Source organism: Canis lupus, chromosome 10 (genome assembly GCF_003254725.2).
Source record: "Canis lupus dingo isolate Sandy chromosome 10, ASM325472v2, whole genome shotgun sequence".
In the NCBI taxonomy this organism is placed as follows: Eukaryota; Metazoa; Chordata; class Mammalia; order Carnivora; family Canidae; genus Canis; species Canis lupus.
The window spans coordinates 11497008-11641186 of record NC_064252.1 but is presented as its reverse complement, the minus strand read 5'-3'; the positions used below and the strand labels follow the sequence as shown (position 1 = coordinate 11641186).

Here is a 144179-nt window from a genome sequence, read left to right as displayed (position 1 = left end):
AAAAATAGACTAGACACAACTTGAGGCTATTTTCCCCAAGGTAGTTGCAACCAATGAGATCTGTTAAAGTACACTTTCCTACAAATTCCTTCACATCACAATATGGGATTTTTTTTTGTCCCCTGTATCTTCTAAATTTCGCCTTTTTCAAATTGTGGCTTTCAGGATGTGATCTCTGGAACCCAAATTTGCTCTCTATAATTATTTCTCAGCTTTTCCTCTTTCCACTTTTCTCCTGTTTCTTAGAGGATTTTTTATTTCTTAGCTTAAAATCTTACCCTAAGTATTTTTGAAGTAAAATAACATTTACTAAAATAAAATTAAGCAAATACATAAAACATATTGGGAACTTTTGTGTAAAGATAATGGATTGAATACGTTTCTTTGCCTCTTCCCCCAAGGAGGCTTCCTTTAAAACAAGAAAGGCACCTGGGTGGCTCAGCAGTGGAGCATCTGCCTTCAGCTCAGGTCGTGACCCCTGGGGTCCTGGGATCAAATCCCACATCGGGCTCCCTGCATGGAGCCTGCTTCTCCCTCTGCCTGTGTCTCTGCCTCTCTCTGTGTGTTTCTCAGGAATAAATAAATAAATAAATAAATAAATAAATAAATAAATAAAATCTTTAAAAAAAATTATCTGTTATTTACCACCAAGGAATAAAACAGAGAAAAACATGGTCTGGTTTGTAGAACACCAGGAAGAGTTGAGGAGGGACTACCATACAGAAAATAGGTAGATTAATGAAACATATGCTTGTTGGGTCCCAGGTCCTCTCTGTCCCTCACTTAACTCTTAAAATGCTGGCAAACAGGCAACAGGAAGAGCTCCTCTGGGGAGTCTGACCAGCCTAAGAGAGGAGATCTAAGGACCCCCAACGAAACTGACTCAAGCCAGCTTGATCATCCTTCAGCAAAGTACACATGGTCAAATCCACATAGGTAGGCCCTTAGAACTCCAAATTAAACTTTTAGTTTTCTACTCCTAAATTTAAGTAGATAAGGATTCCCAAATAACTGAGAAATGCCTCTAATATGAAAGATACAATTCAAAAGAAACAAAATGGCAGATTATAGGGAGCATAGGGAAGTAAAGTAGAAGCAAACAAAACTGTTATTATTACTATACTCAGATAAAATAAAAAATAGCAAGCGACACAAAACAAAGAAAAAAGGAACATTTAGTGAACAAAAAAGAGCTGTTGGAAATTTAAAATATGGTGGTAGAAATGAAAAAAAAAATCAATTAGGCCAGATAATAAAATCAAAGAAATCTCCCAGAAAATAGAACAAAACACAAATAAATGGAAAAGAGGAAAGAAAGCATAAGAACATCTCTCTATTAGTTTGCTAGGGCTGCCATAACAAAATGCCACAGGCTCGGTGGCTTGAACAATAGAAATTTATGTTGTCGTGGTTGTGGATGCTAGAAATCCAAGATCAAGCGGTTGTCAGATCTGGCTTTTCCTGAGGCCTTTCTCCTTGGCTTGTTCACTGTGTCCTCACATGGCCTTTTATCTGTGCATAACATCACTGGCCAGGGAGAGAGGCAGAGACCCAGGCAGAGGGAGAAGCAGTCTCCATGCAGGGAGCCCCGATATGGGACTCAATCCCAGGACCCCGGGGTCATGCCCTGGGCTGAATGCAGGTATTCAATCACTGAACCACCCAGGTGTCCCCCTCCTTTTCTTATAAAGCACTATTAAGTAGGGGCCCCACCCTTATGACCTCATGTAATTACCTTAATTACCTCTTTAAAGGCCGTTTATTTTATTTTTATTTTTTTATTTTTTTAAAGATTTTATTTATTCATTCATGACAGAGAGAGAGAGGCTGAGACACAGGCAGAAGGAGAAGCAGGCTCCACGCAAAGAGCCCGATGTGGGACTTGATCCTGGGGCTCCAGGATCACGCCCTGAGCCAAAGGCAGATGCTCAACTGCTGAGCCACCAGGTGTCCCATTAAAGGCCATTTAAAAACAAAAAAACATTTTATTTATTTATTCATGAGAGACATACACACAGAGAGAGAGAGAGAGAGAGAGAGAGGCAGAGACACAGGCAGAGGAAGAAGCAGGCTCCATGCAGGGAGCTTGATGAAGGATTCAATCTCAGGACCTAGGATCACACCCCAGTCGGCTAAAGGCAGGTGCTGAACTGCTGAACCACCCAGGCATCCCCCTCACCCCCCTCCCTTTTTTAAAAGATTTTATTTTAAAGGCCTTATCATCACATACAGTCATATTGGAGGTTAAGGCTTCAACATATGAACTTTAGAGAGACACAATTCATTTCATAACTACATCAGAGGACCAGTCTAGGAATTCCAAAGAGAATGAAGAAAATGGAAGGAAATAATAAATGATTCAAGGAAGTTTTCTTGTACTTAAGAGTATGAGTTTCTAAGCCGAAAGATCCTACCGAGCACCCAGAACAAAACAGATCCACATCAAGGCACATCACTGCAGACTTCCACAGCACTGGAGATAAAGAGAAGATTATACATACTTCCAGGTTATAAATTCAGAATGGCTTCAGATTGCTCAGTATAGCAACATTGTAATCTCAGGAGCAATGGATTTCCCTAAATTCGGTTCCCAGGTAGTCTGGGTTCAACAGATGACCTTCAAAGTTCTGAAGAGAATTAATTCCAACTTAATATTCCATATCCAGCCAACTATCAAACAAGTGTGTAAATAGAACAAAGGCAATTTCAGACATGCTGTCTCAAGAAAAGTACCTCCCATGTACCCTTTCTCAGGAAGATTCTGGAGATGTGATTACCAGAATGAGAGAATAAACCAAGAGGAAATTATGAAATACAGGATATAAAATAAATATCAAATATGGAGATAAGAGAATCCTAAAATTATACTGAAAGAGCAAGCCCAGGATGGTAGCCATGCTTTAGGCACAGACAGACACCAGTCCCAATTAGATTTGGTGGGAAATATTTGCAAATGAACTGTTTTAAAAAGATGGAATTGAGGCTCCTGGCTGGCTCAGTCAGAGGAGCATGTGATTCTTGATCTCACGATCATGAGTTTGAGCTCCACATTGGGTGTAGAGATTACTTAATTAAATAAATTTTAAAAAAGATGAAACTGACAAAATTCTAGCTGTGTCTGGAGCCTTGAGAGACTATTTAAATACTTAATATTTAATGTTTAAATATTAGACCTAGGGACACCTGGGTGACTCAGTGGTTGAGCATCTGCCTTCGGCTCAGGGCGTGATCCTGGGGTCCTGGGATCGAGTCCCTAATCAGGCTCCCTGCATGGATCCTGCTTCTCCTATGTCTCTGCCTCTCTCTCTGCCTCTTTGTGTCTCTCGTGAATAAGTAAATAAAATCTTAAAAATATATATATTAGACCTAGAGTTTGGGAGGTAAACTAATGAGATACATAGAAAACTAAGCAGGGATCCCTGGGTGGCGCAGCGGTTTGGCGCCTGCTTTTGGCCCAGGGCGCGATCCTGGAGACCCGGGATCGAATCCCACGTCGGGCTCCCGGTGCATGGAGCCTGCTTCTCCCTCTGCCTGTGTCTCTGCCTCTCTCTCTCTTTCTCTCTCTGTGACTATCATAAATAAATAAAACTTAAAAAAAAAAGAAAACTAAGCAAATTTAAGAATCATGCAGTTATTAGCTCTAGGAAAAATACAATTTTCCATTAGAGAAGAAAATAATTATATTTATGGCCTTGTAAATACTGAGTATTGGTCTAACAAAAAATATATACTTACATTGGAAGGATGGGCATCAGGGAAGGGTCCCACTTGTGCTAGAGATTGGGGAGGAAGAAATAGAGCCTAATCCTTAATTTCTATAGTGGAAAGTTGATATTCTGACTTGGAAAAATCAAGAAAAGCAATATAAGGCTAATAATTAAAAGCATGGAGGTAAATATAAAAATATAAAAATTAACTTTAAGCGGCCTAAAAGTGGTTGCATGTAAAGGGGAAGAAATGACAAGGTTATCTTTTTGTCTTTTTTAAAAAATATATTTTATTTATTTATTTGAGAGAGAGACTGAGCGGAGAGAAAATGCAGAGGCAGAGGAAGAAGAAGGCTTCCTGCTGAGCAGGGAGCTCAATGCAGGGCTCCATCCCAGGACCCGAGGATCATGACCTGAGCTGAAGGTAGGTGGATAACCAACTGAGCCACCAGGGCACCCTGAGAAGGTACATCTCTCATAATTAATTTTGTGGGACCAACTCTGTAAACATTGAGAATTTACAACCTTGTTAAAATTAAAAATGATTTTAAAATATAATTGCATAATAGACATGCATTTAATTGGAAAACATTGTATCTATGAATGACATTAGTCACTCCTGATTATAATTTTTATTAATTCCCTTTCATAACTCCTAAGGAAATATTTTTTAAATGAGTCCACTAGGGCACCTGGTGGCATAGTCGGTGGGTCCCTGACTGTTCATTTCTGCTCGGGTCATAATGTCAGGGTTGTGAGATTGAGCCCCACGTCGAGCCCCAAGTCAGGGCCTGCATTCAGCAGGGAATCCACTTGAGAATCTCTCTTCCTCTCCTTCTGCTCCTCTCATTCATGGTCTCTTTCTAAAATAAATAAATCTTAAAAAAAAAAAAAATAGGATGCCTGGGTGGCTCAGCAGTTGAGAGCATCTGCCTTTGGCTCAGGGTATGATCCCGGGGTCCCAGGATGGAGTCCCACATCGGGTTCCCCGCAGGGAGCCTGCTTCTCCCTCTGCCTGTGTCTCAGCCTCTCTCTCTCTCTCTGTGTCTCTCATGAATAAATAAAGCCTTTAAAAAAATAAATGAGTCCACTAAAAGAAGTGCAACAAACGTGCTCAGGGCTTAGTTATAATTAGTGCCACATAAAGAGCTAAATTATCATCTGGAATATCACTCTGCATTTCAAATAATATCCTAGGGTAAAACTAAGCAACATACAAGTTAAGTTTCTCTTAAAAATGATCAAACTTGATATTGATTTTTATTCCATTCCCGAACAAGAATAGAAATTTATTTTATTTTATTTTTTTAAGATTTTATTTACCTATTCATGAGAGACACAGAGAGAGAGGCAGAGACACAGGGAGAGGGAGAAGCAGGCTCTCTGCAGGGAGCCCAATGTGGGACTCGATCCAAGGACTCCAGGATCACACCCTGGGCTGAAGGCAGGCACTAAACCACTGAGCCACCCAGGGGTCCCCAAGAATAGAAATTTAGAGAATTTGATTGTATGAAAATAATAGGTATAGATAAGAAATAATAGTTATCAAAAACATTAAGCAGACTCCAACAAGCATTGCTTCCCTTCTTCAGCCAACTTTTGCTAATCCCTGGTTGTTGTCAGCCTGTGTTGAACCGTCCTGGTGCTTCCTGGACACATCCCATCTCTGCATCCAAGCCATCACTCTTCAAGTCTCTCCCCCCCCTACCTTGACCCATTCTTTATACACCTTTGGGCAACCTGATATGAATAAACTCATCTTTTTCTCTGGGTTTAATCATATCAAAATGGTTCAAGAATCTCGCAGCCCAGGGCTGCACCTGGGAGGGGGTGGGGGGGAGGGGGTGTCTCTGGTCTTGAGACCTGGCTCTTGGAATTCCAGGAGCTGAAGTCCTGGAATCCTGTAGGCCTGAAGAGTTAAGAAAAATCCTAGAATGGTCAACATGAAGGAATATACTAAATAACAGAAAGATATTCATGCGATCAACTGTTTATTGAGCACGTATCATGTTCCAGGCATCGTTCCAGGTGTGTGGCATGTGGGTATAATCAAGAGTAAGAGACTCTGCCCTCCTGCCTATCGGGACAGTGAACTGGGACGGTGTGTCAGAGATGGAACGCAGTAAGAGGGTGTGCGCACGAGGAGGAAAGGGCAGCCAGTGAAGGATCTCAGAACCTGAACGGAGAGGCTCTAGTCCAAGGTGTGGCCGTGTTAGGAGGTTGGTTACATGCAGACAAATTGATCAGATGCATACATGTACTAAGGATACATGCTAAAGCTATTAAGGACAATGGAAGCTAGGTTTCTCACGTGAGAGAAGGGAGTTAACATGGAAAAAGGGTAAACCAGAATGAACCCTGTGGTGTGGGATTGGAATTGGAGACACTGACATGAATTCAATATAAATATAGTGATAAATATTGTGTAAATACATATATGCTCTAGTTCTGTCCACTGGTGGGGCCTGGAAACAGCGACACTCTAGCACCTAGATCTTGTTCTTTAAACACCATCATCCAGAGGCGCCTGGGTGGCTCAGTCTGTTAAGCATCAGACTCTTGATTTCTGCTCAGGTCATGATCTCCGAGTCACGAGATCAAGCCCTGCATCTGGCTCAGTTCTCAGCAGGGAATCAGCTGGAGATTTCTCTCCCTCTCCCTCTGCCCCTCCATGTACACTGGCTCTCTCTAAAATAAATCTTTGGAGAAATGGCTGATTCCAGGACTGGAGCAGGGAAAGAACAAGGTGAGTCTTAGAGATCCTGTGCCAGAAAATAAGAAAGTGCTCAAGCATGATGGGGACACATCGAAATGATGCAGAAGCTAGCTTGCAGAGAGGCTCTACTGGCCAACTCATGGACAAAGTGAACATCAAAATGAATGATAGTAATGGATTATAATTCACTATAATTGGAACAAAATAGGAAGCCATGGGTCCATACTGATACAATAAATAAATGCATGAATTGAAAGTTTGCTAAGGAACAGTCTCAAAGTACCTTACCTTTTCCCAAATACTGCACAGTGAAGGTCACTTGCAGACATCACCTTGATCAAATAACCAAAGTAAACAACATCAGTAGTAGAACAATTCAAAACTGCACACCACCTAAGAGGACACAATGGGAACAGTACAGTATCACTGCTTGGTATTTCTGCCAAAGATGCACAACCTAATCTAATCAAGGAAACATCAAGGGGTGCCTTGGTGGCTCAGTCAGTTAAATGTCTGCCTTCGGTTCAAGTCATGGTCCTGGGGTCCTGGGATGGAGCCCCTCATTGAGCTCCCTGCTCAGCGAGCTGCCTGCTTCTCCCTATCCCTCTACCTGCTGCTCCCCTTGCTTGTGCTCTCTCTCTGTCAAATACATAAATAAATAAATAAATAAATAAATAAATAAATAAATAAATAAATCTTTAAAGAAGAGAGAGAGAACATCAAAACAATTTTAAGATGTTTTGCAATATAACTGGTCTGTGGCCTTTAAAATTGTTAAAGTTGTGAAAGTCAAGGAAAAAACACTGAAGACATGATCCAGATAGAAGAAAACTAAAAAAAAAAAAAAAAAAAAAAAAAAAAAAAGGCAACCAAATACAACACATAATTCTGAATTAGATCTTTTTATTGTGAAGAATTTATGGGGACAATTGATGACATTGAATGGGATCTAATGATGAGGTGGAAATAATGTATCCATGTTAACTTCTGGATTTGGGTGATGTTTTGAGGTTATGTAGGAATCGCACACTGAAGGATTCAGGGCTGCTCTGGCACCAGTTTACTCTCAAACTGTTAAGAAAAATTAAGGCCCTTGTACTGTGCTTGTAAATCCTGGAGAAAATTGAGTTATCTCAATGTCTTTAAAAGGTGGGGAAAATCTATTATTTTATGAGTTATATTTCAGCAAAAAGAGATGAAGAAATACATAGGTAAAATACGTAGTCTGTCAAATGGATACAGGCTTGTGTGCTGGGGCATGCCCTCGGTTAGAAACTCGATAGCAGGGCAGCCCGAGTGGCTCAGCGGCTGCCTTCAGCCCACGGTGTGATCCTGGAGACCCAGGATCAAGTCCCACATCAGGCTCCCTGCATGGAGCCTACTTCTCCCTCTGCCTGTGTCTCTGCCTCTCTCTGTGTGTGTCTTATGAATAAATAAACAAAATCTTAAAAAAAAAAAATAGAAAGAAACTCAATAGCAGAGGGAAGGCCAGCCAAGGACTGAGAAGGAGCAATCTGTGAGGTGGGATGTGAATGAGGAGAAGCTGAGGGAGAAAAAGTTTTCTAGAAGTATGACATGGTTCACTTTGTCAAGTGCTGCTCAAAGTTCAAGTAAGATGAACAGAGAGCAGGGGGTCACTAGAATTGGCCCCAAGGAGTCACAGGAGGAGACCTGAAGGAGAGTTTTCAGCTGATTGAGGACAGCAGCCAGGTTAAGAGGATTTAAAAAGAGAATGGGTTGTTTGTTTCTTTGCTGTTGACTTTAATAAGTTCTTCCAATCCAATCATGAAATGAGCAGAAGACATGAACAGGAATTTCACCAAAGGAGACCTACACCATGGCCAACAAGCACATGAGAAAATGCTCCGCATCACTCGTCATCAGGGAAATACAGGTCAAAACCACAATGAGATCCCACCTCCCCCCAGTGAGAATGGTGAAAATTATCAAGAGAGGAAACCACAAATGTTGAAGATGTGGAGAAAGGGGAACCCTCTTGCACTGTTGGTGGGAATGTGACCTGGTGCAGCCACTCTGGAAAACTGTGTGGAGGTTCCTCAAAGAGTTAAAAATAGACCTGCCTATGACCCAGCAATTGCACTGCTGGGGATTTACCCCAAAGATACAGATGCAATGAAACGCCGGGACACCTGCACCCCGAGGTTTATAGCAGCAATGTCCCCAGTAGCCAAACTGTGGAAGGAGCCTCAGTGTCCATTGACAGAAGGATAAAGAAGATGTGGTCTATGTATACAATGGAATATTCCTCAGCCATTAGAAATGACAAATACCCACCATTTGCTTCAACGTGGATGGAACTGGAGGGTGTTATGCTGAGTGAAGTAAGTTAATCGGAGGAGGACAATCGTTATATGGTTTCACTCAAACGGGGAATATAAAAAATAGTGAATGGGATTATAGGGGAAAGGAGAGAAAATGAGTGGGAAGCATCAGAGAGGGTGGCAAAGCATGAGAGACTCCTAACTCTGGGAAATGAGCAAGGGGTAGTGGAGGGGGAGGTGGGTGGGAGGATGGGGTGACTGGGTGACGGGCACTGAGGGGGGGGCACTTGACGGGATGAGCACTGGGTGTTATACTATATGTTGGCAAATCAAACTCCAATAAAAAAATATACAAAAAGTCACAAAAAAAAAAAAAAAGAGAGAGAGAGAGAGAGAGAGAGAGAATGGGAAGGAGGGGCCCCTGGATGACTCAGTGGTTGAGCGTCTGCCTTTGGCTCAGGGAGTGATCCCAGGATCCTGGGCTCCCCGCGGGCAGCCTGCTTCTCCCTCTGCCTATGTCTCTGCCTCTCTCTCTCTCTCTCTGTGTCTCTCATGAATAAATAAATAAATAAAATCTTAAAAAAAAAAAGAAGAGAATGGGAGGTGAAGACATGGGGTCAGTGTATAGGGATCTCTCCTCCCAGAAGTCAGAATGATATAGGTTAGAGGCTTGTGTGGTGTACGGAGGTTCTTTGTCAGATGAAAAGTTACCAGGACAATTTGTACAATGGCAGGAGATATCCAGTAAAGAGAGAGAGAGAGAGAGAGAGAGAGAGAGAGAGAGAAACTCAGGATGCAGGAAACACCCAGCTAATTTGGAGTAGCAAGAGGGATACGAGATTGCCTGTGGAGACCCTGCCATTAGCAGGAGCGGAGGAAGAGAGGATGGGCCCAGGGGAGGGTGTGACCGCTGTTGTAGTGGCAAGGAGGGGAGAATTTTATATGAGGTTGCTTCCATTTTCTCAGCGTAATGTGAAGCCAGGTCATCTACTGAGAACAGAGAGGGTGGAAGGTGAGTGGTTGGACTGTGTGCCGGGGCTTTGAAGAGGGAGAAAGAGAATAAAAGTAGTCATTTTGGAGAGTGGGGACACAAACCAGAAGGCGTGCAGAGAAGCGACTATGATGGCCATGAAGACAGGGCCCATTTAAGATTTGTGGTCATGAAAGTGAGATCTGTCAGAGTGCTTATGGATTTTTCTCCAGCAATATCCAGCTGTTTGGGTAATACAGATAAAGATACAGGATATATTAAGAGTACCGAATATTTTTTTTTCGAATACACATATTTTTTTCTTCATAGACACTAGGTGGTTTAAAGAAAGACAAGTTATGAGTTGCAAAGCCTTTAATGATAATGTTTGTATTATTTCTCCAACATGCATAATTTCACACCGGTGGTTAATCAGCAATTATTTCAATACTTGTAAAGTCATTTGCCTCAGGATTTAGTCATAATGCATGCATCAAGGTTAATAAAATCAAAGAACAGCAACAGCTCATTTAATCCTTCTTTATATTCCTTCATGATCAGAAAGACACATAGAAGAGTTCTTTAAAGGGCTAAAATAAATCGATATATAAATTGTCTATTTTTAAACAGTATAAAAGTAACATTTGTGAGAAATCATATAAACCAAGGTCACACCTTAGAAAAGCAAAATTCTTAATTCAGGCTGTCTTCAGTTTTAGCCATTTGGCATTCTGCTCCTTTTAAAGCTTTATATTGCCCAACAGATACTGTTTTTTTTGTTTTGTGTTTTGTGGGATTTTTTTGTTTTTATGTTGTTTTGTTTTGTGTGTGTTTTTTGTTGTTGTTGTTGTTTTTACTGTTTTTGGAGATGACAACATATAGACGGCTATTCTGCTAGGATTTTACTTAAGATCAGTTTGTTTTAAGACGATCTTTTGTTACATTTTTATAAACTATTGGGGAGTTCTAAAGATTACATCAAGGTTATTTCTTTAAAAACTGAATATACTGATGATGTATTTGATAGGCAGGACTTTAGATAAGTATTCACCAGCATTTTTTTCTATTAGCAACCTGAAAAATGTTACAGGCTGACTGTCAAATAATAAACACATTCGTAAACATGAAGCCTTTTAGAAGAAAGGTCATATTTCACTCCTGCTTCTGTTAAAGTGTTATTGTTTGAAAGAATGGTAGTGCGACCTTTCACTCAACTACTACTCCCTTAATATGAGAAAGAGATAGAAGAACTGAAGAAGGAAAACTCCACAGTTACACTCCACAATTCCGAACATACTGAGAGACATCTCGGTTTTCACAGTGTGCTCTCCATGCCACCCTGTAGAGAAAAAAATGAAATAAACGGTGATAAGGTTAGAACATATCTTCATGGTAATATACACACTTCAAATCCACTGGGATAACAGAATGTTTTACCAGTAAATGGATGACAGGCTACAGATAGATTCAGGTATTGCCATTTATTTTTATTTTATTTTATTTTATTTTATTTTATTTTATTTTATTTTATTTTATTATTTTATTTTATTTTATTTTATTTATTTTATTTTTTGGGGTATTGCTGTTTATTAAATGGAGATGGGCACACCAAGTATTTCACTTCCCCCCAAAGCCCTCACTGGAGGACAGGATGCTAAACATAAACATTGATGCATTCTACAACAGCAACTGCCAAGTGCTTTCCACATTTACTGAACTCCAAAAGTAATTTCAAGGTAAGACAAGGAATTGGTAGAATGTTGAGAATCTTAAAAGCTCTAGAAATCATCTAAAATAAACTGAAGGGTAAAAGACTAAGATTCTAAATCAGATGAAACAGGTTATTTCTAGGTGACTCATTGTTTAGGGTAAGTGTGAAGCTGCAACATTCAGTTCTCAGTAGCATACTTGGGTCTTTGAAAATCTTCTCTCCCTTCTCTCTTATCACTAGGGCAAAATGGCTGTCCCCCTTTATTTTTTTAACTTTTCTTTTTTATTTTCTGAGAAGAGGGCATGGGGGGAGGGGAGGGACAGAGAGAGGAGAGAGAGAATCTTAACCAAGCTCCATGCCCAGCACAGAGCCCAACTTGGGGCTCCATCCCAGGACCCCAAAATCATGACCTGAGTGAAATCAAGAGTCTGACGCTCAACTGACTGAGACACCTAGTCCCCCCCACCTTCTTTAATGCTTAAACATACCATGCTCGAATGCCATTTGGATCACTGACAACCCTCTTTGCACATGCTACGGCTTGAGTGATGTCATCTTGCAGCAAAGCTGAAAAAGAGGTGGCTCAGAATAAAAATGACTTCCATAGAAATTTCATTTTATTATTCTTTTTAGAATTTTATGTATTTACGAGAGATTGAGCGCATGAGAAGGAGAGCACAAAAGAGAGAGAGAGAGAGCATTCGTGTGCATGAGCGGGAGTGGGGTGTGTGTGTGTGAATAGAGTGAAAGGAAGAAGCAAATTCCCCTGGCTGAGCAGGAAGCCTGACATGGGGCTGGAATCCAGGACCCTGAGATCATGACCTGAGCTGAAGGCAGACGCTTAACTGGATAAGCCACTCAGGTGCCCCAGAAATTTCATTTTTAGTTTAGATTTAGCCAGCTTTATTTTCTTAGAAGGATGAAAGAACATTACAATTATATTCCAAGAGCCCATTTATCTGTGAATATTGGGGGTGGGGATTTTTCTTTATTCCATCCCATTTGGCATGAAATAAAGCATTCTGTTTCTCATTCACCAAAGTCATTGGAAGCTCTGGAATTGTTAATTAATGTGGCAGAGGGTTCTCTTTTTACTAGGCACTGTAAAAATAACCAACCAACCAAAAAAAAAAAACCAAACACAAACTAGCAATTTTTAAATCAGCAGTTCTACTACTGGAAATCTATCCTAAAGAAATAGTAAAAAATGCACCCAAAGATGTATGCACAAGATATTTCATAGCATTTTAACAAAGGGGGAAAAGCAGAACAATCTAAGTGCTTACCAATAAAAGTTGGACCAATAAGTTACAAAACATTAATATGTGGAATTCTTTCCATCCTTTAAAAATAATACAGATTTGTATTTGTTGACACAGGAACAATTTTGTGTGATAAAGAGCAAGCTGTAAAGTGGTATATATAGTACAACTTCATTTTTCTTAATGCGCACATTGCTTGCATGTTTGTATGTAGATACATTTGTGCATAATATAGCTTTCCCTTCATATACATGACTGATACATGTTGGGGAAGAATTTATACCAAAAGTTACCAGTGGTCATAAATCTCTGAGTAGCAAGGATTTTTATTCCATGATCACATATTATTATATAATACAAGATTTTTAAAAAATAAATTAAAAAATAAATTATCTGGATACAAAATATATTCTAAGGCTAATCTTGTCTATTAGGAATTTTAACATTAAAAAATTAGCAATATCAAAAAAACCCAAAAAATTTAGCAATACCAATTTTACGATACTTCTCCAGCATTTTATGCACAAAAGATTCCACACGTCATTTCTATTTTTCATATGAGTTCAATAGAATATTTGTTTCACTCCAATTAAACAAATCCATAAATTAACTTGTTAGGTGTAATAATAATTATATAGGAACTGTATTTTCTGAAGATACAAACTAAAGAGTTGAGAAATGAAAAGTCATCATGTTTCTAATTCACTTTGAAATCATTCACAAACGCCCCCCATACATATAAAAAAAGTAAATTTGACCAGGTGTTAACAACTGTTCAAGTATGAGATGAGCATATGGCATTGTTTTTGACAAAACATCCAAAAGTCCATTTACGGTAAAGTGATAGATCATTTCAGAAATTTGTGTACATTAGAAAACATGAACTTTTTATGCCATCAACTCTTTCATTTCTAAGGGAATGATGAGGATAATAAAGACTTTCTAGACACTGAAACAGTTTTCCTAAGTCCCTGATGAATCTTTCAAGACTTTCATTTGTATTGGATCTCTGTTCTCGTAAGTATGACTAGAAGAGCACTGTGCCACCACTCAACCATCGCGTGTCTTACCGCTGCAGGATATGTGACAGGCGTTCACTGCTCTGGGCGTTTTGCCATCATTACACCAGTAGCGGCTATTGATTTGAAATATCCCATAATCAGTGCTTTTGCTTCCGGGATTGTAGTTCGTAGCCCTTGTATTATAATTACTTTCCCACTTGGCCAAACACACCCCTGAAAAAAAACTTATTTTTAGTAAGAAACATCAACGCCACATGATGTATTTCACATAACCATAATCAGTTCTATTTGCTATTCAATTTTATTAATCATTTACCTTATAAGTATAAAGGTGTATTTTCCTTGCAAAACCATGTATATGTGTACATATATATATGTTAAGATTTTATTTTTTTTTAAGTAATCTCTACACCCAACATGCACTTGAACAACAACTCTGAGATCAAGAGTTGCATAATTCCACTGCCTGAGCCAGCCAGGCGCCCCCAAGTATATTTTAACACTTTTGTTAGTAAATCATTTTACAATACTAACGAACAAGATAACATACGTTTAAAATATTAAAATTGCTGTTTCTTCCATTGCAATTACCCTTCCCCTTAGGCAAGATTTACTCTACAACGGAAAAATCAACAGAGCTGTTGAGTGGATTTTATAAGTAACTTTTACTCAGACATTATCTTGAATTGTGGAAGACCATGAAAAATAGTTAATCAACTATGGTGAGTAGGAGTAATAAAACAGTATTACAAGCTGCATTTCAGGGATCCTTATATAAACAATAATTGAGGGGAAATAAGTTCCTACTGCCCCTGCACTGAGAGTTCAACATAGGGTTTTAAAACTTTGCTGTTAAAAATCCCATGTCATGGCAGGGAAATTTAAAAAGAGAAAAATATTCATTGCTCTATGCTGATTACTCTCAGAACCAAGTTCCAAACAGGAAGTGCCTGGAGTCAAGTACCAAGGACTTGACACTCCAGGTTCTCAGATAGATGGTTCAGTCAGCCTAGGTGTGCCATTGAGTCTGAGGCAACTGGCAAATTCAGCAGCACCAGAAGAGTGCAATGGGTGCTGATTTATTTAGGATGGCATAGAATTTTGCTTTCCATGCATATCTGATTCTAAGGAAACAAGTTGATATTTATAACCATTTTAAGTATACAGACCCTCAAAGAAATATAAGAAATCCATTTATTCAAAGCCTCTTTATTATTGTTCATCCTCTATCTGTACCTGTCGAACTATCTGGAAGTAGGAAGAAGACTTAACTTACAGTTTGCCAGGCTGACGCCCTTATAGCCAGCCAGCCCAAGGTTTTTCAGAGTTCTGGCCAGCTCACACCTTTCAAAGATCTTGCCCTGGACGGTGATGGAAAGGAGGAGGAGCCCAAGGAAAAGGAGAGTCTTCATGTTGACTGGGAAGCCAGACCGCTAGGCTGACCCGGGAGAGCTGTCCTCAGTATTTAACATCTTTCAACTTCCTTCTTCTCCTACTGGTTTGGGGGCTCCACCCTTTGAGAGATGTGAAAAACAGGAACTGTTTATTGGTTCACTGACTTTAAAAGCTCTTTTTAAAAATATATATTTGAAAAGAGATATTCTGCTTTCCTAAGAATTAACCTACAGGAAAATGATGCAATGGCATTGTTTAAAGACCTGGCTCAGGAAGAATTGGGAAGTAGGATTGTTTCCAAACCAGGAACTGCCTCCTATTTTATATTGAATTTGAGCAACTATAAAGGAAAAAAAAAAAAAAAACCCTGAATGAACATTTTACACAATGAAAAAGAGCTCTAATTTTTGATTTCGCATTCACTATGTGGTCTTCATCTTTTTTCATTTAAAATTGTTTTCTTTCTTTTTCTTTTTAAGGTTTTATTTATTTATTCATGAGACACACAGAGAGAGAGAGAGAGAGAGAGAGAGAGGCAGAGACGTGGGCAGACAGAGAAGCAGGGTCCATGCAGGCAGCCCGACGCAGGACTCGATCCTGGAACCCCGGGATCACAACCTGAGCCAAAGGCAAATGCTCAACCATTGAGCCACCCTGGTGTCCCTAAAACTATTTTCTATACACTTTCCCCAAAAGCATATTACATGTTACCCATGATTTTAATGGGCCTGTAGCATGATTCCATATTGCTCAGCCATATTCCCACTCTAAATTGTTTGTTGCTATTACACATTTTCTTGCTTTATAAATCAATATTTTACCATTATAAATAAGCCTCACGTGAAAAAGGTTTGTAACTTTTTGAGAATGCCTTATTTCACATTTTGATCTTAGAACATAAGGAGTCATTATAAAGGAGAGAATTTTATAATCAAACCTAAAGAAGAGGAACAGAATATACGTCACCTGAAAATCTTCTTGGCATAAGGATTATTTTGAACTGAAAGTAACTAAGAAGCAGGTCTAAGAAAGCTCTCTGCCCTTCTATATGCCTGAAAACAGAACTTAAATTTGTACAGGAATTAATCACTGACTACCCTACATGCTTATCAGCCTTAAGACAGCACCAGAGAACCCCATGTAACAAATTTCACTGATTAGCTATTATCTTCTGGTAACTACTAAATATTTATCTTCCCACAGTTTGCTGCCCTTGGAAGCCTAAAGCTCTTTCCTGCAGTCTTGTCACTCTTCTAAAAATGTATTGTTCTTTGGTTAAGATGCTATGTAAGCCCAAATTCTTGCCACGTCTTTGAATTACTCATCCTTGCGTTTCTCTCAAATACATATGAGATATCCATGTTAATAAACTTACTTGTCATCTGTCTCTAGTTACAGAGTCCCCTCTGAAACCCTAAAATAGTAGAAGGAAAATAATCTTTTCTCCTCCTGTACAGTTTCTGGTGATGAGGGTGGGAGAGGAAAAGGCTAGAACACTTTCCTTGGAGACTGCGTTTGACATGGGGGAACCGATAACAGACCCGCAGAAGGTAAGAGTTCTGACCCCATCCGTGTCCCAGATCTCTGACTATAGTGCCCAGTCAAGAGAGGAGTATAAAACTTTCCACTTGTCCCTCCGTTTCCAAATCCATAATGTCAGAAGAATAACACTTGTAAAAAATAGATCTTGAATCATGACTCTTGTGACTTTAGTTCGGGCTACCCACACACAAGTTATTGATTCTTCGCCTCCCAGAAGTAGTCATGTTTTCCTTTGTCTGACTTCTGTATTGTTTATCATTAAAGATGAAAATCATAAGATGAAACTCTTCTTTGGTCTTGTTTCAGGAACTGAGAACTTGACTTTGTAAGTAGTGAGAATATTCTCTGGTCTTTGCCACTTGAGGCGGGGGTTGGGGGGACAGGGATGCAGGTTGTCAGGCTTGCAGCAGGCAGTGGGCCAGTGGGCTAGGGGCGCTGTTGCTGTCTCTATTTTCCTTTCCTTGTTTGTGCTGGAAAAATTCCCATTCCGGTATCACCCTTCTGGTAACATAGCTTAGTGGATCTGTGAATTAAAGGGTCACTTTGTGGGAGATTAGAACCTCCTTTACCGCCTGTGACAATGAAGGTCTTTGCTTTCTTACGCTATCTTTGGAGGGCTGCATCTTGGGAGGGCTGTATTGTTTGCACTCTCTCTGTGTCCATGGTTAAGCCACAAAAAGGCTTATTGGTTTGGAGTCACGAGTGAAGTAGGTATACCTTGGAAGATTTGAACTTTTACATCTAAAAGGATTTTACATCTAAAAGAGATGCTCACCCTAAATAAATATACTATCAGTACCTACAGGAAGATCAGATAAAGAAGGAAGGAAGGAAGGAAGGAAGGAAGGAAGGAAGGAAGGAAGGAAGGAAAGAAAGAAGAGAAAGAAAGAAAGAAAGAAAGAAAGAAAGAAAGAAAGAAAGAAAGAAAGAAAGAAGAAAGAAAGAAAGAAGAAAGAAGAAAGAAAGAAAGAAAGAAAGAAAGAAAGAAAGAAAGAAAGAAAGAAAGAAGAAAAGAAAGAAAGAAAGAAGAAAGAAAGGAAGGAAGGAAGGAAGGAAGGAAGGAAGGAAGGAAGGAAGGAAGGAAGGAAGGAAGGAAGGAAGGAAGGAAGGGATCCCTGGGTGGCTTAGCGGTTTAGCCCTTGCCTTCCGCCCAGAGCATGATCCTGGAGTCCTGGGATCGAGTCCCACATCAGGCTCCCTGCATGGAGCCTGCTTCTCCCTCTGCCTGTGTCTCTGCCTCTTTCTCTCAGTCTGTGCCTCTCATGAATAAATAAATAAAATCTAAAAAAAAAGAAAGAGGAAGGAAAGGAAAAGAAAGGATCAGATACAGATGAAAGCCTTCGTTAGAATGAGGAGGAAAAACCCACACACTTCTTTAACTTGATTAGGAGGCAGAGGTCAGACTCAGAAAACTGCAAATGGCCCTCAAGCAGGTGTGAAACATAAAAATACTGATATCCAGGAAATCGCTTTGACAAAAGCACAGAAAATGCACAAGAAGCCTTGATTTATTCTCCCTCACTCTGTAAGCAGATCCATGAGGTCTAGGCTTTCCCATATTTCTGGCCTCCACTGCAGGAAAAAAAAAAAATTCATCAGACTGTCCTATCCTTAATAAAAAAAGAAAAACTTCATAGTAATTATCCTCGGTTTTTGATAACAAATATACCCCCGAGTTTCTTCTTAGATAAACCCTATATTCTTTCTCAGTCCCTTGGAAATATTAATCTTACTATGTCTTTAAAATATAAGTATCCAAGGGGAAAATTGGCTGAAGCAACTCCCAAGACTGGGAAAAAAATAGATTTCTAAAAAACAAACTGCTACTTGATATTTCTATAGACTCCTTGCCCAATATTTAGTCCATCACCTCCATAAGATTATATACTAAAGATAAAAATCTTAAAAATTTTATCCACAAATATTGCTAAAAGGTTTAGCTATCTAAGTGGGTAAACTTGCTCCATTCACCAGAAATACCATTTAGAGCTATTTTTTTTTTAATAAGACAGTGAGTTTTGTATTATTGTAATTGATATGTGGCTAAAATTTAAACAAAAGCAACAAGATCACTGTTTGCATCTGCCTGGATGTTTATGTGTGGCAATGTATTTATGTTAATGTGCGATATTTTTCTCCCTCTGGATGGTAGTCCTCAAAACTAACTTGTGGAAGAGCTCTATTAATTGGCTTAAAGAAAAATATAAGCACTTATGTAAATTAAGACTAGTCAAATTAGTGTAAGTCATCTCTACTAGATATTTGAGACTATAAAATTCTAAATTCAACCTAAGAACAAAACGTACAATAAAAATGATTTGCTTAATATATGTCAACATGGTAGAAAAAGCCATATATGTGTAACTTTTTAGGTTCTTTGAGAAACTGAAGATATTTCTGTTAATAACATGTTCTTTTGGGGCACCTGGGTTGGGGGCTCAGGGGTTGAGCATCTGCCTTTGGCTCAGGTTGTGACCTTGGGGTCCTGGGTTCCCTGCAGGGAGCTTGCTTCTCCCTCTGCCTGTGTCTCTGCCTCTCTCCGTGTGTCTCTCGTGAATAAATAAAATCTAAAAAAATAATAATAACGTGTTCTTTTTGCAACATCAAAAAAATGAGCTATGAAAATGCACGTGCAGTGGTGTTTAGGTCGGAGCCCAAGGAGGAGGCATTTCGGGCCATTCATACCCCTGGTCTTTGGGGCCTGGGAAGTCTGGTTTGTACATTAACAGACTGAAAGAGTGACGGCGCCACTAGGATGAAGCTTGTAAGATTTTTGATGAAATTGAGTCACGAAACTGTAACCACTGAATTAAAGAATGGAACACAGGTTCATGGAACGATAGCAGGTGTAGATGTCAGCATGAATACAGTCTTAAAGCTGTGAAAAAGACTTTGAAGAACAGACACCTGATATAGCTGGAAACACTGAGTATTTGAGAAAATAACATTCAATATTTCATTTTACCAGAGAGCTTATCTCTGGATACACGACTTGGGGATGTTGAACCAAAGGTGAAATCTAAGAAAAAAGGGAAGCTGTTGCAGGAAGGGGCCGAGGTTGGGAAGAGGAAGAGGGGGGTCCCAGGCAATAATGTTTCTCAAGGTTACTATTTCAAAGTGATACATGATTGGGGATATTTTTTGTACAGGTTTTGTTTATGTCAGTTTTTATTTTTTATTTTTATTTTTTTAATTTGGAATTTTAATTATGTACATAGATAGCAACATGAGAACGAGGAGTTCTACTGCTGGACATTATCTCTAGGTGAAAGGATTTCTGATTAGTCCACTGGTAGTATGGCATCACCCAAGATAACAAAGAAGCCTGGTATAGTTTTTCCTGAAGAAGAAAGCCAATTTACTACATTCAGCACTGACTTCTCTGCCATTCTTCTGTAGAAAATGCATGGAGTTCCCAACGTTTACCTATAACTGATTAAAATGGGCAGAGATGGAGCATTCTGCTTATTTCCAGGTGAATTCTTCACATTTCCTGGCTTTTGAAAGTTCTCCTTCCACAAATCTTCTATGACTATGTATCCTCGTAAACCCCAGTCATATCATTTCTCCCCACTGACCTGGACAAATACGATGGCTTCTTGTGGATAATAAAGAGAGGCAGCTAGTCCCATGAACCCAAGTGGATACACCAGCTTCTTTATTTTTGACCCTCTAGCCAAAAGAAGTCCAACAATGCCAGCATAACCAGTAACCCCAAGTCTTGGAAAGAATCCAGGAGGTGCATTTTGGAGATATTCATAGCTGTCTAACCCCATTGAACCAAGCTCTGCATCTTGGGCTTCGTTTGTGAGCACATTTCCTGACACCAACTTGTATATGGCTCGCAAAAAAGGCGGAGATGTGAAATGCTTTCTTCAAGCTGGGTCCTTGGCTCCTCCACATATTTAGATTGGTCCTCAGGAACTGAGTAGAGTGAAAGCTCATTAACCTTCACAGAAGTTTTGTGAGGTGAGTCCCTTTTAGGTGATGCATAGACTTTAAGGGGGAGCAGACTCAGGCTGGCTGGCCTCACAGACCTCCGAATTACCTTGAACATGTTGCTGGCAGAGGTGGCTCCAGTGGGGTCCCTATGTCAGTTTTTAATAAACATAACTGTAGGACAGAAAAAAAAAGAAAATGCACGTGTAGAAATTACAAAGTGGTGTGTTCATAAATAGGTAACCTACTCACAATGTTAGGATGTCGCAGATAGTTCACAACTGCTTACTTCTTAGCTTCTGTTGGAAATTGACTGTACTAAACATTAAGAATTCCAATGAATATATGTAAATGAGGCCTACATATGGAAATAATAAGGGTAAAGAAAAAAACTGTAGGCAAAGTATACAGGGACAATAAAGTGTGTTTTTTGATAGTGAAAGGAATGAGGTATGAGAATGTATTTTTGTTTTGTTTGCTTTTTGTTTGTTTGTTTTTGAAGATTTTATTATTTATTCATGAGAATACACAGAAAGGAGACAAAGAGAGAGAGGCAGAGGCACAGGCGGAGGGAGAAGCAGGCTCCATGCAGGGAGCCCGAGGTGGGACACGATCCCAGGTCTCCAGGGTCACGCCCCGGGATGAAGGCAGACGCTCAACTGCTGAGCCACCTGGGCTGCCCGAGAATGTATTTTTGTTAAGGGGAAAGTAGAGCAAATTGGCCTAATTTAGAGGTTATTTAAAGGTTATTTTAGGGATCCCTGGGTGGCGCAGCGGTTTGGCGCCTGCCTTTGGCCCAGGGCGCGATCCTGGAGACCCGGGATCGAATCCCACGTCAGGCTCCCGGTGCATGGAGCCTGCTTCTCCCTCTGCCTGTGTCTCTGCCTCTCTGTGTGTGTGTGTGACTATCATAAATAAATAAATAAACTCTAAAAAAAAAAAAAAGGTTATTTTAGACTAGAAAAAAAAATAAAGGACAAAACCAAAATAGACATACAAATTTAGGAAAAGAGAGTGAGAGGCACTAGGAATGGAGGGAGGGAGAAGGGAGAGATTATTATCTTGTGTGGTCAAGCTAGTGAAAAATAAGTGAATTTATTATAAGGTTTTTAAATGTGAGCTTTAATAGCATCAGGGTGTCTATGCAAAACTGGAATTTAATTTTCTCTCTGTTAAAAAAAGTTTTCTTGGATTATTGTAAAAGATTTTTGTTTACTAGATAAATAACTTGCCTGGAAAATAAAGATTCTGTGTCTTATTAGGATAACTGCCTGTACTTCATGTTCTTTATCAGGTCTTTGATTACTTAAAAAGACTGAGGCTTCTCAATATTAAAAGAGAAAAGTGCTTTTTTCCTCAGATGCACTACTTTCTGTCTTTGCCTCTGAAATCTATTGAAAGTTTGGTTAAATAAGTAAGTAAATATTGTTTCATAGTAATCTGTCATCTTTTTTTTTTTTTTTTTTTTTTTTTTTTAAAGATTTTATTTATTTATGATAGTCACACAGAGAGAGAGAGAGAGAGAGGCAGAGACACAGGCAGAGGGAGAAGCAGGCTCCATGCAGGGAGCCCGATGTGGGATTCGATCCCGGGTCTCCAGGATCGCGCCCTGGGCCAAAGGCAGGCGCCAAACCGCTGCGCCACCCAGGGATCCCAGTAATCTGTCATCTTAATCACTGTTCAAACCTTTTGAAATTTTTTTACAACTTCCTTAAATCAAATTATATTTTTTTAAATTTTTTTATTTTATTTTTTAAATTTTTATTTATTTTATGATAGTCACAGAGAGAGAGAGAGAGGCAGAGACACAGGCAGAGGGAGAAGCAGGCTCCATGCACCGGGAACCCGACGTGGGATTCGATCCCGGGTCTCCAGGATCGCGCCCTGGGCCAAAGGCAGGCGCCAAACCGCTGCGCCACCCAGGGATCCCTAAATCAAATTTTAAATAAAGTATTTTTGACCTTAAACTGACTGAGATTTCCCCAAGGGTCCCTGAAAAATCTCAAAGATTTGTTCTCTGTCCTTATTAATAGAGAAATATTAAACCATTTAGGTTTATTTGCTATGTAAAATTATATGAGAAACATTGTCAAATGAAAAGGATGTATGCCTAATTTTGATTCTTTAATAATACATACTTTTCAGGACCCAAAGAGAGAGAAACCAGTTAAAAGAGGTAATCTTTGGTTCTCTTTATATTCTTCTCATGTCAATGCTAAAGAACTCTAGCTATTAGCCATGCTAGTTTCGACTTTCCACTATGAGATTAATTTATCTTTTCAGGTGTGTCTGAACAGTTATAATTTGGTTGGTTATAATATGGAAATATTTGCTTATACCACATCCTGAATAAAACAGATGGCATGACATTGTGTGACCACTTCACAGGAAAGAGGTGTTTTGATCCTCTTAATTATTTCCCCTGGAGCAGATATTATTGGCAGTTATAACATTTAATCATAATCCTATCATATCATTTGAAGTAGGTCTAATGAGCAAGTTATTTAAAAATAAAACAGCAGAAAAAAATAAATAAAATAAAATAAAACAGCAGAGATTTTTTTTTCTCCTCGAAATTTTGTATGTACCACATACAAAATGCAATATGTGCATTTTATCATTTCGGGAAAATATTATGAATCTCAGATTATTTTGTTGGATTATAATGGACAATAGTCATAATTTATTCTTCCTAATTGTTTCCCATGATAAAGAAAAAATAATTAATCATGTGTCCAACAGTCTGATTTCTCAGACTTTTGACTATTTCCCCAAATTAAAATTATCCTTAAAAGGAAAAGATTTGCCAGAATTTAAGATATTCTAAGGAATATGCTATAGGTGGGATGGACACACAGATATACCTTTGCTCCCTTCCCAAATCCCATTAAAATACCAACAAAACGAGTTTTAAAAGGTATAAACCAATAAGGGCACAGTAAAAGAAAACTAGATTACAATATTACAATTTTGTAATACAGAGAGGAGGTGAGTGGTAAGTAAGTTAGTGTGATGAAAAAAGCTAACACCTACATGCCTGCAGAAGGGGAAATCAATGACAAGCAAGCTGACTCTTGCCCTAGAACCTGGAAAAGACTAGGTAACTATGAAGGCAGGACCGCATGGCAATGCTATGAACAGGAAGGTTGGTTGGGAGTCTATACAGAAAGCTGTAAACTTCCAGATCTTCTCTCCCAGGCCAGGAAATCAGATCACTGCCCTTTTACAATTCCAGAAAGAGAATGGGAGGACTCTCTTTGGGAGGATGAGCCAGAGAGACTGTACACTTAAGACTCAAGGCACAGCTAAAGGTAAGGGTACAATGTCATAATGAAAACAGGGAAATTGAGGGGCACCTGAGTGGCTCAGTCTCTCCTCCTCTCCCCTCCCCTCCCCTCCCCTCTCCTCTCTTCCCTTCCCTCCCTTTCTCTCCTCTCCTCTCCTCTCCTCTCCTCTCCTCTCCTCTCCTCTCCTCTCCTCTCCTCTCCTCTCCTCTTTTCTTTCTTTCTTTCTGGTTTCCAGTGACTCAGGCTATTGAGATCTCTCTGTCTGTCTTTATAGTCTTATCTCACTATAATTTATGCCACCACTATTTTTCTGTTGTTCCTGCAATCTTGTTTTCTCTATTAGTATTGAATAACTAAAAACTAATTGTCCCTCACTAGTACATGAGGGACATAAAAAACTGTATCAAAAGATTTAGCTTCAGAGATGCCTGGCAGGCTTAGTCGGTAGAGTATGTGACTCTTAATCTCGGGGTTGTGGGTTTGAGTCTCACATTGGGTGCAGAGATTAGTTCCAAATAAAAGGTTAAAAAAAAAAAAAAGATTTAACCTCAGAAAGTAACTGACATTGGTGAATCAAAACTGTACTAGAGTGCCTGGCTGGCTTACTTGGAAGAATATGCAGGTCTAGATCTCAAGGTCATGAGTTTGAGCCCCATGTTGGGGGTCGGAATTACTTAAATAAATAGATTAATTAAAATTAAAAAAATCCTGTTTGTATTAATATAGGGAGGCACTGGTATGGGTTTGGTCAGAGGGTGTTGAGTAATCACTTGCCAATGAAGCACCGCTATTTCCTTGAAGCTGGTAAGGACCTTGGGAGACCATGATCAGAGTAGCTGTACTCACTTCCTTACTCGGCTGATATGTCTGTGGAGTCTGGCCCAGGGGTGCAGAGGACCTAGTTTCATCTCTGCTGTGGCAGGCTGGCTCCTAGGAGAATACACAGGGGTGGGAGAGATGGGAGGAAAGCGGTTGGAGGTAGAGGGGGAACAACACCATGAGGTTCTCCAGGGGCAGGTGCTGAAAGGTTAGGGTAAAGTAATTTCTCACTTAACTAGTGGGGCTTCATCTAATGTGTAACAGCCTGAGAAACAGAGTCAGCATCCCTAGCAACTGTTCCTTGCAAGTCCAGCAGCCGGGCCACAGGTCAGCGTGGTTTCCTCTGGGTACATTTCCTGCCCCAGGAGCAGGCCTTTCCCAATCCAAAGGTGGCATTTTGCTGGCCTCCAAATGTGTAGGTCCCTGGTAAATAATCTGGGTTTGCCTAATCCAAAAGAGTGTATTTATTCCCCCATGGCTTGGTGACCACTTTCTGTTCTTTCAGTTCTCAGTATCCCCATACTTTAAGCTCCTGCTCTTCGCAAGGAGATCAAATAAGCAAGATAATTTCTTTCTTGGGTCTCCTGACACCATCCGAGCTCTAGAAATCATTTAACTTTGCATTTAATTAACTCTATGGCCTTGCTATTGCTATGTTTTAAGTGAGTTAACTGATTCATACTGAAAGGAAATATTATTTAGCATACACTTTCTATTTCTACTGTAGTGCCAGTATTGTGTTATACGAGTCTCTAGTTCCTGGGCTCTATCACAGAGGCGTGAGTTACTGATACTGAACCATCACTAAGTCTAATAAATAGGACTAGCCTAATAAGGTCTGCCATATAGTCTACCTCCAGTTACAGAGGCAATTGTGCACTCACCCTCTTCTCTGCCTCCATGCCTGCTGTTTCTGAAATCTGCTATGCGGACGCTGAAAGAAGTGCCAGGATGTCTGGTGAAATACAGCAAAGAGCAATGAGGCTGGAGGGGTGAGCAGGGCCAGACTGGTACTTAATCCCAAAGACAGTTGAGACTTAGGACATAATTGCAAAAGACAAAGGGAGACTATTTGTTAGTATTAAACTGGGGAGTAACAGGATCAAAATCTTTTTTAAAAATCATGCTAGATTGGACTCAGGGACTGTTGCTAGAGAACTGACAGGTGATCCTGACAATGGTGGGGAATGAAGACAATAGAGGGCTCAAGAGATATTTAGGAGGTTTGAATAATCGCTTTATTTTTTTTAAAGGTTTTATTTATTTATTCATGAGAGAGAGAGAGAGAGAGAGAGAGAGGCAGAGACACAGGCAGAGGGAGGAGCAGGCTCCATGCAGGGAGCCCCACGTGGGACTCAATCCCAGGACTCCGGGATCACGCCCTGGGCCAAAGGCAGGCTCTAAACTGCTCAGCCACCCAGGGATCCTGAATGATCACTCTAAATAAACATTACCCATACTTTTTTTTTACAGGGATCTTAGAAGTAGGTATTATTTCCACTTTACAGAAGAGAAAATATGTGTCCCACTTGCCCAAAGAAATAGAGCTGGTAAGTGACCGAGCTGGGAATTAGACTCAGCTCATTTCCATGGCCTTTTTGGTGTACCACACTACCTTATAAAAATTCAAATGGAAAGAGAAGACACTAAATATTGAGACCCGATTCTCACCCCTTGACAAAGCTATAAATTCTTTGTCTCTCCCTTGTATAATTTTAGTTCCTGATATAGTTTTGCAAACCCATTTTATACATTTATTTTTAAAGTATGAGTTACCTCTAAGAGGTTGGTCTAACACCTCTTAGATGCCATTGAATAATTAGAGGATATTTCAAAAATCAGTATGCTTGGTATGTGAACAACTAATAGAATAATTCTGGATGGCTTTTGATTCTTTGTGAATACCTTCCGAGTACACTATCATTCCTGCCATCTTTAAGTTGCCGGTGCAAATACAGTTAGAACTTTGGCTGGATCTCACTTCCCTGTTTCACATTATAAACAAGTATTTTCCTTCCCACTTTGGTCAAGTTACAAAAATCTTTTCTCAATTTACACAACAATTGGGGGTTCAACATTGAGAAATTATGGTGAAATACTGAACTGACTCTTCCAATGTATGATAAAATGTAGTCTTATTTGCAAAGAGATGAACATGTTCCCATTTTGATTTCCTCTTTCCAGAAGAGTATTCTGATTTCATTTCTTTATTGAGTATGATCTTTGGGTTTAAGATTCTGTACAATCTTTTCATTTATGCCAATGCCATTAAATTTTCTTTCATTGAACTAGAAACCAGGGATTTCAATCTGTATATTAGCTCTGTAAAATCACAAGGAGAGAAAAAATTGTTGCAAATAGGAAAATGAGATCATATACTTGGATTGTACTCTCCCCATCTCTTGGCAAACAGAGAGATGTTCAACTGACTGAGCTACCCAGGGGACTCCCTCAATGCTTTTTTTTTTAACAGCTTTTTTGAGGTACAGCATACATAAAGTAAACTTCACATATTTAATTTCCAAATTGGATTTTGACATATATATATATATACACCCACGAAACAATCACCATGAAGACAGTGTACCTATTCATCATCTCCAAAAGTTTTCTGTGCTCCTTTGTAATCTCTTTCTCCTCATCCCCACCTTCCTATTTCTAAGCAACCACTGATTTGTTTCCACTATAAATTTGCATTTTCTGGAGTTTTTTAATAAATAGAATCACACAGTATGTACTCTTTGTTGTCTAGCTTCTTTAAGTCAACATGCCTACTTTGACATTCATCCTTATCATTGCATGTATCAATAGTCAAATGGCTCTATTATAATTTGCTATTCTGTTCAATTGTTGATGGACATTTGGGTTTTTCCCAATGTTTTGTTATTTAAAAAAAAGCTGTTATGAACACTCATGTCCAAGTCTTTGTGTGGACATATATTTTCTTTCTCTTGGGTAAATACCCAGGATTAGAAAGCCTGGATTACATAGTAGGTGTTTGTTTAACTTTATTTATTTATTTATTTATTTATTTATTTATTTATTTATTTATTTTTATTTGAGAGCAAGAGCAGGGGGAAGGTCAGAGGCAGAGAGAGAGAATCTTCTAGCAGACTAATGACTAGTGATATAGAACATTTTTTCATGTGATTGTTTGCCATCTTTGGTACATGTTCTTTGGTAGTGTTTGCTGAAATTTTTTGCTTATTTTAAAAAATGGGTTGTTTTCTTATTGCTGAATTTTGAGAGTTCTTTATATACTCTAGATACAAGTCTTTATCAGGTATTTGCTTGGTAAATATTATCTCCTAGTCTGAGATCTAGGCTTGTCTTTTAGTCTCCTAACATGGTCTTTGAAGAAGAGTAGTTTTAAATTTTGATGATTTATCAATTTGTACTTTTATGGATTGTGCTTTCGGTCTTATATCTGAGGTCCAAAGCTTTTCTTCTGTTTTCTTCTAGACAATTTTAAGTTTCACATTTAGGTCTATAATTCATTTTTGGATGATTTTTATATATGATGATATTGCACAATGTGAACCCAAACTGATTTTTTTTTTTTTTGCATATGCACCACCTCACACACACACCCCTTACTAAAAAAACTAGATATAAAAATGTAATCTCGGGATCCCTGGGTGGCGCAGCGGTTTGCCGCCTGCCTTTGGCCCAGGGCGCGATCCTGGAGTCCCGGGATCGAATCCCACGTCGGGCTCCCAGTGCATGGAGCCTGCTTCTCCCTCTGCCTGTGTCTCTGCCTCTCTCTCTCTGTGTGTGTGACTATCATAAATAAATAAAAATTTTAAAAAATGTAATCTCAAGGAAAATAGATTTCTTTCTGGGTAGTCATTGCCACTAAGGACTATTTCCAGATGCATCTCTTTTCTGTCAGGCTATTGGAAATTAATTTGATCTGTAGTTGAACTGTGTCTGGCTGTGTTATGATTTTTGTGTGACTCAGTTCACCACTGGCTTCAGATGTTAAGAGTGGGATCAGGACTTTCTTTTCAGCAGAGCCGGGGATCTGAAAGCTAACAAGATCCTAGAAAACCACCTGGGCTTCATAACCATGTTGTCAGTTTTTAGAACTATGGGGTTATCTCCTTGACAGTCATTGGGTTGCTGAGGAAGTTTCTTTGTTTTTCAGGCTAGCTTTCTTCTTCTGTGCTCACAGATCTCTTTCAGTCCTGCTGCCTATCCCCTAGCCTTTGGAGGGCAGCTGCCCTTCTCTCCATAAAGGCCTGGAACACCTCAGAGCAGTTTCTCCCAGCCCACCCGCTGAGTTTCCAGGTTTCATAGTTGGAGATTTGGATTGCTTGTGAAGACTCCTGACTCATCTCCAGATTTTCATAGTTGGACACTGGAGTAGCTTCTGGGAATTTCTCTCCACTCTCCTGGCCTGTTCCTCTTGACTCCAGAACGTGGCTACTTTGAACTTGCAGGAGACTTCATACACCTTAGGAGGGGACCTCTTTTAGCTTTCTTTCTCTCCTCCTAACTTTCTGCTTGCTGCCCCTGAGGAAAGACCCATAAGGGAGAGTGAACTGGGTGGATGCAGTCTTGCTCTTGGCTGGGTGTCCCTGGAATTTTGATCATCATGGCAGCCCATATGTGGCCATGGAATGTTGACTAAAACTTAGTCTGTTTCTCCTGACATCCATCTATGGCAGATTCTTTTTCCTGCTATTGCTCCAGTGATGGGAGTAGCTATCGGTTATATTCCCTCCTAGGAAGGACTCATCACTTTCAGAGTTTCTTTTCTTTCTATGTTCCTGTGTCTTCAGCTTTCTAAAGCATTTTTAAAAACTATGTCTGGCTTCTAACATGAGATTGCCAGTCTTTCGTGACTGTCTACAACTAAATAAGAAGCAGAACTGAGATACGTTCTTAATAATTTGAGAATTGTGCCTTTACAAATAAATTTACAATGTATGGTTAAATGGGTAGCTCAAGGTTAAGAGGAAAAGAAGGTTAAGGTTGAGAGGAAAAGAAGATTAAAAGAGGAAAAGAAATTTGCCAAGGTGAAAAAATAAGTTTGGGGCTACCTTAGCTTAGCTGCCATAACAAAATACTATAGACTAGGTGGCTACAAAACAAAAGGAATTTATTTCTTCAAAGTTCTGGAGAACTAAAACTGTGGAATCTCATGAAGGGTCTTCATTTCACTGAGCCTCCGTTTCCTGGTAGATGTGAGAGTTCAGTGGGATTCTATATGAAAAGTGCCCATCTGTCTTGATCGTATCTGCAGGATTTTAATTTATGGAGGTGACTGAATGAAGATATTGAGAGGCTAATGCCATTGAAAGATTTTATTGTTGGGGCTCCTGGGTGGCTCAGTCGGTTAAGCATCTACCTTCAACTCAGGTCATGATCACAGGGTCCTGGGATTGAGCCCTGAGTCAGGCTCCCTACCTAGCAGGGAGTCTGCTTCTCCCTCTCCCTCTGCCCCTTCCCCTGCTTGTGTTCTCTCTCTTTCAAGTAAACAACATCTTTAAAGAAAGAAAGATTTTATTGTTATTCAGTTCCCAAGAGGAGGGGCACATAACACCATGCAAGGACACAGTGGGAAGGCACCCTTGTCAGGAGGCTGTGTGAGGGGAAAGCATGACCTAGAGTCTTTATTGTACTTTCCACAGGAAAGAAGGAATGAAAAAAAAAAGAAAGAAGGAATGAGGCAGGGTATAAACATCTTGGATTGGCTTGTTTGAATAATTTCAGTGGGCTGTGGGCAATGGGGCGGTCTGTAGTTGATACCTGGCCCTGGGGTGATTTAGAGCAGGAGAAATACTGGCTTGGTGTGTGAGGGTTAGATAAAGGAAAAGGTTGAGAGTATGGGAGCTGGATCAGTAGGTCTGCATATGAAAGGTATGTTCCCAGGCAAGCAATTTACTATACCTAGTAATTAGCTATCCTTGGGAGGAGCAGTCTCTCCCCACCCAGCAAGGCCCCCAAGATGTCAAACCATCAGAAAATTCAAAAAAGAAAAACATGATTAATACACTATCCCAGTGGGACACCTGAGTGGCTCATTGGTTGAGTGTCTGCCTTTGGTCCAGGGCGTGATCCTGGAGTACCGAGATGGGGATGGAGTCCCATGTCCCACATGCACTCCTTGCATGGAGTCTGGTTCTTCCTCTGCCTGTATCTCTGCCTCTTTCTCTCTGTGTCTCTCACGAATAAATAAATAAAATCTTAAAAAAAATACACTATCCTGGTTGTTGTCATATTAGTACAGGCTTTATGAGTGCTTATCTCTCTTTCATAGTCCCTCCTTTGTCAACACCACTCTCACCTCAGCAGCTTCTGAAAGATGATTCACTTTTTTTCTTTGGGTGATCCAGCACTTGTTTCTCTCTGTCACAGTCACATTTGATGCACTTTGCTTGAGTAAGGCTTACAGCCCTACTAAGCCCTACTAAGAAGGAGCCATTCTAGACCATGTTGGAGGCGGGAGGGCAAGAGCAGGGAACAAGAATAGTCTGTTTGTTAGGGGTCAAAGTGTTGAGGGATAGACATTCCTATTCTGCAGCTGGAAGAAAGGGAGTCCTAGTTTGAATTCCATAGGGCATCAATCACAGGTCACCATGTATCAGCATCCCAGCAACAAGAAGACAGCAGAAAATCTATTCCCCTTGATTGAGCTTTCCACATGTTTCAGCAACAACTGGTTTCCATACTGGTGAAAGGGACAGTTTGTTAGCCTCCTCTCAAGAAGGACTAAGGTTTAGCAACAGCTACAATGAACAACTTATTTTCTTGAGTTGTCTGGGTTGTCCAACTTCAAGATGAAGTAGAGGTAAATAGGACAGATACTCTAGAGTAAATAAGTGTCCTTGGATTCCTTGAACATCAAATAAAAAGATGTTTATAGAAGATAGAACATAATTTTCTGTTAAAGTGACCAAGTAGAGCCTTAATTGGTAAAACACCACTCAATGTCAAAGGTGGTTTACCAAGTGCTAAGACAGGACACCATTCAGGATATAGAGTTATGAAACCCAGATACTTGATAAATATTTTTTCTTTTCAACCTCACACTACCATGAAGAAGTTATCCATGGCTGAATTAGCACCAACAGAGTCCACAGTTTCTGTAAGTGATATAAACTTGGCTCCAGATGCCTCATACATATTTGTGTAAGTAACTTCTCCAAAAGAAATATTAAGAAGCTGCACCTGTCTCTATGATTGTGGCCAATTATTCATCCTCTATGAAGCTCAATTTCCTCCTGTATACACTGAGAGTACTTATGTTTACTTTGTAGCTTTGTTGAAATCATATCAGGAAGATTACAATAAAGTTTAAACAGTCAAGAAATGACAGCTCCTTCTCTTCCTCCCTTCAGTTCTCTCTCCCTTTTAAACAATAAAAATAAGTTATTATAAAGTAACCAGAACAATTAAACTGATATAAACTGAGCACTTACAGTGCATTAAAGACTATTCTAGTGCTTATATGTCTGATCTCATGATCCTATGAATTTAATAGCCTCTTGAGAAAAATTCCAGACTTTGAATATATCACATACCATAGTATTTATATACAATAGTCTCCAGACTATCTGAATAAACCACAAATCCAAATAGGCAGGAATAAGATGAAAATATTTTTATCATAGTTGCTCGATCTGATACTAGAATAAGAATAAGAGAAATCAAAGAATATTTGTTATCTTTATGGCATCTATTTATTAGGTAATTTTAGAAATTTTGAGGAAAAAAGCAATAAGAAGGTACAAACTGAAAACATAGCTGTTAAAAATTGATCATAGTCATCAAGATTGGTATAGTATTGAAGAAGAGATAGACATATAGATCAATGGAACAGAATAGAGAACCCAGAAACAGAAACAAATATACTGTTAATTTCTGACAAAGGAGCAAAAGCAATTCAATGGAGGAGGCATAGCCTTTTCAATAAATGGTCCTGGAGTAATTGAATGTCCATTAGCCAAAAATAAATAAACAAACAAAATTTAAAATAGAACACAACTTAAACCTCATACCTTACGCAAAAATACACTCAAAATGGATTGCGAACTTAAATGTAAAACTGTGAAACTCACAGAAAAGCATATACAAGAAAATCTTTGAGACCTAGGACTAGGTAAAGAGTTCTTAGACTTGACACCAAAAACAGTTAATAGGATTAAATAGATAAATTGGACCTCATCAAAATAAAAACCTTTTCCTCTCCTAAAGATCTCACTAAAATGATTTTCCAACATTACTAGCCATTAGAGAAATACACATTAAAACTACAATGAGCTATGATTATATACATATAATAATGGCAAAACTCAAAAATAGCAGTAACAGCAAATACTGAAAAGGATGCAGAGAAGCTTGATTACTCATACATTGCTTGTGGCAGTGTGAAATATAATAGCCGTTCTGGAATACAGCCCAGCAATTCCTATCAAAATTAAAAATGGATTTACCATACAACCCAGCAATCCACTCTTGGGTATTTATCCCAAAGAAATTTATCCCATTTCTTTGGGATAAAGTTCCATAAGAACTTGTACATGAGTGTTTATAGCAACTTTAATCCTAATAGCAAAAATCTGTTAACTATCCCAGTTTTGTTTTGTTTTTTTTTTTTTTTTTTTTTTTTTTTAGATTTTATTTATTTGAGAGAGAGCATGAGCAAGTTGCGGGGCAGAGGGAGAAGCAGACCCCCCCACTGAGCAGGGAGCTCAACATGGGGCTTGATCCCAGGACTCCAGGATCAGGACTTGAGCCTAAAGCAGATGCTTAACTGACTGAGCCTCCCAGGCACCCCTCAAATTTCTTTTATAGGGTGAATGTTTAAACAAACTGTGGTGTGTCTACACTATGGACTACTTCTAAGCAATAAAAAAGGAACAAATTATTGATATACACAACAGAGATTTGAAGGAACTTCAAGGAAATTATGCTAAATGAAAAGAGCCAATCTAAAAAGGATATATACCAGATGATTTCTCTTATTTAAGATTGGTGAAATAACCTTAAAAAAGAGATGGAGAATGGAGTAGTGATTGACAAGAGTTTGAGATGATAGGGAAGACATGGGTGTAGCTATAAGAGGGTGACAGGAAGGAGTCTTGTGATGGGTACAATTGAAAATCTTGGTTGTGATGGTGTCTGTGAGAAAAATAGCATCGAGCCACACACACAAACACAAGTACATGTATAACTGGTGAAATTTAAATAAGCTCTGTAGAATGTATGAGTATCCATATCTTGACTTTAGTGTTGTACTATAGTTGTGCAAAGTGTGAACACTGGAGGAGGCTAGAGGAAGAGTGCACCAGGTTCCTCTGTACAATCCTTTGCAAGCCTCTATGCATTTATAATGATCTCAAAATAAAAAGTTTTTTTTAAAAAAAGCTGCTATGAATCTTTAAAATAGATGTAATTTATCTATGATAAATAGGTTTAAATAAACCGAAAGAGCAGCAGAGGGAAAGGGAGAAGCTGGCTCCCCGCTGAGCAGGGAACCCGATGTGGGGCTCGATCCCAGGACCCCAGGATTATGACCTAAACTGAAGTCAGATGTTTAACCAACTGAGCCACCTAGTCGTCCTTATTTTATTTTATGACTGTAAAAAGAACACAGAAGTTGCAAAATAGTGATACAATTGTTTTTTAAAAAGAAAATAAGTTCTGCTGCCTGCAAATCAAAATAGATTCTAAAGATTTATTTATTTATTTATTTATTTATTTATTTATTTATTTATTTATGATAGACATGGGGGGGGGGGCAGAGACACAGGCAGAGGGAGAAGCAGGCCCCATGCCAGGAGCCCAATGTGGGACTCAATCCCGGGACTCCAGGATAGCGTCCTGGGCCAAAGGCAGGCGCCAAACCGCTGAGCCACCCACCCAGGGATCCCCTAGATTCTAATAAAAATATTAATATTAACCATAATATTATTACATTATATCCATTAATATTAATTTTTGGATAAAAGAAAAACTAATTCTAAGATTTGTACAGAAAAATGAGTGGTTATTTTATTTTATTTTTTTTGGTTATTTTAAAATATGTCTACAAATTCTTTAAGAAGTGCAGCTTAACTCTCCTATCCTTACTTCTAAGTGACTGTGATAAAGTGACAGTGTGTCTCTTTCTGAGACTGTCATTAAAGTTATGTGGCCTCCTTCTTGCTTTCTCTTTTTAAATTGCTCAGGAGGAAATCAACCACAACACTGTGAGGATGTTCTAAAAGGCCTATAGAGAGGTCCAGGTAATGAAAAACTGAGGCCTTTTGCCAAAACCCACTTGATAGTAAATCCTTCTGCCCCCATCAAGCCTTCAGATGATTCCAGCCTCAGCTAACATCTTGACTACAACCTCACGAAACACCTCGCACCAGAAGAACCCAGCCAAGCTTCTGTGAAGATCCTGACCCACAAAACTGGTGAGATTACTAACTGTTTATCATTTAAATCACTAGGTTCTGGGGGCAATCTATTATATGGCATTAGGTAACTAACCAATGAAAAAGTAATAACAGCCATGAAATTAAAAAAAAAAATAGAAGAAAGGGGAATTAACCTGATAATATAGTAGAATACATTCTAATATTACAATAATTAAAACAATATTACTGGCCATACAGATCAAAGAAATATAATAGAAAGTTTATAAATATATATATATCCATGTGAAAATCTAGTATATGGTAAAGGTGACATTTCAAATCAACGGGAGAAGAGATGGCATTTTAACAACTGAAGCGCCATCTGGAAAAAAATAAGTTGGATCCATACTCATACCTTATAATAAAATTAAGTTACAGATAGACTAAATACATAAATGTTAAATATGAAAAAAGGATTAAAATAAATTATGGGAAAATAAAAAACATTTCTAAGTGGAAACTAAAATACCTTAAAAGAAAAGATTGATCAATTTGACCACGCACACACACTTTCTGCATGGCAAAAAACACTATGGACAAAGACAAATGACAAACCAGAAAAATATTTGCTACTTACACCCTAGATAAAGCACTTATCTTCCCAATTTATAAAGAACTCTTATGAATCAGTAAAAAAAAAAAAGACCAACAATCCAATAAAAAATGAGCAACAATTGTCAGAAAATGGAATATACATGGTTTTTAAACTATGGAAAGATGCTTAATGACACTATAAGAAATGTGAATTAAAACTAGAAAACGATACCACTTTTGATCACGTTGCCAAAGGCAAAAATAATCTTGAAAAAAAACCTATATTGGCAATGGTGTGGACACCCCTGTGCATTACGGGTGGGAGAATGAATTGATAAAATCTCTGTAAGATCATTTTGGCAATTTTGTTATTTGTTCAAACTATAAATATATTCTAGAGAGACTGGAACCTTCATATACTGCTGGTAGGAATGTAGAATGGTGCAATCATTTTGGAAAATAGTCTAGCAGTTCCTTAAGGTTAAACACATAAGGTTACCTTATGACCCAGAAATTCAACTCCTAGGTTTTATTTCAGGAGAAATGAAAACACATGTTCACACAAAAACTTGTACACAAATGTTCATTGCAGTATTATTCATAATAGGCAAAGCACGGAAACAACTCAAATGCCCATCATTTGATGCATTTTAAATCAGTGTATCACATGGAAATATTAATTGTGTCTCAGTAAAGCTGTTTTTTATTTTTTCTTAAGTAGCCAAATAAAAAGACTTGCTACAAACAGGGACTAGAGATGACATCAGAATTCTTGTCAGAAACAATACAAACAATGAAGACATTGGAGCAACATATTTAAACTACTAAAAGGCCAATCAGAGAAAGACAATTATCATATGATCTCACTCATATGTGGAATTTAAGGAACAAAACAGAGGATCAGAAGGGAACAGAGAAAAAAATAAAACTAGATGAAATCAGAGAGGGAGACAAACCATGAGAGACTTTTTTTTTTTTTTTAAGATTTTATTTATTTATTCATGAGAGACACAGGGAGAGGCAGAGACATAAGCAGAGAGAGAAGCTGGCTCCCTTCAGGGAGGCTGATGTGGAACTTGATCCCAGGATCCCGGGATCATGACCTGAACCAAAGGCAGACACTCAAGTGCTGAGAAACCAGGTGTCCCTCAAGACTCTTAATCATAGGAAACAAACTGAGCATTGCTGGAGGGGAAAGTGGTAGGGGATGGGGTAACTGGGTGATGGACTAAAGAGTGCATGTGGTATAATGAGCACTGGGTATTACATAAGACTGATGAATCACTGACCTCTACCTCTGAAACTAATAATACATTATATGTTAATTGAATTTAAATTAAAAAAAAATTTAAAGTGTGAAAAAATAAAAAACTACTAAAAGGCAAAAATTGTCAATCTAGTACTTTCTACCCAGAAATATATCTTTCAAAAATGAATGTGAAGCATCACACTTCTAAATAACACTCGAGTCAAAAAAGAAGTCTCACGAGAAATTTAAAAACAGTTTCAACTAAATGAAAATAAAAAATACAGCTTACCAAATTTATGGGATGTAGTGAAAACAGTGCTTAAAGAAAAATTAATGGCATAATGTGCATATATATTAGTAGGGAAGATCTAAAATAAAATATCTAAGCTCCAACCTTAGGAAACGAGAGGAGCAATTTAAGCCTAAAGCAAACAGAGGGAAAAATACATAAATTAGAGCAGAAATCAATGAAATTGAAAACAAGAACACCATAGAGAAAATCAACAAAATCAAAATCTGGTTCTTTGAAAAGATCGATAAAATTGATAAATCTCTACTAGACTAAGCAAGTAAAAGAGCAAGAAGACACAAATTACTAAATTCTTACACATGTGCTGATTAGTGTAAGTACTGATACAAGAGTGAACCTTGAAAACGTTATGCTAAGTGAAGGAAGCAAGTCACAGAACTGCATATTATATGATTTCATTCATATAAAATGCCCAGATCAGGGAAATACATTAAGAGATAAAATGTAGAATAGTGGTTGTGAAGGAACGGGCAGGAAGAGATGTTAACAGATAGGTGCATGATAGCTACAGGGTATCTGATTTCTTTTTTTGAGGTGATGAAAATGTCCTGAAATCAACTTTGGTGATGGATATACCTATCTGAATATACTAAAAACCACTGAACCATACACTTTAAATGAATAAATTGTATGGTATGTGAATATATCTAATAAAACTTCTTTAAAAAAAAAGTAAGGTGCAAAACATTGTATGTAATGTTAATATTTGTGTAAGAAAACATGGGGGCGGGGAGGTGATCAAATATTCAGCACTAAACACTTATCCATGCATAGTATTTCAAGGAGGACTCAGGAAACTGGATATATTTATTGCCACCAAGGAAGAGAATTAGCAGCTGAGAAATAGTTTGGAAAAAAGTTTACATTGTATTATTCTTTTGCACCTTTTGACTTTTGTAGCATGTACAGTATTAATAGGCAGATTTACTATAAAGTTGATGAAGTTTAAGCTTTGGAAACCCTTCATTTACCTGGGCCCTTCATAGGGACGCTAATAATGTGTTTACATTGTCATATGTTTTTATAAAATTTGCAAAAGTGAGATATGTTAACTTCAAACAGTTAATCTTGCTGGTTCTTTCCACTTCAAATTCCCCTCCATTTACTTCCCCTTTTATGTGATGTGTGGGGGAGGGTAAGGGGGAATCTGGCTGTAAACATTTTTGAGATGTTGTTAAGAGAAAGTAGACTGAAGAGATACTTGTAGTTGGGTTATGTTGATAGCCGTCACATCCTACAGTTAAATTATTGCTAGTTGACCTGGTGTTTGAAATGACTTCCAGAGACACTGTTATTACTCACAGTGCCAATTCATCTGGCATTGCAATAAGAAGGTGCGGGGATGGAAGTTATATCGCACAATGAACATGTCCTACTACATTTGGCACCATAAGTATATAGGTATAAGAAGAGAAACAAGGTTTGAAATGCGTAGTCACAAGACTATCTGGGAAAATTTTTTCTAGCTGTCAGAATACAGCTGAGGGATCCCTGGGTGGCGCAGCGGTTTAGCGCCTGCCTTTGGCCCAGGGCGCGATCCTGGAGACCTGGGATCGAATCCCACGTCGGGCTCTCGGTGCATGGAGCCTGCTTCTCCCTCTGCCTATGTCTCTGCCTCTCTCTCTGTGTGTGTGACTATCATAAATAAATAAAAATTAAAAAAAAAAAAAAAAAAGAATACAGCTGAAACCAGAGGATTAGTCAAATGCATGTCAAAATAGCTCTTTCCCATCAGAAATGTACCTAATGCTGCCAATATCATTTGTAATTTAAAAATTTTTTAAAGAGTGATTTCTAGCCCTGGTGTTGAACTCAATAGCTGTCTTCACATGTAAAAGTTTAGATATATTTGCCTAAACATTTTCATATCGCTTTCATAAATAATTTCATTACATCTTTTTAATTTAGAAGTAATATACCAAAAATGCCATTCTAATCGCATTTTTTAGCTTCACATTGATATTGATCCGCACTCCATCTTTCACTGCTCCCATCCCCAAAATAGCTCATTATCACAGATATCTGTGATATTAAATGTTTGGTAATAAAAACTAAGGATTTAATATTGTGGCATAGAGTGTCAAAATATTTATAATAACATCTTGTGTTATTCCAGGCAAAGGAAACAGCACAAGGTGAATACATGAAGATTTTAAACAGCTCAATTCATTTAATGAAATGCCAGTAGTTTATGTGGCTAGAATACAGAACAAAAAGGGGGCACAGCCAGAGAAGATTCTGAAATACAGGAGGGTCAGATGATGAAGGGTCAGGTTAAAGAGTTTGTTTTGTCCTATAATGCTCTTAATTTTATATGAGCATCAGGAGTTCCAGGAACCTCTTTGAAACTCTGAAAAATATTATATGTGCATAACGTACATTTTTCTAGGGACAGAGTCCATAATTTTCATTCATTGTTCAGGATCTCCTAAAGGTTATTATTATTCTTACTGCCATGAGTAACCATGGAAGAGGAAGTTACATGATCTATTCACTTAAGAACTTTTGTGTGGGTTTACTACATGTCAGATATGGTGCGCCCTTCGCTAAGTGTGGAGAATGATTTGGAAAAGACAAAGGGCTGGCATATAGTCATGGAAAGGCAATTCATAGACTTTGGTAAGTAAGACAAGCAATAAAAAGATGAAATAAGATCAAAAGAGATACCAGAAACTTTAAGAAGGTCAACGAAACAAGATGTGCTCTCCAGTTGGCCTTGGGAAACGAAAGGCAGATGTCACTCTTAGTTTTCTAACTTAGAGAAATGATTGCTTGTTGTCCAATGTCTCAAATAGTCATTTAAAAGTATTTGTTCAGTTTTCCAGTTTTTTATGGTACGAGGGTCAACTCGTATCCTGTTATGTCATGGACAAAACTGTATTGACTATTCTCACCTTAAAATCAAAGGACATAACCTCTCAGGCAAGGAAAACCAAAGCAAAAATAAACTATTGGGACTGTGTTAAAAAAACAAACTTTTCCACCGTTAAGGAAACCATCAACAAAATAAAAAGGCAACCTACTGAATGAAGGAAGATATTTGCAAATGATATATCTGATAAGGGGTTAATATCCAAAATACATAAAGAACTTCTACAACTCAACACAAAAAATCCCAAATAATCTGACTAAAATATGGGCAGAGGACTTAAAGGAGACATACAGATGGCCAAAAGACATATGAAAAGAGGCTCAACAGCACTAATCATCAGGGAAATGCAAATCAAAACCATGATGAGACATCCCCTTACACCCGTGAGAATGGGTAGTACCAAAAGACAAGACAAGACACTGTTGGTAGTGCGCAAATAAACGAAAATCAGACTCTTAAATATAAAGAACAATCTGGGGGTTGACAGAAGAAAAGTGGGGCAGGGTGGAATTAGCTAAATAGATAAGGAAGATTAAGAGGTATAAATTTCTGGTTTCAAAATAAGTCACAGAGATGAAAAGTACAGCATAGAAACATAGTCAATAAAATTGTAATATCGTTGTTTGGTGACAGATGGTGGCTGCACTTATCATGATGAACACGGAGTAATGTGTAGAATTATTATGTTGTGCACCTAAAACTAACATAACACCGTATGGTAAGTATACTTCAATAAAAAACTGAAGGATATAAGATCTTAACTATAAGGGGAACCATTTGAGAGTTATCAATGTAGAGGTAATAACTGAAAATGCTGAAGTAGATGAGATCATCCAGAGTGTATGTAGAATGTTAGAAGGAAAAACAGCCACAGTTGTGAAATGTGTCAGACAGTTAAAACAGGCGGCATCTGGGTGGCTCAGTTGGTTAAACATCTGACTCTTGGTTTTGGCTTGGGACATGATATCAGGGTCATGAGATCGAGCCCCGCATTGGGCTCCATGCTCAGCACAGACTCTGTTTCAGATTCTTTCCTTCTCCCCTCCCCGCTGCCCCTCCTCCTGCTCACACACACTCTCTCTCAGATAGATAGATAGATAGATAGATAGATAGATAGATAGATCGATCTTAAAAAAAAGAAAAGACAATTAAAACAGTAGCTAAAAGGTGCTTTAATATTTGGGGTTTTATTTGCTTCTTTTAACATAAGAAGAAAAATTAGGCACGTGCATTAGAAGACTGTTCTCAAAGCTTTAGAAGCTGGAATTAGTTTAAGAATGCATTATACATGAAAGACACCAAGGCTCCATAAACAGGGCATCTTCTTCACACGAAAGCACAAGAAGACAAAGGAAGAACTAAACTAACACAGACCACAGAAAATATCACATGAAAGGAAATCATGTCTGGCCTAGCATACAACAGAAAAATCTCAAATAAACAGGCTTGGGTTTTGTGAACTTCCAAAAAGCAACACGTAGAAAAAGGAGAATCACAACCAATTTGAACATCTTGAAAGTGAGAGACAGTAGAATTTCAGCAATATTCCAAGTTATTAGGATTACTATGGAAACAAACAGAAGCAGAGGATCCAGGGCCACCCACCCTGCTGGTTGTGCATAGCTCAGCCCATTACCCACTCACTGCACTGCATAATTTACCTTCTGGGTCTCTCTCTATCTCTTCCTCCAGGGGCCAGAGATGGGAAGACGGCAGCTCACCCTTGAAAAACAAGGGTTGGAACTTTGCAGAGTCCACTTATACCCAAACTGTTTTCAATAAATGCAGTACAGTATTGTAAACATACTTTTTTCTTCCTTATATTAATAATATTTTCTTTTCTCTAGCTTACTTTATTCTAAGACTATCATATACAATACATATAACACACATAATATGTTAACCAACTTTATGTCATTGGTAAGGTTTCCATTAAAGAACAGGCTACTAGTGACTAAGTTGTGGGGGAGTCAATGGTGCCCCTAACCTCCATGTTACCCAAGGGTCTACTGTATTTACATGGATATTCATTCATTCATTCATTCATTCATTTATGTAGGCTCCACACCCAGCATGAATCCCAACGTGGGCCTTGAACTCCTGATTCTGAGATCAAGACCTGAGCTGAAATCACATGTTGGATGTTTAACCAGCTTAGTCACCTAGACTGCCCACATGGGTAATCATGTATTTTAACCAACATTTATATTGTACTTACTATGTGCCAGACACTGTTCTAAATGCTTCACAAAACTCTGCCTTAATAAATGGTTATTGACTAAGTCACTTTAAATTTACTATGTAAATTTAAGGTCTTTGTGGAAATCATTAAGGATGTCTACAAATATTCCACTTTTTCTCTTCCCTCCGGGAAAGTGGCAGACTTGCACTTCCATCCACCTTGAATCTTGACTCATCACGTGGCCAGCAGAATAATGGGTCCCCAGAGATGTCTACATCTTTATTCCTAGAACCCGTGAATATGCTATAACACACGGAAAGGGAGAATTAAGGTTGCACATAGAGTTAATGTCACTAATCAGATGACTTAGCATAAGGACATTATCCTGGATGATCTAGATGGGCCCAGTGCAGTAAAAGGATTCTTAAATATGGAAGAAGGGGTCAGAAGGGCCCATGTGAGCATGATGTGATGTGAGAATGATTCAACTGGCTATTGCTGGCTTTGAAGACGGAATAGGACCATGAGCCAAAGAATGTGGGCAACCTTTGGAAGCTGGAGGAGGGAAAACACAACAGACAAAAACCTAGAACTTCCAGGAGAGACACCTTGATTTTAACTAAGTGAGACTTATTTTGGTCTTTTGATCCCCAGAGCTGTAAGATAATAAATTTGTGTTGTCCAAAGAGCTAAATTTGTAGTAACTTGTTATAGCAGCAATAGGAAACTAATACACCATGAAACTTCATGAAATACAAGAGCGACATGTAATTGCCAGTGTGAGACAACGCTGAGCCCCATTTGACTTGCCATTGTAAATTGTTGATGGTAGAGACGGGTGTTCATCCAATTTGAGTCCCTGAACAAGGAGCAGGGATCTAGCATGGGCATAGAATATGAATAAGAAAAAAACCTTTTTTTTTTTCTTAAAGATTTTATTTATTTATTCATGAGAGACAGAGAGAGAGAGAGGCAGAGACATAGGCAGAGGGAGAAGCAGGCTCCATGCAGGGAGCCCAACGTGGGACTCGATCCCAGGTCTCCGGGATTACACCCTGGGATGAAGGCGGCGCTAAACTGCTGAGCCACCGGGGCTGCCTAAAACCTTTGTTTTTAAGCCACTGAGAACCGAGGATTTGTAACGACAGCATAACCTAACCTGTCCTAACTGACGCAGACCTCTAAGGAAGGAGTCATATACCAAGTTGTTCCTCTTACTACATAAATGGTGGGCAGGTGTAGTTGTTTCATCTTCTGGTACTCACTGCATCCTCATGAAAAGGAGCAGTTGCATAATAAATGAAATAATGAAAAATGTTGCCCTTTCTTCACATTAAAAGGGGGAGAGAAAACCCCTCAAAATCCTGAAGGCTTATGCAAACACACCTGATGCATTTTACTTTGTTTGTGAATAGGTAATACTTGAGGATGTGTCCATGTTGGCTGAAAACTCTCACAAGACTCCCCCTCCTCCCTACAGTTTCATAGTGTGTATTATGTGATTACCTCTTCGGATGATAGAGACTTTGTAATATATCCTGTGGGAAATGAAAGGAAGTCCAATCTTTGTTCTAAAGTGGTTGATCAAAATTTATTTTTGCTATAAAAGATATCAAAAAAGTTTCATCTTCACAATAATTTCAAATAGATGGTTAGAAGGGTGTCCAGATTTGACATAATGTCTATCAAGGTTTTTTTTTTTAATATATAAATGAGCTGTCAGACTTCAAGGCATATCAAGATTTTCTTGTGCAATGACTAATTTTAATAGATTTTCACTACTGTCCTTGTTGCATAAGTTTTGTGTTATCTTTGTAGATATCACTACTTTGTGTCAAATTAGGAAGAAATTTGTATTTTTTCCGTTGTGTTCTCATTCAAGTGCACTAGGCCAAAGCCTTATAACACAGATAAGAAAGAACATTAAGCATTGTTTTGAAGTGCTAATAGTTGTGGCTATTAAAATTTTAAAAGCAAATTAGAGAATTTCCCTTCAAAGCTCATAATGAACAGCGGCATTCTTAAATAACAAACATGTCATAAAAGTCATCAAAAATAATTGCTGTTTTTAATCCATGAGCATTTGAGAAAATATTAAAATGAGAAAAGCAACTTTAGTATTTATCCAAAAAGCCTTATTATGAGTTAATTTAAAATGGGAAAATATGTATAAAATTAGGTGGTTAAAAATGAATAAATTAGCAGGAGTTAATAGGCTATTATTGGAAATTTTCAGATTTGATGACCCTGGTCAATTGCTGACTTTGTGTAATAGTTATGATAGAAAACCCTAGGTTTAATTTTTAACTACCTAGCTGTGGCTTCACTCAACAAAGTGAAGCAAGTTCTGGATGATTTGAACTTACTTTCGAATGACATTTGTGATCAGTTGTATAACAACACAGCTGTAATAACAGGTGTGAACAAAGTGTTCTTTAAAAACATGAATAAGCACACAATATGTGCTCTGTTTAGCTATTTTTTAAAATCTCATTGGAGAAAATATGGCTTCTAGGATTTGCTGACTTGGGTTCACTATTTCGCAACTATTATTTGTATTCTTTTCAGATTCCTCTCACAGATGAAGTATTTTAAAGATACCTGCCAACTAGATGATCTACCCATGATGAAGGTGTTCAAACTTTGCCACAGGGGTTCAAGGACATTTTTAAGGGCTGTGGAATATATTTTCAAAGATTTGAAGAGGAAACCGAATCATAAAGAGGATGCAACATGTTTTTCTTCTAAAAGTTGATAAAGCTCAAATACACCATTAAATTCCTTTTACATAATTGTAAGGTTACAGGAAAATTGAAAAAATATTATAAAAACTGTTTCCCTGAATCATTTGAGAATAAATTGCTGAACTTATGTCCATCACTTTAGGTGTATTCTTACAAATAAGGACATTCTCCTTATATTACCACAACCAAAATCAGAAAGTTGACAGTAATAGGTTACTACTATCTGATCCTCAGCTCCCATTTAAGTTTCACTAATTATCCCACATATGTCTTTTAGAGCAAAAGAAACCAGTTTACAGTCACACTGACTTCAATTGTCACATCTTTTTAGTCCTTTAGGCTAGATCAGTTCCTTAGTCCTTTTTTGACTTTACAATCTTGACAATTTTGAAATCTTGGTAACTTATTTTGTAGAAATGTCCCTCAATTTTGGTTTTCTGATTTTTCCTCATGACTAGATTCAGGTTATGTATCTTTGGCAGGAATATAACAGATATGAGACTGTGTTCTTCTCAATGCATCCTCTCAGGTAGCACATGGTATCCGTTTGTCCCATTACTAATAATATTCCCTTGATCATTTGATTATGGTGGTGTCCACAAGTGGTGTTCACTATAAAAAAATGTTTTCCCCTTTACAATTAGTAAGTAGTTTGTGAGAAGATATTGAAACCATGAAAATATCCCTTTCTTTATCAATTCACTCTCCAATTTATTTGTTTATATCTCTGTAGGCTTATTTTTCGTATTTTTATAATGTCTCAAAATCTTTTATCACTTTTTTTGCAGTTTAAGAAATGTGGTAAAATATATAATATAAAATTTAACTAAGTGTATGATTCAGTAAACTATACTCATGTTGTTGTGTAACAGATCTCTAAAATTCTTTTCTTTTTTTTAAAGTAGGCTCCACACCCAACATGGGGCTTGAACTCACAACCCTGAGATCAAGGCTCACATGCTCCACCGATTGAGCCAGCCATGTCCTCCTCTAGAATTTTCTCATCTTGCAAAACTAAAAAACTAAACTCCATACCCACAGAAAAACAACTCTCCATTTCTCTCTCTTCCAAGCCCGTGGCAACCACCATTCTACTGTTCCCACAACTGTAACGGGAAGTTTGGAATCATGATTGTGACTGAGGATTACTCTAGTATCTCCTATAAGTGGAATCATACCATATTTGTCCTTTGGTGACTTATTTCACTTGGTATAATGTCCTCCAGGTTCATCCATGTTGTAGCATGTGACAGGATTTCCTTCTTTTTAAAATGAATAAAAAGAAGGTGTATCGACACCACACTTTATTCATCTGTTGATGGACATTTGTGATGCTTCCATGTCTTTGATATTGTGAATACTGCTGCAATAAACATGGGCGTGCAAATATTTCTTCAAAATCCTTCTTTCAATTATTTCGGATATATACTTAGAAGTGGGATCCTGGATCATACATTTCTATCTTCACTTTTTGAGGACTTCCACGCTGATTTTCAGAGTGGCTGCACCATTTTACATTCCTACCTGCAGTGTAGAAGGGCTCCAATTTCTCTACATCTTCACTGATACTTGTATTTTGGATTTTTTGATAGTGGCCATCCTAATGTGTATGAAGTGATAGTCCATTATTACTTTGATTTGCATTTCTCTAATGTTTGGTGATGTTGAGTATCTCTTCATATACTTGTTAGCCATTATTATATCTGCTTTGGAGAAATGTCTATTCAGGTCCCTTGCCCATGCTTTAATTGGGTTAATTGCTCTTTTGTGGTTGTTAGAATTATCTATTCTGGGTATTAACCTTTTATCACATATGTGATTTACAATTGTCTCCCATTTTATAGGTTGCCCTTTTACTCTATTTTTCTTTCTTTCTTTTTTCTTTCTTTTTCTTTTTCTTTTTCTTTCTCTTTCTTTTCTCTTTCTTTCTTTCTTTCTTTTTCTTTCTTTCTTCCCTTTCTTCTTTCTTTCTTCTTTCTTTCTTTCTTTCTTTCTTTCTTTCTTTCTTTCTTTCTTTCTTTCTTTTTTTCTTAGATTTTACTTATTTATTCATGAGAGACACACACAGAGAGAGGTAGAGACACAGGCAAAGGGAGAAGCAGGCTCCCTGGACCCTGGGATCAGGCCCTGAGCCAAAGGCAGAAGCTCAACCACTGAGCTCAACTGCTGAGTCACCCAGGTGGCCCTCTATTGTTTTCTTTTATGTGCAGAAACTTTTGGGTTCAATGTGGTCCCATTAATATACTCTCGCTTTTGTTGCCTGTGCTTTTGGTGTCCTGTCCAAGAAATCATTGCCAAATCCAATGCCATCAAATTTTTCTCATATGTTTTCATCTAGGAGTTTTACAGTTTTAGGTCTTACAGTTAGGCCTTTAATCCATTTTAGGTTAAATTTTGTATATGGTGTAAGGTAAGGGTCCAACTCCATTCTTTTGCATGTGGATATCCAGTTTTCCCAATACCATTTGTTGAAGAGACTGTCCTTTGCCCACAGTGTCTAGGCACCCTTATAAAAAATCATTTGACCATATATGTGAGGGCTTATTTCTGAACTCTCTCTGTTCTGTGTCATTGGTCTATGTGTCTGTACTATCATTTTTTTTGTTGTTGCCAAATTGTTCCTGATTTGGCCAGGGCAGCACCCATTCTAGCTGGCTTCTGGGTGATTTTGATACATTTCCATTTTCTGAGAACTTCATGCTTTCTGGCACAAGATGTTCTTTTATTTATTTATTTATTTATTTATTTATTTATTTATTCATTCATTCATTCATTCATTCATTCATTCATTCATTCTTTTGAGAGAGAGGGAGAGCACGTGTATGTGGGGAGGGTCAGGGGAGGGGAGAGAAAAAGAGAATCTTAAGGTTCCACACTCAGCTCAGAGCCCTACACATGGTTCAATCTCATAACTCTGAGACCATGACGTGGGCTGAAAACAAAAGTCAGCCACTCAACTAATGAGCCACCCACTCTTATTTATTCACTTTGCCTCTGACAGCCTCAAAAGCAACCATTCTATAAGGAGCCCTAATTCGTTTTAGTGGATATGACATTTAGAAGATCTAGATACTAGATCTCTCATTGATATTAAAGTGTCACTGTTCCCAGGCCCTCGGAGTGGAGAGATATAGGGAATATGTAAATATTTACATAATACATGATTATGTAAATATATACATATGTAAAAATATATTTACATAAAACTCTAGTTTAAAAAAAACAGAGTTCATTCTATTTTTTCATCCGTTCTATATTTTAAACTCCCTTCTCAGACAGTGAGAAGCTTATCTTCTATCTTCCTTTTCCTGTCTAATCAGTTCCCTCACATGTAATCAATCTGCCATCTCTATTACTACACTCTCACACACACAGGTATCTCCTCTCTCGGCCGAGGTTCTCCACTCTACACCAGGCCACACTCCTGCATGGATGCCCTCCTCATACCTGCTTAGCCTCTGACTCCCCATGTTGGGTTACTTCCCCACGCGGATGCCCTCCACCCTCCACCCTCCAGGCTATGGCAACCCACAAGAGGCATTCCTCGCCTAACTCAGGATCTGACTCTCCATGCAGCCCATCATGAACCGTTTCCTCATTTACTTTGGGCTGTTAACATTCTAAAAGGCTATTCCACAATGTGGGCACTTTGGACTCTAAGCTCGCCTCCCCACACTCCCTGCCCAGTACACACCCCCCACCCAGGCTACTCCTCCATAGACATCCAGCTCATTCCATCTGAGCTCCAACAGCCTATGAAAGGCTGCCCCCATGTGGGCGGCCTCATCACCCTGTCTGGCTTTGCACCACACACTAGACTGCCAACCTGCATGAACTCCCTCTTCTCTCTTCTTAAGTGAGGCCTGGATACCCTTTTCTATTCTCTGAAGTTTTTAGGTAATTGGTGTGATTTCTTCCTTAAATGTTTGAAAGAATTCACCTGGTGGCTTCATTGTGGGAATTATGGAATTGAATTTATTTTTTTCTTAAAAGATATTTATTTATTTATTTGAGAAAGAGTGTGAGTGGGGAGGGAGGAGCAGAGGGAGAAGGACCAACTCTGTGCTGAGTTCAGAGCGTTTATGGGGCTTGATCTCACAAGATCATGACCTGAGCCAAAATCAAGAGGGGGGAGCTTAACGGACTGAGCCACCCAGGGCCCCTCAATTTCTTTAATAGACAAAGGACTACTCACTTTTCTCATTTCAGTTTTGATTAAGTTGGTTTTTGCCCGGCAGAAATTGTACTAATTTTCCCCTTTTCATTTCCTGACGCTGGTTAGTTTTCCTTCTCTTTCTCAATCTCTCTCAATCTCATTAGGGGCTTAGCTTTTTAATTACCTTTTCAAAGTACCAATTGTTGACTATGTTGATTCTCTGTTTAGTATTTTACTAATTTCTGCATTTAACTTTATAATTTGTCTTTTTTTTTTAAATTTCCTGTTGTTTTGGTATCTTATCAAGGTAGCTTAGATTGGGAGCTAGCAAACTTCTGTAAATATTTTTGCTAAGTACTTTAGGCTTTGTGAGTCAGAGAGTAGTTCTATGTTTAAAAGCAGCCACAAACATATGTATATGAATGAGTGTAGATCTATTCCAACAAATCTTTATCTACAAAGCAGGCAGGGGGGGCAGGATTTTACCTATGCGTCATATACTGCTGACCTCTGCTTAGATCATTTGATCCCTGATAGGCCTGTTTCCATTGTGTCATTTCTCTTTTTTAAAAAATTTATTATTTTTTGTGTGTGTCATTTCTCTTCATTTTTGTCCAAATTCTAATAGGTAAATCAGGTTATTTTTGATTGAGTGACACAACTGCACTAAAAGATCCGTAGTTCGAAACTCTAGATGACGTTACTTTTTCTCCAGATAACTTTTGCTTCTGCCAAGAAGGTAGACTCACTTGGCAGTACCTTTAATCCAAATAAGGATTAAGAATAAATTTGAAGCTGGAAAAACCTGAAGTGTTATACTTTTTCCTTGCAGCCCTCAACTCTATTTTGTGTCCCTTTAGCCCCATGCATGTTAAAAATTGTAGTTCGCCTCTAGACCTCTTGCTCTCTACTTTCAGAATCAAAATTTTAGAATATTTTTCAGAATCTCAAACGCCAGACTCTTATCTTCTTTCCTAGATTTTAACCCTGCAATTCTTCAGGCACGCCTGCTTTGGATGCTTTCAAACGGATATAGAATTTCCCCAGCTTTCCCAGTTAGGTGAGAAAGTAGGCCTAAGCCATTCATTCTGCCATCAATGGAAACAGAACTGTCTTTGTACTAACCTAGTACACAGTGTGCCTTTTCAATGTAGAGATTTGAGTCTTCAGAAAATTATGTTGATTTTCTATTTAGAACTTCAATTATGAATGTTAGGGTTTGTTTGTTTGTTTTGGCCTGCCTTCCTCCTATTTCTGTAATTTTAAAATAGCAAGAATTCTTAAATCCTAAAAACAAACAACTGCCCCCCCACACACACACTTATTGTGTTCTTTCTCAATTTTATTTTCATTTCCATGATGGGTTTTCTTTCCTCAGTCTGTCTTTTCATATTTCATCTTCTTCTATCTGGGCATCTATATTTTTGTATTTGACAGTTTTCTCCTACCATACCAGTGATTTCTTCACAGTTCGCAGCTTTTAATTCATGCTAAATGTTTGACCGGCTGACTCCTTTCATTTGCAGTCTGGGGCAAGAATATAAACGGGAGCCCCTAATCATATGTTTCAATTTAAAAGCTATTAGGTGAAACTTTAAAACCATGAAATGAAAAATATTCAGACCTTTATAGTAGTGACAGTGCTGCCTCCGTGTTCTTAACAAATACACCTTCAAAACAACAAAAGGTGTGTAAAGCTATGGTTTTTATGTGACTGAAACTCAGTAAATACCAGGTAACTAAATTTAATTATTACTGTACATGTCTAGATGTTCTCCTGAGGGACCAGCAATGCTTAAAATAAGCACGTATTTCATAAGCTGTATTACTTATCCCATGAATTTTATTTTTTGCCTTTATTTCAGCACAATCATTAATAATGTTATACTATTTTCACACGATTTGCATTCCATTGACAGTAACAGTCTTCAAGACTACAAATTTAAACATAATCTTATTCAAAGTATACCAAATTTGTACAAAGGTGTCTACATTTCAGTACACTTTGAACACGAAGAGAAGAAAATCAATGCTTGGCACTTAATGGGAAACAATGCTTAGTTATGCAGGAGTCTTCTGCTTTTGTGCTAAGGAAAGAACCTGACAATGTCTTTTCTACGTCCCCACACTTCGGACACTCAAATCCTCCCTGTTCCATGAAGCAAGGTCAGAAGCAACACAACCCACAAACCTGCATGGTATTTGGACACAGTTGTCTTTTGAAGACACGAGGCAGAGGATATGGAGAAGCATTTCCCTGGGGCCTGAATGCACTTATTCACAAGAGCAGTTTAGAGTTACTAATTGCACTGTGTGGGCACTGAGCATCAAGTCAAAGTGACAGTGCTGCCCCTGTGTTCTTTAATAAATTCGTGTGCTTGTGGTATAGAAGTCGCTCTAAAGCTCTAGAACAGGGGCTCCTTTTGTCTAGATCTAGGGTGGGAGTGGAATTTGGTTATAATTTTCATCTTCTGTACAAAATTTTTTTCTGGTTACTTTTTTTTTTTTGGTCTGATGCCAAGTTTTATTGGTCATTTTCTTTAGTATGTTGGTATCAGTGCAATACCAAATACTTCCCACCATATATTCTTGCAGGCTCTTTCTAAAAGCTGCTGTCTATCCCTCTTCTCCCACTACTCCAATAGTATTCTGTCCATTCACATTTGTTTTCAATACCACTTACATAGTTTGTCATTTGTGGATTTTGATCTATAATACAGTTTAAAGGTCAAATTATATCCAGCACCCCACCCCCCACACACAGGCCAAAAGGTAGGTCGAAGTCCTAACGCCTAGTAGCTCAGAATGTGTCCCTAGAAATAGGGTCATTACAAATGGAATTAGTTAAGACTGAATCATACTAGAGTAGGATGGGCCCCCTCCCCAATCCAACATAAGTGGTGTCCTTATAAAACAGTCACGAAAAGTCAGACACACAGGAAGAATGCTGTAACGAAGGAAGACACTGGAGCCATGCAAATGGAAGGCACGGAATGCCAGATTGTCAGCAAACCATCAGCAGCTAGGCAGAGACAAGGACTGCCCTACCGTTTTCAGAGGGAGCGTGACGGAACCAACACTTTGATCCTGAACTTCTAGTCCCCAGTACTGTGGGCCAATAAATTTGTTGTAAGTGCTGGTACTCTGTTACAGCAGCACTGAGAAAATAATATGCAAGGTGCCCCTCCGGACTGCCTGTTGTTCTGGTTGGTGTCTAGGAAGTGGGAGGAACTTTGGATCTAAGTGGTCACAAGTGTTACTACCCACCATTCTCCACATTTACTAAAGAATTGTCACTAGAATTCCCCACATGATTTCCCCGTAAGGAATGGGGTCCTATTCCACATACTGACCTACAAAGGATCCTGAAAAAAAAAATTATATATGAGCATTTTCATACATGGAGGCAAATGAACTTCTCCATAGTATGAATGTGACAACAACATGTAAGACTGAGGAGTTACTGTGAGCTTGTGTCCTTGCTAAGTGCTTGCATTACTAGGAACAAAGGCTCTCTGTAAGTAGCTGCACAGTAAGTTCTGGTAAAAGTCCATTATGCCCTCCAAGTCCCATATGAGACACAGACTTACTATGTGAGAAAAATGGGAAGCTCCATTGTTAGGACTATGGAAGCCTCAATGAAGTCACATCTCTAAAACTTTAGATACTTCTGCTACTCCCTGACCAGTAGTAGCTCACTGGAAAATAGCTATTTTGCAAAAGTGTGTACTTCTTGGGGGCTTTAAGCTTATACAAGACAACAAGTGCAGAGCACTTGGCCACTCTAAATAAATCAAGACACCTGGTTTGTGCAAAACTCCAAATGTTGATTGATTAATAACATCCCTACCCAACTTCTTTTCCATTTATTTTCTCTTCATAGTATAAAAAGACTTGGGGAAAAAAAAAAAAAGACTATCTCCTTTCTCTCCTCCCATTCCCTTCTGGATTCACACCAACCTTTTTATGCTCACCAATCCACTAAATCACACAAAGTCACCAAAGAATTCTGGTTATCAAATCAAATGGTTGGCTTAGTCTTCATCTCATTGAGCCCCTCAGTAGCATGTGACACACTCCACACCCTCTTTTGTGAAGCTTCGCTTGAGACACCCTCCTGTTTGTTCCTTCCTTCCTCTGTTCCTCCCTTCTTTATCTCCCCCTTCCCACCCTTTCTTTTTTTGGGCTCTCACCTCATGGGCTGCCCCGTCAGTACTCTTTGTTGTATCATTCCATTTTCCCTATTTCTAGCCATAGAAGCACCCTATAGTTCAGTGTGTTGACCTTTTCTCTTTATCTATCATCACCCTCCTGGTGATCTCACCTGGCTGCACTGCTGTAAAATTCTATTTAGACACTGTATCTCCCACAATTTTATCTCCAGCCTTGAAATTGTCCCTGAATTCCAGACAAGTAGATCCAAATGACTACTAGTTGATATCTCCACTTGGTGTTCTAGGTTTTCTCAAACTCCGCATAACAGGAACCTTTTGATTCCTGATCCCACCCCATTCTCCAGTCTTCATCTCAATAGAAGACAATTCCATCTTGTTTCTTAGGTCAATAACTGGGAGATATCTTGATTTCTTTCTCTCACGTTCATTTCTTTTCCACCAATAAATGAAATTGGCTCTACCTTAAAAATATGCTCAAAATCTACTGCTTCCCCACTGCTATTACCCCAATCTAAACCATTGTAATTACCTACATTAAGGCAAAATCCTTCCAATTCATTGGCCTGCTTCCACAATTGCTCCCCCCACCTATTCTTCAGATAGCAACCAGTGATAAAATGTAAGATCATTACATCTTTGCTCATACCCTGTCACACATGAGTAAAAACTAAAATCTTTACCATTCCCCATAGAGCCGTGCACAATCATGTCCCCAAATACCTTCCAAATCCATTTCCTACCATTCTTCCTCATTTTACCAGCCTTTGCTGCTTCACTTACCTTTAAGGGCATTTGCACTGATTTCCTCTGCTAGCATGGTCTTCTCCTTGATATCTACATGACTGACTCCCTATCTTCAGATCTGTCCAAACTGCACTTTGCAAGGGCCTTCCCTGATGAACCCATATAAAAATACCCTGCTTTATTTTACTTAATAACGTTAACACCAACTGGTATATTTGGCCCCTATCTTTCCTTACTAAGCTTCAGAAGAGGGATGTTGTCTGTCACATTCCGTGCTATATTTCTAGCACCTACATCAGTGGCCAGAGTATTTAAGTGAACAAATGAATCCTACTAGAGAGAGATGCTAGCCATACAATGTGCTATTCAGACGCCGTATCTGACCTCACATAAATTCCTGTTCTAAGATTTCCTGAATATTGCAGCACATCTATTCTGGGGCTCATCTTGAAAAGTACACATATAAACACCTAAAAAGTGAAACAGTCCTGAGCTGTACCTTCTTCAACCAGGTTATCTCCATCATATCCAACAAAAATTCAATCATGATATATCGGAAGCTCTCCAAATTGATGAAAATATACTACTACTTCATAGGAAAAAATACATTCTCAGCTCTTCACTAATTTTGAGATGAAGGCGCTTTTTTTTTTAATTTTTATTTATTTATGATAGTCACAGAGAGAGAGAGAGAGAGAGAGGCAGAGACTCAGGCAGAGGGAGAAGCAGGCTCCATGCACTGGGAGCCCGATGTGGGATTCGATCCCGGGTCTCCAGGATCGCGCCCTGGGCCAAAGGCAGGCGCCAAACCGCTGCGCCACCCAGGGATCCCGATGAAGGCGCTTTTTAATTTGGCCCTAGAACAGTGTCTGGCATCTAGTGGGCAACTAAGTAATTGCCGTAAGAATGAACAGAATAGAATCCATTGATAGTTAAAACCTTTCAAGTACTGGAAGACCCTATTAACTACCACCCAATACCAGTTTCCCTAATCCAGCCTGGTCTGCCACCTAATGGTAGTTGCTCTCATTGCTGTGCTAGGGCCCATTCTGTCCCATGAAGATTCTGGTTCTGATGACTTCCATCTCAGCCAATTTCTTCAGGAAACAGATTCCAATTGAGGTTACCATTCCAAGATTTGGGAGCAGTTAGCACAAGTGTCGGGCTGAGGTACAGGCTCACCAGAGTGGCTCTAGAAAGCATAAAATTCTAAACATTCTGCTGAATGAGAAAGGCTGGCTGTTTAGACTACATCTAAGTACACTGCGTTTTATCATTGCATCACATCTAAGACATTGAATACATGCACTTTTGTGTAGCCTCACATGCACCTCAAAGTTTCAAAATGTTTATCTTGTTGCTGACCCATCACTGGCAATTGCACTTCTCCTAAAACCCACTCCAGTACCCTAGACACTGGTGACCAGACATTTGGCTTCCTCTACCTAGTATTGTGTGAAGTACCGAATTTTAGGCTGTTCCCAGAGAAATTTGTGTCATGGCTCACTTCTGATAATACAAACCTTATGCTCGCCTTTGATGGTATCTGAAATCTTAAAACATATCAAAGCAACCATTCTAATAAATGTACCTTAGGAGCCCCAGTGGAACACTTCCCTTGACTGTATTCTTTTACCTGCCTGCCTCCAGAACTGCTATGCTGAATATTAACAATTTCCTTTTATTAATTTTCTATTATTTCCCTAATACTCACACTCATAATTCTCCCTGTTTGGGAACTTTATATAAATGGAAGAACACTGTGTGAACTCCTCCAGAACTTGCTTCTTCCAGTAAACATGATTTACTTAATTTTGCTGCATATGGCTAGAGTTCTTGTATTTTTAGGCCAGAGTACTTCATTGTACAAATGTCCTAACTATCTATTGTCAATGGGCATGTGAGCTGTTCCGTTTTTTGCTATTTAAAATGTTGCTATAAACATTCTTGTAAATGCTTCCTAATGCAGAGACACAAGCTTTCCTAGTGTATATGTGCATTTACTTTACAAACTAATGCTAAATTGATTTCCACAGTGGTTGTACCAATTTACACTCCTTCCAGTAGTATTTTTCACTGCATCACATCCTAGCCAAAACTTAGAACCAATTAAACATTTTCGCCAATCTTGTAGATATGAAATGGCACCTGTGATTTTATTATGCATTTCTTACTCATTTGCCTTTAACTTTCACATAAAGTTTAGAAACAGATTATCAAGGGTAATAACAAAAAGAAACAAACCTCTTGTAATTTTAATTGAATTTGCACTAATACTACATCAGTTTGACGGAACTGTCATAATACTCTTTATTTATCAACATGGTATGTCCATTAACTTGGATCTGTCTTCCAATGAAGTTGTTTAAAACTTCCTCCAAAAGAGGGCTTGCACATCTTTTAGCAAATGTAATACCAGCTACTTTATACCTGATTTCTATATTTTGTGTACACAGAGCTTGCTAATCTATTAATTCTAATAATTTAACTTCAGTCCTCCATATCATCTCCTATCATCTGTAAATAAAGACCACCAAGACTCACTATTACATTCTCTTGGGTGGCTCTTCTGACTCCATGGTAAAGTGGATTACTGCTTTGCTACTGAATCTTTCTTAAGACTTTATTTGAGAGAGCGAGAGAGCAAGAGAACGCACACACACCCAAGCAGGCTCCCCGCTGAGGGGCTCAATCTCAGCACTCCGGGATCAAAACCTGAGCCAAAGGCAGATGCTTAACCGACTGAGCCACCCAGACGCCCTGCTACTGAATCTAAATTTGTTTTCTCATCTGTAAAATGAGGAATCCCAATAATACTGTTTTGACACTTTTATGAAATAACACATCAGAAGTGACCAGCATATATTAGTCTCATCAACTCTGATTCCAGACAGAACATTGCTTTCTTCCGTTGTATGTTCAAGGTATTTTGCACATTACAATAATTTTGAGTATTCTCTAAGGGCCCCTGGGTAGCTCAGTCAGTTAAGTCTCTGCCTTCGGCTCAGGTCATGATCTTAGGGTCCTGGGATCAAACCTCTGTGTCTGGGCTCCTTGCTCAGTGGGGAGTCTGCTTCTCCCTCTGCCCCTTCCCCGCTCCTGCTCTAAGTCTTCCCCTCTACCCACCAAAAAAAGAAAGAAAAGAAATACACAATTTTAAGTATTCATTGAATAGAAATTTTTCTTATTCCTGGCTCCCCCAAAACAAGGAATATCCTTGGTCCATTCCTGTCCCATACTTAGTACAGACTAGGCATTCAAATGCTAAAAAAGATAAGCTTTCACTTAGGGCTAAAAACAAATACAGTATAACTAAATAAAATTAAGACCACTCATACCCACCTAAGAATTCTGTTCAGAATGACATTAGAGTATTATATACATCTCTTCAAAGAAACATTAAATATATTCTGTAATTAAAGTAACGGTCTATGTATAGAAGTACAAAATTTGTAGGTCAAAATAACTTCCCTTCAATGACTTATTGTGTGCATTGATCAAATTCAGAAATATTTTCAGTAGAAGGATGCAAATAAAGATATTAACCAACTAACTGATTTTATTAACTGATTCCATCAGAAAAATCATTATTTTTACCTCATTCTGGTTGGACTATTCTGCTGGGACTTACCAGAGATATTAGATTAGAAAAGAATCTTTCAGATCTTTCTTGGATATTCGAACTTGGCTTGGACCCTTCAGTTTTTTGGTCTGCCCTTTATTGGTTTTATTAGTTTGGGCCGGAATGCATACAAAATCAATTAGTAAATCATGACTTACCCTTTTCTTACATAAAGCTATCACTAGATGGCAGCATGCTAACCTTTTAAAATATTTAAACTATTTAAGTCCTTGTAAAAGTCACAAAATATTTAAAAACACCAGTTTTCACCTCCAAAATGGATGGAGATATATCTATATATAAAGAAACCATTATTGAAAAGTATATGGAGAAATGTGACTTTTCACATACAGCTAAGGTGAAGGTAAAACAGAGGGTAATTTCAAGTATCAAAAAACCTCAAATATTCATATTTATTGAATCCAGCACTCTAAGAAATTTCTTTTTGGAAAACAGAGAAGAACATTTATTTATACAGACATTCACTGCAGTATCCTTTGTTATCCAAAATTGAGTGAAATAACCTGAATACTCCATAAGAACTGATTGAAACTGTAAGTTCAAATATTAAGTAGCCATTAAAAGTTTAAAAAGTCAATTTGTTGATCTTTACGTTGCATAAGTCACTTGAGCATCTTGTCCAAAGGCATATTCTGATTCCTTAACTCTGGGATGGAGCCCTGGATTCAGCATTTGTAACAAGTTTCCCGCTCAGATGATGCTCACATTGGTAGGCTAGAGGCCATGTTTTTAGTAGCAAGTTTTTTGAACATTTAATAAGGAAAATGTTGATACTGTATGAGCATTCAAGTGACCCCCATATAACCTACCTATACATTTTCTCTATAAAACAGACTTATACATGTCCAAAACCAGCGGGCCTTTTTTTTTTTTTTTTTTAAGTTTATAGTTTTAATAATCTCTCCATCCAACGTGGGGCTCGAACCCACCATGATCCTGAGATCAAGAGTCACATATTCATCCAACTAAGCCAGTCAGGCACTCAAGAACTTCTGCTCTTACTAATTATGTTTACTATTCAGTTGCATTTGCTCTTAACTAGGTCAATAGTACCTTTTCCTTTGATTTCATGGCTTTCTATTGCACAAACCAGTGAAATGAATACAAACAGAATTGGTTCAATGAAAACTAAGTTTAGTATGTTGGGAAGACTCAATAATGATGAGTAACCAAAAATCACAGTGGACAATGACACACTTCAAACCCATTAAGATGGCTACTATCAGAAAAACGAAAAGTGTTCGTTAGGATGTGGAGAAAGGGAAATTCTTACCCATTGCTGGTGGGAAGATTAAATGGTACACCTGCTGTGGAAAAGTTTTGGCGTTCCTCAAACATCGAATTACTGCGTATGATTCAGCAATTCCACTCCTAGGTATATATATCCAAAAGAATTGCAAGAAGGGACTTGTACACAAATGTTCATAGCATTATTCACCATAGCCAAAAGGTGGAAAAACCCTAATACCCATCAACAGATGAATAGATAAATAAAAGGAAATTCTGATGGATGAACATGGATGAACCTTGAAAACATTATGCTAAGTGAAATATGCCAGCCACACAGGACCACATAGTATAGGACTCCACTTCTATGAGGTACCTAGGAGAGGCAAATTTGTAGACAGAAAGTATAGTAGTTTGTCAGGGGCTGGGGGCGAACTGGGAATGGGGAGTTATTGTTTAATGTGTACGGTGTTTGCCTGGGATGATGCAACAGTTCTGGAAAGGGATAGTGGAGAGAGTTGCACATTGTGAATGTATTTACTGCCACTGAAATATAATTAAAAAGGGTTAAAATGACATTTTAAAAACTTTTTACAATTGGAAAGATGCTGAATTAGCTCTTCCAACTAGTATTACAGGTTTCCCTGTTAACCAAAAGTAGAGCTAACATGGCATAAAGAAGGAATTACCATTAATTTATGTAGAAAACTTTGAGTATTCCCAGGCCCAAAAAATAACCTCTCAGACTTTTCTAATACCTTAGGACACATTTTGCTAAGGGATATACAAAATAAATCAAGACAAAGCACAGATGTTCACAGTTCAAAGCTATGGTGGTTTGATGCGGAGTGGTTTCCAGAGAAGGAACTTGGTTGGTGCCATTCAACTGCTCAGAGTACACACAACCTCTAGAACAGCTGGCTGTAAAACAAGTGCTTAACACTGTTTTTACTTTTTGCCTTATTCCATAAAAGCAAAAACTCTCTTCAGATTTCCTTTGGTTAGTGAAAACAAGGCACTAAAGCTTTTCATCAAAGTGGCATAAATGTGAGCTTTTGAAAACTACAAAATACCTGTATAAGCTTAAGCTAACAATATAATGTAGTAGAGCTACATTTAAAAGACATTCATTCATTTATTAACATCTATGTAGCACACACATTCATGTAGGAACTCAGGATTTACAAAAACAGGATCCTTGTTTTCATGGGTCTGTGTATTCTATTAGACAACAAACAGACCGTATACTGTGGTAGTAACATATTCTGTTAATAAGCTTTTGGGAAAAATAAAGCAGAGTAAGGGAGTTAGGTTCCATTCTTCCAACAGAAAGGTGAAAATAAACCACATGAAGATGACACTGTCATGCAGATATCCAAAGCATTCCAGGCAGGGGAAATGGCCCCTGCATAGGCTGAGAGGCAGACACATGCCCGGCCTATTTGAAAAAAACAAAACAAAACAAAACAAAAAAACAAGGCCAGAGTGGCTGGAATGTAATGAGTCGGGAGGAGGAAGTGGTATTGGGAGGTGTGGTCAGAGATGTAAGAGGCCAAATAATGGAAAAACCTTTTAAAGACTGGAGCTTTCATGATAGAAATGGGGAACCACTACAGGAGTTTGGAGAGACATGATAAAAAACTGACAGACATGCCGAAAAGATTGTAGACAGGCCAAGAGAAAATGGGGAGACCGTTAGGAGTTACTGCAGTAATTTAACAGGCAAATGATGAAAGCAGTGGAAGGAGTAAGTGGTCAGATTCTAGGTTATTTTCAGATAGACAAAAAGATTTTTGATGCATTGGATGTGAGGTATTGAGAAGTCAACTGATTTCAAAGTTTGTATCTAAGCAATTAAAATGATGGTATTGGCTACTGAGAAAGATTGCAGGCTTAGCAGATGGTGGGGTTACGGGAAAGGGTAAAGAGTTCAGCCATGGCAGGTTGTTTGGTGTGCCTACTAGATATTTAAAGAGACTAGGCAGTTTGGGGAAAAGGTCTGAATTGGAAATATAAATTTAGAAATTGACAGCATATTAACATCTAAAGCCAGGAGACAGGAAAAGAACAGCAAGGCTTGCAGGGAAGCTAAGCCTCCCCAGAGTACACCCAAATTAGAAGTCTAGGGAAGAAAAACAGCAAAACTGATTAAGGATTTAGGGAATATTAAATTTAAATGAAAATCTTCATCTTAACTTCCTACTTTATCTGCCTGCTTATAGCTGATACGAGGGCATGTTAATGTTCCACTCTCAGTATTTGTGTAAGCAGGGTACACAATTGGTAGAAGGTAATTTTAGGTAGATTACTGCCCAGGTATCCTCAATAAAGATGAGAGAAGTTGTGCCATTCATCTCCAAACTCTGTTTCGTGTCCATTCCTATACTCAGATCATTTAGAAAGTCAGGGACCAGACTGCTATAGAAGCTATTAGACAGGCAGTCTCTGTGTGCAGATACTCCTAGCATGTTCACAAGTAATGGGAAATAGTTAAGAGCGTAAGTTCATTTTTTTTTAATTTTAAGTTTTATTATAGTTTTAATTACCCAGCTTTATGATTGTGGCTTTTCATTTTTTTTAAGGATTTAATTCAGTAACAATTAGCTCTAGTCTTCACGTTCAGCAAATCATCTTCTAATAAACTGAACATGGGTCTTAGGATCAAGTAATATATTCCTAAATGCTTACAGTTCAGGTATCAATAAAGCTTAAGTTAGCAGTTACAGCAGGGTGTCCGAGGGTAGGGGCACTTAAGTTTGAGGACATTCAGCAAGTAACTGTGAACAGAGGATTTGGAATCATGAACACATTCTAACTTCGACTCACCATTCTGCTAGTAGTCATGTAACTCTTTGGAGCCCGTTGGCTCTCTTGGAAAAAAAAAAACTACTAACCTTAATATGGTGCTTTAAAAAGCTCTGAGACAACAGGTAGGACAGCAATTTTTTAAAATGCTGATGGCAACCCCCCCACCCCATCAAAACAACCAACTATCGAGAGGGCATAGGTGATGATTCTATAGGTGGGTTGACAACCATTAAACAGAAGGGTAATGACAATTATCAAAGCCTTCCCCATCCCAGAGCTTGATCTAACTACCCACCTGCTGGGTGACTGAATGTGTTAGTAAGTGGACTGCCACCACAAAACTGGAGCCTATTCTTAGCTAGACTAACCAAGTCCCAACAAATCTATCAACAGTTTTTCTCCCAAACTTAAACCCCAAACCCTTGCACAATGCCCTTAACTGTCCTAAAGTCACTAGATATGAAGGTCTTAAAACTTCTACCCACCTTCAGCCCACAAACCTCCCTATACTTTTATCTAACTACATCTTCCCTCGTGAGGAGGGAGGGTATCTCTTCTAATCCAAAGCCACTTCCTCTCTGGGCACCTGGCTGGCTCATTCCAGAGTATACAACTCTTGATCACCAGGTCATGAGTGCAAGCCCCATGTTGGGCATAGAGCTTACTTTTTACTGATCTCAATGAGCACTGTTTCCCAAACCAGAAACCTGGAAGTTGTACCAGACTTCTCACCTGCCCCACCTTCCCATGTTTTGATGGTTTCTTCTCTATTTTAACTGTTACTATGAAGTTAGAGCTTTCACACATATATTCAAAACTCCAAAGCCATATAACTAATTAGAACTATTTCTTGGATTCCAAAGGCACAAGATTCATATTATCTCCACAGCTTTTTCCAAACTTCCTGACTTGGGCAATGGTATATACCATTACATAAGCTCTAAAAGCCATCCTACTCTATCATATCCAAACATCCAGTTAAGTATTATCAGTTTAGTTTCTTAAGTCTTTCATTAAATCAACTTTTCTATGTCTATGATCCTATCTCCCTGTAGTTGAAGACTTCTACTATAGTTTCACTGGTTTACCCTATTCTTTTCCTGATTTGATCTTATACCCAAAAAGTTTTGACACTTCACACCCTTCGAGGATTCCACATTATTCTTGGGGCAATCTTTAATGTGATTTATAAACCCCACAGTCTTGTTTTTTGCCTTTTTCTTGAAACCCAAACAAAGGCCACTGTTTTTCACTTCCCACTGTAGCTGAATTAGCATTCTTCCAATTCCTACTAATACACTCCCTCCTGACACAAAAGCCCTTTAGTGCAAAGGTCTTTCACTAGAAGGTACCTCCTTTCCCTCTTTACCACGCACGGCTTATTTGTTCTTCAGGTCTCAGTGCTATCATTAAAAACTAATTCCTAAAGTTTTCCCATAAAGCTGAATATACATTTTTGAAAGTTAAGATAATGTATATTTATCCCTCATTGGGCACAGACAACAGCATCTGATGGGAACGGACATAACAAAAATTCAACAGTTTTGTTAGTGAAAGATAAAAGGGAGACAAGATGAAAACAAGAAGCATTGGAAACCATTTCTAATAACATTTCTTGTTTCATGGTAATAGTTATAGGTAATAAAATCAGGTAAATTGTCTACCAATTCTTTAAGATTTTATTTATTTATTCATGAGAGACACACACAGAGAGAGAGGCAGAGACACAGGCAGAGGGAGAAGCAGGCTCTGTGCAGGGAGCCCGATGTGGGACTCGATCCCGAGTCTCCAGGATCATGCCCTGGGCTGAAGACGGCACAAAAACCCTGAGCCACCCAGGCTGCCCAATCAATTCCTTATTAAAAAAAAAAAAAAAAGTCCATCTTCCACCGAATCAGGCCTTGATTGATTGCTACGGAGTCTTGTGTTGCATCTGGTTAAAAAAAAAATGTTCCTGATAATCTTTATTTCAAATACTCTCCAGTAAAAGTCTCAAGGAACTCAGGGAAAGGAGGATCAATGAATGTAATCTTCAAAATGTAAACATGTAACAGAGTAATAGGGAAACTAACAAAACCTGAACCACAATTTTAATGGGGCAGTGGAAAGGATCCTAGAAATGGTAACTTACTATTTCTTATATGGTTTTTACTGCATATAGACTTGTCACTTTCACCACACTCTGAAGCCTATTGGTGAGAATCTTGGACCTGATTATATCTGGCATACAAATCTGTACTGAAATCGTAACTTGTTACTGTTTTAAAAGTACTCTATGTGGTTTCTAAGCTAGCTGGTGAAATATTTTTGCTGTAATCTAGAAACATTTTTTACTTGATTCAAGTCTAACAAGGTAAATAATCTCCTAAAACTAATGTTTGCTGAATCTTAGGTTTGAGAATAAAACAGCCTAGAACTGTTTTATGTTTCTAAAGCCTAATTTTAGCTAGGTATAATCTTCCTTCAAGACCACGAAAATGTCAATACAGAAGAAAATTACCACTTTAGGCTGGCTTAAAGACAAAATACAAAACACTGTAGTGTAACAACCCAATCTGTTATACTGTATATTGCCAATGGATACGAATTATTCAAACCATACACAATGGTTAAATTATGAACCAAATAAAAAGGACAAACTGTAAAGTATTATCAAAACTGTTTTATTTTTCAATACAAGATAAATACCATGCTTGTTACTAGTGCAGTTTAGGGCCAACAATGGCCATATAGCAAACTGCTGAACAGTCACCTAAATGCTAAAGAAAGAAAAGACAGAAAGTAAACATTAAACACAAAATTGCAATTACAAACATTTTAATAAAATGGAATGAGCTTTTTAAAGAAGCTAATATGGAAGCTAGTTCTCACGGACACCAAAAAGATGTCTATTTGATCAAATATCACCTTACCTTTTGCACAGAAATCTTATTGTGAAGTCACCAGAGTCAATAGCTAAAATTTTAAGACTTTCTTTGGCCTTCTGGTATTAGACAAATTATTTACAAACCGTGATTCAGTCAATTCATGGATACTGGTAATATGATACAATTTTTTGTTGTTGTTGTTAAGGGCTTTCCATTAAAAATTGTAAAACAACTTTGTAAGGCTGTACAAGGCTGTAAACTACTTTGCTAATATACCATGGGATGAAGAGGAAGAAGAGTAAGAATAGACCTTTTTTTTAAGGCTAAAGTCGTCAATGTTATAGATGCATTCCTTAGAATACATTATGATTTACCCCAAGGATCCTTTCCCATTAAATACCACCTGAGTACTACAATTTTCAAAGTAAAAAAATAAACATGAATTTACCATTGTATTTTAAAATAATTTAACTTACAAAATGCTGCGAAGTGTTATGCAGTAACAGTGTGACAAAAAGAACACATCTTCAAAATGAAATGTTTTTACTAAATGCAGGGTCTATCTGTTCAATTATGAAATTAATGCAAAACATTTACACCCATGGCAGAATTTTAGGATGCTCGTGCATGAAAGACTTTCTGTAGTATTTACTATTTGCTGATACCATTTCAAGATTTGTGTGACTTCAATTAAATTCTACCTAATATTTTAAGACTCCTATTACAATATGTTAATAGAGCAGGAAGTCTCTGAAACATTAAAGTCTGTCTACACCTAACAAAGTGTTTATATGTCCCATACAAAAACCACAGTAGCTGCATACTCAGAGTGAATGCCAACAACCTGAAATTTTAAAGAAACATTGGTTAAGACAAACCTAAATCAATCTAAACTGGATACAATTGCCTGAATATTTGTAAAAATTCATATTGCTTCTTTCTAATGCAAAGAAAGAAGAGTGTAAGAACTTCCTCCCAGAAGCCTAGACATTTTAACATATTTTCTATTTCAACTTACAATGAAACTTTAATCCAGAATCTTTTGATTTCTCTAATCAAAAAATCTCACATTACAAACACAAGGAATGCTATATGTAAGGCCACATCTTAAGAAATTTATAATTTTTGGTTGAATATTTATTAAAAAATTAGTCTAAGGCTTCTAAGAGTCAAGTTGCTAAAAAAAATGAAATAAATACTCCAGTGTTTAAACTGAAGGTTAATGTAAAAAAACAACAACAACACACACAGAGTAAGAACAGAAAAATAGAATGCTTTGCTACAAAAATCCCACTTAATATATTTTAGCACAAAAAATGTCTAGTTATGTACAATGGATAAGCGTGCATTTAAGTACATACAACTGCAGGAAACATTTACAGACGGCTATGGGATGCAAATGAACTTAATGAATAAAATTTAAAAGGCAGTTATCTGTAAAACAGTAAGACTCTCAATACTGTATTCTAGTAAGGAATCAGAACATAAACTTCCTCTTAAAATAACAGGCTGAAGCTTAAAACACAAAATTGGAGCCATCTTATAAAATACAGAAAATGCAATGATCATTCAGGTATGAAAACCAAAATGTTGAGAGAACTCCAACAGAAAGTCTCATAGTAGCATTTCATTGTATAAAACAGTATGTATTTAGGTTATTGGCACATTTAAATACATAAGGGAAAGAGAAAGTCTTTACCCTTCCAACAATTTCCCCCTTTCACTATAAAATGTTATACAACATTCATTAAAATCCTGTTGTTTATTTAAAGAACTGACCTTAAACTAGTAAAAAACAAAGCAGTATTCTCCACAGGAGAATTAAATGAAAATAACACCTTAAGCTACAATCCATAAGTTATCTGTGAACTCCAAATTGTAGTTAACTGCTTAAGAATATTCTGAGTAAAAGGGCCATTAAATGGGCTAAACTATGATCAACAGCCACTGCAACTTACTACAAATCTTGCTTATGAAAACTGACAAAATAAACACTTCCAAACTTACACTGGAATATCCCTTCCAAAACATGTGTCCTTTAGCTAAAAGTAGCACATCTGATTCAAAATGTTGCTTCAGAAGCAATACCACTGAGGTGCTGTATCACTCATTCATAACTACGGCTGAAAGGAATGTGATCGCAGAGCACTAATAAATGCCTATGGCTTAAAGTTAAAACTCAAAGTTGTTTTCATGTCACTACAATTATTAAGAAGAAGAAGAAATGAAAAGGTCTCTGAAACTCTCTTTCTCTGTCTTTTTTTTTTTTTTTTTGGTGTCTATGTAATGATTTCTCTCTTTGGATTGTTTTTACACGTTAAAAAAAAAAAGAAAGAAAGAGTTTTCAAATAACATTAGCTCATAAACAACACAGGGATATGAAGAATTAAACAAGGCTTGCAATTTTCACCTTTACTGCTATACATTCATGTGTTATCAGATAGAAGACTAAAAATGGGTCAAACCAAAAAGTTATTTCCTTCTGACAACACTTAAAAATAACGGACTAACAGCAAACAATTCTAGTACACTCACATTGTCTGCAACAAAAGTCACGTAATGAGATCAGCCACGTAGTGATATAGAATAAGCAATTAAAGGGTTCCACTGATAAAAAACAAAAAAGTAAATGAAGGATTTAATTAGCACAAAATTTCCAGTTTCATCTCAAGTTCAAGCAGTTAGATTTTTAGAATTCCATTTTAAAACTCTCAGAGTATCTTATTCTCATGGACATTTACTTACCTTTTTAAACTATTAACTAATTTCCCTTGTAATATATTTATGTCCATACTTCTTCACATTAGGGCATTAGAATTAAAATATAAAAAAAGCTAAGGAATGACAAAACAATACCTATACACAAAACAAGAAAACCGATTTTGATACAACTCTCAAATAATGTTAAAAAAAAAAGGCAACTGCATTTTCAACAAGATAGAACACTTGAAAAATTTGAGAGCAAACAGTTCTGATAAACACCAGTGATCCCATGCACAAGTACTCTAATCATAAAATGTTTTAAAATAAAACTAGCAAGAATATAAATAATTTGAAACAGCTAATTTTGTAAGAACTAGCGTGATAGCGGACAAAAGGAAAGTGAAGAGCTGCAGTGCAAATCTTTGGAGGGCTTCTACAAGTTGCACATGACATAATATTTAGGGTACCTAAATACTTAAAGCATTGCCCTAAAATTTGGCTGTATTAAAAAAAAAAAAAAACCAACGTGTATTACCAGATCTCTTAAAGATAATCAAATCTTAAAAACAAATTAACTTGCTTAGGATTTCAACTCAAATTTCTGAAGTAGTGATTCGGAAGGACCTTCCTATAAAAGTATCTAATCAAGTTGACACTCTGCCTATGCTAATTTTGCAATTAAGAACACATGCTAGCCAAGTTTTTTAAATGTCGGCCTATATGCAAGGCAGATTTGAAAAAAATCTTTGATTAGTAAGTAACTCTAGCATGAATCAAAAGGTTGCATGAATACACACAAGATTCCTTAAACTGTGGTGACAGGGTACACCTATAATCACCCATTACACATACAGGAGAAAACAACTCGGTATTAGTAAGCATCACGCCCTTCTGAAATCTATAGTAACCAGAAAATAAAACTAATGCTCTCCTTACTCACATTTGTCTGCTGCACGGCTGTATTTACATTGCCTATGGCTTCAAAAATAAACCATAAGCACTATTAATATAAAACAGCAAATAACTGCCGCATCAAATCAGAATTGTCAAAATATTTCTTCAATGCTAGCAGTTTACAATTAAGCGTTTCAGTACATCTGTTGTAATTAAGCTGCATTACTGTAGCAAATAACGTATGGGTTTTTACTCAAATGTTAAAACCACAAAATTTTTTTTGACCCCTAACACATTGACTGGATTGCTATGTCTGTGAAATTTTACAAGTTTACATACCATTCAGCAAAATCACAAGCTAACTAGGTAAAAACAGCTAGAAAAGCAGAATATAGAAATATTAAATATCCATGTAATCACCTATTCTAATATCAAAATCAAGGGCAAGAGACACTTAATTAGTATGTTTAATTCACTGAACGCAAGATTAGATTGGTGCATATCCAAAAACGCTATTGCAATGCTTTTTTAAAGGACAGTATAAATGTCATAGTAACATTATCTTTAGATATTGCTGAACACAAGACTTTCCCTGAGGTGTAAACATCAAATAACTTGAACAGCTTTACACATCAGCCCCATTAAACAGTTTATTACAACACTACATCTATTGTAATCAAAGTGGTGCTGTTTACAGACATTATCATATGAACATTTTTAACAAGAACAAACTACTATAAAAACAAGCATTTACTTGACGGTTTTTTTCCAATTGCTTGCACATTATAATGGCCAAATGTATATAACCAGTAATAAAGTTGCAAAAGCTATAACTTTTTAAATCACACAGGTTTCCTTCAAATAAAACAGTTAAGCAACATAAAAAATAAAGTAGAGCTACTGGTTACCATTTATGCAGATTTGCTTTATTCAGATCTATTCCTGTTCATTTTATCCATGAATCCTTACAGGTTCAGTTCAATCACAAGAAGCAAACTGCTGGACAAGCGTCATTTTTCCCCCATGAAGACTGTTTTGTCTTGGAAGGTGTTCCTCTTCCTTCAGCTGTAATGTGTCAAAATTTGTGATGTAGATTTTGCTATTCCCCATAATACACAGAAAAACGCTGGCTTAACTATACATACACAAGTCGTGCATCTACTTCACTGTTACGTATTCTAACACAATAAGCATTAACTGAAACAGTAGCTGCCTTTATGGTGGAGAAATGCTCCCAAAATTTATGTACTGATTAAAAGTGAGACATTCTGATTTCATTCTTCTGTTTTTATGGCTTTATGTAACTGAAACAAATGAAAATATGGCAGCTGCTGTTTCTGTGATGATGGAAACATTTATAAGTCATTTTCTAAAGTATGCATACTACAAAAATAAATGGAAAAATGCTTGAATGATTTTAATGTAAATATTTTTCATTCACCCACATATCAATTCTAAAGAACTCATTAACAATTAAATGTGAACTGAATATAAAATGCAATAAACTATTTTACAAATTAGTTGTATTTATTTGACAGCATACAGGAACTTCTGCAAATGTTATAAATCAAATTGTTTCATGTTACAAAATGCATAAATAAAATTTATAAATATATAGCTCAGTATGCACATTTAAATAAATATGACATCCACATACAAATCTTTAGACATAATACAAGTTTAAAACATTTACTTTACTTTTACTCTATTCCACCTATATTGAAATAACTAACGTAATATAGAAGCTAACCAAAAACAAGCTAAAATAAGAATCTACAATGATAAATTTCATTGAAAACTCACATAAAGAAAAAAAAACCAGTAAATTTGATAAACTAAATTTTCAAGAATACAAAAATATGCAAACTTCAAGCAGAGGTTCACAAAAGAAACATTCAATTAACTTGCATGTAACTGATGACTGAAACACCATATTTAAAATAAATTCCAAGAGAGCATTTCAATATGATGATGTAGTAAGAGGTAAAGGGCACAATATTTAGTGATATTCTTGCCATATAAGTAATCGGAAAATACTTTCTGCTTCATACTTAAGAGTCATTAATAGTGTCACAACTTTGAACGTTCTATTTTATGTTCCTTCCTCCCCTACTAGGCTGTAAGCAACTTAAGTGTATCAATACACATACGCATTCATGTTACCTAGCAATAAAAACCCAAATTTTACAACTGCAAAATAAAACCCCTCCAAAGCCCCAAATGTTATAATCCCGAACTGTCTCTTTTAAATAGTTCTATTTGCCTGTATTTTTCAATGAGATACTTAAGCCATTTCTAATGTTACCTTTTATTGTACCTTTATCTTATGTTGATGAAGCTTTAGGCAGAATTACTTCATGAAAAAAAAAATCTAGAAAGACAGCTTTCATAGGTTTTATTTTTATTCCTTGCAACATATCTAAAACCTGGTATTAAAGTATTAAATAAAGATAAGGAATATGTTCTAACCTGAAAAGATGCACTACTGGAAATTCCTAAGCTTTACTGCAAAAGTATGTTATCTCCCTAAAATTTTTGTTGTGATGTGAGAGATAAAGAGAGATCTGGTCATTAAAGAGGGAAAAATTGTTTAAAGTCACAGTGAGCAAAACAAAAATACCCAATCCTTCCAAAAAACATATGGCATACACTGCAACTTATTCATTACTCCAAAGGAGAATTTTACTACTTTTTCTGTAGAGAATGCTGTTTGTAAAATTATAATACACATCTTTATGCAGGAAAACGCACTCATCTTTTGCTTGATTATACTTCATAGGTCTTTACTATTAATAACTCTCTCATTTTCACCATATAGACATAAAATCTGGGGGTAGTCTGACAGGTTTTATTTCTATTTCTAAACACTTTACATTTATCCATTGGGAAATACAAATTTTACAATCTCAAACGGAAGCAAATTTGAAGGCAATACAACCCATTTCCAAAAATCCAATCCCATATTATACTCTCAAATTTCTAGGTAGACATCTACATAAACAAAGATATCAAAAAAGCTTAAAAGTGACAAATACATTCAATGCTCATGTTTTCAGAATACCATTTAGTCAAATATGTTAATGTCAAAGTCACACAATTACTTGTTTTAGCTATCAGTTATATAAGGAAGATCTATGTAAAAGCTTGTTTAAAAAAAACTAAGACAAATGAAATCTACAGCTCTTTAATGAAGCCTATAAAGTACTAAGTAAAATTTCAATACAGAGAAGCACCTCTATCTTGAGATAATGTAAGATCAAGCCAATAGTAACAACTCAAATTACGAGCGTTTCTGTTAGAAACTTCAAAGTAAATTTGTTAGCATCAGTATTTCTAAGCTCATGGCCAATTCACCTTTCCAGTAAGATTCAAATATATATATATGATATGGGTCTTTCATAGATTTTCACATTAATATTGAATTAAAAGAATTAACTGAATTAATACTGAATTGAAAGAATTCTAATATGCTTTTAGAGATGTGCATCTATTAATTCAGTGAAATAAAACTCACTTTTCTCTTTTCTGAAAATTTCTCCTTAATGAGAGGAATGGGGATGGAGTAGACAAGAAATAAGATTCTGAATATAAGCCAACTCTTATAAAATCAAAATTCCTTCTTGTGCTGACTAAAACATAGTACAGAAAATATTGTTTACTGTAGATATTTACAAAAATTCCTTTACTACCACAACATTTGTTATTTCCTTCTTTCTACCTGTGGACATAGTACTTACCTTACCTCATTTTAACTAGTCTTTCATTACACTAATAAAACACATATACAAGATGGTTGCTCTAGGCAGGTTACTATCGAAATAAACTTCACCATAGTCAAGGAAAACTCTTATTTGCCCCCCAAATTTCACAAAATGGACATTTCAAAATAAGCTGTTTAATGTGACTTAGAATTTCCTGTGAGGATTAGAACATGCTACCACAGAAGGCAAATTAGTAAATTTGGATAGCACATATGGCACACTTACCCCCTTTTGGTTATTAGGTTTTCTTTAAAACAATGCTAACTACTCATTCAAAACATTACTTATTCAAAATGATCTAATTTACAAACTAAAACAATGATAGTAAATTTCACACTGAGATGAAGGTGAGAGCAAGGTGACTCACATTGGCACTGAATTTTCTTTTAACAGGGAACATTAATCATTTGTAAACAAAACCCATTCTTAAACCACAGTGAGCAAAAAACACACTATACATCCATACAAGGGATTACTTCCTACCCTCCTGTCACTTAAGAGAGCTGTGTAGTCAGGTTTTACAAATATTAAAAGGAAACCTAGAAGAAGTGAGAGCAAAAGAAGTGAGAGCTAGCATATTCAGATGAAGCACAGCAGTTAAGATATATGGGAAAAGACAAACACAAGGCCGGATAATATGAGGCAGATCTCAGATGACTTAAGAGTTGTAGAAATAATTTTTTAAATATCACCACCATGAGTATCATAGTATCTATTCAGTGGAAAATTAAGAGAACTTAATTTTCACATTGGCCCCAAAGTGACACTATATCTTAAGGAGATGAAATATCTTAGCATGTAAAAAAAGAACTTTTTATTCTTTTGCCTTTTTTTGTTCTTCCCAAATTAATGAAAAACTAAAGAGTGCAAACCACCCTAAATCTTATGCAGTAACAACACAACCTAAGATTTTGATCTATGGTAAAAGAAGTCTTACAAAGAAGCATACTTATTTAATACATATTCCATAAAATATGCTTAAAAATTTTATCAGAGAAATGGACAATGATTTGAAAATATGCAAAACCTTGTATTTCAGGGAGAGGAAAAGCATGAATGAAGAGTATTTAAAAAGTAATTCGGATTCATTACTCTTTGTATACAAAGAAAAACTGAGTAACAAATTTGCTGTGGAGCATTGGTTTAAACAAGTAGTAAGAGGAATGCAATCTAAAAGAAAATAACTGTGACAGTAAAATTATTTCTGTAAGAAGTGTACAATCTTAAAACACTGAACTACTTTTGTTTTGCTCAGAGTGGTCTGAGAATGGAGGCAGAAATTACAGAATATGAAATACAATGTATGTACATACTGAAAATTTACAATACTGATATTCCCATTAAAATATTACCTACTTGAACTTAAATACTAAATGCTTTTAGAAAAATTAATACATATTTTAAATGAGAGAATGCAATTAACATTACCAACAGTTCAAACACAAAAAAAATTAAGATGGGACAGACATTAACAGCTTGCCAACATCATTAAGTTTCCAGTTAAATTAAGAACTTGCCCTTTTAGCCATTTATCACTTTAATAGTAAATTACAGTATTTTTTTTATATACACGCTTACTGACATTCACGTTAGCTTCCAAGTTATTTGTATTCCATTAGTCCACTTAAAATGTACATGAAAGCTCAAAAGGACTCATATTTTAAAACTTCTAAAAAGGTCAACAGACCCTATTATGATAATAATTAAATGTGCAGATAGTTTGTTTAAAAGTTTTTCACTCGAATATATTTGATCCTAGCCCCCACCCCTATAAAGTCACATCTACAACCGCAATAAATACTGTTTGGTATAGCAAAGGTACAATATTCCAGGATAACAGAATTTTTTGCCCTAGGAATGCTTATGTAAAATTTTGCTTGGATGAAGGCACATAACAATATTACAACTCAATTCTGATTAATGTACAAACAAAACATGGGAATTTTGGTATGGTACACATCAGTGATTAAGAAAAAAAAGCCAACAATAGTTTGCAAGTTAGGAATTCATAGTTAATGTCTGAATGTAATGAAACTCAAGCCATGATACAGTTAGGTGTACCCATTACTGGAATGTAATGTTAGTTAATTCAAAGTATTTAAAATTAACAATGGACTTTTCAAGGAGTTTGAAAAGGAGTTGGCTAACTATGCTAGTTTAACTAAAACCAAGAAGAAACTCATTATCTGGTTCAGAAGCCCCTTGATGGGGCACATCCAAATTTGGAAATGATTAAAAATGTATGGAAGCTTAATTATCATGCCTTCAGTAATTAGCAGCTTGTTGATAACTGGCGAAGTCTACATAAAAACGTAACTTAAAGGACTTGTACCTTACTATAAATGAAATGGCTGATATAGTTAAACATTTCAAGTAATATGTTGGTCATAATTCACCTTAAGCAACTGACGGAGACGGAGAATTTTTTTTCATAAAATGGGATTATGATCTAGTCAACCCAAGGGGAAAAAAACTACATCTTTAAAATTTAGCATTTAGATTTACATGACACATTTAATCCTTACTCATATCCAAGAGCGGAATTAATTTCAATAAGCTCAGCTTTAAAGCGAAAGATGTTTTGCTTCATACTAAAGAAATGTTTGAGATTTATATTAAGTTCTACAATACAAAAATAGCTTTTAAAGCTAAAGTTTTCATAAATATTTAAGATGCATATTTGAAATGCTAGGGAAGTATTAAAACTGGCCTTTTCACTTCAAAAAGCCCATAAAACTGTCAATAATGTAATAGCTAATCTACCATAAAAATCAGATTTACATGCTTGTTTTATAAATAGCATTATTCAATAAGGATCTCATTTGCTAAAATATATCTATTAGTTAAAGAAACTGCTATTCTGTCAAAGAATTGCATACACTTGATAGTCTCTGATTTTGCCCATAAAAATTTAAATACTAACAATTATCATGACTAAATTTTTAGTGTTTCCCACAATTATGGAAAATAACTGTGTAAAGAATGGTTACCTATAAGGGGTTTATTTTAGCCTAATTTACTTTGGATATGCCACCAACACATAAAGAAAAATTACTTGTTCACAGAATAACCGTTGTGTCACATGCACAAGCCTCACAGTGCCCTCCCCCTACTTTTCACATGAATAAATGCTGTTCACAAATATAAAAATAAAATTACACGTGAAAATGAAGTATAAACAGACAACTTCCCGCTTTATGAAAAATGTACACAAGAAATAGTTTTAAAATACAGAAAAAAAGACACAATGATTATGGTTTATGAATGAAACATCAAAGAAAATTATTTCAAGGTTATTCTAACCTGGGGTGCATGATCTGATACAATTTAAAATTCTTAGATATGGAAAACCCTAAACCCATTTTAATTAAGTTTCGCATCTTCTTTGCAAATTAAAGGATATGGTTTCTTTTATTTTAAAACAAAAGCAGATGCCAAGAAAAGTGTCTTCTAAAGAACATTTTAAGTACAAAAGCTCTTTCAATGCTGAGACCATCCTCCTATATTATAAACTATTACATTTTCTTTAAGTTTTAGGGATAGAATGAGTTCAAGGAAAGAAACTTTCAATTTAACTTTTAAATATATACGAATTAACTTCCTGTATTTTGTATTTTAAATTACATGCAAACTATCTATACAATTAAGACAATTCCAATTTTTAGATTTTAGAAGTAGACATGAGTCCTCTTGATTATTTTCTTGCTTTCTTAAGACCATTAACAATCTAAAAGTTTTAACTCCACAATACAATATTCAAAGATAAAACGTCAAATTTTTTTACCTGTCAATACTTACCTGTTATTTGTCTCAGATGTTTCCAGAAGATTTAATTCAGAACAAGTAGTTGGACCATTTAAAATGTAGGTATATACTGTATAAACAATAGCCTTGGAGTTATAATTACTGTTAATAACACATATGCTAAATATAACCGGAACAAGGAATACCCACCTTCTTCTAACGATGACGATACTCGCGCTCTCGGTCCCGTTCTCGGTCCCGGTCTCGGTCCCGATCCCGGTGTCTCTCTCGTTCTCTGCTTCTCTCTCTATAATAATCATCATGACGATCTCTACTACGGGATTTATGACGCCGACTCTTTTCTCGTGATCTACTATGGTCCCTCTCTCTTGATCGTTCACGTCTTCTAAAAGAAATTACTGGATTAATGCTCTCTGTAAGTGGATAGCAGTGTTTAAAAGTACCTAAGGCAAAAAATTCTTTACAAATCTAGTTTAGACTTAGGATATCCTGAACTTCCAATAATGATTTACCAACTCATCTAACAAGCATGAACTAGAAGTTCCATTTTTAAAAATATTCACCCCCAAACTGGGAACCAGACACACAGGGGCAATACATCTTATTACATCTAATAGCCTAAAACAAACACGTAGTGTTTACTGAACAAAAAACAGAAAGGTCAAAGAGAAAAAATTTCAAAGGACATGTTGTTTCAAACTAAAGAATGTATAGAAAGTAGTTTTTCAGACATAAAATTCATGAGATTATGAGACTTAAAATACATAAATATTACCACCCATTAACAGGTTTCGTAAACCTATGTGTAAGTTATCAATTTTACTTTTATAACTAACCCAAATATGATTAATCATGAGTGCTACTCCCTTAAGAAATTTTCCAATAATATGTATGTTTGCTAGCTACAGGGGTGTGCGATGGAGAGCTGCGGGACATGATGGGAAGCAAAGTTCAAAACTTAGTACTTATGACCACTAGAAAATACTACAATACTATTCACATTTTATTCAATAAAAAGCAATGTCTCATTTAGCTGCTTTCAAACACAAATCAAAAAAACAGGTAATTTGACCAAACTAAACTGCTTAAAATACTTTTCTGAAATTCACAATAAGGAAGTAACTGTAAGATGAAATATCCATTTTGTATTTTTGCACCAGATAGCTAGACTTAGCAAACATCATTAGATGCTAAGCTCCTTGATCAAGGAAGTTCTTATTAAGTAGGGCTTAAAAAACTAAAAAGGAGACTATGTAAACGTATGGTCTTCAGCTATGACAATTTTGTTCAGCTATGGAGATTCTTATTTACACTGGGTCAGAAAGGTACTCATTAGGAAATTGGGGACCATGACAAAGAAAAGCTCCTTTCCCTTATCTTAATGAATACTCTACACCAGATAAAATACACTAAGGACAGATCTATGAATATCTCGTAGAGATTAAGGATCTACTACCTTTCAAATATATGTAAAATTTCAAAGGTAGCTACAATGCTTTAAAAAAAAAAGGAATTACCTAATTAGAAAATAACAGATCATTCATTAATTCCTTTGTTCAAAGAAATATTTATTTGGCACCTATTCTGTACCAAACATTGTTTAGAGGATCCCTGGGTGGCTCAGCAGTTTAGTGCCTGCCTTCGTCCCAGGATGTGATCCTGGAGACCCGGGATCAAGTCCCACATCAGGGTCCCTGCATAGACCCTGCTTCTCTCTCTGCCTGTGTCTCTGCTTTTGTGTGTGTGTCTCTCATGAATAAATAAATAAAATCTTAAAAAACAACAACAACAATAAAACACTGTTTAGTCATTAGAAATATTGTTGTGAACAAGACGGGTAAGGCCCCTTCCATCTTTCAACATATGTTCTAGTGAAAAAAAAAAAAAAAAAAGAAATGTGCAATAATAATAAAGAACAGTGTTGCCTGCTGAGTGGCTCAATCAGTGGAGGGTCCAACTCTTGGTTTTGGCTTAGGTCATGATCTAAGGATTATGAGATTATGCCCTGCGTCAGGATCTCCAACGCAGAGTCTGCCTTGGATTCTTTCCCTCTTTCTCTCCCTCCCCTCAAATAAATAAATAAAATCTTAAAAAAAAAAAAAAAAAAAAAAAGATTATGGTGTACTATGAAAGAAATAAAAAGAATAACCTGGGAGAAGACCTCTCCTAGAAGTCAGGTTGAGTTGAGGCATGAAGAGTAAGAAGACAGCTATATGAAGAGCCAGGGAAAAGGACTCCCAGCAGAAGGAATATCAAGTATAAAGGCAGTGAGGTGATTAAGTGTTGATGTATCAAGAGGAAGAGAAGGGAGACCACTGTGACAAGAGAATAGTGAGCAAGGGGTAAGGTACACAATGAGGCTGGAAAGACAGGAAGGTATCATACAGTGTCTCAATGTTTACAGTCTTATTCTAAGAGTAACCAGAAACCTTTGAAGGGTTTTAGAAGCAAGCAAACACCTGGCATTTGATTCAATGTTTAAAACAAAAACAAAAACAAAAAACATTCTAGCTGTTGCATAAACAGTAATAAGTAAAATCAAAGTCCTACTTTAAAGTCCCAGACACATTATTTTTTGTTATTTTAAAAGTAACAGTTTTTTATTTTTATTTATTTTTATTTTTTTTATGATAGTCACAGAGAGATAGAGAGAGAGGCAGAGACACAGGCAGAGGGAGAAGCAGGCTCCATGCACCGGGAGCCCGACGTGGGATTCGATCCCGGGTCTCCAGGATCGCGCCCTGGGCCAAAGGCAGGCGCCAAACCGCTGCACCACCCAGGGATCCCTAAAAGTAACAGTTTTAAATAAGACATGAGACAGGAAAGTTTTACCTTGATCCAGAACCATAAGACTTGGATTCAATTCCATGAAGGCAATCTTGCAAAGAGCTAATAAGAACTTTGCAACGATCATCAGCAGATACTTTGGATTGTTTAATTAAAGAAATTGCAGTTACCAATGTCTCAATAGCACTCCCATAATCACCTATGAGGGAAAGGAGAGGGGTTAAAATCAAATAAATTATTTCCAAAATACCACCAAACCACTTGGGATAAGAGTGATAAAGTGTTTTATAAAAGAGCACTAAAATAACTACAGAAGCTGTCTTAATTTTAGTGTTTCACCATGTGGAAACAGCTTTATGCGTTAAATTAGCATGATTTGTTATTATTATAGCTGTATAAGACAAGTTATTTGTAAATACAAGAATCAAACTTAAGCCATTAAATGTCAGGACTAAAATTTAAATCTACATTTAAAAATTTTAAATTATGGATCTTTTCATTACACTGTGACATATAGCTTCTTTCAATGTCTTTTAAATAAATATAGGTATGATTTGGGAATATGAACATAGTAAGTACTAAATGTAAATGACCAATCTTTAAGATTGCACATAGTTTTAGGTCCTTTCTAATAACACAAATAAGAAATATTAATATAGGAAGAAATATACAAACCAGCACTGGCATCAGATACAGCTCTTGAAATAGCACTGCTTGAGATTGCCCTATTTCTATTCATGATTTCTTCAAACTCAGCTTCACTCAATGGCGTTCTTGCAGTATCCATTTCCCTGTAAAATAAAAATAAACCTTAAATTGTACTCAACAAATTTTCTAAGTTAGTCATAACAGTATAAAACAATTCATAGTAGTTGCTTTTGACAAGTGCCTCAGAGCAAGTAGTTACTTTCCCAGAGCGAAGCATACTATTTATCCTATAAAGAGAAAAAGTCTAAGCAAAATTCTCTTACACTACCATCTTTCAGCTGAAATAAAGTAGCAACTTAGAAATCTTGTCTTTCTGGAAGCCTGAAATAATGTATTTACATATGCACAATATTCTTCAGGCACCCAAAAACAGAAATAATAAATTATTTTGATGTATATAAGATAGTTACTTGTTATTATAACTTTCATTTACATATATGCTTTTAAACGTTGACAGTAAAAAATACAGCTCTATACAATTAAGGAATCTGGTTACAATCATCCTTTAGGCACAGGGCCCAACTCACAATAGAAGGATAACAAACGTCTGATTAATTAATAGAACTTCAGGCAGGGACAAGATCTTAGACCATCTTGTTTGCCACTGAATTTCCAGAAAAGCATCTGGCAAATAAAAGATATTAAGTATAAACAACTGTTGAAAAAAATGAATTAAATGCTAAAATTTTCTATAGCTGCTTGACAACTTTAAAAATTGTACATGTACACTGTGTCAACTGTACTTAAAAAAGAAAAAGTGTACATGTACAGTATAGGAAAAGGAAAGCTTTTTGCCATCTGAGTTACTAGTTAGGACACTGAGTTAAGGGAGGCAGTAGTTCATTTCATTGAAATGAGGAAATAGCTAATCTAATCTTTTACATGCTTCTAAGGTATTACTATTACTCCCCAAATTATAAACATCCTGAGCAAATTACAAGTTGTTCAAAATACATGTTTTTTAACCAAATGATGTGACTTGTGCCCATCCTATCACCCTTAAAAGTTCTCATGTAAGATGAGTTTTCTCTAATTTTTTAAAAAAAGATTAGTCATTAATAACCACCTCCCCATTCTTGAAAATTTAATACTGCACAAATTCTATTAGGTTAGGAAAAGGGTATGAAACTCAAATTTTAAACAAACTAAGTCATCTAACCCATTCTTACATACTAAAGGTGAACACTTAATAATATGAAATCACTCACTGGAATTGAACACAAAAAGTTTTACTATTACTAGTTCAGCAGTTTTAACTGTTTTCTAGAGGAAACAGTATTTTCTTTTTTAAAAAGATTTATTTGAAGAAGAGAGTGAGAAAACACGCACACAAGCAAGGGGATAGGGAGGCAGATGGTAAAGGGAGAAGCAGACTCCCAAATGAGCAGGGAGCCCAACATGGGGCTCAAACCAAGGATCCTGACGATATGACCTGAGCCAAAGGCAGATGCTTAACCAACTGAGCCACCCAGGCGCCCCTAAACAGTATTTTTAATAGTTATAATGATGCAACCTCTACAAACAGATAATGGTTAATGGGCGTTGTTTACAACATCAAATTTACTGCCATGTGCCTGTGCAATTGCATGGAATTAGGCAGACTCTCAAATCCATTCCTTCAGGACATTATCAGACAAAATGAAATACAAGGTAGTTTAACAGTGATAGTTTAAAAATATAAACTCAGAGGAAATTAAAGGGGGCAAATTCAAATAGTTCTTAGAGATGACAAACCTAGCTCTCTAAATTATGTTTCGAGTATGGATAGTTTTTAAATTACTTTTGAAAGGGGCTAAGAGATCACTTACTTGAACAGTGATTTCCACCTAGCTCTTCTCCAAGGATCACCATTATTTTAATTTCCATAAAAACTGTGTTTTATAGGCCTTTATCTACCCAAATATACTTGTAAATTATCGAATGTTCCCATTTTAATTAAACGTTAGTAATTTGCCACTCAGGACTCCTAATCACCATGAGATAATCATTAGTACTCACATAATAAACTGATCTAATTCTTAAAATGAAGAAACTTTAGTGCTCTGTGTAGTATCACCAATGGTAAATGAGATTCACTTTAAAATCTTAAAAGTAGCTTAAGAATCCCACTTGCTCATTTAAATTATCTTTATTAACCTCTTTTAACTTAAAAAATAATGGAAATGAATCCCTAGGATTTAGTGACTTGCTCTAAATCATGCGTCTTTATTAAGTGGCAGAGGTAGTTTATTCCCAACGCTGTTTGTCTTTCATCAGATGACACTGCCTCTTCAAACAAGAGAAAACAATATAGAAAATTTAGTATCTGGGGAAAAGGTCATAATTTAAAAAACCAGCCAAACAAAAACCTTAGTGATGAGAACATGGAATATCTTTTGCCAATCAAATCCACGGTCCTAAATACACACTAACTTACCTCCCAGGAGGCCCATAGTCACCCCTGTCATAGGGTGGGGGTCGGCCATACGGATCTGTTGGCGGTGGGCCCCGGCTATCTGATGTAGGCATGCCGCTGTTAGTCGGTGGAGGAAAGAAAGCCGGGTTCACATGTGGAGCTGGTGGTGGGGCACCTGGAGGTGGTCCAGGAAGATGCGGAGGAGGAGCAAGTGTAAGGGGCGGCCCAAGAGGGCCGGGTGGGCGAGGTGGAAAGGGGCCTGGAGGTGGAGGTGGTCCCTGTTGTGGAGGTGGTGGGCCAGGAGGGGGGCCGTAGCCTGGAACTGGAGGTGGAGGGCCGGGAGGAAGCGGGCCCAGCGGAGGCTGCCCAAAAGGCTGTCCAGGAAAAAGAACTGGTGGTGGAGGGCGATCTCCTCGATTAGGAGGCCCAGCTAAAGGGGGAGGCAGAACCTGACCCGGAGGTGGAGGACCCGGTGGACCAGGTGGGCCTGGAGGGCCCAAGGGTGGACGTGGCGGAGTCTGTCCAGCTACAGAACAGAGGAGAGAGGAGAGAAAGAGAGAAAACACTTCAGTAAGGGATTACAACCGGTATGCCAAGATCATACTTTTAAAGCACAACTCACAGACCAAGATTCTTTCTCTTTAAATGAAACCCGTATGGTAAATGCTACACTAACAACTACAAAAGTGAAGCATATCTTTACAAATGTAACTAGCTCAATTTATGCTTAAGAAAAACTATTGAAACAAAAAACGTTAATAAAGAAGATTACAATGCTTAGAGAGAGTTTCCATCTTTCAGCGTACACACATTTCTTACAGTGAAATCACCCACCTTATATTCTACTCTGATGCCAAGCTAGAAAGTGAAACAAGGAAAAATGGTCTTGAAAGGATTTTTTAAGAGGTAAGAAAATAAGACGGATGTAAATATTCTATATATAAGTCAAGCAAGTTTGGAGAAAAATAAAGACCTTTTAGGCCAAAAATGGGTATTTCCTCTATGCTGTGCCCCATATGCCATGGAATCCTAGTTTCCAGGAACAAAGGCCGAGTTCCTTTAACAAGATGCTTGATCAAATTTCCTGGATTCCAAAAATAGCATAACAAGGAGAGTAAGTTACATTAATAATGCATTACTTGAAAAAGAGAGAAAAGGAAAAGAGGTATTAAGGTAGACACATTTTATCCATGGTAATTTAAGAAAAATTTTACCTGGAAAAGGTGGGGGTGGCCCTCCTGGTCCTGCTGGTCCAGGAAATCTGTCCCCACCGGGAACAGCCCCTGGAAAACGGCCCCGTCCTCTACCACCTTGTGGAAATGCTGCACGTGAACTGCCTCCTGGAGGACCAGCTTTACCTTCCCCAGACATTTGTCCTGATTGTGTAGCTGCAAACATCCAAATACTCATAAATAGCATTTATTAAAATAGTCCTCTGAAATGTAACCACTGCTATTAGAAACATCTATTTCAAAGTTCAAGTATGCTATATACTAAATTGCAGATGCCTCAGGTCTGTCCACACTACATGAGAAGTACTGGTTAGAAAATGTTCACATCTAGTTAAGTTCTTTTGAAGTCTCAAAATATCCAGACTTAAGTGTATTTCCACTGAGTAAATATGAGTTACTTTTGAAATACCAGTACTCTGCAGCAACCAAGACTGAAATTCTCCCAACAGAAATACGAATTTCGGTAAGCAAAAATTATTTAAATCTTATAACATATTCTTCACTTAAGTCTTATGTGCTAATAAGAAAAACAACCACTTGAATTTCTGTTAATTACATGATCATCTACCTTATCTCCTTAAGTGACAGCATTCCTAAGTGTGTAATGGCAAATCTTTTCTATATTCACTTTACCAAGTGGTGAAAGATCTTGGTGCCACGCAGAAAATCAACGAGTATTTTCTGGTTACCAGTGGTTTCTCCCCACCACAACACACATCCACATAACTGTCCTTCAATCTAAGGATTAGAATGTAGTTTCTTCCTTGCTCTAGGATGGGAATGACAGGACAAGAATGGCAGGGCTATAGAACTTGCAAATTGTTGTATAATATGGGCCTGAGACATGTAGAGAAAAATGGAAATGGGTTTTCAGTACACAGGACCACAGTCATAAACCAGATTTAATTCAAAGGATGGACTCTCTAAAATGGATTCTCCAATGAACTAAGTATCATGATGACTTCTCCAGTGTAATATCTAACAAATACTAACAACATTGCTTAAAATGCACATCTTTTAATAAAGGCCTCTGAGGGATTGCTTACTTTTCCTGGACTGCATTTCAAATTGACTCAGGAACTGTTTATTGCATGGAGTTACAACAGGATTCTGACCATGAAGTTCTCTTTTAGGCAACAGATCCATTAACTTTTTTGAGGATGCTTCAGATCCAACACCAACAAGGGCAAACCTAAAAGACGTTTAAAGGGGTAAGGGTAGAAGGTGAGGAGGGATTAACAAAGCAACTGTTATTGAAGAGGAAATGGTGTGAATTTACCTTTATGTAAGAAAAATGAAAATATTTCTTAAATCTATAGAAGTTCACATTTTCATCTTTAACTTTTTCAAAAGAAAAACATACCATACACTTGACTTATTTAAAGTGTACAATCCAGTGTCTTTTAGTATATTCAGAGTTTTACAACCATCACCACAATCAATTTTGGAGCATTTTCATCATCTCAAAATGAAACACCATATTCATGAGCTGTCACTCCATTTCCTCCCATCTTTCCCCAACCCTAGGAAACTACTAATTCACTTTCTGTATTTATGAATTTGCCTATTCTGGACATTTCATATATATGAAATTATATAATATTGGTCCTTTGTGACTAGCTTCTTACACTTAGCAGTTGTTTTCAGGGTTTACGTATATTGTAACATGTATCATTCTTAATGTCTTTTTATGGCTGCACATAATATTTCATGATATGAATACAGCACATTTAAAAAAATCCATTCATAAAAAAATCCATTCATCAGTTGACGGACATTTGGGTTGTTTCCATTTCTTGGTTATTATGAATAATGCCACTGTAAAAAGATGCTCAACATCACTAACAGGGCAACGTAAATCAAAACTATAATGAGATACTGTTTCACACCCACTAGGATGACTATAATCAAAAAGATGGAAAGTTTTGGTGAGGATGTGGAGAAATTGAAAATTTCATACACTGCTGATGGGAATGTAAAATGGTGCAGTTACTTTGACAAATCATCTAGTAGTTCCTTCAAAGATTAAATATAGAATTAACATATAATCCAATAATTCCACTATTGTGTGTGTGTGTGTGTGTATACCTACCTACATTATGGAACTGAATATATGGGCACACAAAACTGGTACAAGAATAGTCATGGGGCATTATTCATAATAGCAAAAGTGGAAAACAACCCTAATGTCCAACAAATGATGGAATAAAAATGTGGTACTTCCATATAATGGAACAGTATTCATCTATAAAAAGAATTAAGTATGACACATGCTACAAAATGGCTGAATCTTGAAAACACTATGCTATGTGAAAGAAGTCAGTCACAAAGGACCACATACTGTATGATTTTATTTTTATGAAATGTTCAGAATAAGCAAATCCACAGAGATCAATTGTTTAACAGGTATGGGATTTCTTCTGGGGGTGATGAAATGTCCTGGAATTAGTGATAATATATCAAAAGCCATCAGACTGAACATTTTTAATAAAAGGACAATTTAAAAAATAAAAATAAAAGGTCAATTTTATGGATGTGATTATATGTATCTCAATTACGAAAAATAAATTTTAAAAAGTGGAAAAAGTATAAAAACAAGAAAAGAAAGGAATGACTATCAATTTCATACAGTTATAGGATATTCTAGATTATTCTCAGAGAGGCTCTTAGGAGCTTAAAACTTCTCTCCAATGTTCAAAATGGTCCCTTAACTAGATCCCTTATTCTAGTCAATGAAAAATTCTGGTGTGTGACAGAAGATTATCTTGGGTCACAACACTTAGACACAACCTAATGAATTCATTAAATTAACAAATATTTAGTGACCACCACCACCTACATGCCAGACATAATCCAGGGTTAGGGACGCAAGAGTGAACAAAACAAAATCCTTCCTCTCATGGAGCTTACAACCTAATGGAGAGAAGACAGTAAGTAAAAAATACTATAATAAAGAAAAAAGAAAGGAAACAGTGAAAGGAGTAGAAGGTAATATTTTGCATAGGATGATGGATGAGAAAAGAGAACTCTTTCAAGAGTCCTGAATGAATTGAAAGAGATCCATGTGGATATTTGGGAGGAAGAACAAACTAAGAATAAGAAACTACTAGCATAAAAATCCCAGGTAGGGAATGTGTTTGAGGAACAGTAGAGATAAATGTGGCTGAAACAGTATAAGGAAGGCGAAGAGTGGTAGTATATAAGGTCAGACAGGTGGTAGGGAACAGATCACAAAGTGCCTTGTAGGCCACAGTAAGATTCTGGCTTTTACTCTAAGTGATAGGAGCCCAACAGAAGAAGATCTGAGCAGACAAATATTGATGTCACTTTTTTCCAATGTTTACACTGTGTAGTAACATAAGCTGTAGGGGATTTAGGGTGAAAGCAAGAACACCAGGTAGGCTATTACAAAGTTCAAGTAAGAGATAACAGTGGCTCAGACCAGGTAAAAGAGAAGTGAAGTTCTTGAGAAGTGGTTGGATTCCAAATATATTTCAAAAATATTCTTAACATACACTAATACACTGAACAACATTAAACAAGCATATTAAGGCATATTCTATATCATTTTGCATCTAGCAATTTATTTTAAAAATCCAAAATCTGCACCTCAAGGTTTATATAAAGTGATGCCTGCTGTAACATTATTTATAATTGGCAGCCTGAAATCCCAAATGACCAAAAATAAGAATGGTAAAATAAATTACTGCAGCATATAAGCTAAGATGGAAAGAATTAAGACATTAGAGAGGATGTGGTATTTATGGGTAAATATGTTTTTACTCATGTCCTAAAACATGTGAATTGTAATCCTGTTCTCAATTTTTTTGCACTTAAAATACAATAGAAGCACGAGGAAAAAACCTTAAAGTATAGTCACTAAATATTAAGAGTGACTGTGTATAGACAGTGAGCTTGTGGCTTTTTATATTCCTGTTTCTGGGTGTCTGTATTTAAAATGTTGCTATTAATGATCCTATCTCATTTATATAATTTAACAGTTAAAAAAAATTAAACCAAACATTCATGCTACATTATTCTCCAGTTGCCCATCTTTGCCCATCCCTAATCACAGGAGAATAATGCTTCTTCAAACTGTCATTTCAATAATCATTTCAACCACAGCGGGAGGAACAGAAAAATTAAATAGGCCTAATCAGTCTACACTCCTAGCTTCACTAGTTTTAGTAAGTTAGGGCAAGTGCCCGTATCTCTGCCCAAGAACCTTCTGCCAATGTGAATAAAGCATATGTATAGTTAGTATTAGGAACAGTTGCTCTCAAAATTATAATCATTAGCTACATATTAAGGAAAAAATGAAATTAAAATTCTTACCCCTTTGACTGGCCATTTGCCCGATTTTCAAAAAATTTTATCTCCAAAATATCATTCACTCCCAAAGAATGAACTGCTTCAGTTAAGTCTTCATCTGTTGTCCACTGTAAAACATTTCCTCCTCATTAACTATCAAAACATCCTAGATTTTTACTGTTCCAATTTAGTTTTTAAGGGTAAACTCAAACAAACAGGAGACAGTCAATGCTCAGTGCAAATTTAACTAGAGATACTGCCAATTAGTCTTTTTTTTTTTCTTTAAAGATTTTATTTATTTATTCATGAGAGAGAGAGAGAGAGAGAGGCAGGCTCCATGCAGGGACCCCAGGACTTGATCACGGAACTCCAGGATCACGCCCTGAGCAGAAGGCAGCCACTTAACTGCTGAATCACCCAAGCATCCCTAGTCTTTAATTTTTAAATGGCATAAAAGCACCTGAAGACCTAACTTCATCCCTTGATGAGAGTTTCAGAAATTAGAAGGTATATATCCTTAGAGATAAGAGATTTTTTTTTTTAACTCAAAGAATTTCTGGTCTCTCCCAACTAAACTGCTACAATGTTAAATTTTTAATAAAACCAATCTCACTTATCATTTCTCTCCTTAAAGCAAATTATTTAGGGAAATAAATTCCACCTTATGTTTGAGTAGAAGATAAAAAAGAAACCGAAAACCACTAACATGCACTGAGTACCTATCATGTACTTTATATCAAATATTTAATGCTTAAAACAGTATTATACGTCCTATTATTATTCCCATTTCATATATGGTGCAATGGAGAAGTTAAAAAGCTTGTCCAAGATCACAAAAACAATACATAGAAGAACTAAGATCCAGAGTCTTATTTAGGAATTGCACTCCTCACAACTACCCTTACACTGTCTCCAGTATTATAAAACTGCTCAGACTGAGTGGTTGGGGATGTAGTTAGTTTTTTAAAACTGTGAACATTTTAAAATAAAATGCTGCTAAGGAAGACGAGTGACAAATTTTGATTTCTAGACAATTTTTAAACTTTCAAATGTATGTACTAAACGTTTCTGAGGGCAGCCTGGGTGGCTCAGCAGTTTAGCGCCGCCTTCAACCCAGGGCGTGATCCAGGACCCGGGATCGAGTCCTGGGTTGGGCTCCCCGAATGGAGCCTGCTTCTCCCTCTGCCTGTGTTTCTGCCTCTCTCTCTCTGTCTCTCATGAATAAATAAATAAAAATCTTAAAAATAAATAAATAAATAAATGTTTTTGAGTAGAGATGTAGACTCTATAGGACCATTTCAATGAATATTTAGGAGTTATACTAATAAAATAATATACACTGAACACCCAGTTAATAAAATTCCCAATCAATAATCTCAGTCTCATAAAAAACCCAAATTAAAATACAATGTATACAGCAGTAGTTCCATAAATGAGATTTCAAATTTAAAAGCAGAAATGAAGTTCAAGTTTGTAATATAAATTAGTTAATGAAAACTTACTTTTTTAAAGATTTTATTTTTTAAGTACACACCCAACATGGGGCTAAAACTCACAACCCCAAGATCAAGAGTCACAGTTCTGGGGATCCCTGGGTGGCTCAGCGGTTCAGCGCCTGCCTTTGGCCCAGGGCATGATCCTGGAGTCCCGGGACCGAGTACCGCGTCAGGCTCCCAGCATGGAGCCTGCTTCTCCCTCTGCCTGTGTCTCTGCGCCTCTCTCTCTCTCTCTCTCTCTCTAGGTCTATCATGAATAAATAAATAAGTAAATCTTAAAAAAAGAAAAAAAAAAAAAAAAGAGTCACAATTCTTCCAGACTGAGCCAGCCAGGAGCCCTAATCATTAAAACTTTAAAAAATCCCAGGTCAGCGACACCTGGGTGGCTCTGTCGGTTAAGCATCTGCCTTCAGTTCAGGTCATGATCCTCAAATCCCAGATCAAGCTGAGTGTCAGGCTCTCTGCTTAGCAGAGTTTGCTTCTCCCTCTCCTTTTGCCCCTCCTCACTCGTGTCAAATAAACAAACAAAATCTTAAAAAAAAAAAAAAAAAAATTCCCAGGCCATATTATTTATTCTGAATTCTGGTTTCAGACCTCATGTATTTTTCTGCGTCAAACTAGGATAGCGGACATGTAGAAGTACTAAAGTAAAAAGGATATCTAATTTAAACTCAAAATATTATTTAACTGGAATCTCTACCTAAACAAGCTGAATGACCACAAAATTCAAAACTAGATTTGGAATTTATAATGTTTAAACATACTTGAATTTTTCTCTTCATTGCATAAACAAGCATACAGAACAAATCTTCAAATTTTTATTTTATAAAACAAAAAAATTAACTACTTGATCAGTTCAAAACCAACTACTAATAATTTAATTCATATGTTGAAAGTTTACTTACCCATGTTAGATTTCCAATATACAATGCAATTCTCTTTCCAGTATATGTATAGACAACATTTGGTGCTGCTCCTTTACCCACATCATCACCAACAGTTGGTGGGAGAGTGTCCATGTAATCACGGTCTTCTGGGGCATCTCCATTATTTGCAGATGGAGAGATGACATCATCATACAAATCTATCTGATCATGCCCACCATATTCAGCTTCCTGAGGCACAGAAATAATACTCTAAATTATACAACAGTCAGACAACCACTAAATAGATTTGAATATAAATTCATTCAACTATTTTGTTTTAAAAATCTGGTAGAAGATAAAGCCCCAAAGATCTCAGTATAAATCTTCTCTTACTTTACACCATATATGTATTCTTGAGTGGTACCTATAAAGTGAATTTCTAAACAGTAAATCCTATTTTCCCATTTATATATATTATAGGAAATAATGTTTCTTGGTAAAAAGAATGATGTGGAAACAAAATAATAATATAAAATTTTTCTTGGAAGTACAATGCTCTTAAAGTAGAAGTAATAATACATGAATACAAATAGATGGGCTTCAAAAAAAAAAGGACAGAAAATAGCAAAAAAACTCAAGAGTCATTATAAATCTTTAATATTTAACTGCAGAAAAATACAACTATTATTTTCTATGGTGTTCAGGATCTTGTTGTCCAACTCTGTGAAAGGTATTAGTTTTAGAAAAAAGCACCATGAGCTAAGCCAAAGGAAAGGGGTGAAGAAATCGGAGTACATAAATAATTCCAAATGTCATAATAAATGAACAAGGAAAAGAAAAACAATAAATGAATTAAACTATCCAAATTAGTATCTAGCAATAGTTTCATTATTCTTAGTCAACAAAGAATTAATGCTTACCCGACTTATTAGTTTTCTAGTCAATTTAGCAAGAGATACCTAGTCAATTTGCAAGAGAACAGTGGTATGAACAAGAATTTAGTAAAGCTCTTCCACTGAGTGTCACCAGCAGAATTAAAAAATGCTAGTGGATGCCACTTACATGCCTGAATGGTGAGCAGGAAAAGAAGGAAAGCAAAAAATAGAAATGTACACAGGAGAAAAATTTAAAAAGGAGGGTTCTAGCATCAATAATTAAAGAAAAACAAAATGCAGACATTGGCAAGACAGAAATAATACTGCCCTTCATTTAAACTGCCCTTAGTAAGGGCCACAGGCTTCACTAGCCAGAAGAGGAAGTACTTTTATCTTCCTTTCTTTCCATCACTAAGTATCTAAATAAATGTGAATTATTTCATTTTCCTTATGAGGTAGAGTATTTGAGACAATAAAAGAGAAGCAATTACAATTACGAAACAACAAACTTGAGAATTTGGATATAGCTTATAACCCCTCAATAACAGAATTTATTAAAGACAAATTACCATATAAATGGCACATAAGGAGAGCTATAAGTTCCAATAGTTTTAAGGACTCTTACAAAGATAGAGAAATGATGCAAGGAAAGCATTTGTAACATGACTATAAAGAGATCAACAAAAATATTATTACAGGCCCCAGGAGAACACAGCTATTGTTTTGTTATCCAGAAGAAGGGCAGAGTTAAGAATTTTTTTTCAAAAGATAAAAACCTAAAAAGGGAAATACCAATTATACACACAGCCAAAGGAATCTGAAATTTACAAAGTCATTTTCAGGTAATCTTCTGCATAACTGAGTTAATTAACCAATTTACTAATTATATAACACCATCTTTACATAACATTTTGTTATGAGGCAGAAGGTCTGTAAGGCTTATTATCTAATAAGGAATCCAAGATGTCTAGGTAAGTCATAGAACAAAGCCATCTTTAGCAATGGGCAGAAATAAGACAAGTGACAAAATTATGCCTGGATTTTATTTTGTTTGTACAGCAACATCAAAATAATCTTCTAGAACTGAGTTTTTGTTAAAGTAGCATGCTCAAATTGCAGTGACAGTAAAAATTAAAAGGAGGGATCCCTGGGTGGCGCAGCGGTTTGGCGCCTGCCTTTGGCCCAGGGCACAATCCTGGAGACCCGGGATCAAATCCCACGTCGGGCTCCCAGTGCATGGAGCCTGCTTCTCCCTCTGCCTGTGTCTCTCCCTCCCTCTCTCTGTGACTATCATAAATAAATAAAAATTTAAAAAAAAATTAAAAGGAAAAGGAGTTTTGTTACGAAGTTTCAGTGTAGCTAAAGCTTCAGGTGGCATGACTGCAACAGTGGTGCCATACACTTAAGATACTAAAAAGATTCCCACAAGGGGTAGTGGACACTTTAAGCTCTTGCAAGCTAGTTCTGTACATCAACTGCAATTACTACTACTACTACTACTACTACTACTACTACTACTACTACTATTATTATTCAAAGGGAGTTGTGTTTCCCTCCTCCTCAGCAGACTATAGTCACAATACATGATCTGAGGGAGAGTAAAAAAGAAGCAAGGGTTATTTAAATTTACACTTTCATGTAACAGGTTAACACATTTTTCATTACTTGTAAATCTAGGAAAATGTTTACGTAAATAGACAATAATTTATAGGCATAAATGCAGCTACACTAACCTGGTGAATCATAATCACTTACTATTTTTGTCCGTCCACGAATTCCTATGTTGACACCAACCAATTTTCTGTATTGATATGATTCTACCAATATTTAGGATCAGCCATTTTGTCTGGTAGTTGGACTGCTTCCAATTGGTTGAAGTATGATGCTAATTGAGACCATGGTCCTGGGGTTTGATATCCATGTGGACTAGTTAGCTTCACTCTGTTCCAAGGCCACAGCCTGTACTTCTAGCCCCAACGGTATGCATTTGGATGTGGTGAAAAAATATTAATGAATCTGAATACATTTGCTGCCATTACTAAAAATGCAACTCAAAGTACATACTCTTGAAATATCAGTAATCTTTCTTTTCAGCTTCAGCATATCACATCTATCCTTCACATTAAAAAAAAAAGAGAGAGAGATACAGGACTCCTCTACTTTCTGTTCCCACTTTAAAAAGGAGGGAAACACACATACTCTGAAATTATGCAAAATATGTATCATAGGTCATATACAAGGAATGTGACCTCTGAATGTCCAATTACTGAACAAAACAATAGCTTCTACTTTGTCAAAGAGAAATGGTCAACAGTGTCAAGTTCTATTATGGAAAAATCTTTTCAATTATTATCTTTAGAAAATTTTAATGGCATTCGATAACAAAACAAAAATCAATTATTGTCCCTGTAAATATTTTAGATGACAAATGCTGCCCGGTCCAGCTATCTATTTTTCATAGTAACTAACCTACTGATAGAGCTGCACATTATATATAACTTCCAATAAAAAGCAGTTCTCAGGGTTAAAAAAAAAAAAAAAAGCCAGTAGTACTTTTCATTCCTTACACTCTAAATCACTACAATCGCTCTAACAACAAGGCATCCTTTCAAGATTTTACCCTTCAAGATTATGTTCTACATGATATACAAGTAGCTGCTGCCACATCAGAGAAAAGACTTTCCTCCAAGGACTTATTTTTAGGCATATTTTCCTTAATCATGTCCCATAAAATCTTAGTATCAGACATCCTGTGTATACATTCTGTATACCCTTACTGGGCTGACCATGGAATAACTGTACTACACTCTGTGTTCTCCCTGACACACCCAACATGGCTTTGGGTGATCCTAAATAACAGTATTCTTGCATTATATGAGTACTAGTAACGGTACAGCAAGAGCCACTGGTTTCAAAGCCCCTCTACTGAAGGAGGAGAAAGAGAAGAAGAAAAAGAAAAGAAAGAAATGAAGGAAGAATGAGGTGAAAAAAAAAGAGGAATTTAACAGCCATTTCCATTTGGAGAAATATAAAGGGGGGAGGTTTACATTTTGCATTTACAAAACGTATTCTATACCGAGGAAGAGAAATACTAGCGTGCAAAATCCAGTAGATCATCTAATTCATATTTATCTTTATAGAAAAATACCATTTTTTGTATCTACTTATGTTCTAGTAGATTTGAAAATTAGTTTGTAATCCCTGTGAAAAGGTCAACTAATGTAAAGAAGCCAATGTGATACTAAAAATATGCTACACGAACCACAAAGTGGACAATTCACAGGCAGTTGAATAAACTACGCTCATAAATCATAAAACTGAGTGGGAAGAGTTCCAGATCCACTTAATATTTTTACCAAAGTTTCTGACTCAATCTCTACCTACCTTATTCTCAACTTTACAGCCTTTTTTTTTTTTTTTTCCAACTTTACAGCCTTATCTCAAGATTTTCTATTAAACATAAATTTAGGGATCCCTGGGTGGCACAGCGGTTTGGCACCTGCCTTTGGCCCAGGGCGCGATCCTGGAGACCCGGGATCGAATCCCACATCGGGCTCCCGGTGCATGGAGCCTGCTTCTCCCTCTGCCTGTGTCTCTGCCTCTCTCTCTCTATGTGCCTATCATAAATAAATAAAAAAAAAAATTACAAAAAAAAAACATAAATTTATCAGAAATAAGGTTTCAGTAACACTTGTACAATATTTTCCAGAATTGGCTAGACGACTGGCTAGAGTAGATACATAATGATTAAATATAAAGTATAGTGATTCATGAAATAAAGGCAAGTTGACTTATGAGGATGTCTGGGTCTCTAACTTCTAAGTGAACTTTTTCCCAGCCACAAACTATACACATTTTCATTTTAAAAGTCATCAAATTACTAAATCAGCACAGCTACCAGTGACCTAATACCAGACGAATCAATAACTAAATTCTATATTAAGAGCTTTTGATCTCCAAACAAGCAAAATATACAGTTCAATGTATACAGTGTAAACTTTCCTAAGGTTCCTAGAATTGAATTTCCCCATCAATAAAAAACATAAAGGAGTGTTATAAACACATGACCTATCAGTGTTACAATTAAGTAGAGGCTTCTCATCCACACTACAGTGCATTGTCAGAGTAGACTATCCGAACTTTGTATCTCTCCTTGTTGGCATATCACGCATACTCAAGAAATGTATTTTGAACAACTGAGCTTTAAAAAAAATTTTTTAGTCTTAGTCAAAATAAAAGTCTGTAATTATTAAATATTAGGCTAGTAACTACCACATTAGAGTACAAATCCCAGTTCAAACTGGACTGACACATACTATAGAGGCTGAAACAGAACTGCTTTCTTCTCAACTCCAAGTTCAAGTAATGTAGAGGTTTGGAAGTAGTTCAAATTCTCCTTCCACTGGAGCAACTAACTGTTCTCTTTGGTTACATCCAAAGACCTTCAATTTAAAAACTAAAGAGCACCCATGAAGAATAGCCAAATCTCTTATGCTTTCTCCCTTTCTTCAACCTTATTCTCCATTCTTCAATTCCATCTGGTGAAGAACGAAACTCTATAGTTTCACTAAACTTAATCTCACCCCACCCCCAAATGAAAATTTCTTCTAAGACAGTTGACGGTCTCATACATTTTGAAACAGGTTTATACTGTGCTTAACCAAAATACACACCTGAAGAAAAAGCTTCATAAAATACCATTTAAAATAAAACAAAATGGAAAATACAGTCTACAGAGAATGTCAAAGTATACGAATGTAATTAAAACTGCAGCTCACAGTGAAAAAGGACTTTTTTTTTTTTTTTTGAAGGTTTACAGCAGTTTAGAAGCCAAAATAAGTCAAGGTTGGTTATACTTAGTAAAACAGTTTACTTAACGACAGTTAAGAGTCATAGTTTCCTACAGCAACCAGTAGGAGTAAGAGCACCAGCTCACAATAAAGGGAAAATTAAATCAATCAGTAAGTAGTAATTCTGTAGTTGCCTCTAACTCTGATCAAATTTTGGAAAAATATTTCTGTGACAGTAACTTTTTAAAAAAGAGGATGAACCTTGAAAACGGCCAACTATCCTTTCGGGGCCATGTTTTGTATAAGAATTACGACAGCAAGCAGATTACGAAGACTGAAAATATGCAAAATAATAACAAAAACAAAGCCTCTATTTAATCCCATTTATCTGTTCAAAAGTATGAAGACGTTACTGGTAAAATTCTACAACTGTGTGTGAGATAAAATGCTGTAAGTTCAAGTCAACAAATAGCTACGTTTTTAAGAGAACCCTACAAAATAGCTCATCATCAGGGCCACAAAATTTTAATCTCCTGTCCTGCTCCATTAGCACTAGTTACCGCACAGGGAGAAAGTAAGCATCACTGCTTTCCAGTGATATGTATTAGAGAAATGGACATCCCAAATTAAGTATGGGAACATCTTTCATGAAAAGGTCCCGAAGAACGCTCAATTTCTAAAACTGTACCCAAATTCTTCTTTCATCAAACTAAAAAAGGCAAAGCAAATGTATTACCTCCTAAGAAAAGCTAATGAAGGCCGCCTAGAACGTTTAATTGCTCCTCTACTTTCCGGTATTGGCCCTCTTTTGGATGGAATGTTATACCCATTTGATTTAAAAAAAAAAAAAAAATTCCTAGAGGTCTTTGTCTACTGAACCTTCAAAAGCAGTAGAATCTGATTGTAGAGCCCAAGACCATTTTCTAACTTGTCATCGACACAACTCAGGCATCACGTAGCCAAAATATAAACGCGGTAACAAGACGTTAAGACTCTTTAAAGCTTAACGTTTGATTACAATACCCAGCCTGCGACGGAGTAACAACCGTTTCAAGTTAATTGGGAAATATCTTTCTTTTCACCCCCGGGGGAGGAGGGGGGAGGGGCACAGAGTCATTCCTGAAAACGAGAACAGTTAAGGATTTCTAGCTTTCCCTATTTTTTCTTTTCTTTTTAAAATCTTGAGGCCCTAGAGACAAATAAAAGTCCTGAATGGGACGGAGGGCAGGGGGTGGAAACCCCCCCCTCACCAAAACAAACAAACAAAAAAACACATTAACCAGAACTATATTCATAAGCTTCTCTTACAGACCTAGAATATATAAAAAAAAATAAACTTTTCGGTGCACTGTCGTCAGGCACCATTTAATTCTAAAAAAATTGTGTTTCTAGGATGGAGACAGCGGGCTTGGCTTCCACGCCACTCCCGTCGCAGCAGCGAGACCTTCGGCGGGGCCGCCCAGCTCCGCGGCGGGTGTTCGAGCCCCCGGGGCGGACCTTCCCTCTTCACCTTCTCCGACCTGAGGCAGAGCCCCTCGGAGGGCGTCTCGCATTCGCTTCTGGAAATCAGGTCTAGTTTGCAAACCCTTTAGGGTCAGCTACAAAGGATTTCGGGGCAACGTCCTTTATTGTCATCCTGATCTCCCGCGGAGAGAGCCACCAGCCTTTTTTTTTTTTTTTTTAATTTTCTTTTTTTTTTTCTTTGAATTTTTGTTTTCAATGCTTCCCGATCCCCCCCCCCGCCCCCCGCCGGCCCCTCGGAGCAGCTCGCCTGCAGGTCCTCCCTCAGGCCGCGGCCACCCCTCTCCACAGGTGTCTTCGCCGCGAGGGCCGCGACCCCCGGGGCTGGAGGCGGCCGCGCCGACTCGCACACGCCCGAGTCTGAGAGGACTTGTTGCGAGCGTGCCGGCGCCCGGGCCGCCCTCGGAGAGCGGGAGGCGGCGGGGGGCGGGGAGGGCGCCGAAAGCCGGTGGCGGCGGCGGCGGCGGGGCCCAGGAAGCGGGGCGCGCGGGATACAAAGGGCCGTGAGCGCGGCCTTCCATGAGGCGGCCGGGGGCGCAGGGGGGCGCGGCGGGAGGAACGGGAGCCCGGGCCGAGGCGAGGGCCGGGGAGGACGCGGCGGCCGGCGCGCGCCCCGCCGGGCTGCGCCCCCGGCCCCGCGGCGGCCCGTTCTCCCCGCGGCGCACACGCGGCCTAGCGCGGCGGGAAGCGCCCGCCGGCCGCCGCCAACAATGGGGAGGGCGGGGGAGCGGCGGCTGCACGCGGCCGCCTCCGCGCTCCGGGCCCCCGGCCCCCCGGCCCCGCGGCCCCGCGGCCCCGCAACGACGCGGCGGGGCGAGGGGCGAGGGCCGGGGGGCGCCGCGGCGGGGGCTGCGGGGGCGGCCGGCGCGGCCTCGGCGGCCGGGGGGCGCACGGGCTGCAGCCGCGGCGGGGCCCCGCGGCGGGGGCGGCGGCGTCCGGCCCGCAGCGCCGCGGGCCCGGGCCTCACCCACCTGGTTGAACTCCTCGCCCACATCCGCGTAGATGTCTATGTGGTCCACGCCGTCCGCCATCTTCTCTCGGCCGAGGCCGCCGCCGCCTCCTGCAGGTCCGCCCGCCGCGGCAGCAGCAGCCGATCTGGCGGCGGGGGCGGGGCGCGCTGCGTCACTTCCGAGGCCCGAGGGACGAGGCGGGGGCGGCCGGGGGCGGCGCGGGGGGCGCGCTCCGCTCGGCTCGGCTGGGCTCGGCGGGGCCGCGGGCTGCGGGCTGCGGGCGGGGGGCGGGGGGCGCCCCGCTCTCGGCGGCCCCCGCGGCCGGCGCTCAGGTTCCCGCCTCCCGGCTCTTCCCCAACGACCCTCGGAGCCGGGGCTTCCGGGCGGAGGGCGGTGGAAGGCCCCTGGCCGCGACCCGCCGGGGGCGGGAACCCCGCATTCGGAGAGCGAGCGCCCCGAAAGCCCAAGTCAGCGTTGTTGCCCGCGGCGCCGGGCTCCGGGCTCCCGGCGCCGGGCGGTCGTTCGGACTCCCGTTTGCAAAGCTACTTCGGTTTGCAAGCGACGTAGGCTCCTTGCATGCGATTCAGCTTTGCACCTCGAGCTGCAGTCGCCGACCGCTCTCACCGCCTCCTCTCCTCCCCCCCTGCCCGCTCGCTGCCCTTCGCCTTTCCCCTCCTTAGGCCTCAGGTGGTTGTCTCTGGAGCAGTGCAAAGGGCTCTAACTTTGCAGGCATCCTAGAGCCCACCCGACAGGGTGCAGGCACCTTGAGGCAAGGTGGGGGGGCAGGTGGGGGGGACGGGGGGCTTCTCTCTTGGAACCATAGAATGGCCGAGCCAGGAGGGAACTGCACAAGGTGTCACTGGGCCCAATCACACGGCTGTTGTCCAAACCAGGAACCCAGGCCGCACGGAAGGTGATGAGTCAAACTGGAACCACGTGGTCAATAGAGAAGGCTTTGGGCCAGTACCTGGGGCCCAGATGTCCCCCCGGTTAGAAACCGTATCCCGTCCTTTAGGTCTGTCTCCTCTCCCCCCCCCCAGCCCCCTTAAAAACCCCACCAAGTCAGAGTGTTTGCTCAGGTATACAGGGAACTTTCACACCATGAGAAGCCAAGGAGTGTCCACCTGTACGGGGCAGGTTGGGGAAAGCGTCCCTGGAGACTTAGAGACCAATGTGGTGACGTGGACCCCAATTACCAGTTTACCAGCTCCACGGCCTCAGTCTGGGTACCCACCCTCTCTGTCTCATGTTCAATGTCAGAGACCTTTAGGTCCGAGGTCATAGTATCTGCTTCACCAAGATTGAAGGTGGGTGGTGGGGGTTTAAATAAGATAATACGTGGGCAGCCCGGGTGGCTCAGCGGTTTAGCGCCACGCTCGGCCCAGGGTGTGACCTTGGGGTCCCGGGATCAAGTCCCACATCAGGCTCCCTGCATGGAGCCTGCTTCTCCCTCTGCCTGTGTCTCTGCCTCTCTCTGTGTCTCTCATGAATAAAATAAAATCTTTAAAAAAATAAACAAATAAGATAATACACAAACCCCCATCCTCTTCTACTTCTTTCCATGGGATTTATAGAAGAAAAGAGCCACTGGTGATAAAGGGTGAGACCTTTTTGAGATTGGTAACGGGGTAGGCACCACAGGCCAGTCGTAAATGTCCATATCCCAATCCCTGGAACCTGTGACTCTCTTACTTTATGTTGGAAGGACTTCCCAGGTAAGATTAGATTAAGGGTCCTGGCTTGTCCTTGATTTCCTGGTAGGTCCAAGGTAATCATAAGAGTCCTTCTGAATGAAAGAGGAAGACAGGAGAGGGGAGATTTGGTGATAGAAGCAGTTGATATTCTTTTACTTAAAATTCACTCCAGGCTTCTGACTTCTACTGTTGCCTACAAAAAGTCAGCAGTGCGACTGTTTTTTTGAAGGTCATTGCCCCCCCCCCCCGCCCCCCCCCCCCCCCGGGCTGCTTTTTAAATTTCTTTTTTCTCTTAGACTTTGGTTTTCTGCTCTTTTACTATGTATGTCTGAAAGTGCATTTCTTTTTATTTATGATGCTTGGGATTCACTGGGCCTCTTGAAAGACGTTCATTGATGCCATTCATGAGTTCTGGAAGATTCTCAGCCTTTACTTTTTCAAATATTGCTTCTGCCCCATTCTTCTCTTCTTCTGTAACTCCAATAAATGTATATTAAATCTTTTCTATCCACTATTTCTCTTGCCTTCTCTCTTTTTTTAATCTTTCCATGCTTCATTTTGAATAGTTTTTTTTTCTGATATATTTGCTAGATGACTAATTCTCAAATAGAAATAAAAATAAATAAATAAAAAATAATGGGGGTATCTGGCTGGCTCAGTTCATACAGCGTGCAATTCTTGATCTTGAGGTCATGATTCCAGCCCCACATGGGTATAGAGATTACGTTAAATAAATAGAAACAAAAAAATAGATTACTAATTTTCTGTCCTATGTTGTCAAACTTATCTATTTAGCTATTAATTCTGGTTTGGGGTTTTTCTGGTAATTTTGAGGTTTAGAATTTCTTTTTTTTTTTTTTTAAAGATTGTATTTATTTAGTTGAGAGAGAGAGCACAGGCAGGGGGAGTGGCAAGCAGAGAGAGGGAGAAGCAGGCTCCCCACTGAGCAGGGAGCCCAATGCAGGGCTTCATCCTAGGTCCCCAAGATCATGACCCGAGCCAAAGGCAGACACTTACCTGAGCCACCCAAGTGCCCCAAGTTTTGGAATTTCTATTTGATTCTTCTGGCATCTGTTATGTTCATTTTTATAGCATCCTATTCTTTGCCAAAATTATGAATCTTGGCTTTCATCTCTTTGAGTGTAGTAGGCATCATTGGTATACAATCTGGGTCTCTGCTAATTCCAATATCTGGAGTGCCATTGAGTGTATTGTTGGTTTTTTGTTTTAGTTATTAGTTGTGTTCTTTCTTTCTTTTTTTCTTTTTTAAAGGGAGAGAGGGGTGGGGGTGTACAAAGCAGGGCAGAGGGGAGGGAGAGAGAATCTTAAGCAGGCTTCACGTCCAGCCCAACACAGGGTTCTATCTTACAACCCAGAGATTATGACCTCAGCTGAAATCAAGAGTTGGATGCTTAACCACCTGAGCCACCAAGGTGCCCCTGTCTCTTGTGTTACTTGTGCTATTTCTCACTCATGCTGTCTTATTACCTGTCTTTGCGTGCTGGACATCATAATTGAAATACTTGAAGAAATAATGTGAGTCCTATGATAATTTTTTTCCATAGAGGATTTTCATTATTTTCTGCAAAGCATCTCAGGACACTAATAAACAAGATCACCCTAACCTAGGTGACCTCTCAGCCATCTCTTTTGAATCTGAAGTGCAAAAGCACTCTAAAGATATAGGCCTTATCCCTTCTACATCTTGACCAGGTAATTCCTCACTCCCTGGCTAGCTTTCTCAAGGTTTTAAAATGTTACAGGGGCACCCGGGTGGCTCAGTCAGCTAAGCGTCTGACTCTTGATTTCAGCTCAGGTCATGATCTCAGGGTTATGAGGTTGAGCCGTGAGTTGGGCTGGGCGTGGAGCCTGCTTAAGATTCTCTTACATCCTCTGCCCCTCCCACCCCTGCCCTTGTCTGCTCGTGTTCTCTCTCTCTCTCTCCCCCCACCTTTCTCACTCTTTCTAAAAAAATAATAATAATTAAAATGTTTTTACAGGATACCTGCTTACTTAGCAATGTTCAAGAAATGAAATATTATTGTAGATTACAAAAGAAAATGGATAATAATACTAATAAAAAGAACAAGCAAAATCTCTACTACTTATTGAGTACTTCTATAAACCACCCTTTTTCTTAGGCATCTTATAGTCATTAATGTACATAGATGAAAGTTTGGAGACTTGATTTCTCCTAACTTTACAATAGACCATCCAGGTGACCTTAGACAAGTCCTTGACTTCAGTTCCCCCATGAAGGTCCCTCTCAGTTTTGAAATTCTGTTATTCAAATCTACACAGAATTCAACGTCCAGAGTGCCTCAAGAGGAATTTGACAATGGTATTACCAGAAAGTAGTGGCTTAAAACAACACAAATTCATTATCCTATAGTTCTAGAGATCAGAATCCAGAATGGATCTCATTGGGCCAAAATCAAGGTGTTACCTGGTCTGTCTTCCTTCTGGAAGCTCTAGAGGTGGGTACATTTGTTTGCCTTTTCCAACTTCTAGAAGCTGCCCACATTCTTTGTCAGTGACCCCCTCGATCACATCACTCCAACCATATAAATGATATAAAGATCAAAATATTTAAGAAGAATAACAAAGAGGTTTGAAGGAGATAAATATTCTAAGGTTCTTTGAACATGTTTTTTTCTCTATATAGAAGAACTTTCTCTCCTTTTCCACACACAAGTCTATGCAACAATGGCAGTCTCAGCTCCAGAGTTCAAATAAGCACCATTTAGGAAGATGGCTTTCTTAGTTTCAGTCACAAATCTAAAGAGAAAGCAACTGATTCGCTCAATTTTCGTAGGAGTCTACTTTTGGTCCAATCAAGTTTGTCTAAGGATGTGGAGTCATGGAGTAAAAACACAGCTTACAAAATCTACTCTGTGAGTTAGGAAAGGGTGAATTGTCAGTGAAAGGCAGTTGCTTTGAGCTAAGCAGATACCCCAAAGCTTGTCTAACACATTCCACCTATTGGATGACAACACATAGACAAAGAGCTGATGGTTGGAGAAGGGAAACCCAAATCCATAAATATTTAGCACATATTATCATTCTGACTTACTTCAAGTCAATGCTGTAATATCCATAGGAATATGATTTTGATTCTAGTATACTGTGGGTCATATTTTAGCTCTATGCTTGCCAAACTTTAATTTTTTAAAAAAGGTTTATTTATTTGAGAGAGAAAAGTGCAAGCTGAGGGAGGGGCAGAGGGAGAGGCAGAGTGAATCTCAAGCAGACTCTGTGCTGAGTGGGGAGCCCGACTCAGGACTCAATCCCACTATCCTGAGATCACGACCTGAACTGAAACCAATAGTTGGACGCCCAACCAACCGCACCACCAAATTTTTAAAAATACCCCTATCATGTTAAACATGCAGCCATAATATATGTAAATGTAAATATTATTTCTTAAAGATTTTATTTATTTATTCATGAGAGACAGAGAGAGAGGCAGAGACATAGGCAGAGGGAGAAGCAGGCTCCCTGTGGGGGCCCCATGTGGGAGTTGATCCCAGGACCCTGGGGTCACGCCCTGAGCTGAAGGCAGACACTCAACCACTGAGTCACCCAGGCGTCCCCTTAAGACATTTCATATTAACATTTTTATACCATGAACACCCATACAAATGTATAATTTTGAGGGATGAAATGAACATGATTTTTAAAAAGATCTCAAGCAAACTCCATGCTGAGCATGGAGTCTGATGCGGAGCTCGATCCCATGACCCTGAGATCATGACCTGAGACAAAATCAAGAGTCAGAAGCTTAAGTAACTGAACCACCCAGGCACTCCAATACATAAGATTTTTTAAACGTCTGGCTATTATAATGGCCCCATATCATTAGTGGATAGAAATCCATGTTTCAAATAGTCTTAAAATTCTTGGTCCTGCTCTTGTCAAATCTGATTACATCATCCTTGTTTTTATCTCCTTATGGAGCTGACAAGAATTCATTCATACTAGAAGTAGGTGTTGGCTCTGACACTTTCTTATCTTTCACTTATACTTTCATTATTAGTATTAGCTGTGAGCCATGGTTTCTTAGGATTCTTTTTTAAGACACTTGGGCGTTTTGTGATGGTTAACTTAGTTACAGCGAGAAAAGAAAATCTGTCAGTCTCTGTAACTGGGCTCTCATAAACTGCCATATATCATACTACACAGCAAGTAAAGTGTATTAAGTGTCTGTATGAAGGGATCCCTTAGAATCCTCTGCGTTGAGGAGGAAGTCCCCCCTCTTTCCTCAAGATTGCCCCCAACAGAAGCAATTATGTGGGAAGTGAAAAAAGTTAATGATTTAAAGTCCCTTATTGTTGGGCACCTGGTGGCTCAGTGGCTGAGCATCTGCCTTTGGCTCAGGTCATGATCCTGGGGTCCTGGGATTGAGTCCTGCATCGGGCTCCCTGTGGGGAGCCTGCTTCTCCCTCTGCCTTCGTCTCTGCCTCTCTGTGCGTCTCTCATGAATAAATAAATAAAATCTTCTTAAAAAAAATTTTTTTTAAAGTCCCTTACTTTCATGGACTCCTTCCACAATTTGTCTAACACTACTATTCTTCTCTGTCATACATGCTCCCCTTTGTGTTGGGTAGGGGTTGGAGTGGCAGCAGCCATATTTTTGCATCTAAGTGGAAGTTGAATGAGGGTTTATTTACATTTAGTTGGGATTTAATGGAAAATATTTATGAATATTTTTAACCATCCTGACATAGGAATGCTTTCCAGAAATATTTTTACTGTCACTGTGCCACCTCATCCAGCTTCTGTGATATGAAAATGCAAAGCGAGAGGTCACGTGGTGATCTGAGCGCGTCCAACCATGCTAGGGGCTGGAAGTATGTGGGTGCTGGAGGAGAAACAAAGTTCGAAATGTATGGAATCAGATACTGTTCTTTGGAAAATTAGTCTAACGAGACATGCAAAATTACAAGTGAAAGATTTGGTTCTCATTAATACTTAGTCAAAATGGAACTCTCCACTGGCAAGAATATACTACATAATGAGGCATATAAAATTATCAACTTGCCATATATTCTTTTTATGAGAAAATCATATGAAGTTGAAATTCCTATGTTTCTTTTCTTCTTCTAAATAGCAATTTGCTTTCATACCTTATTTTGTATTCATAATTTTTTGTTATTTTTCTTTAAGAAAGCTCCCAAAACATGGATATATCAACCCCCAGGAAACCTGAATTTATACCTTAGTAACATGAAATCATTTGACAGATGAATTGAGTGAGAACACTATTCCTATATTAAATATTAGTTAATCTTAATTTTTCAGCTTTTTAAATAAAAAATAAATATATGCTCTATTATCTTTCCATATCCCAATGAATATATATGCATATTCTGGAAATAATTAGCTAAACCGATTGCTATGGCTAAATAAGAAAGACTTACTGCAATGCCAAAGAAGTGGTGCATCACACCCTCGACTGCCCCTCCTTGGGCTTGAACTCATGACTCTGAGATCAAGAGTCACATGTCCTGTGGCTGAGCTAGCCAGATGCCTCAGTTCAAACACTGCACTTTCTGTTACCAAATTCTGTCAGACTGAACCACATAAAAGAGCAGATTTTATAGGTCATAAGTGATCTAACATTGGAAAATTCATAGATTCACCCAAATATATCATTTAGAATGCATTTGGCTGCAAGTAAAAGAAACAAAACTCAAATTGACCTAAACAATAAGGAAATGTATTGTGAGGATATCAGTGAACTCATAAAATTGACTACGGGCATGAGAACCACTTCTGAAAACTTATAGCACGTGGTCATGCACACACTGCCAGGGTGACTAGCTACTGGCCAAAAAAGAAAAGTTCATCTCAATTATGTACAGAGAAAATACTGCATAGAAACATGTTCAGATGTTAATATTATTTTTGAGCAGTGGGATTATGAGTATTTTTAGTTTCTTATTTATGCACTTCTATGTTTTTAATATCACTGCAACATGTATTCATTAACTTTATAATCAAAAAAGAATTTCAACTTTATTTTTTAAAATAGAAAAGCAGGGGCAGCCCGGGGGGCTCAGCGGTTTAGCGCCGCCTTTAGCCCAGGCCCTGATCCTGGAGACACGGGATCGAGTCCCATGTCGGGCTCCCTGCATGGAGCCTACTTCTCCCTCTGCCTGTGTCTCTGCCTCCCTCTCTCTGTGTCTCTCATGAATAAATAAATAAAATATTTAAAAATAAAATAAAATAAAATAAAATAAATAAAATAAAATAAAATAAAATAAAATAAAATAAAATAGAAAAGCATAGAGGCACCTGGCTTGCTCAGTTGGTAGAGCGTGGGACTCTTGATCTTAAGGTTGTGAGTTCAAGTTCCATGTTGGGCATAGAAGTTACTTTAAAATGAAATCAAAATGGGGTGCTTGGGTGGGTTAGTTAGTTGGGTGGTGGACTCTTGATCTCAGCTTGGGTCTCAATCTCAGGTCGTGAGTTCAGGCCCCACCTTGGACTCCATGCTGGGCGTGAACCCTACTTAAAAAGAATAATTAATAAATAAAATGTTTTTAAAAATAGAAAAGCATAAAATTAAGATTTTTAAATGCAAGGGCACCTAGATGGCTCAGTGGTTGAGCGTCTGTCTTTGGCTCAGGTCATGATCCCGGGGTCCTGGGATTGAGTCCCGCATTGGGCTCCCCACAGAGAGCCTGCTTCTTCCTCTGCCTGTGTCTCTGCCTCTCTCTCTGTGTCTCTCATGAATAAATAAATAAAATCTTTAAAAAAAAAAGATTTTTTAATGCAGTATAGCCATACCTTGGACTCAAGATGGAGCTTGGCATTTAGAAACCTATAATAATAATGAGTCACACACTCGATTGAAAAATTAAAATAAAAAAAAAAGAAAAATTAAAATAAAAAAAAAAGAAAAATTAAAATATGTGAAGTCTACACTGTAGTTTACCAGAAACTATTTTTCAGCACTTGTGTGAGAATGTGTTTAAAAACAGACATTTCTCACCATAGTTTTAAAGTGCATTGTTTGCTACAAGTGGTCTTCTTTTGTGCTATTTGTAAAATGCATTCATCTTTCTGTTTTGCATGATTTATTTCTGGAAATTACTGAAGATGTGAAGAGCTGGACTTCAGCAACATACCATAACATTAATATGAGTGAAAGTATTTTTCAATATTAAAAACTGTTTGTTTTTTTAAAGTAGGCTCCATGCCTGGCATGAAGCCCAGTCTGCAGCTTGAACTCAGGACTCTGAAATCAAGACCTGAGCTGAGACCAAACGCCAGATGCTTAGCTAACTGAGTCAGGCATCCCCAAAACTGATTTTATGGAGCTAATAGAACTCCAAATTAGTAATCTTACCATTTTTTAATACAACTTATACAGCAACTAAATAGATTCTGTATGAGAGAATTTATTCGTCCTACAATCTAACAAATATATATATTTTAAAGATTTTATTTATTTATTAGAGAGAGAGAAAGAGAACATAAGCAGGGGAGCAGCAGAGGGAGGGGGAGAAGCAGGTTCTCTGCTGAGCCAGGAGTCCAATGTGGAGCTCGATCCTAGAACTCTGGGATCATGACCTGAGCCAGAGGCAGATGTTTAACTGACTGAGCCACCCAGATGCCCCCCAACAAACATTTTTAATGAAACTACTGCATGGGGGCCACTGTAGTAGATAGAAATGAATAATGCAAATGTAGTGAGAAGACTTCATTATCATGCAGTGAGAAGTGGCATGGTAAGGTGTAATGTGACAAATCTTGGTATGAGACCCAACTTGGTCGTTTGATACTCAGCTGTGCCATTTTGGACAAGAGTTACTGAACTTCAATGGGACCTGTTAAAAAAAAAAATAGAAATCATAATATCTACTTCAAATAGAGGAATGGAAAGCAGCTAACGATTTTTGAGCAGTTAGTATTATGTACCAGCCTCTGAGATATATGCTTTATAAGCATCAACTCAAATTAGAAAACATATGTACAGTGTGAGAGATGAGAGCTCTGGTAAATCCTTAGAAGTACAAATATCACATTGGAATCTCTGGCAATATGTGTCAGTCAGAAACTGGCAGGAAAAAGATGGTATACTCGATGGGGAAATGGAGTAGAATGTGATGGAATAACTATCTATGGGGGTTTGGACAGGGTTAAGAGAAACTAATAGAGGATGATGAAGCACTGAAGGGCAAGCCTGAAGGGATAAAGGGAGCAATCAATTACTAAAACTCAGAGGGAGAGAGAGAGAGAGAGAGAGAGATCTGTAGCTGTTGGAGAAGGCTGCCTAAATCAGCTGTAGCCTTCAGGCCTACAGTGGAGAGAGCCTGGAAAATAAATCTTGATATTACTTCTCCTTTGACCTTAGGTCTTCTGGTAGGGTCTTCCACTGGTTGAGCCTAACTGAAGTCAGAGGGGAAGAGGTACCATTGGTATGGTCAATAAAGGTCACCCACTAGAACAGAGAGCAGCATGGAAAGGATGGGAAGTAGATCTGGAGAAGCAAAGGAGAATAGTATCTAGCACAGAAAGTATAGAAATGAGCAAATGTTGCCTCATATGTATGTTCACCTGTGGTGTCAAAAAGCCGCAATCCACATTTTTGGAGATTCTGCTCAAAAGTGATGAGATTTAAAATGTATTAGTCATCTCTGGTTAAGCTTTTCTCATGACCAGTTCAGTGATGAAACTGTCCAGTAGTGAGCATAACCATTCTTTAAAAATGTCTCCTTTTCACTCAAAGTCAGGAAGCAGTGTTTCGTCTCACCAGCTAGGTAAGCTATTATGGAGCATGGGTTCTGACTAGGAAGCTACTGAATCCCCAGCTCCATCTCATTTTCATTGACCCTCCTAAAATGAAGCTAATTCTGCCTTTTTCTGTAGGCTGTCTCCCTTTATCGAGAAACAACCCCAATTACATGGAATCCAGGAACAGAAATACCTGGGGTGAAGTTCTAAACTACCTCTGCACTAGGCTCCGATAATGGTAAGATTGGCCTTGGAAGAAGCAGGCCTGAAGAAAATGAACATAGGTGATGGGGATGGGAGTAGTGATGATAATGATGATAAATGATATATAAAGATATCACACTTCTAATACTGTGAATTCCTTGAGGTCAAGGAACACATTTTTCTCATCTTTATATTCCCATAGCCTCTGGAAGAATGCCTGACTTGAATAAGATATTTAATGAATGTTGGTTGAATTGAATTGTTAAAATGAGTCCACAAATTTCAGAGATAAGAAGGACCTATGAATCCAAGTCCCCCAATCCCTGTTATTTTGTTTTTGTTTTTTAACAAAAGAGGAAACCTAATACTAAACAGATTGATGGTAAAGCAGTGCTGGTCCCACCATAAAAATCTCTGAATAAACAAGTGAAAGAAATTAGAACTGAGATACAGGTGTTTATTAGATAGCATTGAAAACAAATGAGAGGGAAAAAATTGTAAATTGCTGAAAAATGTAGGTTCATTCAATCTCAGATCTGTAGAATTTTCGTTTAAATATTTCTCTTTTATTAAGAGAATAGATTTATTTATTTATTTATTTATTTATTTATTTATTTATTTATAGAAAAGTGTGAGCAGGGGGAGGCAAAGGGAGAGGGAGAAAGAGAACCTCAAGCCGACTCTGCACTGAGCATGGCTTGATTTCATGACCCTGAGATCACAACCTGAGCTGAAATCAAGAACCAGATGCCCAACTGACTGAATCACCCAGGTGCCCCCTCCTTTAAATATTTCTCAAATACTTTCTATTCTGTTGTTATTATCCTGACCCAGACCTTCATCACTACAAATATCCAGTACAGATAATCTAAGTCCAATGTGCTAATTTTACAATGGAGGAAAGTGACTTGCTCCAGAATGTGGTAGAAGGAATGCATTTTCTTTCCTCTTGAAGAGCCATTTTCAAGGTTTGCCTAAAGTGAGAATAGAATCTTCATCTGTTGGCAAACACTTTGTTGCCTTAGTTTTCCTAACTTCCTTTGCAGCTAGGGTATCATCAACTTGGTTCTGGCCAACGTACATTACATCTTCAGTACTTGCTATCTTATAACTGGAAATTTGCACCTAGTGATAGGTATTCTTTAAAGTAGAGTTGGAATGTGTAAAAAAAGAAAAATCACTGTGTAGAGGCAACTACTATTAATATATTGGGTATTTTTCTTCGCGTATTTTCCTTTGCTTCTTTCCCTGACTGGAAGTAATTGTGTATTTTGTTATATGCCATAGAAAACTGATATAATGATAGAAAAATGTAGACAATGCTGAAAAATAAGAAGGGAAAAGTAAAAATTAGCATTATAACTTAGAGACAATCCTATTACTATTTCACGTATATCTTTCCTGATATTTTGATGCGTAACTGACTTAGCTATTGTTCTCTTGTTGAAGTTTAAGTTGTTCACAGTAGTAAGTTGTTTCACTTATAGATGCTGCAACAATAATCACATTTCAGAATAATTTTCTGAAGTTTGTGGCTTTGAGGCATTTTATTATAAAAGCTGGCACTCATATATGCAACTAACAGGAACTTAAGATTCATCATGTAATTTCTTCATTTTTTAGCTTGACCATCTAGTAAATCTTTAGCTTCATTGATTTTGGCTGAAATAAGGAGATCCTCTCCTGTCTGGGTGATTTAAAAGCATAATTCCTTGATGAGCACCTCTTATTTTCCCTTATTGGCATAGCCTACTATTTAAAAAAATTTTTTTTAACTTTTATTTATTTATGATAGTCACAGAGAGAGAGAGAGAGAGAAAAAGAGAGGCAGAGACATAGGCAGAGGGAGAAGCAGGCTCCATGCACCGGGAGCCCAACATGGGATTCGATCCCGGGTCTCCGGGATCGCGCCCTGGGCCCAAGGCAGGCGCCAAACCGCTGTGCCACCCAGGGATCCCTGGCATAGCCTACTATTAATGCTACTTCTGTTTCATCCTTTTGGGTTCAAACCAACCTTTGTAATAATGACCATGGAAGATGAATTTTGGTAGGTTTTGAAAAACCTGTTTTACCTGAGGCTTCATATGTTTCATGGCTTGCAAAATATAAAGGCCTGCAAACCCTGCAGCAGCAGTGGTCAGTCCAACTGCTGTCATTGTATTGGCCGTGGCTCTGGCTCAGCTCCCAGGTCTCCGCTGAGAGCACAGTTCATCCCAGCCCAAAGGTCACAGCCGCCAATCCCATGCCTCTCCAGAATAATTTTTTTTTCCAGAATAATTTTTAATGACACATGGAGCCCCTAGATTTTCTGTCAAAGTTATTATAAATACAAGGAAGTCATCACCAAGGCATTAATTGAATGTCTAATTAGTTATTAACATGTTATTAAATTAGCATATTTTCTTGGGGTAAGTCAAATGTATGATTTAATAGTGTTGAATTTATTTATTTATTGTTAAGATTTATTTCTTTATTTGAGAGAGAGAGAGAGAGAGTGCCAGAGAGCTTAAGCAGGGGGAGCAGCAGAGACAGGGGGAGTTCACTTAACCAACTGAACCACCCAGGTGCCCCAATAATGTTGAATTTAATGTGCTGATTATATTCTTCATAGTATAGAAGTCTTCTTAGGAAATCTATGCAGATAGGACATTTATTACTCTTTTGTAAGAAGTGAGCAGCTTATCACAATTTTTAGCTATTACAGACTTTCTAGTTGTTTATATGTGGGTTTTTTTGATATTTAATCAGTCAAATTTGTGATTTATTTGATGCAAAGTCTTTCATAACATGATCCCCCAATCACAACATTGTTCTTCCCTGAATCCCTGCTTCCCTAAATCATAAGGACCAGCTGGGCTGGTGCGGGAGGTCTGTTGTCTGAAACTCTAAATGTCACAGGAATCAAGGGAGCATGCCAAATGCAGAGTTATATGGATTGCTGAGCTGAGTGAGCTGCAAAGAGAATTCTGGATCTTCAGACTGAGGGTGCAGGTCAGAGACAGATATTAGACGTCAGAGAATTGTGCCAGGAATTAAAAAGCCAGGGACCGAAGAGTGGAGAAAAAAAGATCTGACGAAGAGTCTGCAGTCTGAGCCTGTCTAATATACTCAGTTGGAAGCTGTTACTTTTGGCTTTATTGCACTTACCTCCATGTGGCCCAAGAGGGTGTGTTCAAAGAGTCAGGAGCAGAGGTGTCACCAACATGTCCCTCCTTGCCCCTCTAGCTCACATCCCTCCTTAGGTTCAGTAGTATCACAGCTTCCCTATGTTAACAGGTCGAAGGCTCATGTATTAGTTTCTATGGCTGCTGTAACAAATTAACACAAACCTAGTGGCTTAAAACAACACAGATGTATTATCTTATAGTTTTAGAAATCAGAAGTCTGCACTGGCTCTGCCTGGCCTAAAATCAGGGTGTTGGTGAGGCAGGGTTTCTTTCTGGAAGCTTTAGGAAAGAGTCTATTTCCAGGCCTGTTCCATAAAAGACCAGTCTTCAGACTTAAACAAATGTCTAGAGGACATTGGCTGTTTGATTACTGCACAAAGGCCCCCTTGCTTGCACACAGAAATCCCTTTTGAAAACCAAGCAGCCCTAAGTAGGGCACATTCTACAAAACCTGCTTCAGATGTGGCCATGGAGACAAATGGACAAGAACTTCCCATAGGACAAAAACTGGGGTCATGGAGAGGAAGGGACAAGAATTCAGGAGAGAGGTCTCTATTGTCCCAACCCCCTACACATCCCCAGGCCACAAGAATACCAACTGCCAGATGGGATAACCTAGGAACTTACTCCATCACCAGGTCAGGGAGTCTTTGCAATTACTGCTCTGTGGGATTTGATGATTGCTACGAACTAGAGCCTGTTGTTTTCTTCCTATTCTTCCTTTTTTCAAATAGATTTAAAGTATATAGGTATATTGGCTACCCTATTCCTGCTCCAAAATTTATAACAGGAAGATTGGAGGACAGATCACTTGTCTTTTAGTTTATAGGCTACCAGACCATGAGGAATTATATATGGACATTATAAATAGGACTGAGAATTACCCAGATATTGTGAACTCTGAGCTGGATGCAGAAAGAGGGAGAGCATGGGGAGGGGCAGAGGGAAATGGAGAGAAGCAGGCTCTGCCCTGAGCGTGGAGCCTGACATGGGCCCAATGCGGGGCTCCATCTCGTGACTCTGAGATCATGACCTGAGCCGAAATCAAGAATTGGAGACTTACCCAACCACCGAGCCCCCCACATGCCCCATCTGGGTCTCACTCCTTTAAGAGTGAGACCCACTCTTTTCTCTTTTCCTTTTCGCTGTTCAAAATGTGATGACATTGAGCCTCCTGGGACCCTGGAAACCAAAAGAACACCATATTGATGGATAGCAGAGCAATAAGATGGAAGGAACTTGGGCCCCAGACACTATGGGATGATATGTCAGATTTTTACATGAAAGAGAGATACTCTTTCACCTGTAGAGCCAGTATTATTTTCCATCTCTGTTTGTGTGGCTTAACTATAGCTTAACTTTCACAAACGGGAAAGGTACCCCTAGAAAGTTTCTAATGAAACATATCAAACATATGCAAAAGCAGAAAGAACAGTATAATAATGTCATGCATACTCACCTTTGGCTTCAGCAACTACCGTTTCATGTTATTTCATCTCCACCTGCACGTCCTTCTCTCTCCACTATAGGACTTGGAAGCAAATCCCAAATGTCATATAATTTCTTCTGTAACTATTTTAGTATGTATCTCTAAAAGATAAGGATTATTTTTTTTAAAAAATAAGAGTTTGAAATGTTTTTAAGCAAAACAAATGTAGATATCCAGTTGAGTTGAACATATCTCTTTAACATTCAAGAGAAAGTTCCTGGCCTGAAGGTACTGCTCTGAGAGGCAACTCTTATGTGGAAGCTATTTAAGGCCTTGACAGCAGATGAGATAACCCAGGGAGAGTGGTCAGCTGAGTCGAAAAGAAAATTTATATCAGTTTAGGATGACCAAAATTTTCTTTCTCTGGCATCAAGTAGTATGAGGAGTAATGGAAGACAGGGTAAATACACATTGTAGGAAGTTTTTATGGACATTGTTTCCATTATCCCCAAAGCCAGTTCTCATCTTGTTCTTTTTCTCAGCTCTAATCTCATTTTCTAGAAACGTTGTTTGTTCAGGGTTGGCCATGTATTTTAGTCATAGCTGACGAGACCCAAGGAATGTTTGCTGAGACTTCTAGGAAAGCCTCTCATTCTTCAGGAACTACTTGCATCTGCCAGGATGCTGTAGTGTGATGGAATGTGCTGGAACCGCTGCAGTCATTTTGTTATCATGAGAGGATTCTAGAACTACCCCAGGGCCCTGGCGTAGAGACAGAATGAAGTGAACACTGACTGGAGATGTGGAGAGAAACCCAGTCCTTAGTGACATGGTTTGAACTGCAGCTTCAAACTTCTTCAAGCCAGCCTTGCTCTGGACCTCTGGGTTACATGAGTTATGAGCTAATTTGCTTTCGCTGTTTAAATCATTTACGTCAGTTAATGTTTAAATAAAAAAAAAAAATGTTTAAAATATTTTAAATCATTTATATCATTTTCTGGCACTCGCAATACAAAGCAATCTGTTAAAAGTAGGTCATGTGGTCGATGTTTTTGAAGACATTGAGGAACCCCAGTGCTGGTCATGTCAGTTTTACCTGAGCAGGTGATATATTTGCATAAGAAAAGTAAATAGATGCTGTCCTCCCCTTAATATATTTCCTTGGTATTCACTAGCAGTAAACAAATATTGCTTTTGGACAGATTGGTAGATTTTCTGCAAGCTTCTCTTGTAGCTTCTACAGGTACTGGCCAGTTGGCCATGGGGGAAGGTGGGGAGTGGATGGTGCTGAGGTGGGGTGGTGGTGATGGTGGTGCTTAAAGCAAATGTGGAACCCTCTGCTGTGGAGGAATGTGTTCTAGGCTGAGAAATGCAGTGAGCTGCCTATAAAATATGCTTTGGTTATGAGGTAGACCTGGTTATTCTCTGCAGAAGCACGGCATGGAGGTCTTCCTGTAAGACTTAGTGTACACAATCAGGTGGACAGGAGAATGTAAAACATTGTCTTTTCAAACCATATCCTTCACAGCAGCAGCCATGCTGGTATGAATGATTCTCACAGGTAGATATTTCTTTGACAAAACTCTAGATGGAGGGAGGGTAGATGATGTTAACGGAGGCCCAGAGCAGGATAAAATGTACCATATTGACGAGGGATGTCTTCAACCTTCAGGTTTTGTGTTGAAGTCATGGGATCATTATCCCCTAAATGTGGTTTCATTCTGCAGCTGTCTTTTCAAGCAATCATTAAGCCAAGAGTGCTCAGTGGCCAATGATACGGACAATTACTAATGTCACCCCTAAATGATTTTTTCATATGTGGAAGGGGAAATCTTTTTTCCATTTTCCATTCTGCTGAAAAAAAAAAAAAATGGCAGCCACGAAGACTCTTTGCCAGGAAGAGCACTCACGCTTTTTGACAAGCAATTTGGCTGGGAAATTAGCTGAAGTTACATAGCTCTTATTAAGTAAATGGAAGACAGCATATGAATATTTCAAAAAAGCAAATTTGAACCTGTTTAAATTTAGTTCAGAGTACTACAGTTTGTTCAAACTCCATAGATGAGGGCTTATAGAAAAACAGGCTTATTTTCATTTTTTAAGTACCCAGAACTGGAAGTTTCATGAAGCCAGAAGGAATTTATCATTTAATTATAAAATATTTATAAATATTTGCATTAGCAAACCAAGCATCTTCTTTGGAATCTAGATTTTAGAGTAATGGAATTAGTAGCCACACTTGCCAATGTTGGGATAGGGAGAGGCAGCTCTCCTAGAGGGCAAAATATCCCAAGGGGTGGGAAGGCTCCTGGACACAAGAGTACAGAGCCCCCTGCTGGCTAGGAAGGATAGAGACCAAAATAAATAAATAATTCCCGTAAAGCTGTCAGAAAGAATGAGGGGTCAACAAATGAAGGTTTAAGGCTGACAAGGTGGATCAGATTTATTGCCATCCTTGGCCCGAGAAGCCGAGAATTTGCCAAGGTGGAGGATCTTGGTGTGTCTTGAGAGACAGGTGTAAACGTTTACCCAACTGGTGCAAAGATAGATGACCGGAGTAGGCGTCAGAGAATCTGCCAGAAGTGCAACTAGCAGCCGAGTCACAAACCAGAGTTACAAGTGTTGATCTCGGAGAGGATAAATGAATCGGTTAGTGTAAAAGTGGCCACCAGGGTCTGAGGGGCCAACCATTTCTCCAGAGCTGGAAGGAGTTTTTGAGATGGTGGTGTCCTCAAGTTTCTGGCCAGGTACTTAAAGGTGAATATTCATTTATTTACCTTCCCAAACCCTTTCCTTCCTCCCCTCAGCCCCTGGACTTATTTACCAAAAGAGCTTAGGAGCTCTGGCTTTATGATGATGACTAATGGAACCTCTAAGAGGTCACTATTTCAAATTGTTGCTTTCTACTACTGGGCCCCAAATTTCTTTCTTTTTTTTTTAATAAAATAATTTTTTATTGGTGTTCAATTTACCAACATACAGAATAACACCCAGTGCTCATCCTGTCAAGTGTCCCCCTCAGTGCCCGTCACCCACTCACCCCCACCCCCCGCCCTCCTCCCCTTCCACCACCCCTAGTTTGTTTCCCAGAGTTAGGAGTCTTTATGTTCTGTCTCCCTTTCTGACACTTCCCACACATTTCTTCTCCCTTCCCTTATATTCCCTTTCACTATTATTTATATTCCCCAAATGAATGAGAATATACACTGTTTGTCCTTCTCCGATTGACTTACTTCACTCAGCATAATACCCTCCAGGTCCATCCACTTCGAAGCAAATGGTGGGTATTTGTCGTTTCTAATGGCTGAGTAATATTCCATTGTATACATAAACCACATCTTCTTTATCCATTCATCTTTCGATGGACACCGAGGCTCCTTCCACAGTTTTGGGCCCCAAATTTCTGAATCCCTTAGGCACTCTAGTTCCCTGAAGTCAAGGACTGTAGTTTTTGTTTGTTTGTTTGTTGTTTTAATCATTTCAGGGGCACCTGGGTGCACAGTTGGTTAAGTGACCAACTCTCCGTTTCAGCTCAGGTCATGATCTCAAGGTCTTGGGGTTGAGTCCCATGTAGGGCTCTGTGCTCAGTGCTCAGCACAAAGTCGGCTTGGAACTCTCTCTCCCTCTGCCCCTTCCTGCTGCTCTCTCTCTCTCTCTCTTTTTTTTTTTTTCCTCTCTCTCTCAAATAAATAAATCTTAAAAATTTTTTTTTTAATTAAAAATCTTTTCAGTTCTGACCCTCCCTAATACAATGCCTGGCTCATAGTCGATGCTTGATCCATATTTGTGAAGTAAATGGATGAATCATTAAGCCAGACCGGTGGGAGGTTTATAATTTGGTGATGTCTCAGAAGAGTAATTTACTTATATATTCATTTACTCCTCGCTTTATTTCTATTATGTCTTGTTCCACAGGGATTTGAAAAAGCTTGTAAGAATACATACGATCAAATAGAAAAATATAAATAATAGATAAAGCCAGGATCATTAGAAACACGCATTAGGCAAAGACAAGTCAGTGGAGTAGAATGAGTTATGCAAGCAATAGGGCTCCGCGTAATTATCTGAGCCACAGATTCACAGATCTGAGTTTTCTGCTGAAGAAAAATGAAGGCCAAAAATGATTCTCTTGACTACAAAGGCAGAACATTCTAGTTTCTCAAGCTTTTCCGGGAACTTAGCTCTAAAATAAATTTCTGGAATGGAGGATTATGTCTGAGACATTGAGTGAGGTAGTAAATGGTGTCCTCAATGATATTCTTATAGCAAACCTATAAGACCTTTTTAAAGTTGTGTTTTATAGCGCGAAAACTTCGTCTTGTCCTGTAGCACAACTCCCAGAAGTAATTTTATAGGAGACCAGGAAAACATGGTTTAAGATGAAACTTTCTAAAATTTTAGCTAAATAATAATAATAAACATCTGGGAAACCCAGAGGATTGCAAGCCCTTCAAACACTTCAAGCCCATTGAGATTGCCTCTCTGAACCAGACCTTTCATAAGGGTTGGGAGCCAATTACTGGAATTTGTATCTTCTCTCAAGGTCTGAAAGGTCCTTGTTCATTTAGAGGAGCAACATATACCATTGTTACTGGATGAGATTTTTTCCAAGCTTTTATGACAATGGAGGCATCTAACCAAAACCTTCGGGACAGATAGCTAGCTACCCTCTGTTCTGGTTGTCTATTGCTGCCTAGCAAACTATCTTCAAACTTAGTGGCTTAGAACAACAATGGCCATTATTATCATCTTTCGTGGTTATAGGGATGGACCGGGCTCAACTAGGCAGTTCTTGCACAGCTTTCCTCATGCAGTTATAGACAGTGACTGGTGCTGGAATGATCTGAAGACCTGCTCACTCACATGTCTGGTACCAGGTTAAGAAGGCTTGATCAGCTGAGGGCTGGAACAGCTAGCTCCTTGGGCAACTCTAGTTGTCTAGTAGTCTCAGTACATGTTTTCCCCTGCAGCATGGGTTCAGGATAGCTGGACTTCTTACACAGGAAGAGGGAGAGAGAGAGAGAGAGAGAGAGAGAGAGAACCAGATAGAAGTCATATTATCCTTTTTGGACCTAGCCTTGGAGGTCGGTCATGCAACATTCTACAACATTCTACAACATTCTATTCATTGAGGCATGCACAAAAATCTGGCCAGTTTCAAAAAGAGGGGAAATAAACCTCCAGGAGACATTGATAGGGAAGTGACAGGGTTCGGAAGAGCATGTGGGACCAGAAATATTGTTGCAACCATTTTTATAAAATGCAATCTGCCAACCCTTCTCATTTCAAAGGTCCACCTAGGGAGTACCTATAACCAAGACAGGATTTTTCTTAAGGACCACATTCTGAGCCTTCAATAAATGAATCAAGTTGAGTCTTCCAAGTTTTTGTTTTTGTTTTTTTTTAAATCATAGAATGTAGACAAAGTGACCTAGCATGGAAGATTTTCAAAGAAGCTTTTACCAATCACTCACCACAGACATAGAAAAACTGCATAATGCTCCCATGGCAAGCCCAGTTTTGAACATGAAAGTCATTCCTAGTTCAAGTCTCCAGATGACCCAATGGTTTCCTATCAATCAAAGAGCAGTTAAAAGGAAAGTGTGGGGAGGGGAGTCCTGCTTTAGGCTCTTCAATATAGTTATCTGGTTTTCCAGGAGCTAGATCTATCTGAAGTCAGATAATGAATCTTGCTAAGATGTTAAAATGCAGCTTTTGTCTAAGAACCAATAACTAGGAATTTTCTTTTTTTTTAAGATTTTATTTATTTATTCACGATAGACACACACACAGAGAGGCAGAAACATAAGGCAGAGGGAGGAGAAGCAGGCTCCATGCAGGGAGCCCAAAGTGGGACTCGATCCCAGAATTCTGGGATCATGCCCTGAGCCAAAGGCAGACGTTCAACCCCTAAGCCCCCCAGGTGCCCCAATAACTAGGAATTAATACTGTGTTTAGGAAGCTTTACCTAGAGTAAAAGAGTAAAGGCAGAAGAGAGGTAAGTTAAAAACAAACAGGAAAAATCAACTCTATAATTCATTTATTTAAGTTTTAAAGCCATACCCATTTAATTTCAAGAACCTGAGGTCACTAATAGTCTGTTATATATATATAATATATACATATAATTCAAGTATAATTAACATATGGTATTATATTTCATTCAGGTATACAATATAATGATTCAATAATTCTATACATTATTCAGTGCCCATCATAGTGAGTGTACTCTTAATCCCCTTTACCTATTATTTTTGATAATTCTTTCCAATAAGTAATAGTAGAGTATTTTTGCTTGCAACTCCATTGAATCTTGTGTAAAGTATCAATCCAGAAATCCTTAGTCTGACATATTTTACGGAAGAAATAGGCATAAAGTTTAAATGGAATGTTTAACAAACAGATGGCTCTATATTTTGGAGGAAGTAATTTAGAACAGGCTTTGCATAATTTTGATAGCAGAAAGTCTTTACCTGCTGCTTTATTTAAATTAAGCCTTCCAGCCAAACGGAATACATGAGATGTTCCTGGGTACCAACCTTAGAAACTGTAAATTTCAATGTAGTCTTAGGATGATACTAGCAGGAAGAAAGGGAGGCCTCCCAGTTATCAACTGAGATTTGTGCATATTTGTGCTGACCATAAATAATTATGTCTCTAGATCTTTCCTCTTTATTGTTTCTGATAGTAAAAACCCAGGCCTCCCACAATGTTCATGAGATTGAGTTTTAGGAACTGGTTTAAATGTGAAGAAAATCCATCTGATCCTTTTACATTCCTTTTATACACCACTGCACCAACCCAAGTAACAATAAGAGGAATAGTAACTAGAATTCTGACCTCCCAGAACTCTAACTCCACCAGCCTCCTGGATGGATGTCCTAAGAGGGTGCTCCTGAAACCTTCCTTCTTTGGAAGCTCAGCAGGATTGCACTTGAGGTATTATTGTAGGAAGAGCAGGAACCTCTGTTCTCAGACCACTAAGAGCACCAATCCTAAGTGCATATCTTGGTGAATTATTGCACACACATACACCTGTGTCACCACCACACAGATCAAGATGTAGAAAATGCCCAGCACCTCAAAAGATTCCCTCTTACTTCTTCCCAGTTTGTACCCCAAACCATGGGGAGATAATCACTATTCTCATTTCTATCATTATCAACTAGTTTTGACTGTTCTTAAACTTTGTATGAGTTTCTTTACTTTCTCCTTTACTTAAAGAATACAGTCTGTATCCTCTTAAATTTGACTTCTTTCACTCAGTTTAATATTTATGAGATTCTTCGTGTTGTTTCATATACTAGTAGTCTGTTCTCTTTTTTTTAAATCGCTGTGTAGTATTTTATTTTTTTTTATTTTATTTCACGCACACGCCACAACGTATTCATCTATTCTTCTGTTGATTGGCAGTGAGTTGCTTCCACTTTGGCTAACACAAAGCTGTGATGGACATTCTTATGCACCTTCTTTGTGGGCATAGGTACTCATTTCTCTTGAGTAAATTTCTAGAACTGAATTGCTGTCATAGGGTTGGCAGTGTTTAGCTTTAGCAGAAACTGTCAAGTTGGCTTAGGAAGTAGTTATAACATTTTACACTCCCACCAGCAATGTAAAGAATCTCAGTTCTTCCTTATATTTGCCATTACTTGGCACTGTAAATTCTCTTAACCTAGTCCTTTTGGTTGGTGTCTGGTGGTATTTCATTATGGTTTTAGATTTACACTTTTAAAAAGTATTTTATTTATTTTTAGAGAGAGAGAAAGTGTGAGGGGGAGGAGGGAGTCGGGGGGAGGGGCAGAGGAGAGGGAGAGAGAGAATCTTTTTTTTTTTAAGATATTAATTATTTGAGAGATAGAGAGCATGAGCAGGGAGGAGGGGCAGAGGGAGAGGGAGAAGCAGACTCTCCATTGAGCAGGGAGCCCAAAACGGGGCTCCTTCCCAGGACCCTGGGATCATGACCTGAGCTGAAGGCAGACACTTAACCGACTGAGCCACCCGGGTGCCCCTTAAATTTACATTTTCCTAATGATTAATATTGCTGAGCACTTTTGCATATGCATATTGGATGTTTGGTTATCTTATTTTGTGAAATGCCTGTTGGAGTCGTATGTTGACTTTTAGTTAGGTTGTTCATTTTTTTCTTTTCTCTTTCTTTGTTTTATTTTGGGAGGGTGGTGGGCAGAGGGAGAGAGTCTTTTTTTTTTAATTTTTATTTATTATTTATGATAGGCACACAGTGAGAGAGAGAGAGAGGCGGAGACACAGGCAGAGGGAGAAGCAGGCTCCATGCACCGGGAGCCTGACGTGGGATTTGATCCTGGGTCTCCAGGATCGCGCCCTGGGCCAAAGGCAGGCGCTAAACCTCTGCGCCACCCAGGGATCCCAGAGGGAGAGAGTCTTAAACAAGCTCCACACACCTGTGCAGATCCCAACACAGGGCTCCATCTTACAATCCTGAGATCATGACCTGAACCAAAATCAAGAGTCAGGCGCTTAACTGCCTGAGCCACCCAGGCACCTCTCCTTTTTTTTTTTTTTTTTCTTCTTATTGCTTTGTAGGAGGTATTTACATATTCTGAACATAAGTCTCTTGTTAGAAATGTGTTGTAAATATCTTCTCTCAGTGTAGGGCTTGTCTTTTTATTCTTTCAATGGCATCTTTTTAAAATTTTTTTTAAATTATTTTTTAATGGCATCTTTTAATGAAATGCAATTTATCAAGTTTTTTCCTTTATAATCATGCCTTTTGAGTCCTGGCTAAGAAATCTGTGCTTATCCCTATGTCATGGTATCAGTTGAGTTTCAAGCAAAGCAGTAGAACCACTGGGGATATATATTAAGCACTTTATTGTAAGGAATTGTCTCAAGTGCTATGGGGACTTTCCAGGTAAGTTCAAAATCCATAGAACGTGAAGCTGTATGTATTTTTCTCCTTCATCAGGGAAGTCTGAGCTCTGCTTTGAAGGCCTTCCACTGACTGAATCAGGTCCGTCCACGTGATCTAGGATATCTCCTTTACTTAAAGCCAACTGATTTTGAACTTTAATCACATCTATAAAATGCCACTATCTAGATTAGTGTCTGATTCAATGACTGGGGACTACAGGTTAGTCAAGTTGACACAAGATCATTGTAGTCGTTAACATATTTTTCTGTGTTTTCTTCTAGAAGTTTTATTGCTTTATCTTTTTATTTAGTTCGACAATCCACCTTAGAGTGATTTTTGTGCATGGTGTGAAACAGGGGTCAAAGCCAAGTGGGGGGCAGCCCCAGTGGCCCAGTGGTTTAGCACTGCCTTCGGCCCAGGGCATGATCCTGGAGACCCGGAATCGAGTCTCACATCGGGCCCCCTGCATGGAGCCTGCTTCTCTCTCTGCCTGTGTCTCTGCCCCTCTCTCTCTCTGTGTCTCTCATGAATAAATAAATAAATAAATAAATAAATAAATAAATAAATAAATAAATTTATTAAAAAAAAACAAAGCCAAGTGGGGTATAGTTATGGGGCAGAGTGTGCTAAGGGAAGATGTGCCCCAGCCCCACGAGATGAATTACAGATTGATTCAATCCAGTCATGGTAATCTATTCATTCAGCAAATATTTTTTGAGCCCTTAAATTTACCAAACATATCCTCAGTTCTGAGATGCAACAATGAACAAAACGAGTAAAGTCCCCGCTGTTGTGAAATTTTCCTTTGCAAGTAATTGATTAGAAATTCAGTACGTGACCCCATTCTAGGCAGTGGTGCCTGAAGAGACATATGCTGTAGACATCTGGGAAAAGTGCTGCTTCTTGATAAAAGGGAGGCTTTCAAAGAAAAACTCTGCCGTGCACATGGGAGCATGTGATAGTTGGTATTTCGGCAGTCTTACCCCGAGAATGACAGAGAAGCCAACCCAGAGCCCTGACATCATCAAGCTCCTTTAGGATCCAGTTCTGGAACAGCCCATCTCCAGGTCTCTGATGTGACATAATCACATTTTCTTATTGTTTAAGCCGCACTTGGGCATTTTACCACTCGTAGCTGTAGATACATGTACTTCTCGGAGTGGCCCTGCAGCTCTCCAACACTTGCGCTATACCTCACCTTGGTTCCTTTCATTGTCCAGCTCTAGCCTTCATTTCACCTTCCACCTTAGATGTTTACACTAGATCTTCTCTGGCTCCCTTTCTAACTTGCTTTGGCCTTTAATGAAGAAAATTGATCCCTTCCGCTGAGGTCACTCTGCCCCAGTTTCACCCCAAAACTATATCCATCTTAATTTCCCTGCCACAACCCTCTTGTTTTTCTAGTTTGACTTCCATCTCTCCAACCCTACATACACCAAGCCCCAGCTGCAGAGGTAGACACTTGATTATGGTTATGCTCTGTTTGATCTATGGTTGGTTCCTTTTTTAATGCAAAGCCACACAAAATAAGATGCCGTGGGGGGGCCTGGGTGGCTCAGTCAGTTGAGCATCTGGCTCTTGGTTTCTGCTCAGGTCATGGTCTCAGGGTTGTAGGACTGAGCCCTGCCTCAGGCTCTGTGCTCAGCGAGGAGTTTGCTTCCCTCTCTCCCTCTGCCCCTCCTCACCCTCCCATGTATGTGTGTGTGTGTGTTTATGTGTGTGTGAGCACACGTGCATGCATGCTCTCTCTCTCTCTCTCTCTCTAATAAATAATTAAATCTTTAAAAAGTATGATGCTATGGAGGAGCAGAAACTAAAAGCCTTGCCCAGAAGCCAGACTTCAGAGACTGAAGTGGACATCCAGCAGAGTTGAGAGAACATGCTGTCCCAGAAAGACCGAGAACAGCTGCTCCACGATTTCCGGTCACCATAAGGCCCCACTGTGCTTCCTGCATGGAGTTCCTTGGAAGTCCCTTGAATTCTCATAATGAAACTCTTTCCTTAAGCCACCTTGAAAGGGTTTCTGTGTCTTGCGAACAAATCGCCTGGACGGTGGCTCTCGCAGTCCCCAAAGGGGCCTTATTCTGTCAAGAGGACAAGGCCTGCTGTGAGAGCAGGTCACCAAGTGTCTGGGGGAAGCCTGGAGCTGGTGCGGAGGCTTCCAGGCTGCACCAGCAATACCCTCTACAGATTCTCTAAAATAGAGAACACATCCTCCCCTGTCCTTCCTCAGGATTGGTTCTTCAATTCCCAGTTTCCTTTCTTTTCTTTTTCTTCTTTTTTTAAAGATTTTTTCCCTTTTATTAGAGAGAGAGGGCCCGAGAGCATGAGCAGGGGGAGAGGCAGACAGAGGTGCAGAGGGAGAAGCAGACTCCTCGCTGAGCATGGAGTCCGATATGGGGCTCGATCCCAGGACCCTGGGGTCATGACCTGAGCCCCAGGCACACGCTTAACTGACTGAGCCACCCAGGCACCCCTGGAGTTCCCTTTCTTGAGAGGCCAGGAGAAGCATCTGTCTTAATCTGGGTCGTTCTTGCCCAAAGCAGAGCCTTGGATCCGGACTTGAGTTCAGTTAGTCTATTTGGACTGTGACTCGAGGAAGCAGGAATGAGGAGCAAGCAGAGAGTGTCACAGGCCAGGAGGACAGGTCCGTATGTGGCTCAGTACTGGGCTGGTTACCACCAAATGACAGGGGCTCAACTGCAGTGGAGACTTTTTGAAAATCCATGTGATACGTGCCTTAGAACCCACCCACTCAGCCCCCATTGACTGAGGATTGTGCCCACAGTGGTCATTCCTCGTACTTTTGGGCTACTCTGCACAGGGCTGAAGGAACTCTGGTGGCTTCTGAAAAACCCCAGAAGCAGAAGAGCTGAGAGTTATAGGGCACTCGATGTGGGTCACTGCAGTGAGCATGGAACTGTTCAACGTCAGATGAAATCAAAAGTGGGCTGAGGAGCTGGGCCCGAGCATCTTCTACATCCTCTCTGGGGGGAAGGCTTTTATCTGAGAATCAGTAGACCAAATTATGGGTGCCCAGAAGCAGGAAGCCTAGAAGTAAGTATAGTTATCTTCTGTGACAGAGCTGATACCTGCTAACCAGAAATCCACATTCTCTTCTTCCTGGATGCTCTGCTGGCCCATATTTCCCAGCCTCCCTTGCAGTTAGGTGTGGCCAACTGGCTGAGTTCCAACCAACAGAATGTGAGCAGAAGTAAGGTGTACACTACCAAGCCTGGCCCATAAATATCCTCCCAGGCATATGTCTCCACGTTCTTTTCCCTTCTGTTGGCTTGATGTTGATCCTCAGGTGACCTTAGAAACCATATGTTACAGACAGCAGAGGCGGGCCGGGTCCCTGGATGACTGTGTGCAACACGCTGCCTCTCCCTCCCTCTCCTCCCATTCATTCCTCCAGCCCCACCTCACTCCCCTGGAACTGCGTTGCTCTGAGATAAGCTTCTATGATGTTGGGCCGTTATACATGCGGGGGTTAATTTATGGTAGCAGCTAGCTTACCTTAACTAGTAGACCTACCACAACACCTTACCATTCTCTGGGCTCAGAAATTATTCTCCAGGTGTCTCTGAACTACAGTATTGATGAAAAACTTAAAAATTTAGAAAGATAATTATAAAACTGATACATACACAGGTACAAATATTAAGCAGTACAAGAGAGTCTAAAATCATAGTAAAGGGCACCTGGGTGTCTTGGTTAAGCATCTGCCTTTGGCTCAGGTCATGATCTCGGGGTCCTGGGATCGAGCCTCGAATTGGGCTCTCCACTCAGCGGTGAGTCTGCTTCCTTCCCCTTTTTTAAAAAAAGATTTTATTTATTTATTCATGACAAACACAGAGAGAGAGAGAGAGAGAGAGGCAGAGACACAGGCAGAGGGAGAAGCAAGCTCCATGCAGGGAGCCTGACATGGGACTCAATCCCTCGTCTCCAGGATCAGGCCCTGGGCTGAAGGCGGTGCTAAACCACTGAGCCACCCGGGTTGCCTGCTTCTCCCTTTCCTTCTCCCTCTTGCTCAAATTAATGAATAAATTCTTTTAAAAAAAATAAAATCAAAGTAAAAGCTCTTATCTTCCCTCTTGCCCCATTCCCAGCCCTACTCCATTAGATGACCACTTTTAACTATTCTTCCCTTTATTTTCCTGATTGTTACTTCTATATAATCTCCTATTTGTAGTTTTACCAGTGTTAAAAAAAATATTTAGTGGCGTTCCACTGTGAAAGATGAATAGTTACCAAAGTTGTTTCTTTAACCCAGGAATATGAAAGAGCTCCAGGCGGAAGAAATAATGTGGTGCCAGAAAGACCCCACATTGGCTTTGATTATATGAAGGAGAAGCAGCATGGTGACGCAGGACAAAAACAAACTTTGAATTCAGATTTGCGTGGAGTTTAGCTTCTACTCTTTATTTGCAAGATCGGGAGTTTGTGAAATGAAATGATGCATCTGCAGGTGTTGTTCTGGGTTCATCCTTAAATATTTTCAGAGTTTTCACACACTACTACGTTCTGTGGTAGGTGCCAGTTCATCTTAGTGTCCACTCTTAAGACCAAGCTGTTCTGGAGGGTAACCCGCCTGAAGTGCTTGACACTTAGATTACTAGAAATAGATGCCTGGTCCCTGAATCAACAATTCCACTTGTTTCAATCAACAAGTCAGCACATCTTGCTCCAGCCGAGAGAGGGCAGTAAGAGACACAGAGTGCATTTGCCTTTCTAGCAAGGGACGTTGCTTAGCAACCACATCAAAGTAGGATTTCAATGGTTGTCAGCCTATCAATGTTGGCCAGAGCCCAGAAGTGTATAAAATCATCCTTCTCAAATGATATATCCACCAAAAATGACTTCAAGAAAACACCCACCAGCTTTCTTGAAACATCAAATAAAAGCTTCACATTTACATCAAAAATAAAATAACATAATAAACATAATAATAATATTACGTATTCATTTAGAAATAATCAGTCTGCATGTAATAATAATAAAATAATATAATAACATTACATATTCATTTAGAAATAATCAATCTACATATTTAGATACATTGGTCAACTGTTAGGTATCAGCCATGAGAAGATTATGGTCCTGTTTCTACAGGGTCCCTTTATGGAGAAAATAGCTCCTTTTCTGTTCTCTATACTATACCCAAAGTGATTCTTGTGCTTATTCATGTTACTAAACAAATGACATCATCTAAAATCTGCCACAGAGGTCAGTGAATCTCTTCTCCTTCAGTGTGTTTAAATATTCTACTATGGATTTTTTTTTTAGATTGTAAAAATAACAAACTCCTAACTGACTACTCGGTAATGGGAATTTGTAGGAATCCTTAAATTACGTAAATAAATCATGGAGGGAGTCTGTCTTGGACCGGATGTGCTACTGTGGATGGACAGATAAACGTCAGGCTTTCCGACGTGGAAAAATAAGTCACTTTTTCCGTTGCTACTTGATCTTAGAATTTAATACATTTTGATTAATTCCAACTTCAAATGGGAGGATAATACAGGGGAGTGGGTGTATGAGAAGAAGGAAGATGAGGATATGCTTCAATATCATACTTGAATTTCTTTGTCAGTAGTTGGGAGCCTCATCTTACATGGGCATCAGTTGCCAGAACAATAAAACATCTGACACACAGATGAATTTCAATTTTATTTTATTTAGTTTTTTTGAATTTCAGTTTTTTTTTTAATTTTTATTTATTTATGATAGTCACACACAGAGAGAGAGAGAGAGAGAGAGAGGCAGAGACATAGGCAGAAGGAGAAGCAGGCTCCATGCACCGGGAGCCCGACGTGGGATTCGATCCCGGGTCTCCAGGATCGCGCCCTGGGCCAAAGGCAGGTGCCAAACCGCTGCGCCACCCAGGGATCCCCAGAATTTCAGTTTTAAAATAAAAATAATTAATATATATTTTAAACATTCTATATAATAATAAAAACTAATGTTTATTGGAAATTTTCTTAGGTAAATGCACAATTCATTTTCTTTCAATTTTTCTACATGTATCACTAGACTCTTTCTTGAGAATTCTCACTGACCCTATGGGTTTGCATACTTCAGTAAAAAAGGAAAACATCATCCTTCGAATATTCAGTTTAAGTATTCAGTTTGGTATGTGTTAGAAAAGTTGCCTTTTTAAAGTAAAACTTGTCAGGGGGCACCTGGATGGCTCAGTCAGTTAAGAAACAGACTCTTGGGACGCCTGGGTGGCTCAGTGGTTGAGCACCTGCCCCTGGCTCAGGGTGTGATCCTGGGGTCCCGGGATCGAGTCCCACATTAGGCTCCCTGCCTGGAGCCTGCTTCTCCCTCTGCCTACATCTCTGCCTCTCTCTCTCTCTGTGTCTTTCACGAATAAATAAAATCTTAAAAAAAAAAAAAAAGAATTGGACTCTTGGTCTGCTTAAGACTTTCTCTCTGCCCCTGCCTCTCTCTCTCTCCCTCTCTCTCTCTCAAATAAATAAATAAATTTTAAAAGATTTTATCTATTCACGAAAGACACACAGAGAGAGGCAGAGACACAGGCAGAGGGAAAAGCAGGCTCCCTGCGGGACTTGATCCCAGGACCCCAGGGTCATGCCCTGAGCAGGAGGCAGATGTTCAATCACTGAGTCACCCAGGTACCCTAAATAAATAAATCTCTAGAGTAAAACTCATTAGGAGGTAACAGACAGGACTCTGTGTTAGATAGACTGCTCTCCTACTTCAGCTCTACTACGGACTGTCCATTTGACCACAGGTGAATTATTTAGCCTCTCTTTGACTTAGTTTCCTCATCTGAAGCATACAGATAATGATAAAATGCCCAACTCATGGGGTTGTAGTTGGAACATGGTAAGTGCTGAGTAAATACTAAAGTTTTTTTGTTTGTTTTGTTTTGTTTTTAGTGTCAGAAATTATTTTTGAGTAAATAATAAATGTTGCCTGTTGTCATCGCTACCTTGGGCCATAACTTCAGCAAATATCAGTTATTTCAGCAAAAAAACAGTTCTTTTTTCCCCATTACTACTTGCTTTGGGAAACCTAGGACTGTCCGTATTCTGATGCTTGTTCTTACTCTAAAAAGAATTTTACAGCATCTGTCATAATTATGGCCTTTGATAAGGACAATCAGTGTAGACTGGAGGCCAGGACCAGAATGTAAGCAGATTCACAGTTAAGCCTGCAAGTCTGAACAGAGGACCCAGGGCAGGACACATGTGTTCAAGACTGAATTTGGAACATTGGCTTACACGGGAGAAGAGGGTAAAAAGGATGGGAGGGGAGAGAGAAGTATGGAAATACCATTTGTTTATACTGAATCTAGAATCCCAGGTATCTAGGACTCAAGACAGGTAATCAGTGGGACTTAAATAACCAATACCTGGAAGGTCTTTATTTACAGCTGGCATTCAAGATAATCGTCAGCTGATATTAGTGGGGATTTAGAGGCAGGAAATCCAGACTCTGCAGAGAACGAGGTGCCAGAAGGAATTTAGTTTGGGGGAAACTGGGGAAAGAAGGAACTGTGTAAAGAACTTGGGAAGATACAAAGATGTACTTCGAGGGAATGAGTTAAGATTCTCTTGGGTGGGACCACTCCTGTGTGTATGGCCCAACTTGAGTTACTTGGTGTCAGTGAGTCCGCACCATTCTGGTGGCCCAATTTCACATGATTGCGAGGGGGAAAGATGCCTGCTGGCCAGGGCCATATGTTTACTATCTGTAAACGTGGGACTGTGGAACTGGAGCCATTCATAGGCTTCCAAGGTGACTCCAAAGGTACAGATACCAGAGCTCTTCCAGGCACCTGGTCAACTCCTCTGGTTGAGGGCTTTGGAGGGGGGGTATAGTGTTGGAAAGTGCCCCAAATTATAGAAATGGGGACTGAGATCCACACAAATCCTGGTCTAGCCTTGGGTCCCATGCAACGGATGGGGACTAGAAAATTTGAGGAAGGTGGTGCTGCGAAGAAAGAGGAAGTGTGGGGCCCAGCTTTAGGGCTCTGCTTGCGCAGGTGCAAGGGTGATACTTAACTTAGGTCAGAGTGGAGTCAACAGCACCTGTATATTAACTTATTTTGTTAGAGTACCTGTCTGGGGGAAGGGACTGGTCTAGAGAAGGGATGACCCCAGTTATAGCAGTTAAACACTCGTAGCTATGACAGTTAAGCATGTTAGTTCTTAGGAGTGGCAACTGACCTTGACCAGTGGTTCTCGATGCTGGCACCCAGTAAAATTAACTGAGAAACTTTAAAACAGAACAACCTGTGCATACGTGTGAACGCACATGCACAAGTGCTTCGGCTCTCAGACCAATTAAATCAGACTCTAAGGGGGTGAGGGACTGATATCATGGTTTAAAAAAAATCTTCCCAGGTAGTTCATTGTCCAGCCAGCACTGGGAGCCCCAGCTGTAGATGTGCCTCACCCATCACCCATTTCTCCGGTGACGGCATTCTTTATTGCCACTTGATCCCTGAGAATTCACTCGGTAGTTTCTTTCTTTTTTTTTTTTTTTAAAGATTTTATTTATTTATTCATGATAGTCACACAGAGAGAGAGAGGGGCAGAGACACAGGCAGAGGGAGAAGCAGGCTCCATGCACCGGGAGCCTGACGTGGGATTCCATCCCGGGTCTCCAGGATCGCGCCCTGGGCCAAAGGCAGGCGCCAAACCGCTGCGCCACCCAGGGATCCCCACTCGGTAGTTTCTGAGCACAGCTAACTGCTCTCTCCAGCCAAGTCCGGATTTTCTCCTATGAGGGAACCCTCATTATCCTTGACTTCTATCAGCCACAGATACTGTAGGTCTTAGCTCCCTCCTTCCCAAAACTCCAGGTGCTTCCCCAAACTGCTTTCTGTTACCTGGTGTTTCTGTTTTGCATCCACTCTGTTGCACATCTTTATTCAGTCCGTATTGAGCTGTAATCCTCAGTATTCTTGGAATCAGACAAGTGCATTGTTTGACTCTGAGGCCCTTCAATCTCACCCATTTGCTAAGAATACTCTGCGAGCTCTACTTATTTTTTAACTGTAAAGTAAATAAAAAGTAATTGGTTTAGAGATTTTGGAGATGCCTTAGAATATCATAAACTAGAATGAACACCATCACTATAAAAAAAAATCTTATCCCTTTAAAATAACAACGAAAACCCTAGCAGAAGACTTATTATCAACTGTTTCTAAAAGCTTATGTATGAACTTAGGCAAATGTTCCAAGTGTTCGTGGGTATTCCTCCTCAGGACAAGGGAAGTCTACTATAAGCAAAAAGATCTGGCTTATGTCCTTCCTTCCGTCAGTTAAGACCTCAGATGGCTTCCAGGTGCTTCTGCTGAAGGAAAGTAGATTAGCCCCACATGTCTGATTTTTATTAGCTGCTTCATTAGGAGCAACTATTTTATAAAATCCTTTACAAAATACCCATATCCCAGCTTTCAAAGTTTTCTCCTAAAGATGCTAGCCTGGGAAGCCAACAGCACTCATGTGCGGCCTTCCTGTGATATTTGTAAAAAGTCACTCAGAGAAGCTGACAAGATCTTAATAGTATTTTTTTATGTGTAAAATATCTTTATATCCTTTATGTCTTAGAGTCTGATGTCAACTTGGTAAGGTTGTAAAGCATGTATGTCTAGTCCCATTTCCTTCTTTTTTTTTTTAAATTTCAAACTCTCATTTATTATTGTACCACTCAATCTTTTTTTAAGATTTTATTTGAGAGAGAGAGAGAGAGAGAGAGACCAGGGGGAGGGGAGGCAGATTCCCTACTGAACACAGACCCAGACTCGAGGCTGGATCCCACGACCCTGAGATCATGACCCAATGGGAAGGCAGATGCTTAACCAACTGAGCCACCCGGGCGTCCCAACCACTCAATCTTAAAGAAAAAAAAAAAAAAAAAAAAAAAGGCAGCTCCAAGGATAAGTCTTCTATCATTTTTTTAAAAAGGAAACTGTTTCTTTTAACTTTACATCTACCCCACACTTCATTTTCAAAACCTGTCACTTAACTGTCTTGGTCATGGACATTTCCGAGATGAGATTTTATATTTTGTTCCCATAGCTTGAGGCTATCAGGAAAACCATGTTTTCCTTTTTTTTTTTTTTTTTTTTTTTTTAATTTTACTTACCCATTCCTGAGAGACCCAGAGACCCAGGCAGAGGGAGAAGCAGGCTCCACGCAGGGAGCCCGACATGGGATTCGATCCCGGGTCCCCAGGATCATGCCCTGGGCTGAAGGTAGCACTAAACCGCTGAGCCACCGGGGCTGCCCCATGCTTTCCTTTATTGAAGGGGTCTGGCCTTGCTGATGTTCACGTATCCCTTCCAATAGTCTTCATCCATATCTTTCCTTCTGGAGGCATTTCTTCTGGTTCACTCTCTTCATCTTCATTAGAAGCTGATGCTACTGACAGGGTTTTTGGAGCAAGAGTTGGAACAGTTTCCTTAGGCCGACTTGATGCAAGTTTGATGGCCATGGCTGAGGCTTTGTTGCGTGACTACCTATGACAGATCCAAACTTGGAGATCTTTGTAGGCTTTCTTGGGCGGTCTGCAGCTTCCTCTTCAGCAGATCACCTCTCAGCACTGCAACTGGAACTTTCCCCTCTATTACTCTGGGGGCTCCGGCTCAATGCGGCTTCTCAGGCTTCTCCTCTCCCACGATTTTATGCACCGTGGCCTCCCCCGCAGCCACACCAAGCTCCATTTCCTTTTTCTGTTTTACAACTGAAGGACTGCGATTCAGATGGTTTGCATGGCTCTGTGGAAAACATATGAGTCAGAATCAGGACTCAATTCCAGGATGCTGGGATTCACGCATCTGGTGCCTCCCCACTACTGAACTGTGGAGATGTCATTCCTCCACATTACCAAGTACTGTATTAGTCTGGGTTCTCCAGAGAGAAACAGAACCAACAGGAGATTATATATATGATTTGTTATAAGGAATTGGGTCATGTGGTTATGAAGGCTGAGAGGTCCCTAGATGGCAGCTGGCAAGCTCAAGATCCAGGAGAGCCAATGGTGCAGCTCTAGCCTGAATCCAAAGGCCTGAGAAGACAGGAGGTTGATGGTACCAGTTCACCTCTGAAGTCAGGAGAAGACCAACAGCCCAGCCTGAAGACAGTCAGGAAGAGGATAAATTCTTCCTTGTTTTGCCTTCTGTTCTATTCAGGCCCTCAACAGAGTGGATAAGACACACTCCCACTGGGGAGGGCAAGTTGCTTCGCTCATTCTACCAATTCAGATGTGAATCTCATCCAGAAACACCCTCACAGACATACCCAGAATAATATTTAACCAGACTATCTGGGCAGCCCAGTCAAGCTGACACATTCAATTAACCATCACAAGTACGCACTTAATTGTGTGTACGTCTCCGTGCTAGACATTCCTGGAACTGTCCCCTTGTGTCACTGCCTGGAAGTCAGAAACCCAACTTGCCCTTCTGGATCTCACCTAAACTGGTGCTGGTGGACAAGTCATTTCATCTCTCTCTATGATTCTCAGTTTTCTCAACTGTAAAATAACAGGGGTTAAGATTTAGAGCACTTTTTAGGGTACTTACTGCTTGAAAATGGTGTTTCTGTGATTCTATAATTTAATTCTAGGAAAGATTTTGAAACTGATTTGACTTTTGTTTCATTCAAAGCTGTGTTCTGGGTCCCACAAAAGCATGTGTGTTGAAGGTACTTACTCATCAAGTAAAATCAACATGAAGGTGATAATACTGTATCTGTCACAGGATTTTTTTTTTCCATTGGTGCCTGTGATTCTTGGTCACACCACTCTGAAGAATGAAGAGGTAGACAGACGAGTGGTGGGCAGTGAAGCAAGGTTTATTGAATGACAGCAAGGTGATAGCACAAAGCTCCCAGGGAGGGAGGGGACCCGAGAGGGTTGCCACTGGGGTTTCTATATGATTAGCACACAAAAAATTCTGGTATGACTTAGGGTGAAGCATAGCCTACAGGTGCCCTTATCAAAGAGAATGGGAGATCAATGAGTCAGGCTTCCCCTAAAGAAGCAATTAGGACTTAGGCTGGGTTTAAAGAACAAAGCAAAAGAAAACAAAAACATGGGAACAATTTGGATAAACAGAGGCAAGGGAGGAGGACTTTCCAGGCTGGAGAAAACCCAGGCAAGGCTAAGCCAGGATCATTTGTATGAGAGTGAATGGACCAGGCAGCCATGTTTGGAATGGAGAGTGCCAACAGAAAAAGGCAAAATAAAAATAGTATTTGGGGAAGGTATCATCCGACAGCAATGGGAGGATGGATTGAAGGGTTCTCGGAAACTAGCTACCTCTTACTGAGTGCCTACTATGTGCCAGGCTCTGTGATCGAATTTTATATATGTTATCTGAAACCTTTGCAACAGTCTACAAAGTAGGCTTCCTTATCTCTTCATTTTACAGATAAGGACACTCAAGATCAAAGAGATTAAGAAAGAGTCCAAGGCAATCCAGCTGAGAGGAGGCTCAGTAAAAATCCCAACCCAGCCTGAGTTGACTCCATAACCCCTTTCTCCACATCCCACACTGCCTCTCCCCAAACCAGCAATGTTGCCAGTTTCAACAAATCAACCAAAGTGTGACCATTTGCTGGGCCTGCCACTGTGGCAGCTGGCTGCCGGACAATTGATGACCTTGCCTGGCAGGTGCTATGAATGTTTAACTCAGCCAGAAACTCGGTGGTCCGTCTTGGGGACAGACTCTGATCCAGCGTGTGGCCGGCGATGTGACTGAGGGCAGAGAAGGCCACCAGACTGGTAAGTGCCCTCCTTGCTGACTCCCGAAGGCAAACTACAGAGGCAGGCCCCTTGAAGAGCTGCCGTAACCACAAGCCAGAGGGCAGCCCCTTATTTGTGCCCAACGTGGAAAAATTGTTAGTCACGCACCAGTCATTTCAGGAACACCTGCACGTTCCTGGCCTTTGAGCACAAATTGAAGACCGACTTTGAATTCAGACATTGAAGTTATTCACATGGACTGCTCTACAATCTACAGAAGTGAGAGGGAGAGCCAGAAGTAGAAGCTATAGGTTATGATCCCCGCGTGTCTTTTGTTAGTTCCCTGAAGAAATCAGAAGGGAGATAGTACGTGTGGTGGGGGAGGCAGAGATCCCAGGGGTGCACAACAATATCCAATTATTTTATAAAGATAAATCGTGACATCAATCTTAGCTCAAAAATACCTTCCTGGCTTTCCTCTCTTTCAAAAATAGAGATTCCGGGCAGCCTGGGGAAGCTCAGCGGCTTAGAGCCGCCTTTGGCCTAGGGTGTGATCCTAGAGACCCAGGATCGAGTCCCGCGTCGGGGTCCCTGCAGGGAACCTGCTTCTCCCTCTGCCTGTGTCTCTGCCTCTCTCTTTGTGTGTCTCTCATGAATGAATAAATAAAATCTTAAAAAAATAATAAAAAATAAAAAGAGATTCCGTACCTCGTGACCCACATCATTGATGCACTTCAACCCAGACATAACCAGTCTGATGACATCACTGCTGCACACCCCGCTAGCTTCTCTACTGAGACCTTCCAAGGTGTTAATCGCCATTGCGAATTAATCATTATTCTGAGTCAGACTCTTCCTCTCCTCCTGAAGCTTGTGGTTATTAACTTTGCTTGAATTGGTTAATGCGCCATCAGTACAAATTATCATTCCACAAATTATCATTCCACAGTACCACACGCGCAATTGTTGTTATTATGCAGGGAGTTTTATATGTGGAAAAGTCATAATTAACTGCTTATTCTAAAATTCTGTTTTCGTGCCTTTGTGGCAGTTCATCTTCATGCGGTCAGGATTTTTATCAGGATCTCATTTTCTTTCACACTTTGAAATCTAAAATGAAAGCCACAGTGGTTTTTCAGTCTTTTCAGAAAATGACCTACATCAGAAAAGAGTCTCAGTAAATACTATGTAGGAGTGCTTTTCAAATGTAATATCTCTTTTCTGCTTTTATGTACATTAACAACATTTCTATAACATTCTCGTGATAAAAAATAGTTCAGCAAAATTGTTCATTAATCTATCAAGATGACCATGTGAAATGTCCCTGTTTTCCAAAAGCTTCCATTGCTGGAAGTAAGGTTTTGTTTTGTTTTGTTTTAATGGAACTAAGGGCTTTTGATGAAAGTCCCTCATCAAGAATAGCTAGAGGAGAGCTGCTCCTTTTTTTTGAGAACCAGTGGGACTCTAAGGGTCTAAGCAGGAGAAGATCTGGCATTTTACACAGACTCCCTCCCTGGGATGGGTCCGACACTGGGGATACTGATCTGGTCACACTTGCTGATACTGGAGATCCTCACTGGCAAGCTTGGGTGTTCTGAGGGTCCTAGTCTGGATCTGGGGTTGGAAAGGGGGGGGACCAAGTTACAGAGATTGGAACCAGTTTGATGCTTAGCAGGTGTCCGCTTTTTCAAAGAGGTAAATTCCAAAAGTCGGAAATCCAGGCATGAGTCAGCAACTAGCTGATTTATCGATGAGCCACCAACTTGGGATCCAAGGATGATTATGCTCTGTCCTTGGAAGAGCTGTCTTAAAGCCAGGCTCCAGGCCAGGAGGGGATAGAGTACCAGCAGAGTATTCTAGAACCTCTGCTCAGCACCCCTGTAGAACTCTGTCACCCTATTGTACTCACTCCCACTGTAAATACTAGTTTCATGCCTTCCCCATAGGCTCCATGAAGGGAGAGGCTCAGCCTGTAGCGTTCACCCCAGCATCCAGCCCCGGGTTGGGGTCGTCACCCCTACGGGCCAGGCCATTACCGGTTCTGACCCAGACCATGGCAACAGCATCCAGCCTAGCTTGTCGACTTCTACTCTTTCACCCGCCCCACAGATGCTTCACACAGCACCCAGTGCGGTTTTCAAAATGTGGATCTGATTTTGCTATCAGCCTTCCTAGAAGCCTTGGGTGATTCCCCGAAGTCTTCAGGTTAGACCCAAATCCCAAACAGGGGCCACGCCAACCAGCCACCCTGGCTTCTCCCAGTTCTTCCCCCATACTCTGCCCCCTCCTCCACGGGTGCCCCCTTGTCTACCCGATTCCCTCTGGTCCTCCGCGCTCTGCCTAGCGGTCACTTCCCGGAGAAATCCCCCTTGAGACCCTAGTCTCCCCGGTGTTCTCTGCAGTGGCAGGTCTTTCTTGTAGGCACGTTCCCAAGCTTCTGACTCATTCATCGGGATCATTTTGGGATTCAGGTCTTTTCCTCTGATTTGACTTGTAAAGTCCACAGGTGCAGGGCGTGTACCCACTCGGCTCAGCCCCAACACAGCAGGACCCCGGGCTTGTGCGGAGCTAACCCATGGGGGCTTGAGGACGGGAGGGCCCTGGGGTGGAATGGAGACAGCCTCACACTGGGCCACCGAGGGGGCCTAGCTGGCACAGCCCCCGCCTCAGCTCCAGGGGCTCCCTGAAGCTGCACAGCTTGGGTGTAGATGAGGAATCCTGCCTGCCAGGTCACAGAGCGGGTCTGCGGGAGCCCCAAGACCTCCGCCGGGTGTCCCCCTGTCACGCCAAGGAGCTACTTTCCTCTTAAGGTAAGAACGATCGGAAGGCAGATACACCCTTACCAGGGTGTCCGCCGGGGCTCCTGACTCGCGTGTCGCCTGTCTCGATGTCCCAGCATCGCCTTGCCCACCTGCTCTTCGGTCGCCGCCTGCTTCGGGCCAGTACCGGAGGTCTGCGGCCAGCGCCCGAATCCTGGGCTTTGCTGGTGGCCAGTGTGTCTGCGGCTCCCTGGGGGCTCCGTGTTGGCCCATCACTGGCGGGAGCTCTGTGGTTCTGCGGCGACAGGTGGCAGCGGCGGCCACGGGCCACGGGGACTCTGGACGGGCCTTGGGATGGGCCTGGGGGCGCGAGCAGCATAAGGCGCACCCCCCCTCTTCACACTTGCTTCAGCCTGAAAGCCTGGTGTTAGAGGTGGCCTGTGCCGCTCCGGCCTGCGAGAGGCATGATGCGCGTGCAAAGCCCTGCCTGCGTGCAACCCGGCCTGCAAGAGGCATCCCTCAAGTGCAAACATGCCGCCTGTGTGCAACCCGGCCTGCGAGAGGTATCCTGCAAGTGCAAACATGCCGCCTGTGTGCAACCCGGGCTGCGAGAGGCACTCTTCGAGTGCAAAGCCCCACCTGCGGGCAACCCGGCCTGCGAGAGGTGTTCCACAAGTGCAAAGCCCTGCCTGCGTGCAACCTGGCCTGCGGGAGGCATTCCATGAGTGCAAAGCCCCGCCCCCGCATGCACCTGGCCTACGAGAGGCATCCTGCGAGTGAAAACAGGCCGCCTCCCTGCTCTTGGTACCGTCGTGTTTCAGTTGATGAGAGGACATGCCCCTGATGTCCCTCCCGGTTTGCTTCACGGATTCACAACCTTGTTTTCAGATCCTTGAATTCGTGCCTACCGAGAAAACGCTTTCTTTTTGGAAGCAATTTTTCTTGAGCCAATTGGAAATAGTAAAATCCCGTCTCTGCTTCAGTTCCATGACATCAAAAGTACAGTTTGTGGGATGAAGTTCTCGGAAAAGGATGCTGCTTACTACTTTTACTAGATTCACCTGGGATTCTCGCTTCTGTTTGCACAAAAATGACTTTCTGTACCTTCGTTCCTTTTCAAACAATTGCAAAAGCTTTATTTCAAATCGCTTTGCTGATTCCTTCCCTTATGTACAAGATTTTATACCAAAGGACCGCACTCAAACGGACGTCTTAAATGAGAAAGCAAATGGCTCTAGGAAGATTAAGACAAACTGTCCCTTACTTTACAGACGGGGGATGTACTTCGTGCGTCCTTGGCAATCTCTAGTGAGTTCGGTTTTTATATCCTGATGGGCAGGAGCTGCAGCCATACGTGAATGTGGTTAGAATCAACCTTTCAAATGTTGAACTGTTTTAAATACTAAATCAGTCAGAGGTCTGAGTCACTTTAAAAATGAGGTTACACAACACACTTATATTTTCATACAATATTTTTGGAAGCGATTATGAACTTAAGATCCGCTTTAAATAAAGCATGATATTTGTTCTTAATCTCAAGTCCTCTTTCCCCTTAGTTATGCACATGCTTGAAGCAAGAAACCTACAAACACAAATCACTTCACTGATTTGGGGTTTTTATTCATGAAAGAAAAGGTTGCACTTTCATAGTCGTTCCAATTTTTTGACCTGACCGGTACCTTTTATTGTTATTATTTTTAAAGATTTTATTTATTTATTTGAGAGAGAGAGACAGTGTGTGCATAAGCGATGGGGAGGGCACGAGGGAGAGGGAGAAGCAGACTTCCTGCTGAGCAGGGCCCCGACCCTGCGACCCTGGGATCATGACCTGATCCAAAGGTAGCTGCTTAAGCCACTGAGCCACCCAGGCGCCCCTGACAGATACTGTTTAAATAAATGTCATTGGGTCTCAGGGCTCACAGGTCCCTTTGATATTAGGCCGGACAGCATAGGTGCCCTTAATTCTCGGGAACTTGGCTTTGGGCACCAACAAAAGGCTCTCAGGCCTGGAGATGGGAGCTCTTCACATCTCCCTCTGAACTCGCTTCCTGTATCATTTTGCAAACCCCAGACGTCTATTATTCTCGTTCTTGTCTCTAGGATTTGAAGTTTTAGGCCAGTCCTGGCCTCCTAGCACCCCTCTTGGGAATGTGTATTCCGTTCCTCTTTGCTTTGCCCAGCTTCAGCCTGATGCCAGATTGGGGCTCCCTTCGGCTCCAGTGTCTCCCTTCAGGCCAGTCCCACCCACCTGGGGAGGGAAGAGATGGAATGTATTCCCGGTGTGAAACCTGCCCATCTTCTGACCTCTAAGTGTTTCGGTCCTGTTTTTTCATTCAGCAGATATTAATTGAGCAGCTACGCTGTGCCAGGCCGGTGCTGGGAGCTCAACAAAGCGCAGAAAGCTGGCAGGGTCCCTGTCATCACCCGGTGCACCGACCGGTGGGGGAGACAGGCATTAACGGAATAGTCACACAAATACATACAGAAATAATCAGAGACCCGCAGAAAGGATGGTATAGGCCTTGAAGCCGTGTCAGGGTGACTTGACCTGCGAAGGGGCGGAGAGAGGAAAAGGCAATGGAATGATTTTTTTTTTAGACACCGTCGGGCTATGCAGCTTAACCCAGATGTTTGTAGAATCTTCTGTGTAACTTTAATAAATACCCAAGCTTGGGCTTCACTCCTAAGAGATTCTCTTTCTCTCTCTCTCTCTCTCTCTCTCAATTTAAGATTTTATTTATTTATTTATTCATGAGAGACACACAGAGAGAGGCAGAGACACAGGCAGAGGGAGAAGCAGGCTCCATGCAGGGAGCCCGACGTGGGACTGGATCCTGGGTCTCCAGGATCACACCCTGGGCCGAAAGTAGGCACTAAACCGCTGAGCCACCGGGGCTGCCCAGCATTGGTATTTCCTGCAGAGCTTTCAGTGTGATTCCAAGATGCAGCAGGGTTAAGAGCTTACTCTTTAAACCTGCATGCTGGTGGTTTCAGTGTCCCGCACTTGTTCTCTGATGTTCCAATGCAAAACATAATCATATATATTAAATTAGTCCTAACTTGGGGCACCTTGGGGTTCAGTTGGTTAGGTGTCCAGCTCTTGGTATTGGCTCAGATCATGATCTTGGGGTCCTGAGACCGAGCCCCAAGTCAAGCTCTGCACCCAGTGGGGAGTAATGCTTGAGATTCTCTCTCCCTCTGCCCCTCCCCTGCTCACTCTCTCTCTAAAATGAATAAATAAATCTTAAAAAAAAAGTAAACTCACAATCCTACTGCAAGCACTGTGAGAATTGGGGTGTGTTTCCTTCTCCCCTCCCCCATGTATCTGTGTAGACATTATTTTTTAAAGTAGGCTCCATGCCCAATGTGGCCTTGAACTCACAACCCTGAGGTCAAGAGTCGCATGCTCTATGAAATAAGCCAGCCAGGCACCCCTATATTAGACAATAAAGTAAATGATGACTTAAAACCTACAAATAGTTTCAATATAAATTATATTTTATATAATACAGATAACATAAATAATGTTTTCTTGGACTGAGGAAAATTACTCAATCTTGTGACTCCCTCCTCTAGCCACCTCAACTTAGATTCCTATCCTCACCTCTTGGTCCAGCATTGCTCTCTGGCTTGAAGGAATAAGACTTGGTTTAGCCAATGTCACAGCGAGCTCCTAACTGCCAAACCCATAGGACTAATCCTCAGCCCTATTTAACAGCTCCCTGCATCGTTTGGCTTGCTGGGACACTCTTCCCTACTTGAAACCCTTGTCCCCTTGACTTGTAGAAAACCATTTCCACCACCTCCCCTGCCCTCCCCATTTTTCTTCCTGTTTCTCTCAATAAATGATGATTATCTTAGTTTCCTTTATGGTTCTTCTTTCTGATCCTAGATGTCAGGGTTCCCCAGGGTTCCATCTCTGGTCCCTTCTTTTCTCATTCTGTCCTTCCTGGGATTTCCTCCAAGCCCAAAGCCTTGGCTACCATTTATGTGCTGACAATTCCCTGGAGGAAGCCTGACGTACTGAGACCTCCAATAGGCCCATGGTGTGGCGAGAAATCAGATGCTGAAGTCTGCTGTGAGGGTGCAGCAAGAGATTCCTTACGTGGAGACAAGCTGGACATTTGAAAGAGGATCTGCTTCCCCCTCTCTTTGCCATCCCCTACTCCAAGCCCTACCTAAAATAGAATAAAAGACAGCAGACTGAGCCCCAAGATTCTGCTTCTCTTGACCCACAGAGTCCTCACACCTAGGGACTGTTGGGACCAGAACTCCGCCTAGGGGGCCGTGTCCACTCGCAGGTCCGTGTAACCTCAATGGGTATACATCCTTCACAGGGTTTGTTTGGAAATAAATGAGAGTAAGAAGCAGCCTTTGTTGAGTCCCCAGTGATCATTCTCATAAATTCTGGAGATTGGACTGGCTCCTGTGGCTTGGCTAGCTCGCTCTCAATCTACAGTTCCCATCCAAGCCTCTCATGGGGTAGGCTCACACCACAGCCTACTGACCACATTCACCCAGTGGGCCACGTGCCCCAAATGGGATCCCCATCTTTTTGCAAAAGCCTCCCCAGGTTAGATGCCTCCCACTTGTTCTACCCACTGTTCCCTCCTCTCCACACCTGTATCCACTCACAGGTGATTCCATGTCATAAATACCTTCATGTCTACACTCCTTTTTTGTGCCTGCTGTCACGACTTGATCCAGGCTTCCATGATCTGTTAAGGCCCAGGATTACAGTTTAAGTGTGGAGCCAGTAACCCTCTTTGCTTTGAAAAATTACAAATAAAACTAGAAAATGAGATAATTTCATTCCATTATTAAGGAAATTAACTTAGTTATAAATATTACAGTTATGTTTCTGAAATTGGAAGAGGTTATATTAAAAAGTTGCCATTGATTTTTACTGACTTACTATAGATTTATTATTTTTTAAGTGATGATTATCTAACTTTTCCCAAATAATCAAGAAATTGAAGAATTGTTTTGTTGGCCCATTTTCCTTTTCATAACTAGGTCTTTACTACCTACAACTTAAACTATGTCAATCATTTATTTTCCAACAACTGTTTTCCCTTTTTGAGTCTCCCAGAGGACTAGAGACCAAGGAAGCAAGTTCAGTTGTCTTACATAGGAACACAATGAACCAAAAGGTAGAGGTATATTATGGGGGCGGGATGGTACACGTGGGGGGCCAGGAATGTAAAGCGACTGTCCCTACAACATGCAAAGCTAGTACCAATGTTTAAACAGCATTAGGTGGATTGAAAAGCTCTCCTAAATATCATTTGCCTTTATTTTCTCATATTTCTAAATATAAATTATCATTAGCAAGTAATTATGGAGAATAATAACACTGTCACTTAATTTCCTGCCAGCTAAGGCCTGGCACAATCGAAGCATGCTGAACTCGAGAGGGTGCAATTTTAGCAATGAACAATTAAACTCGGAGAAGATGGGAGCAGAGGTTACCGTGGCAACCTGATTCCACAACCCTGTGTGTGGCCATATTGTTCCAGTGTTTGAGCCACAAAGGCTGGTTATTATGATTTATAATAGAGGCAATGTTTAGGAGTTTCCTTTGTGCCAGTGTAGAAAGGACAGGTACTTTGGAATCTGCAGAAGAGGATTATATGATTTTCCACGAAGTGACACTGAATTAATGAAAATAATTAGTGGTTGTTAATGACAGTGTGTAGTTTTAAACTATGCCATAAAAATAATGGAATTACTGGCTCTGTAAAAATAATTGCATTGAAATTTAATAATTAAGTATAATTGTGTAACTAGTATAACTAATCCATTCAATAATACTGATTAAACCCTGGTATTTGCCAACCCTGCTGTAGGTGCTGGCATTCAGTGAACAAAATAGGGGAAACAATATACAGTAAACAATTTATGGTATCAAGTGTGTTAGAATGTGCTAAGGAGTATGAGGACAAAATAAAGCCGGGCAGGAGGATTGGGAATGCTGGGGAGAGTGGGGGTGTGGTATGACAGTTTTAATTTAGGTTCTCGGGACTCCTGGGTGGCTCAGTGGTTGAGCATCTGCCTTCGGCTCAGGGCGTGATCCTGGGGTCCTGGGATCGAGTCCTGCATCAGACTCCCCGCAGGGAGCCTGCTTCTCCCTCTGCCTGTGTCTCTGCCTCTCTCTCTGTGTCTCTTAAATAAAATATTTTAAAAACCAATCAATAAATTGGGTTCTCAAGGAAGGCCTCAGGGAGAAGATGCCATTTGAAGAGACTCAAAAAGGTTGAGGGGGTGAGCCATGCAGAATATAACATGCATAACATGCTTGCTATGTTCAAGGAGCAATAAAAATTGGAATAGAGTGAATGAGATGGAGAAAAATAAAAGGTGAGATCAGTAGTAACTGGGCAAGATCCTATAGAGCTTGGTAGGTCACTGAAAATATTTTGGCCTTTATTGATAGAGAAATAGGCAGCCACTAAAATATTTTGAGCAGAGAAGTGACACGACCAGTTAGGAGCCAATAGCAACAAACTAAAGGAGGAAATTATGATGACCAAGGAGTTAGTAATGAAAGTGGGAAGAAGCAATCAGATTCTGGATATATTTTTAAAGTAGATACAATAGGATTTCCTGATGGATTAGATAAGCATGAAAGAAAGGAGAGCCAAAGATGACTACCAGCTTTGGGGCCTACGCGACTAGGAATAATAGAATTGCCATCATTTGAGATGGGGAAGACTGAGGATGGAATGGGTTTGGTGGTGGAGATGGGCTGGAGTGGGAGAGTAGGACAACGATATCTATTAGGCATCAGAGTAGGGAAAGAGGAGTTGGGTATACAAGTCCAGAGTCGAGGGGAGAGGCCTGGCTGGAGGTACACAATTGGGAGTCACAGGGCAAGATCAAATGAGACAACCAAGGGGTGGAGAAGAGACAGATGGAAGCCCAGGGCACCGTAAC

The 144179-nt window shown here is 39.2% G+C and overlaps 2 protein-coding genes, 3 long non-coding RNA genes and 2 pseudogenes across 16 annotated transcripts; 2 read left to right on the top strand and 5 right to left on the bottom strand.

The window, feature by feature from the left end:
- Positions 1 to 10032: 10032 nt before the first annotated feature.
- On the bottom strand, positions 10033 to 15214 carry LYZ (lysozyme). The gene is made up of 4 exons (XM_025476634.3): positions 14947 to 15214; positions 13719 to 13883; positions 11875 to 11953; positions 10033 to 11014 (listed from the first exon to the last, which is right to left on the bottom strand). The coding sequence occupies exons 1-4, from the start codon at positions 15080 to 15082 to the stop codon at positions 10948 to 10950; spliced, it is 447 nt and encodes a 148-aa protein (XP_025332419.1). The 5' UTR covers positions 15083 to 15214; the 3' UTR covers positions 10033 to 10947.
- Positions 15215 to 19440: 4226 nt separating this feature from the next.
- LOC112677801 (MICOS complex subunit MIC26-like) lies at positions 19441 to 25647 on the bottom strand (annotated as a pseudogene).
- Positions 23554 to 46355, top strand: LOC118355902 (uncharacterized). Of its 6 annotated transcripts, none has more exons than XR_004819260.2 (6): positions 23554 to 23646; positions 23782 to 23857; positions 26126 to 26202; positions 34831 to 35061; positions 40663 to 40747; positions 44780 to 46355. It is a non-coding gene; the product is annotated as an uncharacterized LOC118355902 (long non-coding RNA). The 6 variants fall into 6 exon arrangements; XR_004819256.2 differs by having other exon boundaries at positions 23560 to 23646; positions 23745 to 23857; XR_004819258.1 differs by having other exon boundaries at positions 23579 to 23857; positions 44780 to 45005; positions 45858 to 46355.
- Positions 46356 to 64355: 18000 nt separating this feature from the next.
- Positions 64356 to 100487, bottom strand: CPSF6 (cleavage and polyadenylation specific factor 6). Of its 5 annotated transcripts, none has more exons than XM_035721719.2 (11): positions 100341 to 100487; positions 89533 to 89742; positions 87156 to 87259; positions 83867 to 84012; positions 82803 to 82976; positions 82562 to 82672; positions 81610 to 82114; positions 79161 to 79276; positions 78531 to 78684; positions 75888 to 76083; positions 64356 to 69237 (listed from the first exon to the last, which is right to left on the bottom strand). In XM_035721719.2, the coding sequence occupies exons 1-10, from the start codon at positions 100392 to 100394 to the stop codon at positions 75894 to 75896; spliced, it is 1764 nt and encodes a 587-aa protein (XP_035577612.1). In that variant the 5' UTR covers positions 100395 to 100487; the 3' UTR covers positions 64356 to 69237; positions 75888 to 75893. The 5 variants fall into 5 exon arrangements, with proteins under 5 accessions (XP_035577612.1, XP_025332420.1, XP_025332421.1 ...); XM_025476635.3 differs by lacking the exon at positions 100341 to 100487 and adding an exon at positions 97651 to 97807; XM_025476636.3 differs by lacking the exon at positions 100341 to 100487 and adding an exon at positions 97651 to 97807 and having other exon boundaries at positions 75888 to 76080.
- Positions 100488 to 100704: 217 nt separating this feature from the next.
- LOC112677877 (uncharacterized) lies at positions 100705 to 135151 on the top strand. 3 transcript variants are annotated; one of them, XR_004819254.2, is made up of 4 exons: positions 100705 to 100859; positions 108201 to 108303; positions 134171 to 134523; positions 134979 to 135151. It is a non-coding gene; the product is annotated as an uncharacterized LOC112677877 (long non-coding RNA). The 3 variants fall into 3 exon arrangements; XR_003147246.3 differs by lacking the exon at positions 134979 to 135151 and having other exon boundaries at positions 134171 to 134955; XR_003147245.3 differs by lacking the exons at positions 134171 to 134523; positions 134979 to 135151 and adding an exon at positions 126032 to 126693.
- Positions 109811 to 110451, bottom strand: LOC112677876 (mitochondrial import inner membrane translocase subunit TIM14-like; annotated as a pseudogene).
- Positions 130302 to 136313, bottom strand: LOC125755894 (uncharacterized). The gene is made up of 3 exons (XR_007413371.1): positions 135193 to 136313; positions 131884 to 132514; positions 130302 to 130787 (listed from the first exon to the last, which is right to left on the bottom strand). It is a non-coding gene; the product is annotated as an uncharacterized LOC125755894 (long non-coding RNA).
- Between the last annotated feature and the right edge of the window lie 7866 nt (positions 136314 to 144179).

Bases quoted from the DNA above. Each gene is read 5' to 3' on its own strand.
- LYZ (XM_025476634.3), bottom strand. From the start codon at position 15,082: ATGAAGACTCTCCTTTTCCTTGGGCTCCTCCTCCTTTCCATCACCGTC. The intron at 11,954-13,718 runs GTAAGACACGCG...CCTCTTTTTCAG, and splicing joins CTGTCACATATCCTGCAGCG to CTTTGCTGCAAGATGACATC. The intron at 11,015-11,874 runs GTATGTTTAAGC...TTTTCTCTACAG, and splicing joins CCAAATGGCATTCGAGCATG to GGTGGCATGGAGAGCACACT.
- CPSF6 (XM_025476635.3), bottom strand. From the start codon at position 97,710: ATGGCGGACGGCGTGGACCACATAGACATCTACGCGGATGTGGGCGAG. The intron at 87,260-89,532 runs GTAAGTAAACTT...AATGTTTTACAG, and splicing joins ATATTGGAAATCTAACATGG to TGGACAACAGATGAAGACTT. The intron at 78,685-79,160 runs GTTTGTATATTT...TTTCCCTCATAG, and splicing joins TGTATCTGATGCCAGTGCTG to GTGATTATGGGAGTGCTATT.